The sequence below is a fragment of the Alexandromys fortis genome, unplaced genomic scaffold (assembly GCF_014885135.2).
Source record: "Alexandromys fortis isolate MF-2015 unplaced genomic scaffold, M_Fortis_MF-2015_v1.1 scaffold_9, whole genome shotgun sequence".
Lineage (NCBI taxonomy): Eukaryota > Metazoa > Chordata > Mammalia > Rodentia > Cricetidae > Alexandromys > Alexandromys fortis.
In genome coordinates, this window is record NW_026067892.1 from 17,839,768 (window position 1) to 17,982,981 (window position 143,214).

General features: G+C 43.1%; 2 protein-coding genes, 1 long non-coding RNA gene and 1 other non-coding gene across 9 annotated transcripts in view; 3 read left to right on the plus strand and 1 right to left on the minus strand.

Annotated features, from left to right (window-relative positions):
- The first annotated feature begins 21,638 nt into the window (after positions 1–21,638).
- Positions 21,639–73,489, plus strand: Tet1 (tet methylcytosine dioxygenase 1). Of its 4 annotated transcripts, XM_050142515.1 has the most exons (13): positions 21,639–21,948; positions 28,411–30,657; positions 39,774–39,827; positions 51,747–53,883; positions 56,537–56,627; positions 56,983–57,076; positions 60,146–60,357; positions 62,357–62,507; positions 62,787–62,885; positions 64,395–64,484; positions 65,331–65,468; positions 67,945–68,230; positions 70,163–73,489. In XM_050142515.1, exons 2-13 carry the CDS (start codon positions 28,531–28,533, stop codon positions 70,966–70,968), a joined length of 6,285 nt encoding a protein of 2,094 aa, XP_049998472.1. In that variant the 5' UTR covers positions 21,639–21,948; positions 28,411–28,530; the 3' UTR covers positions 70,969–73,489. The 4 variants fall into 4 exon arrangements, with proteins under 4 accessions (XP_049998472.1, XP_049998497.1, XP_049998488.1 ...); XM_050142540.1 differs by lacking the exons at positions 21,639–21,948; positions 28,411–30,657 and adding an exon at positions 38,911–39,190; XM_050142531.1 differs by lacking the exons at positions 21,639–21,948; positions 28,411–30,657 and adding an exon at positions 39,214–39,536.
- LOC126501716 (uncharacterized) lies at positions 68,069–82,306 on the minus strand. The gene is made up of 4 exons (XR_007591788.1): positions 82,194–82,306; positions 80,113–80,254; positions 68,360–68,468; positions 68,069–68,205 (listed from the first exon to the last, which is right to left on the minus strand). It is a non-coding gene; the product is annotated as an uncharacterized lncRNA (long non-coding RNA).
- Positions 82,307–93,987: 11,681 nt separating this feature from the next.
- The window catches only part of Ccar1 (cell division cycle and apoptosis regulator 1), a 49,317-nt gene continuing 90 nt past the window's right edge, over positions 93,988–143,214 (plus strand). The window contains exons 1-25 of one of the 3 annotated variants that reach the window (XM_050139332.1): positions 93,988–94,152; positions 95,366–95,487; positions 99,779–99,951; positions 101,424–101,468; positions 102,209–102,241; positions 103,308–103,501; positions 107,744–107,858; positions 107,960–108,152; positions 110,381–110,510; positions 111,194–111,355; positions 116,261–116,486; positions 117,005–117,118; positions 117,796–117,962; positions 118,700–118,910; positions 119,718–119,801; positions 123,772–123,957; positions 128,961–129,152; positions 131,689–131,928; positions 132,744–132,855; positions 134,640–134,722; positions 135,183–135,329; positions 139,639–139,759; positions 140,349–140,534; positions 141,793–141,998; positions 142,413–143,214. The exon at positions 142,413–143,214 is cut by the window's right edge and continues 90 nt beyond it. In XM_050139332.1, coding sequence (XP_049995289.1) covers positions 95,415–95,487; positions 99,779–99,951; positions 101,424–101,468; positions 102,209–102,241; positions 103,308–103,501; positions 107,744–107,858; positions 107,960–108,152; positions 110,381–110,510; positions 111,194–111,355; positions 116,261–116,486; positions 117,005–117,118; positions 117,796–117,962; positions 118,700–118,910; positions 119,718–119,801; positions 123,772–123,957; positions 128,961–129,152; positions 131,689–131,928; positions 132,744–132,855; positions 134,640–134,722; positions 135,183–135,329; positions 139,639–139,759; positions 140,349–140,534; positions 141,793–141,998; positions 142,413–142,472 — 3,453 coding nt within the window. In that variant the 5' untranslated portion in view covers positions 93,988–94,152; positions 95,366–95,414 and the 3' untranslated portion in view covers positions 142,473–143,214. Of the gene's footprint in view, positions 94,159–95,365; positions 95,488–99,778; positions 99,952–101,423; positions 101,469–102,208; positions 102,242–103,307; positions 103,502–107,743; positions 107,859–107,959; positions 108,153–110,380; positions 110,511–111,193; positions 111,356–116,260; positions 116,487–117,004; positions 117,119–117,795; positions 117,963–118,699; positions 118,911–119,717; positions 119,802–123,771; positions 123,958–128,960; positions 129,153–131,688; positions 131,929–132,743; positions 132,856–134,639; positions 134,723–135,182; positions 135,330–139,638; positions 139,760–140,348; positions 140,535–141,792; positions 141,999–142,412 lie in introns of all 3 variants that reach the window. The other 2 variants (XM_050139342.1, XM_050139351.1) reach the window with 2 other exon arrangements.
- LOC126502873 (small nucleolar RNA SNORD98) lies at positions 117,606–117,672 on the plus strand. Its single transcript, XR_007592079.1, has one exon. It is a non-coding gene; the product is annotated as a small nucleolar RNA SNORD98 (small nucleolar RNA).

The following is a 143,214-nucleotide window of genomic DNA, read 5'->3' on the forward strand; positions in this document are numbered from 1 at the left end:
TTTTTTTTTTTAAGGGGCTGAAGACATTGAAGACATAGCTCAGCAATTAAGAGCATTGCTGCTCGTGTCAGGGTTCAGTTTTCAGCACCATCTATAATCCCAGTTCCAGGGAACTTGATTTGCTCTCCTGACTTCTTTGGACACCAAACACACATGCAGTATGCAGACATACAGAAAGGCAAAACACTCAGACACCTAAAGTTAATAAATCTGATTTTTTTTTTTTTTTGAGTCAAGGTCTCACTGTGTAGTCCTGGCGGGCCTGGAATTCTCCATGTGGACCAGATGGGCCTCAAATCCACAGAGACTGACCTATCCCTGCTTCCCAAGGGCTGTGATATGTGGCCATGTCTTGTTTTGTGAAGTGCTAGAAATGGGATCCAGGCCTCCTTTGGGAACGCTCATCTCCAGCTACAACACCCAACTAAAGGCATGTGCCACCAGGTCTGAATTTTATTTTATTTGTTTGTTTGTTTATCTGTTAGAGAAATGTCGTTTAATGGTGAAGCTCAGCACACTCCAGCACCAGGACAGGCTGGAGTCGAAGCAGCAGGTGTGGCTGGGTGAATTCACTTCGGGTCACAAGAGCCTGAGGAAGGTAACAGTCAAACAGAAGAGGCCCATGGTCTCTGACAGGGCAAAGCCCAGAATGGCATAGAGGAGCTGCTGCCTGAGAGAGGGGTTCCTGACATAGACAACTCTGCTCCAAGGCCAGCCCTTGACCCGGTCACACCAGCTGGAGCAGCCCCAGCAGCAATAAACTTGGCTGCTGAATCAATGAACAGCGCTGGTCTGGAATTTCTGTCCGGCCATCTGGAGAGGGGAGCTGCTGCAGGAAGGCTGTTGAGATTGAGCCTCTGATCTATTCAGGAGGAAGGGGATGGAGAACCTGCCTGACTCCATTTTGAAGGCAGGAGCCCCGGTTTTACGTTTTATTTTTGTTTTTTGAAACAGGGTTTCTCTGTAGCTTTGGAGCCTGTCCCGGAACTCACTCCGTTTGGGAACAGAAAACCAAGTTAGTCAGAAAGGAAACAGACATGCCAAGGCCCTCTTCAGAGGCTGAGGCAGGAGGATTAGGAATTGGTTGGTTGATTGGTTGGGCTTTGTTTTTGTTTGTTTGATACAGGGTCTCATTGTATAGCTCAGGTTAGCCTAGAATTCACCATGTAGACCAGGCTGACCTCAAACTCACAGAGCTTCATCTGCCTCTGCCTCCCCGAGTGCTGGGATTAAACGCAGGTGTCACTACCACTCAGCCATTTTGGTTTGTTTTTGAAAATACCCTTACCCTTCCTGACACCCTTTGAGCCCTCATGGTGACCACATGATTTTTTTTATATTTCCTTATTGCCCCATTGTCTCTCTTCTGGGGGCTACTCATGATTTCCCCCCTTTTTATTCATGTTTATTCCATGTGCATTGGCATGCATGTATGTCTGTGTGAGGGTGTCAGACCTTGGAGCTGCCATGTGGGTGCTGGGAATTGAACTCAGGCTCTCTAGGAGACACGTCCAGTTCTTTCAGCCACTGAGCCATCTTTCTAACCCCATGATTTCACCCCTTAAAAGGGGCCCAAGAGATGGATTTGGGCCTGCTGTCTTTAACCCAACTTAGGAAGCAGTTGCTGGCCAACTCTTGGGTACATCCCAATAAAAATAAAATCAAGCTTGCTTCAAATTTGGCTCAAACTGTGGAAGTGGTTTTATTCTAGCCGATGGGATTAACAGCAGAAACAGACCTGATTAGACCCTGCTCCAGGAGTGGATCAGACCTGGAGGAAAGAGCAGCACCTTGGTGGTCTTCGCTTTTCAATCTCCCAGCTTTAGCCTTTGGTCTCCTGGGTGATTTTTCTTTTCTTTTCTTTTTTTTTTTTTATTTATTGTTTTTCCAAGACAGGGTTTCCTGGAACTCCTGGCTGTCCTGGAACTCCCTCTGTAGACCAGGCTGGCCTGGAACTCACATAGATCCACCTGCCTCTGCCTCCCAAGTGCTGGGATAAAGGGTGTGCACCACCACAGCCTGGGGAAAATTTTTAAATAAAATAAAAATAAATATTTGTCCTGCCTGCAAGATGTGCTGGTGTAAAAGTGGTGCAGAAATTGTGGAAGTGTCCAAACAATGACTGGCCCAGCTGGAGGTGCATACCATAAGAGGGAACTCACTCCTGAGGGCCAGGACACAGAGGAGGGATGGCTCAGAGACCTAGGACAGAACCAAACACAGCTGGCAAAAATTAAAAAAAAAAAGTCAATGAAATGATTCCTAATGCTATTCTGCTATACTCATAGATCAGTGCCTAGCTTCAACTATCATCAGAGAGGCTTCACACACACACACACACACACACACACACACACACCAACACCCCCCCACCCCTGCAACTGATGAGAGCAGATGCAGAGACCCACACCCAAACAATAGGCAGAGCTCAGGAACACTGTGGAGGAGGGGGAGGAAGGATTATAGAAGCCAGAGAGGTGAAGGGTACCATAAAAAAAAAATCACACAGAACCAACTAACCTGGGCTCATAGGGCCTCACAGAGACTGAGCCAACAACCAGGGAGCCTGTGCGGGACTGACCTAGATCCTCAGCATATATGTTATGGATGAGGAGCTTGGTCTTCACGAGAGACTCCTAACAGTGGGAGCAGGGGCTGTCTCTGGTCTCTGTTGCCTGCCCTTGGGACCCTTTCCTCTTGCCAGATTGCCTGTCCTGTCTTAAAGGGAAAGGAGGGGCCTGGTCTCACTGCCCTGTGACTGGCTGGTGTCCATGAGTAAACCACCCTTTCCTGGGGAGAAAAAGAGGGAGGTATGGGGAAGAAGGGGAGGTATGGGGAGAGGGATTGGGAGGAGAGGGGGGAAGGGGAAAACTTCGGTCAGGATGTAAAAACAACAAATACATTAGTAAAATACTTGTGAGAATATCTAAATGAAGGAAGGAAGGAAGGAAGGAAGGAAGGAAGGAAGGAAGGAAGGAAGGAAGGAAGGAAAAAAGGAAGGAAAATAGGAAGGAAGGAAGGAAGGATGCTAGATTAATACATAGGAGTTTTGGAGACACATAAAAAAAACATCCAAAGAATTTATGCCTGGATGGCAAAAGCATCCTTGAATAAAGGCAACGTTTCAGTAATTGAACTGTAAGCATGACAAAGACTAACTTAAAAGGCTGTCTTTAGGTTTTTGTTCTGCTTTTTGTTCATTTGAGATGGGGTCTCATTTGATAAGTAGACCAGGCTTGTGCTGGAATTAAAGGTATGAGGTCCCACACCCAGCCCTTTCTTGGGTTTTGTGCTAGCTAGTTTGTTGCCAGCTTGATACTGGTTAGAGTCACCAAAGAAGGGGGAACCTCAGTTGAGTGAACACGTAAACCAAACTGGGCTGCCAGCCTGTGAAGTGTTTACTTCAGTGATGATTGAAGTGGAAGGGCCCAGCCTACTATGGGTGGTCCTGGGCAGGTCCCTGGGCAGGTGGTCCTGATCTGTATAAGAAAGCAGGCTGAGAACGGCCTGAGGAGAGGTCAGTAAGCAGCACTCTTCCATAGTCTGCACCTCGGCTCTTACCTCAGGAGTTGCCTGCCTGACTTCCCTGGAACTACAAGCTATAAGATTAAATAAACCCATCTACCCCAAGATGGTTTTGGTTGTGGTCATTATCACAATAAGGCTGGTTTCTTTTTTTCTTTTCTCCCTTCCTTCTTTTCTTTTTTCTTTCTTTCTGTTTGTTTAAAGGTTTTTCTTTTTTGTTTTGTTTTTGTTTTTGGAGACAGGGTTTCTTTGTAGCTTTGGGGCCTGTCCTGGAACTAGCTCTTGTAGACCAGGCTGTTTAATGGTTTTTGTTGTTGTTGTTGTTTTTGTAGCTTTGACTGTTTTGGAACCCACTCTGTAGACCAGGCTGACCGCAGACTCACAAGATCCACCTGCCTCTGCCTCCTGAGTGCTGAGATTAAAGGCTTCCGTGCTCCTGCCTCTTCTGCCACCACTACCCTGCCTAAGGCGGGTTTTCAATTGGAATTTTATTGTTTATCTTGTTTAGTGCTGTCTAGAACTGAACTCCAGGGACTGAAGAGATGGCTCAGAATTTAAGAGTTCTTGTTGCTTTTACAGAAGACCCAGGTTCAGTACCCAGTATCCACATGGTAGCTTACAATCATCTTTACCATCTTCTGAACTCCATGAGTAGCCAGGCATATACATGGTACAGATACATACACACATTCAAAACATTCATACACATAAATCAGGGGGAAAAAAGTGTGGTCTCTTTGTAGTCTTGGCTAACCTGGAATTTGTAATGTCAACCATGACTCCCAGAGCTCTGTCTGCCTCTGCCTCCAGAGTGCCGGGATTGAAGACATGCACCACCACACTTGGGCATGAATTTTTTTTTTTTTTTTAGTTAAAAAGACAACAAATCAGGGCTATATAGAGATGCCTCAGCAGTTAAGAGCACTGGGTCTTCTTTCAGAGGGTCCAGGTTCAAGTCCTAGCATCCATCTACGTGAGAGTTCACAACAGCTCCAGAGGATTCAACACCTTCACACAGACATACAGGCAGACAAAACACCAATGCAGGCACAATATAAATAAGTAAATAATCATAAAAAACTTTAAAAAGGGGGCTGGAGAGATGGCTCAGTGGTTAAGAGCACTGCCTGCTCTTCCAAAGGTCCTGAGTTCAATTCCCAGCAACCATAAAAAAAAAAACCCTTTAAAAAAAGATTTTTTGTTTGTTTGTTTGTTTGTTTTTCGAGACAGGGTTTCTCTGTGGCTTTGGAGCCTGTTCTGGAACTAACTCTTGTAGACCAAGCTGGCCTTGAACTCACAAAAAAGAAATGTTTAAAAAATTTGAGGGGTTTGAACCTGGCGGTGGTGGCACATGCCTTTAATCCCAGCACTCAGGAGGCAGAGGCAGGTGGATTTCTGTGAGTTTGAGACCAGCCTGGTCTACAGAGCCAGTACCATGATGGGCTCCAAAGCTACACAGAGAAACCCTGTCTCAGAAAAAAAAACAGGACAAAACAAAAAATTGAGGTGTCTGAAAGATAGCTCAGTGATGATAAGAATACTTGCTCTTTCAGAGGACTCAGGTGTGGTTCCCAGCACCCACACGATGGCTCACGACCATCCAGAACTCCAATTCCAGGGCATCAGCACCTCTTCTGAACTCCTAGGGCAGGCTGATGCATATACATGCAGGCAGGCACAATAATCATGCACATAAAATAAACACTTAGTCTATATGTTTATGATAATAACAATAAAAAGAATTGAATTCCAAGTCTAATTAAAACTATTGTTCTGTACTTCAACCCTAAAAAGGTTTTCTTTAAAAAAAAAAAAAAAAAAAAGCAGGCCGGGCGATGGTGGCGCAGGCCTTTAATCCCAGCACTTGGGAGGCAGAGGCAGGCAGATCTCTGTGAGTTCGAGACCAGCCTGGTCTACAGAGCTAGTTCCAGGACAGGCTCCAAAACCACAGAGAAACCCTGTCTCGGAAAAAAAAAAAAAGAAAGAAAAGTGCTAACTTATCTAATGGTGCTGACTCGTTTATTTAAGTGTAAACTAAGAGTCTACAGTGGTCCAGGTGTTTGTATCTATGTTTCATCTCACTTAACCCTATAAAGCCTTTATAAATGCTATTTTAGAGATGCTATTAAGAATTAAGATTAAGAGGAAATAAAGCCCTAAGGTTATATGGCTGTCTGAGAAGGAGCTGAAATGTACGATCAATTAGGCTGACTCTAAATCCATTCTGTCTCCACCACACCACACTGCATGAAGCCTACCCTGCCTGTGACACAGGTCAGACACGATCTGACNAAAAACCCTGTCTCGAAAAACCAAAAAAAAAAAAAAAAAAAAAGCATTACATTTGTGTGTGTGTGTGTGTGTGTGTGTGTGTGTGTGTTAGGGTCTGCAGTGTCAGAACACCCCAGGTCAAAAGACTTCAAGTCAGTTTACTCCTTCTGCCATGTGGCCCAGCAGCAAGCCCTTAACCCACTGAGCTGTCTCACAAGTTCCAAAACAGACTGTTGAATGCTACTCTTAACTCCATTTATATTCTAAAATACTATGAAAATATTATAAAATACTATGATTTTGTTTGTTTTGTTTTTCAGGACAGGGTTTCTCTGTATTTTGGAGCCTGTCCTGGAACTCACTTTGTAGACCAATCTGGCCTCGAACTCACAGAGATCCACCTGCCTCTGCCTCCGAAGCGCTGGGATTAATGGCATGTACCACCACTGCCCGGTGAAATTTATATTCCAAAATATTAGAAAAGATATTAAATGTCCTGTCTTAAACAAGGTAGGACAAGGGGCTGGAGAAATGGCTCAGTGGTTAAGAGCACTGACTGCTCTTCTAGAAGTCCTGAGTTTAATTCCCAGCAACCACATGGTGGCTCACAGCCTCCTGTAATGAGACCTGGCGCCCCCTTCTGGCATGCAGGCACACATGGAAGGAATGCTGCACACATAATAAATAAATAAATCTTAAAAAAAAAAAAAACAAAGTAGGACAATTAATTATATTAATCCTGGTTTTTTAATTTTATTTTTATCTCTATATAGGACTCTGTGTCTTTGCAAGTAGATGCCTTTGGAGCCAGAGAGGTGTTGATCCTCTGGAGCTGGAGTTATGGGTGGTTCTGAGCTGCTTCACTTGGGATCTAGAAAACTAACTCAGGATTTCTGCAAGAACCTACACGCTTTCTGAGTTATGGTCTTCAACCCCTGATTTGTGTTTGTGGGGTTTGTTTGTTTGTTTTGAGACTGGATCTCACTATGTACCCCTGCTAGCCTAGAACTTGCTAAGTAGACCAGACTTGCCACTGCCTCTGTTTCCTGAATGCTGAGATTAAAGGCTGTACACCACCACATCTGGCCCTAGTTTGGTTTTTTTGAGATAGGGTTTCATTAGGGGAGGCAGGCTTCGAACCTGCTGTGTGCTAACGAGGAACTGAATGCCTGAGTCTTTTGCCTCCTGACTGGGATTGTAGGTGTGGGGCTCCATCCTGCATATTGTTAAATGATTTTTAATAAGCATCATCATGCGCCTTCCTTGTCTTTTGTTATACAGCAAAGACGTAGCAATGAGGAAGATAGGGCTGACTTTGTGCTTCAGTGGGACAGAGTTGCCCGGTATGCACAAAGTCCTGGGTACCAGAAGAATGGGAAAATGCCAAGGTAAACTTCCTGCAAAGCTGTTCCTACAAGGGCAAGTGAGGGCAAATATGTAAGCATAATCTGCCAGCTGTTTATACTCTATGATGAGTGAAGCCTGGAGCTTGGAGAGGTGGAACAGGAAGAGAACCATTTTCTGAGCGAGGTGGGAAGACTACTAAGGCTACCAACAGATTTAAGATGAGACACTAAGCAAGTGGTGGGGGTGGGAGGGATGGGGAATATGGAGAGGGGAAACTCATGCATTTAATCCCAGCACTTAGGAGCAGAGGCAAGTGGATCTCTGTGAGTTCAAAGCCAGACTGGTCTACAGAGTGAGTTCCATGACAGCCAGGGCTTCTTAGAGAGAGCTTGTCTCAAAACAAACAAATGAATGAAAAGAAAAAAGTGAGTATCTCATTGCGGTGGTGGAAGAGGCCTGTGACAGCAACCCTTGGGAAGTGGAGCTCAGAAACTCAAGATCATCTTCAGCTATATAACAAGCTTGAGTCTAGTGTGGGTTCCATAACACCCGGCCTTGATTTTTTTTTTCTTTTAAGAGACTGGAAAGATGGTTCACAGTTGCTGAGCAACTGTGAGGGCCTGAGTTCGAATCCTTAGAAGCCATGGACAACAGCTGGCTGCAGTAAGCAGCAGCTGCAATCCCTAAGCTCTTACTTCAAGATGGGAGGTCGAGACAGGAGAATCACTTGAAGCTTGAGGGATGGGTAGCTGGCGTATTCAGCCGCAAACGATAAAGGGACCGACCCTGTGTCAAAGGAGGTGGAAAGCAAAGAGCTGCAGGGGATCTTTTGGCCCCTGTGCACATGCCTATACATTCACACAGATACCCATAAATAAAAATGCAAAAAAAATCTTCAAAATAAATATGGCCTGCTTAGGATTGTGGCCATGTCTGAAACAATAGGCATGAACAGTCGTGTGTTTGGGCTTTTGATTTTTTTTTATGCTTATAAATGATTTGCTGGTGTGTTTTACGTCTGCAGAGGCCAGAAGAGCAAATAGGATCCCCTCAAGTGGAGTTATAGGAGGGTGTGAGCTTCTTGTGAGTTCCTGTTCTCTGCTGGGTCCTTCCCAAGTATTATAATTGGACTGGGTGTACTATAGGATATTCATCATCTAACCATTATCATTCAGAACGTTCTTTACAAGCACGAGTTGTCACTCAACTTGACCCTGCCTTTGCGACTGCTTGAGCCTAAGCCTATATCACCTTGCATGACCCCCAGAATAATTTCAAAATCTAGATTGTCTGGCGACCAGAAAAAAAGATGGCTATCGCAGGAGACTTCTGTCCTGGGTCGGCTCCACTCTCCCAGGTTCACGGCGCCAACCAGAAGGGCAACAAGTGACACCAGGACTCAGGGACCCTGAGGTCGGCTACAAGGTAAGGGAGTGGCCACCCTCACCCGAGGGAGGTGAGTGAGCGTAATGGGGCTGGAACAGGGAAGGATTTGATTACATCAGCTTTGCGCGTAACTTTTAAAGGACGGAGGAACTTGAGTATTGAGATCACCGACCACCAACCGCCATTGTTTGCAAGTTTTTTTTTTTTTTTTTTTTTTTTTTTTTTTTTGATTATAAGCCTTGGTTTCCAGAAGAAGGGACTGTTATGGTATTGGTCCCTTTAAGAGACAAGCCACGCCCACTCCCTCCCCGTCCGCTGAGGCAGGCTGATCTTCAGCTTCCGGCCTGAGCTCTCTCCCTTTTCCATCTTCCTCTCGGAGAGGCAGCTTCGCTTCTGCCTCTCTCCCCACTTCTCTGCTTCCCCCTTTCTCTCTTTCCTCTCTCTCTCTCTCTCTCTCTCTCTCTCTCTCTCTCTCTCTCTCTCTCTCTCTCTCTCTCTCCCCCCCCCCCTTCACCCTTCCTCCTCCATAACCCCCTGAGTAAACTTCAACCTCACCCTGCGTGTATGTCAGAATGAGAATGTCAGAAGCCTAGGAACTCAAGTTACAGACAGTCACCAGCTGCCATGTGAGTTCTGGGGATTGAACCAGGAACCTATTGAAGAGCAGTCCGTACCCTTATTCATCCAACCATCTCTCCAGCCGCTCAGAAACTTTTCTCCACAGCACTCTCTAAACTGCATTTAAGTGGGACATTGTGGTTTAAACAACTTGAGACAGCCTGGTCGCCTAAGGGTAACTGGGCAGGGAAGTATGTCTGTCCTTCCAGATGAAACCATTCAAGGCTGCCCCTGGAGCCCAGCTAAGGGCCAAAGAAGAAGAGCCCCCCCCCCACCACCACCATGGTGACCTGCATGCCTCTGAGCACATCTGTCCAGCTCTGGCTTTAGCTTTTTGTTTATTTGTTTGTTTTCGAGACAGGGTCTCTCTGTGTAACAGTCCAGGCTGGCCTCACAGGGATCCACCCACCTCTGCCTCCTGAGTACAGGGATTAAAGGCGCGCACCGCCACCACCACCCTTCAATACAGGGTTTCTTTGTGTAGCTTTGGTCCCTGTCATAGAACTCCCGCTGTAGACTAGGCTGGCCTCAAACTCAGAGATCCTCTTGCCTCTGCTTCCTGAGTGCTGGAATTAAAGGTGTGCACCACCACTGCACAGCGGGAGTTTAAGTTTTGATGTTGAGCAGTTAAAGCAAGAACATTTTATATATTTTCACAGGGCCTACTAGGTGCTTCTTAGGAAGACACGGGTGGTGAGGAAGAGCTAAAGCCTTAGAAGGAAGGAGTATGGGCAGGCGGGTCTCTGTGAGTTCAAGGTCAGCCTGGCCTACCAGACCTAGTTCCTTTACGGGCTCCAAAGCTACAGAGAGCTGGGCAGTGGTGGTGCACGCCTTTAATCTCAGCACTTGGGAGGCAGAGGCAGGCAGATGTCTGTGAGTTTGAGGTCAGCCTAGTCTACAAGAGCTAGTTCTAGGGCTGGCACCAAAGCTACAGGGAAACCATCTCGGAAAAAAACAAAAAATAAAATAATACTAAGACACAAGGGGACATTTACTGAATAGGAACACACGAGATTTCAGTGTAAAAGCAGAAGAGATGGACCAGCAGTTTAGAGCCCTTCTTGCCCTCCCGAAGGACCTACTGTTTCCAGCACCTTCCTGGTGGCTCACAAGATCCTTAACTCCCGAAAGGACAATAAAACCGGTTTCTTGCTCATTTCCCCCTCTCTTCCTCAATGCTGGTAAATTCTTGCCTGAAGTTTCTCCCTTTGCACAGGCAAGCTCTCTGCCAAATGAGTTCCTTCCCAGGCGGCCTGCAGCAAATGAGGGCTGATTAACTCGCGCCCTCGAGTCTGTTTCCAGGACACTCTGAGCAGTTCTTTTCTCGGTTCCCTGACACAAGGTTTCACTGCATAGTTCTGGCTGGCTTGGAACTCTGCATAGACCAAGATGGCCTCAAACTCAAGAGATCCCCCTGCTTCTGCCTCCTGAGTGTTCCTCAGGATTAAAGACATACACTACTCTGTCCAGCCTACTTAAGCAGTTCTTAACCCAGTAATGAATAATAACTCTTGCTGGGTAGTGGGACACAGGCCTTTAATCCTAGCACCTGGAAGGCAGAGGCGGGCTGATCTCTGTGAGTTCGAGGCCAACCTGGTTGACAGAGCAAATTCCAAGACAGGCTCCATTGCTACTGCGAAACCCTGTTTTGAAAACCCGAACAACTCTTTTTTGTCTTTCTGGTCTCCTTAATGTTCTCTCTCGTTAGTTTCTTCTCTCCTATTCATCCTTCCCAGTTTTATTTGTTTGTTCATCTGTATGTTTGTCCGTTTGTCTGTATGAACTAGGGGTTGAACCTAATGCCTCGTGCAGGCTAGGCAAGTACTTCACCCCTGTGCCAGCCCTGGACTTAACAAGTCTATCTGCCTTTGCTTGTTCCTGCTGTCCATGCAAACTTCTACTTTGGGGTCTGAGGATATGTTTCAGCAGGTAAAGGTTCTTGCTGCTTAGCCTGACTACTTGAATCTCATCTCCAGAATCCACATGGCAGAAGAGAACCAACTCCTGAGAGTTGTCCTTTGAGCTCTGCACACGCACCTTGGTATACATAGCCAGGCATGGTTGTAGACTCTTCCTCAGTGTTATTCGCACCAATTGTTATTCTTAAAAATGATTCTCGGGCGGGTTGGCGGAGCCCACCATGAGAAAGCGGCTACAGGAGGGCATGCTTCCTTGGCCCACGGTGGTGGCAGGGAACAGACACGTAAACACAGGAAATAGCCATAAGTATTTATTAAGGAAGAGGGAGAAAGAAAGAGAAAAGAGATAAGAGGAGAGAGGAGAGATAAAAGAAGAGAGAGACAGAGAAAACGCCTGCACATGCCAAGGAAGCAGAAAGAGGAAGGGTCCCAAGACGGCGACGGTCAGGTCAGAGGTTATGGGAGTGGGCGTGGCTAGGGCAGGGACTGAAAGAATAACACTCAGGCCTAATACCAACACCCAAGAGATGGAGGCACTTGGATTTCTGAGTTCAAGGCCAGCTTGGTCTACAAAGTGAGTTCCGGGACAGTCTGGGTTGCCTCAAAAATTAATTAACAATCTTCAACTGTATAGCTCCAAAAATTTTTCTTTTTTTTTTTCTTTTTGGTTTGGTTTTTGTTTTGTTGTTGTTGTTTTATTTTTCAAGACAGGGTTTCTCTGTTTAGATTTGTAGCTTTGTAGCTTGTCCTGAAACTAGCTCTGTAGATAAGGCTGGCTTCGAACTCATAGAGATTCACCTGTTCCCGCCTCCCAAATACTGGGATTAACTACTGGAAATAACGAGATATTAGAGCTGAGCATGCCTTTAATCTCAGCACTTGGGAGGCATAGACAGGCAGATCTCTTGTGAGTTTGAGCCCAGCCTGGTCTACAAGAGCTAGTTCCATGACAGGCCCCAAAGCTACAGAGTAACCCTGTCTCGAAAAACAAAACGTGATTATGAGGACAGCCAGAAGTGTTGTGCAGAGAAACTCTGTCTCAAACAAAACAAAATGAAAACATACACACACACACACACACACACACACAACATATCCATAGTATAAATATAAAATTATATATAAAGGCCTGTGCGACCACTGGCCTGACCCAAGAATTTTCTTAATTTTTTTTTGCTTTTAATTTTTTTTTTTTCGAGACAGGGTTTCTCTGTGGCTTTGGAGCCTGTCCTGGCAGTAGCTCTGTAGACCAGGCTGGTCTCGAACTCACAGAGATCCGCCTGCCTCTGCCTCCCGAGTGCTGGGATTAAAGGCATGCGCCACCATCGCCCGGCTGCTTTTAATTTTTATTATTTCCTTTTTTTTTTAAAGATTTATTTATTTATTATGTATACAACATTCTGCCCGCACGCCAGAGGAGGGTGATAGATCTCAGTACAGATGGTTGTGAGCCACCATGTGGTTGCTGGGAATTGAACTCAGGACCTCTGGAAGAACAGTCAGTGCTCTCAACCTCTGAGCCATCTCTCCAGCCCCTATTATTTATTTCATTTGAGTGAATATGTTACCTGAATATATGAATATGCACCACATGTGTCCACAGAGGTCAAAAGAGGACACGCAATTCCCCATAACTGAAGTTACAGATGACTGTGAATCACAAATCTCTCTCCAGCCCATTGTTTTAATTTTTAAAAGATTAATCTGTTTCTGGTGCTACAAAGAAGGCTCAGCACTTAAGAGCACTTGACTGCTCTTCCTGAGGACCTGGGTTCAATTCCTAGCACCAACAAGGCAGCTCACAACTGTCTGTGACTCTAGTGATCCAACCCTGTCACGTAGATATGCATGCAGACAACACCAATGCCCAAAAGACAATTTTTAATTTTTCTTTTTTGTTTTTCGAGACAAGGTTTCTCTGTAGCTTTGGAGCCTGTCGTGGAACTAGCTCTTGTAGACCAGGCTGGCCTCGAATTCACAAAGATTCGCCTGCCTCTGCCTCCCCAAGTGCTGGGATTAAAGGCATGCACCACCACTACCCGACTACATATGAACCTTTTGTATGTGTGTATGTATGTACACTGTGTTTGCCTGATGTCCATGGAGGCCAGAAATAAGAGATCAGATCTTGTGGAACTGGAGTTATGGGTGTTGTGAGCACCATGTGGGTGCTGGGAATTGAACCCACGTCCTCTGCAAGAGTGACCAGAGCTCTGAAGGACTGTGCAATCACACTGAGCCATTCCTCCAGCCTGTTCTTGTTATTTTGTTTGGACAGAGTCTTCTGTAGCCCAAGCTCGCTTTGAACTCACTATACAACCCAAGATGATCTTTTCTTTTTTTTCTGTTTTGTTTTTCGAGAGAGGGTTTCTCTGCATAACAGCCAGGGCTGTCTTGAAATTCACTCTAGCAGATCAGGCCAACTCAAACTCAGAGATCTGCCCAAGATAACCTTCAGCTCTGGTCACTCCGAAGCAAAGGAATGAAGGGTCAGAACCACCAGACCTGCTTTTCCCCAAATACCATTTTCATGTACATCAACTGGCCATCTCCTCAGGGTTACAGGCTGAGTGCCTCTCCATTCTACTTTCTCTTCAAGCTTCTCCTTTGGGTCTGGGTGTGGATGTGCAGGGCCTGAATTCTGTAAGTTCCGGCCCAAGAGAGAAAGAAAAGAAGAAACCAAAAGTGCTGACACAAGTCTTTAATTCCAGTAATCAGGAAATGGAGGCAGGGCGGAACAATCCCAAGCTTCAGGCCAGCCTGAGCTTTATTGAAAGCAACAGACTACCCAGAGCTATACAATGAGAGCCGATCCCAAAATAAAACTAAACAGTAACAAGAACTGTAAGACCCAAACACAGATATAAAGAAAGGAACATACGAAGTTGGGAAAGAAAAGTGGTGGCTGTTTTGTTGGGGGAGAGAGAAATTGGAAAGGTGATACAAACATATGCATGTATGGAAATTACATCTAACAAAATAAAACATGAGGACAGTGAGAGTGCTCACTGAGGTACCTGCTGCCCAGCCTGACCACCTGATCAGATCTCCTGCAAGGGTCCTGTAACTGATGCATGCACATGCAAAAGTGCACATCCATGAACACACGCACACGCTAAATAAAATCCAATGAAAACAATGTTTTAGTTGAATGATACCATGGTGATGATTTTGTCTTATGCAAATAAGACAAATATGTACCATTTTAAGCCAGGTGGCAATGGCAAACACCTATAATTCCAGCATTCAGGAGGCAAAGGCAATATAGAGGAAGTTCCAGGACAGCCAGAGGTACACAGATAAATCCTGTCTGGAAAACAAAGCAAAACAAAAAACAGAAACAAAAACACTACAAACAATAAAATGTATGTATTTGTATATACACACACACAATTTTATTACTGCTGGACTGTATAGTAACAGCTATTGTTGAATGCAATCATCTCTCACCTCCTAAGATAGAAACCAGTGTCCCATGTATATCAGGGTAGCACCCTCCCCAGGCTGTGAGTCACCTTTACATAGAACACGAGGGATGTAGCTCAGTTGGTTACATGTTTGCTTAGCATGCACACTGCCCTGGGTCCATCCCCTGTACCATAAAGTCTAACATGATATTCAAGGTTTGTAATCCCACAGTCATAAAACAAAAGGGAAGCCCAGGGGTTTAACGTTTGGTAATGAAGAAAATTAAAGGTCAGTCTAGTCTATATGTGACTCTATCTCAAAATATAAAATAAATCACCCTGCAGGTCTTAGTGACCTGTCATCCCAGAACTCCAGAGTCAGAGATGTGAACAAAAGAAGTTCATGGTTACCCTTGGCTAAGTAAGGAGCTTGTAGGTCAGCCTGGGCCACTATACACCTTCTCAAGGAGAGAGAAGTAACCAAGAATGTCACACCCATTTAAATCTACATTCTTTATGTTTTTAAAGTCCCGGGGCCAGGGGTGGTGGCAAACAACCTTCAGTTCCAACACTTGGGAGGCAGAAGTGCTTGGATCCCTGCAAGTTCAAGGCCAACCTGGTCTGTTGATACTCCTCTGTTGGTGGCCTGAACCTAGGAGAGTGGAGCCTAAAAATGAGGTAACTAAAGTTTCATGTCATAGCCATCTTTATTCAGGGCATCAGACAATTTGCATTTTGAGGGTTTTTGTTTTGTTTTGTTTTGTTTTTCGAGACGGGGTTTCTCTGTAGCTTTGGAGCCTGTCCTGGAGCTAGCTCTTGTACACCAGGCTGGCCTCGAAGTCACAGAGATCCACCTGCCTCCGCGTCCCCAGTGCTGGGAAGAAAGGCATTGTGCCACCACCACCAGGCAATTTGAGGGTATTCTGAGAGCTAGACGTGGTCACAGGAGTGTAGGCTACAGGCCTTCACAAAGGCAAGGTCAAGTGAATTTAGGATATCTGCAGTCACAAGGGCAAGGTCACAGGAGTTTACAGTGCTAATAGTCGCGAAGGGAAGGTCACAAGAATTCAAGAATTTTGGTGTGCATGGTCAGAAGGACAGCTCCTGTTTGGAAACAGCCTTAGGACCAATAATGGGTAAACTGATAAGTAATCTAAAGTAAAAGCCACTCCTATAGACTACACCAGGGAGGGGTGTGACAGCACATTCCTGGACCAACGCGAGGTTTGCAGGAATGGAGGTTACTTGAAGTTTTCTCAAAGGCCCATTCACATCGCTTCATTCATGGGCGGTGTTCTGACGTCTTCCCTTTTCTATTTTTTAAATGCAGTATGTCCAGAGCACTTTTGGTCTTATTATGGGTTTTTTTGTTGTTGTTATTGTTTGTTTTTTGTTTTTCGAGACAGGGTTTCTCTGTGGTTTTGGAGCCTGTCCTGGAACTAGCTCTTGTAGACCAGGCTGGTCTTGAACTCACGGAGATCCTCCTGCCCCTGCTTCCCGAGTGCTGGGATTAAAGGCGTGCACCACCACCGCCAGGCTCTTGTGTTTTTGTTTTTTGAGACGGGATTTCTTTGTGTGTCCCTATCCTGAAATCTCCTTGTAGACAGGCTGGCCTCAAACTCAAGAGATCCGCCTGCCTCTGCCTCCCAAGTGTTAGAATTAAAGCTGTGCACCACCACTGCTTGGCTTCAGTAGTGGTTTTGCTTCCAGATGTTGTTGACAAAAGCTAACCGTCATTTGATGCACAGGTATCCTGTGACTAGTAAGTAAACTATAAACACACTGAGGTCGTGACTGCTATCCTCTGCCTTCAGAAGGGCCTCCCCAGTGTGGGGATTAAAGGTGCACACCCCCACTACTGGGCAGGTATTAGTATTCTTGTTGGGTTGAAACGTGAGGGCAAGTCTCCCAGACTAGCCTTAAACTCCCTCTCCAGTTAGGGCCGATTCGGAATCTCCACTCTTCCTGCTTCCATCTTCTGAAATACTCAAAACACAGGTATGCACCTCCAAGACTGGTTATTTTACTTATTTAATTAAAAAAAAATTCATAATGATGATGTGGGGGTCAGGGTGGAACTCAGAGAAAAAGTAGGTTCTCTCTCTTAGTCAGGACTGGGTTCTGGGACTCGAACTCAGGTTATCAGGCTTGGCAGCAGGCGACTTTACCCACTGAATCATATTGATTTTGGTTTGAGACAAAGGCTTGCTTTCTATAGTAGGCTGACTTTAAATCGACTGCAATTCTCTGTTGGCCCTCTACCTGCTTTGGTTAAAGGTGTGAGCTACTCCATCTCCCTGCCTTGTGGTGAACTGAGGACCTTTCGAATGCCAGGCAAGCCCTGAACTACACGTTTACATTACAGCCCGATATTCCTTTGTGTTTCTTTCTCTCTCTCTCTCTTTTTCTCGTTTTGTAACCTTGACTGACTCAAAATTTTCTGTGCTATAGATAAAGAGATATTCCTGCTTCTGTCTCTCAAATGCCTGGATTAAAAGCATGTACCACCACATCTGGCATGGCATATGTTTGTCTATTTAAGTCTAGGTATCTTGCTGACGGTGGCACAATCTACAGAAAATCAGCATGGGCACTGTGCAAGGATCCATGAAGTGTTCCATATTTTGCTCTTCCCCAACCTAATGGTCACCTGCAAGGAAACCAAGGCACAATGCTACGAGTCTGCTGAGCCTTCCCACTATCCCCATGTCAGCTAAGGTCTGAGGTAATCCAAGCTGGCCTCGAACTTGCTACCTAATAAATGCTAGAACTTGAAACAAGCCAGACAAGCATGGCCTCGAACTTGCTACCCAGTCAAGGCTAGAACTTGAGAGGTGCCCAACAAGCACCCAATTGAGTCCCAGCTCACTCACTCTTCTCACCTCTCATGAGTTTGTTTTTTTTTTTTTTCTTAGTTTTTCGAGACAGGGTTTCTCTGTAGCTTTGGAGCCTGTCCTGGCACTAGCTCTGGTAGACCAGGCTGGCCTAGAACTCACAGAGATCCACCTGCCTCTGCCTCCCGAGTGCTGGGATTAAAGGCGTGCGCTACCACTGCCCGGCCTCTCATGAGTTTGGAACCTGAATGAGAAAATGTTTTTAGGGTTGTACCTGTGTGATTTAGTGTGAAATCTAAGGGTCTTTGTTCCTGATCCCGTCACAGGGGTCCCCAAAACTGCAGGAGTTTCCTGAGTAAAGGGAGGGTCTTTAGTTATTCGAACAATGGCCTTAATCACTAGGGAGTTTACGTTAAAGAAGAACTTCAGGGTGGGGCATCCATAGCCCAAGGGAAGGAATAGTTTGCAATGGGGCAGACAGATTTCTGGATTTGAGCCTTTCTATCAACTTCCTGGAAGGGGTGGCTTGGGACCCTTCAAAAATTTCTGAGCAGCACCATTTGAGTTTCAGCAGCTCGGGAGCTGTTGGAGGGCCGCAGCCCCAGGGGGACCATGGAAGCTTCCTGAGGCCTCACACTTCCAATGCCACTCTGTCCCTTCCTCCTGCTGAGTGTCTTCATCCTCCTTACTGTAAGTAAAGCCTGTGGACTTCCTAGCAAATTATTAAAATTAGTAGGAGCAGTGCCTTAGTAGAAAGTACTTTTTTGCCAGGCGGTGGTGGCCTTTAATCCCAGCACTTGGGTGGCAGAGGCAGGTGGATCTCTGTGAGTTCGAGGCCAGCCTGGTCTACAAGAGCTAGTTCCAGGACAGGAACCAAAAGCTACGGAGAAACCCTGTCTTGAAAAACCAACCAAACAAACAAACAAAGGTACTTTTTATTCCAGCATTCAGGAGGCAGAGACAGGGCAGTCTACGAGTTGGGAGGCTGGACTGAGAGAGTTCAGGCCAGGACTCAGTGAGTTCAGGACAGCCAGGGCTACACAGAGAAAGGCATTCTCAAACAACAAGGATGCAAAGGGCTTTTGCACGGTGAGCCACCTCACTGGCCCAAATTGTGGCGTAAGACAGAGATGTGGTGGCTCGAGCTGTAATCCCAGGAAGGAGGAGGCTGTGCCCGCAAGACTTCTGCAGATTCCAGACCAGTAGGAGTAGCTAGTTTCGGTGGAACCTGGGGTACAGAGTGAAGCCATCTCAAAATCAACTGCCACAGCTGTTGAGGTGGTTCAAAAAAACAAGGGCCCTTGTTTGTCAAGCCGAATGACCTGAGTTCCATTGCTGAAAGCCATGGGGTGGAGTTAGAAATGACAATCAACTGTCTTCTGACCTCCGTGCAGCTCATGCGCTTCCATCCACCAAATAAGAAGTAAACCAATGCAGACTCTTGCTTGAGTGTAAGACTTGCCACCTTGTTGACTTTTGACTTTTTATGAGAGAGGGTTTCTCTAGCTTGGGGCCTGTCCTGGAACTCGTTCTGTAGAGGAGGCTGGTCTCAAACTCATATCCGCCTGTCTCTGCCTCCTGAGTGCTGTGGTTAAAGGCTTGCACAACAACCACTCACCCCCACCCCCCACAGGAAAGTCTTTGTGAGGGTGCCAAATCCCCCGGGTGTTAGACAGTTGTGCCCCCCCCCCCCCCGACAGGGTTTCTCTGGCTTTGGAACCTGTCCTAGAACTAGCTCTTGTAGACCAGGCTGGCCTCAAACTCAGAGATGCTCCTGCCTCTGCCTCCCTGCCTCCCCAGTGCTGGGGTTAAAGGTGTGCAGCACCAGGCTGCAACCAATGCTCTTAATTGCTGAGCCATCCCTCCAGTCCCCCAGGGTAGAAATTTTTTTCAAATATAAACATTTTTAGAAAGCATGATTTATGACTGGGGTAGCGGCTTAGTGCAGAGAGAAGACTTGCTTAACATGCCAAACAATCCTGGAAACTGGAAAAGAGAAAAAAAAAAAAACAACAACAACCCACAGGCAAACTGAACAATGCAAATAGGATAGGAATTACTTAGAAGTAATACAGTGTAGCAAGTGGGGTAGCTGGATCAGGGAGAGCAAGGCCAGAGTTCGTCTCAGAGTTCTGGCCAGCCAGTACTACACAGTGAGACCCTGTCACAACAAAACAACCTCCAAAACAAAATGCAAGAACTTGTGCTAGGGATGCTATGCATTCGGCAGATTGCCTCTTAGTTCCTCAAAGCCAGGGGTAACTAATGAGTGTCCGGTCAACCATGTTTGCATAATGAAATCCTTTCTCAAATTGTGGGGAGAACATAGGAAATGTCACTTAGGTTCTTTTTTTCTCTCTCTCTTTTATTTTTTGGTTTTTTTTTGTTTGTTTGTGTTTTTCTCTCTTTTATTTTTGGTGAGACAGGGTTTCTCTGTAGTTTTAGAGCCTGTCCTGGAACTAGCTCTTGTAGACCAGGCTGGCCTTGAACTCACAGAGTTCCGCCCGCCTCTGCCTCCCTCGTGGTGGGATTAAAGGCCGTAGATGTGTGCCACCACTGGCCGGCAGTTTTTTATTTTTTGAGAGAAGGTCTTTAGTTGCACATTCTTATTTTTTAAACTACTGGTCCCTTGTGTCTTTGTACTTTGTACCTCGTCTCAATTTTGTATTTGCTACTTAGGGAAGGTTGTGTACCTGTAAACCCAGGTAGGTGCTAAATACTTTCAGGCTTGGCCAAAAGCACCGTTAGTTAACCAGGCCATCTCAAAGGTCAACCATACCAAAGCTGGTTTAGAGATCTGCCTGGGATTAAAAGTGTCTTTACCCTTATGGCAATTTTAAGCCAGGTATGGTGTCAGATCTCCCCCCCCCCCCCTTACCCCAGTCTTGGGAGTCCTGGAACTGTGGACCAGGCTGGTCTCACAGAGGTACCTGTCTCTGTTTCCCATGTGCAGGGATTAAAGCCCTAAGCCAACACCACCACCTGGCCAGCCTAGGTGGAACAAGGAGAGTCAGATCAAAGTAAAGTTCAAGGTTAGCCAAGATATCAGATTCATCTAAAAAATAAATTGACGAAACTCAGCAGTCTGGGAGGCAGAGGCAGAGTTTGGGGCCATCTTGATCTACCAGAGTTTCTGAAGAGCCAGGACTATTCATAGAGAAACTCAGTCTTTAAAAACCAAAATAAAGCTGGGCAGTGGTGCATGCTTTTAACCCAGCACTTGAGGCTAGCCTGATCTACAGAGCTAGTTACAGACAACTGGGGAGAAAACCTGTCTAGAAAAACAAACAAAAGAACTGGTGGCGCACGCCTTTAATTCCAGCACTTGGGAGGCAGAGGCAGGTGGATCTCTGAGGCCAGCCAGGTCTCCAAGGGCTAGTTCAAGGACAGGCTCCTAAGGTGCAGAAACCCTGTGTTGAAAAACCAATAAACAAAAAACAAAGAAAACAAAGCAAAAAAGGACCAACCTGCCCCCCCCTAACTTTAATGATTTGATTAGGGTAGGGTGTGATATTGACAGTTTAGGAATACTCAGAAAAAAACAACAGTCTAGATACATTTATAAAATACTCAAGCCAGCTGGGCGATGGTGGCGCACGCCTTTAATCTCAGCACTCGGGAGGCAGAGGCAGGAGGATCTCTGTGAGTTCGAGACCAGCCTGGTCTACAGAGCTAGTTCCAGGACAGGCTCCAAAGCCCTGTCTCGAAAAAAAAAATGCTCAAGCCAACATAAGGCAGGTGTGGGATGGAGGACATGGGCTAAGGAGATTTTTCTCCCTTCTACCCGACTGGAACCAGTGATCTTGGATTCAGTTGGAAGAAGTGGCTCCTGTGTCACGCTGGGATGTGTGTAGTTAACTCAGTTTTGTGGCAAAGCCTTAGCAGTTCCTCGTGGCCGAAATTTCCCTGACAGCACCTTCATATTTTCCGTCCCACAAAGTGGTTTTGATCACAATTAAAGTTCATGGTCAAATTACTAATAAGAACGATGTGGCTGACATCAAGTCAAGGTTTCTCATCCGTTTTTTCTTTGGAGTTAAGGTTTGTTTGACACCCTTTGGGCCGAGTTAAGGCTCCAGGATGCTACCTCACCTGGATGATCCTTCTGGCTTCTGAAAACATTCATTTTAGAGACCCCCCCCTTTTTTTTTTTTTTTTTTTTTTACTCCAGAGGGTCCCATCAGGAAATAGTGAGGCCCGGGGGATTCCAACACTCGCTCCTTTGACCTAAGAAAAGGGGGAGGGAGTGTGACCGGGATTTTGGGAAAGGGGAGGGAGTGACGAACCGAAGGAGGAAGGGTCGAGAGGAGTCCAGCTCCGGTTTGGGAAAATCCAGCTCGCGTTTTGCTTCTCGCTCAGCGGTGCAGGGTCCAGCCAAAGCTGAGCCCCAGCTACACTCCTTGAGGTCTGTCCTGGGGAGACTTCGCTACTCTGGGGGCTGACCTGGCCGGGAATAGCCGTGCATTCCGCTCCTAGCACCACTTTGTGCACGCTGCAACTGGAGTTTCAATTCCGGGGTCTGCACTCGCCTCTGGACACCCTCTCCACTCCTTAGTCATGCACCTCTACCTGCCTCTCCACCGCGGACATTGGGGGAGCAGCTGCCCACCCCGGGTGTTTGGGCCCTGACCGAGCCAGATGGTAAGTGTCCATCCAAGGCCCGCAATCCCTGGCACACGCCGGAGCCTAGACTCCGAAGTTGTGCGGACGGAGACCAACTGGAAAGTTTGCCCAAGGGCTAGTGCAGGCTGGGAGCAGGGGAGACCCGCGCTGTCCTAGGATCCAGAGGCCGCCTAGGGTGAGCTGGGGCGGCCGCAGAGGGCGTGGGTGCGGGGAGAGGGCGCTAAAACTCCGGCGGGACGGGAGTTTGGGGGGCGGATCTCTACCAGGCTGGGACTCCGCATCCATTGATGCCGGGTGATGACTCGTGGGCCAGCTCCTCGCCGCGACCTCCTACCCCGGGCCGCCCGGGTGTTTTGTGGCGGGTAGCTAACAATGCCCCCGGCGGGGGACCTCCAGCGCTCCCCAGAAGCTTAGCCGCGGTTCCAGCGGGTTCTCATGGGGATTCCCCCCCAGTTTCGGAATCAGCCAGAAATCTTGTAGAGGAAGCGCAACTTTGGCCTCCGGGAGGTCCCCGAACTGGTGTTCTCAGAGCCAGGCACTTTGAGAAAGTCCGGGTGTCTCAGCCCGCGGGGAGGCGAGAGTTCTCCCCAAGTAGGGACGTGTACGAGCTGTCGCGTGCAGAAGTGTCCCGCGTTCGAGAGCGCTCCCCTTCCGCGGAGGGCGGCGGTGGGAAACGCTAGGGACTGGGGACTGTGCAGGGGCGCCACTGTGGGAGTGCAAGGGACCACAAGGTTCGGTGAAGGTTGGCGGGGAGACGGGAGGGTGAGAAGTATGTACTGGGGTGGGAGAGTGTGTTGCCGGGAGTTCCGCAGGGTCTGGGGTCCTGGAGAGGGAACCGAGGGTGTAATGGCAGGGAGTGAGTGCCAAAGACAGGTTCGTGCTGCACGTGAGCTTCGGGTCCTGCCCCCTGGGCTGTGGGACCACCGCCTACTCCGCGGGGTAGGGAAGAAAATCTCCGATTCTCCTGGGTGGTGTTCACGCCTTTGATCTCTGCACTTGAGAGCGGAAGGCAAGCGGATCCCCCTGAATTTCAGGTCAGCCAGGTCTATGAGTTCTAGGCAAACCTGAGCTATATAGTGGACCCAGTTTCAAACAAACGATAAGGCAACTAAGCTCACCTCCAGGGTTTCCCCACAGATACACTGGACCAAGTCAGGAAAGAACCGTCCCAGCTCTTGTGAACTGGGAGGCCATTTCTGACTCAATAAAAGTTAAATGTGTCTCTGAGAAGCCTTAATGCAGAAGACAGATAATGCTGAATGCCGGAATAAGGATTCCCAGCACTGGAATAACCCCACCACCTACTCATTCTAGCGCTCTCAACCATTCCATCCAAGTGAACCAACTAACCTGAGCGCTTTGTCACTTAAGCCTCTCGCTATAGCCCCTCCCCCTAGGCTTTAAGTTAGTTACATTTCTTCAATTCCTTGATGACAGGTTAGTAAAGAAATGTTTGCAGCTGAGCGCTCACCGGAGGGATGGGGGCGCCGGAGAGCAGCCCCCCCCCCCCAACAATGGCTTCAGTTTCTTTCTTTTTTTTTTTCCGAGACAGGGTTTCTCTGTGGCTTTGGAGCCTGTCCTGGAACTAGCTCTGTAGACCAGGCTGGTCTCGAACTCACAGAGATCCTCCTGCCTCTGCCTCCCGAGTGCTGAGATTAAAGGCATGCGCCACCATCGCCCGGCTTGGCTTTAGTTCCTTTAGGGCCAAAACAGTTTGGAAAGGATGCCTAACCTGATAGAGAGCAAGAATTGTAACTAATTAAGCGGCCTCATAAAGTTTAATGTTGGTAGATCAGCCAATATTATTTAATTAAAACATACTCAGATGATAGACATTGTGGTTTCCTAGGTTATGGTGTCGGTTTTAAAGAATTTATTCGAGAGACAGTTTCACTCCAGGCTGGCTTGAACCTTACTGGCAGAAGCTGGCCTCGAACCTGCGACTTTAGCCTCTTGACTCTTGGGACCGCAGACCCATCCACCTGGTGTCTGTCCTGGATTTCAGCCTGCTGCTGTGCCCACCCCCCCACCTCAACCTCCCAGGGATACAGCTGCCTCACTTGTCCTCCTGCGGTGCTGACCGACTTCAGATTTTCCCCCAATTAAACGTTTTTAATTAGGGTCTTATTTTCTGTTTTAATTATAATTTCAATCTTAACGCATTTGGAGGAATAGGATAGAGTCTTTGCAGACTAGTAGGCTAGACTTCAAATTTTAATGAGTTAACTATTGCTCTCAGGCCTGCTTCCCCAGAAGGGGTGGGTCAGAGGTTTGGAGACAACCTCTTTCCCCTTTGTCTCCCTTCCTTCTGCAATCTTCCTTATCTAGTTTGTTTGCCCTCCCCCACCCTGGACACATCCTTCCTGTCTCCTTCATTTCTTCTCCCTTGTCTTTTTTTTTTTTTATTTAAACCTGTAGGCCATTTGAATCTCCTTGTCTCCCCCACTCTACCTCTGGTTCTCTTCTGCGAACTTCTCACATCATTCCTGTGAATTCTTGGCCTTGCTCAGGCATTTGGATCTCTTCTCTTTCTTTGGTAATTCGAGACAGGGTTTCTCTGTGTAGCCCTGACTACCCTTGAACTCACTCACTCCGCAGATGAGGCTGGCCTCTAACTCACAGAGATTCTCCTGCTTCTGCCGCCTGAGTGCTGGGACTAAAAGGCCTGTGCAATGACCACCCAGATACTTTTTTAGTTTTCTATTACTTCATCTTTTATCATAAAACACTGATCCTTGGTTTTTACTCACCATCTTTCTTGCTTTTGCATGGGTCTTTCTACCTCCATTTTCCCCCCCTTCCCTTTTGGCTCTATTTGCCTCCGTGGGGTGTCAGGGTGTTTTACATATGGAAAGAGGCTGCATCTGCTGGCTTTCTGCTGCTTCCCCTGAGCAGCCTGTCGAGTGCCCCGTGCTTTCAGATTTCCTGTGGCAGCGAACTGTCTGGGAACAGTCGGCAAACACTGGCCCCTCCTTCCTTTCTACGTAGAATTTAGTTGTGGGGAAAACCCCGAGCTCAGTGGCAACTTTTTTTTTTAAAAAAAAATGTTTTAAGTCTTTCATTCTATTTTGGGCGAGCGAAGGTGCCTTTAAGTTCTAGGACAGAAATCAGTTTGCAAGTAGCCCTAGGCATGCAAATAATGCTTTGGACCACTGCTGGTAGCAGGAAGGACTGCAGTGTAATTAATTTCAAATTGACATCTGGGCTCAGTGGTTACATCCGTGCTGCAGCCACTGCCTGCCCAGGGGACTTCCAGAGAATCTGAAAGAGGAGGGATGGACATTGAGAGGAGATTCTTTTCTTGATTCAGAAGGGGTTTCTCTGTGTAACAGTCCTGACGGTCCTGGAACAAGCTCTGTAGATCAGGCTGGTCACAGAGAACCACCTGTGTCTGCCTCCCAAGTGTTGGGATTAAAGGTGTGCACCACCACTGCCCCCAAAATACTTTTATTAAAAAAAATAGTTAAATACTGTTATTTTTAAAAAGTATTGAAAAATCTAAATATTGAGGCACTCTTTTGTTTTGTATTTTGAGGCAGTGTTTCTCTAGCAGCTGTGACTGTCCTAGAACTAGCTCTTGTAGACCAGGCTGGCCTGTCGAGGCCACGTTTTAAACATTTAATCTATTGACTAATTAGACTAGATAAGTTTATATCATGGTGGTACATACCCACAATCCCAGCACTTGAGTGAGGTTTTGAGAAGGATTTTAAGTTCTTGACCGAATTTGCGAGACCCTGTGCTGGGTGGGAAGACCAGGCTGGGCATAGCATGTTCCAGGTCTTGAATTCTACCCCAGACCCCATGTTTCATGTCTCAGATATGTTGGTTGGTGGCTGTCCTGGAACTCCCTCTGTAGACCAGGTTAGTCATCAAACTCAGAGATCCACCTGCCTCTGAGTACTAAGGTTAAAGATGAGTACCACCACCCCCCAGGCTTTTTTTTTTTTTTTTTAATGTGCATTAGTATTTGCCATGGGTGACGGGTCCCCTCAAACTGGAGTTATAGTTGTGAGCTGCCATGTAGTTGCTGGGAATTGAACCCAGGTCCTCTTGAAGAACAGCCTGTCAGGGCCATTTCTCCAGCCCAAGGCTGGTTTCCTCCCAGGACAATTGGAACTTTTGTCCTATATTAATTGTATTAATTACACACATGTTTCTCCCTGGGCCTGCTCTGTATTTTTTTTCCTTTTTTTAAAATATTTATTTATTTAGTATACAATATTCTGTCTGTATGTCTGTAGGCCAGAAGAGGGCACCAGACCTCATTACAGATGGTTGTGAGCCACCATGTGGTTGCTGGGAATTGAACTCAGGACCTTTGGAAGAGCAGGCAATGCTCTTAACCTCTGAGCCATCTCTCCAGCCCCTGCTCTGTATTTTTATTAAAGGTGGTACCGAGTGTATTTTCTTAGACATCACTATATTGCATTGATATACTTGGATAAATCTGGAGGGTAGGATAAAACATTCAGAAATACCGAAACTTCTTTTAAGGATTAAACCTAGGCCTTTGGACAAAGGCAAAGAGCTTACACTGAGCTGTGTTCCTAACTCCTTTTCCTTTCACTGTGAGGGTTGGACAGGCCAGTGGAGCTCACTCTGGGCCATGGATTTTCTAATCTGCTTACCCACTCAAGTAGTGGATTACAAAGCCGGGCAGTGGTGGCGCATGCCTTTAATCCCAGCACTTGGGAGGCAGAGGCAGGCGGATCTCTGTGAGTTCGAGACCAGCCTGGTCTACAGAGCTAGTTCCAGGACAGGCTCCAAAGCCACAGAGAAACCCTGTCTCAGAAAAAAAAAAAAAGTAGTGGATTACAGGCCTATACTACCCAACCCGAATGATACTCAGTATCCTTTATTTTGTGTCTGAGGACTCTGCACATTTGTCTGCATCCCAGAGAGGACATCAGGTGTTTGTAGTGATCCACCATGTGGTTGCTAGGAGTTGAACTCAGGACCTTTGATCTTTCTTAACCACTGACCCATCTCTCCAGGCCCTGAAAATAACTCACCCCAAGTATCTGAAGATACCCTTTTTTTTTTTTTTTTTTTNTCCCTTTTTTTTTTTTTTTTTGGTTTTTCGAGACAGGGTTTCTCTGCGGCTTTGGAGCCTGTCCTGGAACTAGCTCTGTAGACCAGGCTGGTCTCTGGGAATAAAGGCGTGCGCCACCACCGCCCGGCTAATATTTAACTTTTTTGTGTGTAGTTGGTATGAAGGTGCCAGAGCCCCTGGAACTGAAGGTAGACAGTTTTGAACTGCCTTGTGGGTGCTGGAGGATTGAACCCAGGTCCTGTGGGAGAGCAGCCAGTGCTCTTAACTGCTGAGCCATCTCTCCAACTCCGGATTTTTTTTTTTTTTTTTTTTTTTTTGGCGATAAAGCTTGAACAGTAATTTAACTATGCTCTGAGTTTCTTAAGCACGTCAATTAAAAATAGCATTGTAAGCAGCTTCCAAAAGCAGATCTGGGACACCCTCTGGAGTACCCCGACTGCTGGCCCACATAAGATGAGTTTGAATTTTCTTTTCAGCACCTAGATTATATGCTTCTGTGTTTCTCAGTCCTGCTGTCTTGATGGGAGATTAAAAACTGTACCTTGACCCTGCTAAATTTGAGACTGGAATGGATGTCATTTCATAATGGAAACAGTTCTTAGGACAATTCTTGGCTCACATTGTGTCTGAGAATCTGTGCACGTAAGAGTACGGGTGTCCTCAGATCAAGGAGGTGTTGTAACTCTGGAGTTATAGCGCCCCCTATGTGTGTAGGCGCGCAGGTGACCTGCAGGATAAGCACATTGGAAAGATCACTCGGCTCCCTATGGTAGCACACGCAGGCAAACAGTCATGCACATAAAATTTCAGTAAATTATTTTTTTTAAAGAACAAATGCCAGAGCACACCTTTAATTCCTAGCATGAGGGAGGCGGATGCAGGCCGATCTGAGTTAGAGGCTGGCATGGTATAAAGGACAGATGAGGGTTTATTTTTTGTCTCGAAAAAAATAAAACAAAATATATGAGTGTTTGTCCTCCTTATGTACATCAAGTGACTGCACCCAGATGCCAGAAGATGGCATGAGATGCCCTGGGACTGAAATCACACAGTTGTGAGCTGCAATGTGGGCCCTGGAAATTGAGCCCAGGTCCTGAGCAAGCCATCCTAGCTCTTTTTTTTTTTTTGGACAAGATCTCATGTCATCCAGACTGGACTCATTCACTGTTGCTGTGAATGGTCTCTGGTTATCCTGCTGTGCCTCAATTTCTGGTATTGCTGGCGGGAGCCACTGAAACAGCTTTTTGACTTAGTACCCAGGATATCCCACAACTCCCAAATGCTGGGAATAGAAATTTGAGCCCTTCTGCCCAGTTAAATCTATCTGTATACTCTTTGACGGTACACATTCTATTGCTTAATTTTAGCGAATATCTTTCTAGTTGAGTACAAAGGACTAATAACAATGTTTTTGTTTATTTTAGACCAAAAACCTCACGTGACTGGACGTGGCAACGGCCCAGTTTCTCCTCAGAAGGAAGGCTTCCACAAAGGACCAATGATTCTGGGCCCTGCATCCTTGCATTGCTTCCCATTCTACAGCCATGTCTCGGTCCCGCCATGCAAAGCCTTCCAAAGCAGTCAGGACAGGTCTACAGAAGAAGAAAACGACATTAAAGCAGGGTGTCAAACATGGGGAGTCAGGGAAGCTGGACCCTGGAAAGCTGAACCAAGTAACTCAAAGAGATGGTAAGAAAGAACCAGAAGACAAAAGCCCCACACCACCCAGAAGCCTTCTGACCAGAGCTGGGGCAGCCAGAATGAATCAGGATAGGACCCAAGTTGAGAGTCCAGAGTCCTTAGCTGCCAGTGGGTTTACAATGGCTCTACGAAGAAGCTCTCTGATCAGGCGACTCTCCCAGAGCCCGGTCGTTACACCCAGACCGAAGAAAGTGTCACCTGCTAAGAGTGTTTCCAAGCAGCAGTGTCCTCGCGATACCCAGGATGATGAGACCCAGGATGACGTGGTGGCAGAGCACTCGGAAAATGATTGCATCCCCAGCCAAGACCCCACCGCGTCCCCGGATCCAGAGAACCTAATTGGTGAAGAGAGCTTGTGTTTAGTTGAAGGTGAGATCCAAGAGATAACCCAGTCTTGGCCTCAAACAATAGAAGGTTCCCAAAGCTGTCCTGCAACAGATATTCCTTCTGGGCCACTGGAAGGGACACACTGTGAAGGACTACTCGCTCTTCAGACATCAGATGTCAGCACATCCCCTCAGGAGTGTGCGCCTTTGTCCCAAAGATCAGCACCAGAAGTCACCTCTCAGAAAAACACTAGCAATCAGTTTGAAGACTTGGGGTCACAAGTAAACTCTCTTAAGCTATCAGATCCTCCCCTGAATCCTGTGGGAAATGAATCTAATTGCTTTCCCACCTCCAGTTTTAAGATTCTACCTGAATTGGACCTTAAAAACTGCATGTCTCTTGATGGGTCTGTGTATCCCACAGCTCTGATAAGATTCCTCTTGGCAGGCTCACAGCCAGATACACTTGGTGCTAAACTCCAAGAAGAAACTGGCAAAACTAACCCTGACCAAGGTGGATGCTATACAGATCAATATATATTTGGTGCTAAACCCCAAGAGGGACTACTCAAAACTAACCCAGAGCAAGATGTTTTTGGTGCTAAACCCCAAGAAGGAATCCTCAAAACTAACCCAGATCGAGGTGGGTGCTATCCAGATCAAAATACGTTTGGTGCTAAACCCCAAGAAGGAACCCTCATAACTAACCCAGATCAAGATATGCTTGGTGCTAAACCCCAAGAAGGAACCCTCATAACTAACCCAGATCAAGATATGCTTGGTGCTAAACCCCAAGAAGGAACCCTCATACCTAACCCAGATCAAGATGGTTGCTACCCATACCAATTTCTGGATGGCATTTCTGCCCTAGGACAAGCTTTCGGTGCTCTCCCACCTCAGTGGGTATTTCCTGGTGCTAACTTAGTTCCTGGTGAGGCCCTGGGCAAGGTTTCAGGCCTACCAGAGGATCTTGGTGCTATAACTATGCTAACCCAACAAGGAACTATGAATATGAATATGGCTGCTCCCCCAGATCTGCCTGTCTTCCTTCCAAACCCTATAGTCCCATTGGCTACCTACAGTACTCCTCCCGGGCCTGAGCCCCACAGCTTTGCCTCCTGTGGGCTTGAGGTCCAAGGTGCTATCCCTTTAACTTTGGACTCAGGACATGCTCCAGCAAACTCCGAGATGAGTTCAATACCTCCAGCAGTAGCTGCAACCAGTGTACAAGATGAGAAGCAGTTTTGTGAAAACCCTTCTCCAGTGAACAGGCAAGGGTTTACCACTGACCCTGAGAGTGGACTCCAGCATGCTCCCCTGGATCTTACCCAGGGCCCTCAGGCTACCTCCAGCAAAGTGGAAGGGGGGATTTCTCAGGTCAACACGGCCAGCTCCACTGATGGCAAAGCCACTGGGATGTCTATGCCAGTGTCACAGGCCAGTACCTCTTCTTCACAAAAATCCACACTGCCAACGGTGGAGAGGAAGAAACGCAAGCCGTGCGGGGTCTGTGAGCCCTGCCAACAGAAGACCAACTGCGGTGAGTGTACCTACTGCATGAACAGAAGGAACAGCCACCAGATCTGCAAGAAGAGGAAATGCGAGGTGCTCAAAAAGAAGCCGGATGCCACTTCTTTGGTACAGGTGAGGGAGTAGCCATGTGGGTGGATGTAATCTTTAGGGTTTGGAGACCCCGCCCCCCCCATAAAATGTTCATCTCCATAAATATCTCCAAGAATTTGTGAATGATGTCTTGTGGAGGAGTGATGCTGGGAATTGAACTTAGGGCTTCCAGCAAGCTCGGCCTTTTATCTTGATTGGTATAGTCAAGGTTGCGTGTAGCTAGGCTAGGATTACCATAGTCTCCAGCCTTGTATGAGGTGGCTCAGGACAGCCTGACACCCGTGCTTCAGGTCCTGAGCCCTGCACCTGCATGAATGTCTCAGGAAGGCAATGTACATGCCATGCCCCTTTCCCCTCAGTCTCCCAGTCTGATTACTTGAGTTTGCAACCTGGGACCTGCTGAGTGGAACCAACTGCCAAATCCATCATGTATGTGGCAGTCATGGGTCCACATGCAATGAAGGGTACAGTAAATTGGAGGCCAACCTGGGCTGTGCTGTGATCCCACCCCCCAAAAAAAGGTATTGTGTGAATTTTTAATTGCTTTAGTATTTTAACTTAGTTGAGATGGGCGGGGTATCTCTGTATAACAGCTCTGACTTGTCCTGGAACTCCATTTATAGACTAGGCTGGCCTTGAACTGAGATCTACCTGAATTCAGTTGCAGCACCGCCACGCCTAGCTGAGAATTTTTTTAAATTTATTAAAGATTTCTGCCTCTTCCCCACCGCCACCTCCCCTTTCCCTCCCCCCCCAATCAAGTCCCCCTCCCTCGTCAGCCCAAAGAGCAATCAGGGTTCTCTGCCCTGTGGGAAGTCCAAGGACCACCCTCCTCCATCCAGGTCTAGTAAGGTGAGCATCCAAACTGCCTAGGCTCCCACAAAGCCAATACGTGCAGTAGGATCAAAAACCCATTGCCATTGTTCTTGAGGTCTCAGTAGTCCTCATTGTCCGATATGTTCAGTGAGACCTGTTTTAACCCAGGCTTTTTTTCAGAACCAGGCCAGCTGGCCTTGGTGAGTTCCCTATAGAACATCCCCATTGTTTCAGTGTGTGGGTGCACCCCTCGCGGTCCTGAGTTCCTTGCTCGTGCTCGCTCTCCTTCTGCTCCTGATTTGGACCTTGAGATTTCAGTCCGGTGCTCCAATGTGGGTCTCTGTCTCTGCGAGAATTTTTGTTTTATGTATGTATGTATGTATGTATGTATGTATGTACTGAGACAGAATTAATTGTACTAGCTGAACTCCTGTACTTTTATTATATCAGATGTGCCAGTAGCTTGTTAGTATTATTTAATCTGAGCGATTGAATACGTATCATAGCTGTTAGCATGCTAAATATGGATTCTTCCAATGATTGATGTACCCAAATCCCCCCCCCAAGTCCCCTCTATTTGAGATTATCTCGAAATTAACTAGTACCTGAAGCCAGTGTATTTCTTGCACTGTCTGCACTCTGCGGCACCAAGTCCCAGGGGAGTCGCTTTTAGTGGAGAACTGAAGCTGAGCACCACTACCTTGATGATAGACATTAGACATTAGGAAGTTCTGGGGACCAAAGAGGGACAGATCAGTGGTTAATGTGCTTGCCTTCAGGTCTGACAACTTAGAGGTAGAGAACGGAGGTCCTGCGCTCGGCATTTGCACCATGATTTTTTTTTCCTTTCTCGCCATGATTTTTTTTTCCTTTTGCAACAGTGTTTCCATGTGTTACCTTGGCAGCCCTAAAATTCAGACCCACCTGCCTCCGCCTCCCAAGTGCTGGAATTAAAAGTGTGGGCCACAGCACTGGGCTCTAGTAAATGTAAAATTAAAGAAGTTATTTTGAGACAAGAGCTGGCCTCGAAGTTACAATGTAGCTAAAACCACCCTTTCTTTAATTGCTGATCTTCCTACCTCAGATTCCCAAGTGCTGGGATAGGTCATGCCCCTTGGCTTTGTTTTAGGAGACAATGTATCACTAGGCTGTACTGGTTGGCCACTAATAGCATTCCCCTTGCCTCAAGATCTGACCAGATGTGGTGGGCACACCTTTTAAACCCAACACTTCCAAGGCAGAGGCAATTCTAGAACAGCCAGGGCTACACAGAAACGCCCCGTGTTGGAAAACCAGGAAGAAGATAACAACTAGTCCAATAAGCAGTGTTCCTCCTCCAGGACCTCTGTTTTAGTTCTTTCCTTGATGCTTTAAGGATGGGTGGTGATTGGAGCATTGCAAGCCCAAACCCTTTCTTTCCTCCCCTAGTCGGTTTTGGTCAGCATTTGGCCAGGCTAGCCAAATGGGTGAACTCCTAGTTCACTGAGACCCTGTTTCAAAAAACAAGGTCTGGCTCCTGAGGAGCAGATTAGGTTGACATGACCTCTGGCCTCCATGCATGCTCACATTCACATACAGTAACTGGTCCTCAGGGGCAGCCAGAGCTCACCAGTTCTTCCTGTCTGTGCAGAAGAATTTTTTTCCCGTGTCAGAGTGCCGTAAATAAGCTGGTTTGTACCCTTGTGAAACAATTCTTGGTTTCCGTTGAGATAGCCATGACACAGCCATGTTCTTGTCCCCCTGTATTAAGAGGCTTTTGGCCTCGCCATTTATCTATTTACACTTTACAGCTTGTTTTTATATCATTTTATATGTGAACCTATTTTGTGATCAAATTTTCTGTTAAAGAGCAATGGTGAGGTCAAGACAGGAGGTGATGGGAGGTTGGGACAGGGCAAGGCTACAGCTGTGCCAAGCCATGGGATGTTGCTAGCTTGCCTATAGGAGAAACACAGCAAAATGTCTGCCTTTGTATGTGAATCTCTTAGGTAATTTGCAAGTTTTTTTTAACCAAGTGCCAGAAATTAAGACCATTTACAAAACACTTGCTTATTTTCTGCATACAAGTGTGGGTGCCAATAATGGAAGCCAGGTCCTCTCTGCAAGTGGAGCAGGTGCTCCGAAATGTCGAGCCAACTCTAGCTCCTTAAATTCAATTTAAAAGAAAAAAAAATTATTTTTACTTTATGTGCATCGATGTTTTCTGCATATGTCTGAAAGTGTCAGGTCTCCCAGAACGGAACTGCCATGTGGATGCTGGGAATTGAACCTGGGTTCCCTGGAAGAATAGCCAGTACTCTTAACCACCAAACCATCTCTCTAGCCCCTTTTTAAATTTTATTTTTGACAGTTTCTCTGTGAAACCCTGGCCTGAGAACTCAATTGGTTACATGTTGTCCTTTTGCCACAACATCAATATTCCATATTGAATTCAATTGACTTCTCAGGCATAGGCTTTTGTCTGCATTTATACAATACCAGGCTGGCCTCCACCTAGCTGCAACTGCCTCTGCTTCCCAAGAGCCACACCGCCAACGTGTAGGAAGCACCAACGTGTAGGAAGCGGAGGCTGGAGTTCCCTAGCCTGGGTTATAGGAGTCCCTGCCAAGTCAAGGAAGAACAAAAATGAACCCATACCTGGACTATGTCTTCATTACTAGCTATGAGTACAACTTTTAGATCTCAGCTGCAGCACTCTAACCTGGAAAAGGGATGGGGGGGGGGCAAACTACATGTTAAGGTCACTTTGGGTCAAATGCAGGTTCAAGACAGGGTCTGAAAGAGCCTAGGCTGAGGGCCACGAACTTCTTGGTAGTAAGTGTCTGGCATTTTTTTCGGGGGGGAAAGACCTGAAACCAACAAATACTAACAAATACTAAATACAGCTAAATACTTACAGAAGAGATTTATTTATGAAGGGTTCACAGGATAGACAAGGACAGTTTTAATTTCTTAGTCTGGTTAACAAATGAGAATTTTTTTCAAGACAGGGTTTCTCTGTGTAACCATTCTGGCTATCCTGGAATTCACTTTGTAGACCAGGCTGACCTCGAACTCACAGAGATCTGTCTGCCTCTGACTCTCCAGTGGTGGAATTAAAGGCTTGCACCACCATCACCTGGCCCATTTTTGTTTTTGTTTTGTTTGCTTCCCAAGTGCTGGGATTAAGGGCCATCACTGGCCTTCAAAAGAAAAAAAGTGTGCCTGTGTGGGAAAGAACAGACAGACAGACAGACAGACAGACATTGAACATGAACCTGGCAGAGGTTCCATTTAGATATTGGGTACCATACAGATATTGGTTGAATTCTGTGATCACAGTATGGAACTGTACGTATATAGTAACATTGGTATCTTCGTTTGATCTTTTTGTATTCATTATTTTGTTCACTTGGAAAAGGGTATCACTGTATCCTTGCCTGACTGGCCGCTTGCTTCCATCTTCTGGGATGACAGGTGTGTCCTGTCCAGCCAAGGCAACATTGGTCTTGAAACGGGTTAGTTTGCGCATTGAGTGTTGGGTCTTTCCAGTGTTGCCTTAACTCTTGACACACAAGCTGTCCTGCCAGGCGTTCTGCCTCCAGCTATTGAAGTAATGTGGGGGCTCCAAGAGGCCAGATGACTTGCCTGAGGCTGTAATTGATGGGGAATCAGGATGTGGCGTGGGAGGTCTGTTCAGCTCTTTGAGCCTGCAGATAAGCGGAATTTGAGGGCTGGAGGGGCAGAACCCAGCCACAGCCTGGTTGCTGGAAGGAGATGTGTTGGAATCCTAAATTCCTTTTCAGATATGTCTTCCTCGCTATTCCTTAGAATTGGCTGTCCAACAAGTCCAAGGGATCCTCGTAATGTCTGCCACCCCAGTGCCAAGATTACAGCCACCCGCTTTCTTTAAAAATCCTATATGGGGTGGGGCGGTGCTCAGGGTTCACTCTGGAGCCTTCAGCAGACTAAATGGACTTTCTTCATCACCAGACCTCAGCAGTTTGCCCCCTCCTCTCCCTTTTTTTGACAGGGTTTCTCAGTGTTGAAGCCTTGGCTGTCATGGAACTTGCTCTGTAGACCAGGCTAGCCTCTAACTTGAGAGATTCACCTGCCTCTGCTTCCCGAGTGCTGGAGTTAAAAGACATGTGCCACCCACACCCAGCACCTCAACAGGTTTTTTGTCTTTTTTGAACCCTTTAGCTCCTGACACCTGCAGGCTATCCCTAAAGGGATAATGCAAAATGCTAAACATCACCCTTCCGGATGTCCAGAAATGGAGCAAGGAGTAAGCATGTCAAAGGCCTTTTTTTCAAAACTGAAACCATTCAGCTGAGTAGCCCTGACTGACAACTAGCCTCAGGTTCATGAGTGCTTTTATTTCCATATATATTACTCGTGTGTGTGTGTGTGTGTGTGTGTGTGTGTGTGTGTATGTATGTATGTATGTGTAGATCACGTGTGTTTGGGTGCCTGGAGGCCAGAAAAGAAGGAGAGGCCAGATCCTCTGTAGCTGAGCAATAGATTGAGAGCAGTCTAGAGTAGGTGATACAGCGAACCAAACTCAGGTCCAAGTGCAGCAAACCTTCGCTCCAGCCGCTTATTTTAAGGACTTGAACCATATAGCATTTCTAGACCTGGGGTAAGAATGGCAAGCTAGTTTCAGTGTCTGTGATTGAGTTTGGGACCTTCGGGGGCTGTGTGAAGCCATAAAGGGAGGAAGTGGCTAGACTGTAGAGAGGACTGCCAAGGTTTTCCTAGAACCACAGTAAGTGGACAAACTGAACTGTAGTCCTGGTCTATTGCTTTGTGTGTGTGTGCGCGCATGGACACGCTCACAATGCTTATAGAGGTCAGAACAACTTGTGGACGTGGTGCAGGTGGATCCTAGGTGCTAGGTAACTCAGGTCCACGGGCTTGGTGGTATGTGACCCTCCACACTGAGCCATCTCAGTGACCCAAGCCTGACCCAAGCAAGCTTTTTTTTTTTTAAAAAAATATTTATTTATTATGTATACATTATTCTGTCTGTGTATGCCTGCAGGCCAGAAGAGGGCACCAGACCCTATTACAGATGGTTGTGAGCCACCATGTGGTTGCTGGGAATTGAACTCAGGACCTTTGGAAGAGCAGGCAATGCTCTTAACCTCTGAGCCATCTCCAGCCCCCCAAGCAAGTTTTATTGATATAGATTCTAGGTTTTCTTCTTTCTTCTGGAGAGCAGCCTTGCACTCCTGATCCCCACTGCCTTTACCTCTCAAGTGCTGGAATCACAAGGGTGCAGCACCGCGCCTGGCTTCTACCTACAGATTCTACAGGAGCCACTTGATTTGGGGGTGCTTCTCTGAAATCTTTGTATGCGAATGTGCCATGGGATTCATGTGGAAGTCAAGATAAATTCGTGCCATCTGGCTTGGCAGCAAGATGGCCATGGAGCCGTCTCCCTATCCTGGAATGGGTCTCAGTTACATGCACACATGTAACTGCCTGTGTGCATGCCTGCCTCTGTGTGTGTACAGGTGAGTGCAGAGTTAGATCGGAAGCCACCTGGCATGGGTACTGGGAACTGAGCCCATACCCTGTAAAGAACACGCACTCCCTAAACACGTCTCTTTCCCCTGAACCTTTACTGAACCTTTGAATACCTTTATTGATTGCTGATTTAACCTATTAAACTTCCAGCTCTGAACTGAGCTGCACATCTTCAAGGGGCTGGCACTGGAACAGACTGCTATGGGATTGGACAACCTGCATCCTCATCCTGCCCCAGTGGTACTGGGAGTGGACTTCGTGTAGCCCTGGGCACTTGCATGAACTACTTATTTGGCTCAGATGAACTTTGCCTTCATTAACTAATTTTTCAGAACAGGTACTGGGATAGCTTTCTTTGAGGTTTTGATTTTTTTGAAACAGGGTTTCTCTGTAGCTTTGTAGCCTGTCCTGGAACCAGCTCTGTAGACCAGGCTGGCCTCGAACTCAGAGATCTGTCTGCCTCTGTCTGGAATTAAAGGCATGCACCACCACCACCTGGCCCATTTTTGTTTTTGTTTTGTTTGCTTTTTGTTTTTTTTTTAGGCAATCTTGTTATATAAAGCTGTGGCTGGCCAGGTATTTGCTACCTTCCAGGCTAACCCTGGAATTCAGTGTAGTGCTTCTACCTCAGTTTCCCCTGGGTGCTTCAATTGCAGACTTGTGGACGTGATTTTTTACTTGAGGGTTTAAAAGCTCCAGAACGGTAGAGGCAGTCAAAAGTGCGGTCACCTTGTCTAGCTCCTTTTAATCTGAGAATTAAAAACTTTTTGGGTGGCTGGGCATTTTTGGGAATGGTGAGAGTGAGAAATCTGGGAACGGGGGAGTATGGCTCATTAGAACATTTCCTTAAAACACATAAGTCCCTGGGTTCAAGCCACAGTACTAATAAATAACTAAATAAATGGGAAATCAATGTACGCCGAACGAGGAAAGTGTGCTTTCGTGGCAGCCTCTGAGCCTCGGGAGGGAGGGTGACGGAACGCAGGCCTTCCGGCCCGCACTCAGTTCCGAGTTTCTGGTTGTGGGAATCTGTTCCGAATCCAACTGCAAGTGGAAAACCCATTTTTGGCCTCGCAAGCAGGAAAGCCGTCCTGCCAATCCTGCAAATGTACTGCAGAAACTTTGGCCCCAGGAGGCAGGAGCATGGGCTTGCTTCCCAAGATCTGTGCAGCTGTCAAGGTGGCTGGGGATGGGACTGGGATCTGTCACTGTGCAGCTTTTTGGCAATGACCTTGGGACCAGCCCAGCTTGACACAGCCACTCTGGTCCTCTGCCACTAGAGTCTTTGCGGCTGTTTGCAGAAGTGCAAGGGGGCTAGCTGGAGAGAGGCTGCTCTTCTTGGTCCTGCCTTTTCTGGTGTCTGGCAGGTGTCATGTGGTGCCAGCTCCTGATGGCTACCACCCACTGAGCATGGGTGAAGTCCAGGTGTGTGTCTGTCTGTCGGGTTGCAGAGGGCTGAGGTGGCATGTTCACCCCTGGGTGGTTTGACTATTAAAAGGTGGTGTGCAGGCAGGCTTGGTTGCATGCGAGGGTGGAGAGGAGCCAGAAACACCCCTTTCCCCCAAAGCTTCGGGTTGGAGTCTGCCGCGGATTTCTTGGCACTGAAGGTCACCAGTTTACACTCAGCCTCTAGGCACTCTAGTCACGGAGTGGCAAGTGTATTTTGAAAAAACGCCACCCTCCTCTCCATCCATCCAGTCCTGTTTCTCTTCTGAGTGCCTGATTGCTATTTATTTTTTTTTAGTCCGACTTTATCGTTGGACATTTATTGACAGAAATCAAATCGTTATCTGGGCCAAGCGCCCCGCTCCACCGCCGGCTCCACCGAGGTGTGGTTCCCAGGAATGAGACAGGCAGCCCCACTACAGCTGAGCCTGTGCTGTCCTCACGTAACCTCCCTTCCTTCAATATCGCCAATATTTAGTCTTGCCTTATAAAGTCAAAATGCACAATACCTTCCCGGATTGCTGTGAGCTCCGATGCCCCCTTAGGCTCAGGGCTATCTCCTGCCGGGTGGTACAGAGCAGCGCGCCCCTCCCTGCACCAACCTGCCCTGGTGCCACCCAGAGGTTCCTGCTCAGGGAGACTCCGCCATCGATCCGATGGTGGCGACCTGGGGGATTTGCGAACATTGTCTCTTGCAGAAGCCTCCTGTGATTTCGGTGGCGGCGACCAGATCCTCTGTAGAGAACTCCATGTCGCAGCTTGTGGCTGCCTGTGTCCTGTGGTGAGAGCCCAGCCTCACAGAGATCCTTTGTCTGGGATAGTGCTAGGCTGCGAAGATCACTTTGGAGTCTCTAAGCTCTGCCTTGCCATTGGCTGCACTCTTTGTGGGGCTGTTTTTGCAAAAGGCATGCCCAGCACGTCTACAGTGCTGGCAGGCCAGGGCTGCCTTTAAACACCATGATAATGATACCAAAAGCAGTTTGCAGAACTGCTCTCTGTGGAGGCTTCCTCTGCAGAAGCAGGCAAGATGGCTACCTTGTGGGCTTCGCCGTGAAGAATGCAGAGTCTAATTAAGAAAGACTTTTAGGGGGAAAGGGGGCATTTCCCTCCATCTTTATTTATGCAAGGTTGTTGATTGTTTTTCTTTCCATTGACTTTTAAAGTACATTTTTACATGGGCTCTTCAGGAACTGACTGATAAATATGTTGGTGGTATTAAAAATTAAGATATAAGTAGTTTTAACATAGAAGCAGCAAAAAAATTTGGGGGGGGGAAGGGTGGGAACTGATATATATATTATATAACATATATATATCATTTTAATGGAGGCTCATATTTCAATTTTACTTTTTTTAAATTTTAGGTTACAAAAGAGAACAAGAGACCCCAGAGGGAAAAGAAGCCCAAAGTTTTAAAGGTAATCAGCTGTTGATTAAATGATATTATCTTTTTCCATTTCATTAGTGTTTTCTGTCACCTGAGGGTGAATTTGCAGTACAGTGGATGCATGGATTTTCACTCAAGTCTCTCCTCCCTTCCCCCTTATGTCCACATTAGCTTCCTTTATTTTCAGCTTTCTAACACGTCTTACACGAAGGGAAGTTTATATGCAAAGTGTTGAGTAATTCCTTCTCTAGCTCTCTGTGTGCCATCCGCACCTGTCATTGCACCCAGTGGACTTTAGCTCCTTGGTAGAGAAGTTGACAGCTATGATTCATATTATGACAATTTTTTTAAACATGCAGAAAATACGCTGGTAAAATCCTCAGAATGGGGGAAGGGAAATGTCCTTAGGTTTTAGCTGAACTTCAGCTAAACTCTAAATGCTCAATATGAAGTGTTCAGTATGTCATCCTTAGTTTGAGCTGTCATAGATGGGAAGGAATCAGTTGTATAGATTGCATGCTGGTGCAGATTGCATGCTGAGAGTTCAGCTGTAACCTGATTTGGACGTTAGCTCAGAATCTGCAGCAGCTTTGTTATTATGGTATTTGGAAGAGTTAATTTAAAGGCCTATGGTCTCACTAAAAGTTCAAGGCTAGGGTAAGCCTTAGCCTTGCAAACTGCTTCAGGTTTAAGCTTTCTTTACAATGCAGCAATACCATTAATGCTAGCAATCCTTTTAAATGTAGAGGAAATATTAAGCAGTAAGACTGTTGATCTTTAGAATTGTATGTTTAATGTAAAGGGACTTAAGTAATCGTAGCTTTGTGTCTGCAAAGTTTTAGGACTCCAGCATGCTGAACCGAGGCAGATTCTGATCTCACTGGCTGCCCTGTTGTGTCAACTAGAAATGCTGGCACTGAGAGCCAGTCATTGCCTTGCTAGCTAGTTTCTTTGACCACCTTGAGGTTTCTGTTTCCTGTGTGTGCACAGAAAGGGCATGAACATCAGTCATTAAGACGTGCTTACTAGAAAATGACCACAGAGTCAGCAAACTAACCGGTAGGATCTGTGAAGAGTGTAACTCATGGCATGAGGCCCGGACATAGCAAGTAGGGAATGTTTGTAGGTACATTAAACCATCTTCTTATGATCTGACTACCCACAACTTCTTAGGCTTACCTCCCAGCTCTAGACCAGACTATCGCTGACTTTAAATCCCTCTGTTGAATGATGTGGGGTTGTGGTTGGTGCACCTGTATTCCTAGCCCTTTGGAGGTGAAAAGAGAAGGGCCAGTCTCACCTGGCTAGTGAGTTTGAGGCTAGCCTGGATTACTTGATTGTTTTGTTGTTGTTTTTAATAGAGAGGGTTTCCCTACCTTTCCTGGAACTTTAGCCCAGGCTGGCTCGAACTGTGACAGACTTTTTCTAAAAACCACAAAGAAGCAAGTTTCGTGTTGGTGTACATGAATGACTCATAAATGGTGGGCGTGTGTGCACAAGGAGCTCATTCTGGTCCCTGAGTTCCATCCTTGGGGTGTGTGTCATTTAATTCTTATGTTTTGTTATTCTGTGCATGTCTGTCACCTGTTACCTGTCAGAAATACATGAAGCCTGTCTGTGAATCGCCCAATTCCTTCTGGCTCAGGGAGGACAAAATTCTTGCTTCCTAGTCATCAGTTGGTGTCTGAATAATAGAGGATTACCATAAATACTGCTTGATTTTTTTTTTTTTTTTTTAAAGTCTTGAATGAAAATCTTTGAGGTTGTGGGGACTTATCTTAGACCAGGTTGGCTTCAGGTCTGTCTGCTCCTGCCTCCCCAGTGCTGGGACTAAAGTGCACTGTCAGCACCTGGCTAAAAATGTTACTTTGAATTTTTGTATTTCTGTTTTTGTTCTGTGCAAATGAGTGAAGGTAACTATGGAATCCAGAAGAGGGCATCAGATCTCCAAGCACCGAGTGACAGGTGGTTCTGAGTCACTCGGCAGGGGTGTAACTAAGTGCCCTGAATTGCTGAACTAACTTGCTTCAGTACTCTTATTCAGTACTCTTACTGTTTTTACTATTGTTTTTGTACTTTTCACACACACACACACACACACACACACACACATAAATTAATTTTTTTTCTTTAAGCTAGACTCTCACGTAGCACAGGTGGCATGGAAGTTGCTGTGTTGCCCACACTCACCTCAAACCCCAGATCTTGTCTCAGAATTCTGAATGCTAGAATTTCCAACATGGGCCAATATTTCTGGCTAACCTGAATGTGCTTAATGTTGGGATTTAAAAAGTTTTTTTTTCCCCTTTGGATTTTCTTTTTTGTGGTTTTTTGAGACAGGGTTTCTCTGTGGTTTTGGAGCCTGTCCTGGAACTAGCTCTTGTAGACCGGGCTGGTCTCAAACTCACAGAGATCCACCTGCCTCTGCCTCCCAAGTGCTGGGATTAAAGGTGTGCACCACCACCGCCCGGCTCCTTTGGATTTTCTGTTCTTTATGGAGAACTTTCTCAGCCCTAGTGGCTTGTAACCAGTGGCATATGTAGACCAGGATCTTCCTGCCTCTGCTTCCTGAGTGATGGGACTTCTTATTTTATTTTAAAAATGTCTTGTGCAGTGATTTTGGTCTTATTCAAAATGTGTCCTGTCATGTGTATATGTATGCATCTATAGAAAACAGCCTCAACTCATGTGTTCTTTGGCATGAGATGCAGGATTTAGGGGTAGTGTATCTCAGGTTCTATTTGAGTGACCCCTATTCAGGGGCTCAGTGGTGGGACTCTGCAGATGGGATTGGCCACCTCTCAGGTGGCATTATGCCAAAGACCTGTTTCCCTGGGCTTCACTCTGAGCTCTTAGTCCTTCATATGGTCGGGTCACCCACCATAATGGATGGGGCAAATGGCTGATTTTCTGATTTTTTTTTCCATATATCTTTTTTTAATTTATTTTTCTCTTGAGACAAGGCCTCACTACGTAGATTGGATTTCCTGACTCTGCCTCCTGAGTGCTGGGATTAAAGGTCTGCGCCACCAATGCCTTGTTTTTTTTTTTTGTTTGTTTTTGTTTTTTTTTTTTGCTTTTGGACCAAACCAGGATTATGGAAGTAGTGAGTTTGGCGGAAGTCAAGCCCACGCTAGTGTTCTCACCTGTAAGTCTAAAGCCGTCTCAAACCAAGTGGGTCCTCTTCTTTCGTCACCAGGGGATATTTTCCTAGTATCTGGTTATAAAATATTATTGAAGTACTCCCATTATTTGAAATGTCCATTGATATTAAAACCGGGAAACTGTCTTCAGAAGCCACTTCTAAAGTGATCTTCTATCAACCTTCCTTGATGATGCTGATAAAGGAGAGACACGATTGAGGTCTCGCATGGAGAGGACATTGGGCCTGTGTCACACTAGCATGTAACATGTATCTGTGCATGCATGGAAGCATGGTTTCATGGCACAATTTTCAGAATATTGCCTCATTTGAATGTTCCATAAAGGTTTCTTTCTGAATAATGAGTATATACAAAAGAATGGGGCCATAATGGTGTGTTTGTAGTGCACACACACACACACACACACACACACACACACGGAGTCCAATGTGTTTCCTGCTACATCTTGGAGATAAAAGCCTAACAAGGAAGGGCGAGCCAGAAGCTTAAGCAAGTGAGTTATAAGTTGTGCTCAGTATTTGGAAGTAAGGCTTGGTGCTTTTTAGGTTTTTGTTTCATAGTATTCTGACACAGGATGCGGGTGGCTACCAGAACATTTAGTTGTAACTGTGAGACACTATTTCCTTCACTTGTTGATTGTTACCATGTATTCTAGGGATATTACATAGACTTGGTGCCTTTTCTTTTTGAAACGCTTTATAATTTTGATACCTTTTTATGTACTATAAATTAGAATAAAATAGTGAAGGATTTCTCATAAGTACAATTGTTTGGTGGTTTTTTTTTTTTTTTTTTTTTCATTTTTCCAGATAGTGTAGCCTTGGCTGTCCTGGAACTAACTCTGTAGACCAGAAAGGCCTTGAGCTTCACAAAGATCCGCCTGTCTCTGCCACCTAAGTGCTGAGATTAAAGGTGTGTGCCACCATCATGAGGCTCTTTTTTTAATTTTAATTTTCTGTTTGTTTTGCTTGCATGTATGTCTGTGGATCCTTTGTTACTAGAGTTACAGTCAGTTGTAAATTCCCATAGGTGCTGGAATTGAACCCAGTGCTCATAAGCATTGAGCCGTCTCTGCAGCCCAATGTTAAACCAGGCAGGGTCTCTTTGTAATGGTCCTAGCTGTCCTTGGACTAGCTCTCAGACCAGGCTAATCTTGAACTCTCAGAGATCCACCTGCCTCTGGAGTTCTGGGATTAAAGGTGTGTGCCACCACTGCCTGGCTCATTATTTACATAAGGTGGCAGAGTAAAGGGGGTGTTGGGGAAAAGGGGGGTTTGGAGGTGCAGGATGAGGGATGACACTGTCCTTTAATCCCTGCATTCAGTGGGTAGAAGCAGGCAGATCACTGGGTGCAGCCAACCTGGTCTGTCGAGTTAGTGATGGGACAGCCAGGGCTGTTAAACAGAATCCTGCAGTAACAATTATAAACAGAATCCTGCAGTAACAATTATAAACAGAATCCTGCAGTAACAATTAGACTGCCTGCTCTACACAGTTGAGACCTCAGTGACCTTAGAGTTGCCTAGGGATGTAATTCAGTCTCAAGAATGCTTATTGCATTCCCAGCCTCACAACCTGCAATACTAGTACTTACATCCACCACTCAGAAGGTGGAGGCAGAAGGCAGAAACAGCAGGTTCCCGGTCTAGGCTGGTCTGGATTACATGAGACCCCGTGACACACACACACACACACAGCAAGGACAGAATACTTTCAACACAGAAAGGGTGAGAGAGAGAGAGAGAGAGAGAGAGAGAGAGAGAGAGAGAGAGAGAGAGAGAGAGAGAGAGAGTTAGTTCAGTGTGGTCACCCGGCACAGACAAAGCCTTTGCTATGCAGGAAGATTCATTCACAGGTACAGACGGGGCTTCTGGTTTTCATACCTAGAACTGCAGCAAACCATTTTGCCTAGAAATGAGCAGACCAATTTCAGGGCTCAATTCTCACTCAGGCAGCCCACGTGTAACCATTTGTTCATCGCTGCGAAGTGGGCGTTTCTAACCTGATGCAGGTCCAACTGTGTTGGCTTGCACCTGTGCCCCAGCATTGGCAAGGCTAAGAACAAATGATTGCCTTGAGGTGGAGACCAACCTGGCAACCTGAGAATATGGCTAGCCAGGCTCAAAACCACTCTGTCCATCCTGTGATTTCTAGGAATCTTGCAGATTTGGAGTAGATACAAGGCAAGTGGGGTAAATGAGCTGCAGGAAATCTTCATTCAGACCCTTCCAAAACAACAAAAGAGCTGTCATTTCTTTCTGGTCCACAAAAAAACGTGTGTGTGTGTGTGTCCACAAAAAAACGTGTGTGTGTGTGTGTGTGTGTGTGTGTGTGTGTGTGTGTGTGTGTGTGTGTGTGTAGCCCAGAAGCCAGTTCAGTGCCTTATTCTTCCCCAACGCCCCCCCCCTACTTTTCGTGGCATTGAACCTGGAGCTCCCAGATTGGCTAGGCTGGCCAGCCAGTGAGCTCAAAGAGTCAGGCTGTCTCCAAGCCACATGTCTCCTGGAGCTATTGTTTCAGACATGCTTGCACAACAAGCACCTTAGGATCTCAGCTGGCTCCCAGCCGCTGTGTTTGTTCTGATAATTCATGATACCTGAGGTCACCTTCCTTAGCATCCCCCACATAGTTATCATAATAATTCAACCGTGAGACATAATTTCATTACTCTATTGGCTTTAATTCATGTTCAAATTGTAATATCTATAGTATTTAAACTTTTTAAAATTATATTTATTTGTGGGGATTGGCTGTGAGCCACCTTGTAGGTATCAGTTTCTGAAGCATCAGTGCTGTCTCTTAGGACAGTTCATTATATAGTCTAGCCAGTCCTAGGAGCTGAGGCTCCTCTTGCCCCCACAATCCTTCTGCCTTGGCCACTTTATTGCTAAGATTAGAAGTGTGCAGCAACACACACAGCTTGGAATGCTCTTCAGTGATGGAATTATTGTTGTCTTTTGTTTTTTTCTAGACAGGGTTTCTCTGTAATAATCCTGGCTGCCCAGGAACTCACTCTGTAGACCAGGCTGCCTCAGCCTCCCTAGGGTTGGGATTAAAGGTGTGTGCCACCGACTAGCCCAGAGAAATTATTATCACCTGTTGTTATCAGGTGATAAAGGACATCCTTGCTATCTGGGACATTCCAGTATTTCTCTTCCTCAATCCCAGCAACCCTTGTGCCTGCCCTCTCCTAGACTGAATTTGTGTTCACATGGACGCTAAGGGTTACTTGAGTCCTCTATTATGTAGGGCCCAGGGATTAACATAAGCCGGCTGTTTTAGTGCCACCAGGAACCTTGATCCACTAAACCATCGCACTAGATTTATTTTGCTCTTTGATATCATGTTATTCCTGCCTGTGGGTAAGGTCTTTCTGAGCTGTAAGCAAATTTAAACAGCCATAACGGGGGGCAGGAGACAAGATAGATACAAGGCATAAAAATGGCAAAAACCTTCAGTTTTTAAGAGTAGCTCATGGTATGGTTTTAGCTCAGTGGTAGAATGACATCTAGACACATTCACATTATCTGTTTGGGACAGGAACTCAGAACTAGAGCCAGAGATCTGCCTGGGTTTGGAGGCATGTGCCACCATACCTGGCAACATTTATTTTGGAGACGGGGTCAGAGGCCATGCTGGCCGCCATCTGCTCACACCTCTCCTGCTACAGCCTCTAAACCTGGAATTAGCAGGCGTGAGTCACCCACTCAGCTTGCGGCTCTAGTTAATTTCCAGATGACTGTAAGGCAAACAGTGAAGCTTCAGTTGGGTAAGCACAGTGGCAACCTAGACATTCTTCCTTTATCTGCCTCTCACAACTGCTCCTTGCTCTCACCTTCCTTATCTGACTCGCAATCCCACCTTGGAAAATGGGATTTCAAACCCCTCAGCCTGACTTCTCCAGACCTTGGTGGTGGCAGCTCTGAGGGAAAGATTTGCCTCTGGTCAAGATAAAAAAGGAAGTATTTCAAGCCTTCCTCGGGCAGACTAAGGAAACAAGCCACCTTAGGACCCCTCTGAGAACAGCACTGGTTCGCTAAGGGGTTGGCTGGCTAATTAGCACAGTGATAGCACTCCCTGGCAAGGCCTTGGGTTCTACAGGAAAAGGAAAGCGTCCTCAGATAACGGCACTCAGTGTAGTTAAATATATGCAAGGCCTCACTGTTTGGCTCTGGCTCTTCTGAAACTCACTATGTAGGCTGGTGACCTCTGCCTCCAACTGCTGGGAGAGATTAAAGGTGTGCACAAACATACAACTAAATGTCTCAGGACCACGTCCCCACAGCTGGTAAGAGTTTGTGTCTTTGGTTCTTGGATCTAGAGAAAAGGGTTCTTTTTTCTTTGGTTCCTTTGTATGTCTTCATGAAATCCACCCTGGCCCTGGGGCCTGGAATTTCTGATTCTCCTGTCTCAGCCTATGGAAGAACGGATCTTAAATTTATGACCATCCTGCTTTCCCTCATTCAGGGATTACACACCAGGCTAAAGGAACACTTGGTGTGATGTGGTTGCATCTTCTTGTAATTCTAGATATTTTTTTTAATATTGTTTATTATGTATACAGTATTCTTCCTGCAGGCCTCACTACAGATGGTTGTGAGCCACCATGTGGTTGCTGGGAATTGAACTCAGGACCTTTGGAAGAGCAGTCAGTGCTCTTAACCGCTGAGCCATCTCTCCAGCCCTCCTTTTTGAATTTTAATTGTCAAATTATAGCTGGATATATTCTTTTTTCTTTTTTTTTAAATATTTATTTATTTATTATTTATACAGTTAGCCAGAAGAGGGTACCAGACCTCATTACAGATGGTTGTGGGCCACCATGTGGTTGCTGGGAATTGAACTCAAGACCTTTGGAAAAGCAGGCAATGCTCTTAACCGCTGAGCCATCTCTCCAGCCCTATTCTTTTTTTCTTGAACATTACATATAGTTAACACCAGGTTGTAAATAATGTGCAGTTTTAACATCATCCCAACAAGGCTTTGTTCTCCAAAGCCCTCCATCAGCACTAATGTCTCGGCTCTTCCTGCAATTTTTTAAGTGGACCAGTAAATGAGTAGTGTTTTTGATGTTTCAACATGTTCTCTCTAGCCCACACAGCCTAAGCTGTCCCTCAAATTTGGCAATCACTTTGGCCTTTGACTCCCAGGTAGTGAGATTAAAAGTATTAGCCAGGATACCTGATGTACCAGTGTTCTTGGTTTTGAGGTAGGGTCTCGGGTAACCTAGGTGGACTTCTTTACCTCACCTCCTGGTTGCTGACATTGTAGGCACGCTCAGTCTTTTTCTTAAGCTCCTCCCACCAGTTGGAAGGATGGGACAGATGGAAAATCAAACAGCTTGAGGTATATGGCAAGACTTAAAAAGAAACCACACGGGACTAGAAAGATGTGGTTAAGAGCACTTCCTGCTGCATTCTCGGTATGTGTAATGTCAGCCGGCTCACAACCACCTTTATAATTCCAGTTCGCGGGGAGCCAATGCCATCTGAATTCAGAGGGGAACACAAGTGTTCACCACCACACCTTACATCTGAATCAGGTTTTTAAATTGCATTTTATGCCATTTACCTTCTGGTTTGTGTTTGTGGGGATGGGGGCGGGGCGTAGTTAGACTCAGAGCTGCCTGCCTCTGCCTTCAGAGGGCTGAGGATAAAACATGTGCTGGCCTGTCTGGCTGTTGCCTTCAGTCTGTGTGCCACAGGTGTAGCTTGGTGCCTTTAGGGGTCTACAGATGATGTCTCTTGGACTGTAGTTACAGACGGCTTTCTGCCATCTCTCCAGTCCTGGGTGTCATATTTTAAAATTCTCATTGAAGTGGGGCCCTGACTGTTTTTGCCATTCACTACGATACTTTGTTCCTGAGTAGTGTTGCATTGTTAAGTATACTATGTTGTGTTTGTCCATGTCTCTCTGTTTGACATTTGAATTGTCTCTTTCCCTACTATGAAGAAACCCATTGTGAAGATTTTTATTGAAGGTTTTCTGTGCAGAGGGGCCGAGCGAGTGTTTTCCTGGATAAATGGCAGTGGAGTTGCTGAGTCATGGCACTTACAACTTTCCCCCAGCAGTAATGAATGAGTTTCAGTTGCTGGGCAGCCTAAGTGGGACCCGGCAGATTTTGCCTTTGGTCATTCTAAGCACAGCTACAGCATTTTAATTCTTAACCCAGTGTGTGCTTGGATTTCTTGAGGCAGGTTTTCCGTAACACTCCTGGCCAGATAACAGGAAGACCTCAACATCCTGAGTCTCTTAGCTCTTTTTTGGTTTTTCGAGACAGGGTTTCTCCGTAGCCTGGAGCTAGCTCTTGTAGATCAGGCTGGCCTTGAACTCACAGAGATACCACCCCCCCCACCCCGCCTCCGCCTCACACGTGCCGGGATTAAAGGCGGGATTAAAGGCGTTTGCACCACCTCCGCCCAGCACTTAGCTCTTTTTGAGATGAACTCTTGATGTTTGGTTGGCCTGGGAATCTTCATAGACTTGGTGGTCTCTTACTGGAGGCTGCCTTTATCTCTGTCTCCAAAGTGTTCTGGCTACAGGTGCATGCTACCTTGCTGGGATTAGGCTAAAGAAAGAACTTCAAATCTAGCACCTCCTTTAGGCCTTGGATCTCTGAGTTCATGGTCAACCCGGTAAGCAAAGCCTTTTCCTGGACTGCCAGAGGGAGGGGATTTCTTTCACCCACTAGCCCTGAGTAACCTTGCTTGCACCAGCCTCCTGCTTCTCCTTCAAGAAAGCCAGGATTAGAGATGAGAGCTGTCACCTGCCTCACAGTGTAGTGTAGACTACCGCTTTAAGACTTTATGTTCTGGAATTTACTTAGCTGTTTTAAAATTCTGAGGTCTGTTTGTAGCTTATAAATGAGTGATGGGGTTTCGCATGTTTCTCCCTTAGAATTCCTTCCAATAAGGGGACTTTTTTTTCTCAGCTTAAATTTTTCTTTTTTGTATTTTATCGTTTTTTTTTAAATTTTCTTTTACATTCCAACCACTGTTCTCCCTCCCATCCCCCCCCGCCCCCCCATTCTTAAATTTTTCTTAAAGTAAGCTGCCTTGAGTTGCCTTCCTACTGGTATAGACTCCTGGGGTTGGCTAAGAAGGACAGTTGCATTTGTTTGAGAAAAGATGTGGCCTATATGGGGTTTCGTTGGCCTGAAGTTCACTATGTAGCAGAGCGCCCCTCACGCTCCTCATTGCATTTAAACGCGGGAACCACTGCACTAGAAAGAAACCAGAGAAGGCGGATAGTTTGCTTTAAGCGTCTACCATATATCTTCTCTGAAATTAGTTACCCTGCCCGTGGTCTGCACTGAAAGTTCCAGCTCTTGAGGTAGGAACAAGATCCGTGATCTTCATCGCTGGTAGACAAGGGGTCTAGAACAAGGCTAGCCTCTGAGAAAGGCACCTGCTTCTGCCCCGCCATTACTAATATTCAAGGTCTGGGACACCATACCTGACTGTGCTGTTAATTTTTGATGGAACTAGGAAATAATCCCAAGGTCTCTGCTCCACCACATTTGTCATTAGATTGCACGGGAGGTGTGGAGCAGAGTACCAGGATGGCGTAGTTTGAGAGAGAGCTAGCCTTCCTCTGCCATAGTGGTGCGCCATAGTGGTGCTCACAGTTGGAATATATGTGGTCTTCTCAGCTGGCTACCTGCTAACTTACTCAGCCTCAAACCTTGCCCAATAATGCTTCTGCACGTGACAGTCTTCTGCATGGCAGCAATTTGTCCCCTAATTGGTAAGGAACAGGACGGACCACAGGCACACAGTAATAAAGGTGGGGTAGACCCGAGGCGTCCCACAGTTTTGGTTCAAGGTGACTTTAGAGATTTGTTGAACACCTGAAGTGCAGGGGTATGCAGCAACACCCCCCCCTGGATATCTAGTGTGATTGAGTGTGAGTGTGTGTGTGACCACCACACCTCCCAGATCTCCCAGGACTGGAGTTGTAAACAGTTGGAAGCTTCCAGGTGTGGATGTTAGGAACCAAACCCAGATTGGCAATGAAATCAGCACTGAGCCAGCCCCTGGTGGTGCTTACGTGAGTTATTTAATTTTTTTTAAGTGCTTGCTGTTGTGAGATGTGGGTGTGGGTCCTGGAAGAGCATAAGACATGAGCGACTATACCAGGGTGATAATCATTTCAGGGCAGGTAATCCAGTGCTTGAGGGTTAAAGAAGAAATGCCAGGCAATCGCTCCCTAGGGTATAGTGCATGAAGCCGTGACTCATTTCTCTCCTTTCATACTGTGTGTGTATTAGAAGGTAGGTGAGAGAGAAAGAACTTATGCATGTGATGACAGTTCCATCTTTCAACAGATTTTGACAAATTGTTCATGCCTGTGATGGGGTCACAGGGAAAATTCAACATGCTGTGCACTTTAGCTTTGCATCACAAATGCGCCCCCCACCCCAATCCTTTGTGATGCTGGGTACTGAATTCAACCAGACATCTGAACAGGTGTATTACTACCTTTGATTGGCTGAGTCACTCTATATAGCCCTGGCCAGCCTACAGGTCATAGACCAAACACAGGTTTACATGCCTCTGCCTCCTCGGGGTTACAGGAGTGAACTGTGTGGTTTACATGGGACAGGGATGGGTGCGTGGAGGAAGATTAGGACGTAACACATGCTACTGAAGCCATGTCTCTAAGCTCATTTTAAGTGCCGACACCTGTAGTCCCTGCTTGGATGCATAGCAAGAGTCTGTGAACCAAGGACTGAAGCAGTCTTATTTCAGCAGCTAATGGGAGAAATTTCTGTGCTTACTTTACAGAGAGACAATAACAACAAACCAGTAAATGGCCTCAAATCAGAGTCCATGGAAGACAGTCAATGTGGCCATGGGGAAGAGCAGAGATTGGATTTGAATTCACAACCCCTTGAAAATGTAGGGAAGAGTGCAGAGAGCATGACAGGAATTGAGGTGGAGAACTGGACACCAAACAAGAAATCAAGCCCAGAGAGTCAAGTCAAGGGAGACCTCGATACAAATTTAACTGAGGTTGGAAAGCCCCAGCCCTCTGAAGATGACAAGCAACAAAGCCAGCCTTCCCCGATGTTTCCTCAGGCCATAAGAAACGGCATGAAAAATGTGTACTGTTTACCTATGGACACAAACCTTCCAATCAACAAATTGGATCTTGAAGAAATTAGCAAGGTGCTAGGAAATAGTTCCTCTAAATTGCTGCCTGACCCCTCCAACGGCAAGGATGCCATGAACTCTGTCGCTTCCGATGGGAGCTGCGATCATCTCAAGGGGTCGAGCGACGCTTTGCTCTTCCAGAAGCCTGGCTTGAACTGCCAGTCTGCTGCAGCCCCCACCATCCCTAAGGATCGTCCTAAGACACACAGCTCTGGCTGTCAACCCCAGAGCCCCGAGAAGGTACCTAGTAAAGACCCTAAAGATGACTCTCCAGTTCAGCCAAGTCTTCTGTCACTGATGAAAGACAGGAGACTCACCCTGGAACAAGTGGTAGCCATTGAAGCCCTTACGCAGCTTTCAGAAGCTCCATCCGAGAATTCCTCGCCATCAAAACCAGAGAAGGGTGAAGAAACAGATCAGAGGACAGCTAGTCTGCTTGACAATTGCAAGGCTATCCTTAACTCTGTGAGAAAAGACCTCCAAGACCCAAACATAAAGTGTCTTCAGCACCAGAACACAGAGTTCAAGTTGCCGGATAGTTCAGCTACTAACCAAACACTTGAAGATTCGGATTCACTTACAGCTGGAGATGAACCTACCTTTGATAGTTCTAAGAATTCATATCCATTGCCAGTAGAAAGTCATACTCCAGAAGACTGCAGTCAGGCACTAAACGGCGACCAAAATTTGAATTCCCAGCATGAGCCAGCATGCCAGGATGTGCCCTACAGTCAAATTGAGGAAGATGTTGCAGCCCAATTAACCCAGCTTGCATGCACAATTAATTACAATCATATAAACCCAGACGTCAAGAATGCCGGAAGTATACCAGGGAGCCTTGCTACAAAGAATACACAGCAGAAACCTAGTCAGGAGAAAGGCATGGCACAAGAGAAACCAGCGTCGAGTATACAAAACAAACCTAGTGTACCACCAGCAAAGCCAAAGAACAAGACCCAGAAGAAAGCAAAACAGACCCCCAAAACAGACAAGCGGAAAAAGGAACCTTCACTCCCTAGCTCTCAAGAAAACAATCAGAAGCAAGAGCAACTTGCAACTCAGTATAGTAACATGCATGACATTTGGATATCATCCAAATTTCAAAGATTTGGCCAGTCTGGTCCACACAGTGTTCCCAACATGTTTGGAAACTCTGCTATCTTTTCCCAGAAATTGAAACCAATAGCTCAGAATAACATACCCTTACAACCCTGTATGACATTTCTTCCTCTCCGTCAGATAAAATTCACGAGACAATCTGAACTGGCAAAGGAGAATGTTAAAGTTGAACCACCAGATGCTCTACCAACATGCCAAATCAAGACAGAATCCAGTGGGCAGGCAATTGCAGAGCCGGTAGATAATTCTCAGGTACAGTCCTCAATGAATAGCAGTGAGAAAGCTCACCCTCTGCCTCAGCCCTCCCCTCAGTCCACCCAGTGTGCTAACATGATGCCTGGTGCTGCTCAAACACAGTTACAACTAGGCGCTCAAGAGAACCTGGTGCATCCAATACCACCGACGTTGCCTGGTACCTGTCCTGAGACACCCTTGCCAGACCCAGCATCCATCCTCAGGAAAGGGAACATGGCAGGTGTGAATGCGAAGCCGGAAGCGCAAGCACCAAGCCATGGACCACGGAGCGACTCCTCCACACACAGTGTCCAGATGGAGTTTTTTGAGCACATCAAGAAATACCTTAGAGACCCTGCAAAATTCTTGCAACCTGAAGTGAATGAGACAGAAGAGCCAACCTGTGACTGTAATGGTACGTGATCTTTGGTGTGCTTTCTAATTCATCTTCTGGGTGGGGCATCTATGTAGTCTAGCTAAGATACTCTAAGGAATTCTGTTCCTGTTTTTTCTAGTATTCTCCTTAGAGAAAAGGAAGTTTCAACTGGGAAAAGTAAACTTTTTCAAGTGAAGAACAGGATTAAAGTAGTTCATTCATTTTAATGACAAAGAATGGGTTTCAATGTTTAAAATATAGACTTCAACCTGCAAGTATTTAATTTGATAGCTTTTTCTTGTGAAAAGCCGAATGTGCATACATAGAATGTAAAAATAAGTACGGCTTGTAGATAGCCGAAAATGTCCACAGCTTCTGCCTGTGTTGTCTCAGCATCTGCACAAGCCTGGACCCCAAGTTCTGTGCCAAGAAGCCATGATGAATGTTCTCTGGTTGGTGCTGAGGAAACTGGGCTTTACTACGAAGCAAGTCTTTTTTTGGGGGTGGTGGTGGTTTGAGACAGGGCTTCTCTCTGTTCTATAGACCAGGCTGGCCTCAAACTCTGCCAGCCTCTGCCTTCTGAGTGCTGGGATTAAGGGCCATCACTGCCTGCCAGACAGAAGCCTGGGCTCTCTAATAGGAACTTGTCACAACAAAACAAATAGGGCTAAAGAAATGAGTCAGCCAGGCAGGCAGTGGTTCCCACACCATCTGTGACTCCGCCTTCAGGAGATCCTAACTGCATCCTCTACTGGGCACTGCAGTCATGTGCACAGACAAAAAGATTTTAAAAGCTGCAAGAGCTGGAAGAAATGTTTCAGAAGCGTTGTTCTCGCAGGCGACCTAGGATCAGTCCCCAGCACAGATGCGGTGGATCACATATCCACAACTGTTTCCAGGAAACCCAGCGCCCTCTTCTGACCTCCTGGAGTAATTGCCATACACTTGGTACACGCACACGCATATATTCATATAGGGAAAACATTCGCATGCATAACATTAAAGGGAAAAAGTAAGCTTTTCCTCAGGCTTAGGAGGATACACAGGTCTGTTTCCTGGATGTTGCAATTCAAGGTGTTTGCTGGCACAGATGGCTTTTTCTTTCTCTGAAACAAAATGACCCTGTTTCTAAGACATCAGTCTCCGCTGGTGTCACAATTACTGAGCATTCTTTTTTGAAATATTGTCTCATGTATGAGACATGACAGTTTACCTTGTGTACCCTGACTAGTCACTGTCCATCCAGGAGGCAGTGGTGGGAGAATCTTCTTTTGCTTCTTAGCAAGTTCAAGGCAAGCACCGGACTGCATCAGAGAGTGATCACGTGAATCAGGACTGTTTGAGCTAGTCCATCTGCCGTGAAGTACTTTTCTGGGTTTCCTGAGTTCGTGGTTATCAGGTTTGGCAGCACATTGATGGACATTGAGTGCCGTGATTTTTTTTTTTTTTTTTTTTAAAGTCAGTGGTTCTCGACCCCTTGGCGGGGTGACTGACCTTTGGCCACCATAAATATCAGCTTTGCATCGCTCACCACAGCCTCATGTACATGAGGAACTATAGAGGCCTCAGCACTGGGAAGGTTGAGAGGCGCTGTTCTAAGGGATGCCGTGTTCTTAAACACAGTCATCTCAGTAGCATCGTTGTAAGTGAGCATCTTGTTTTCAGGATAGTATTAAAACACTCAAAAAGTAGGCCATTTTCAGATCGATGCTTGTCCAACTTAGAAGTTTTGACATGTTAGACCTAAGCAGGGACTGTCCTGACATGCTTGATTTCATGTTATTCCGGGTCCCTTTATATTAGATGGAAGCCATAGTGCATACACACACCCCAATCATTGCCAAATGTCGCTATGGGCAGAAACATCCCTGTTCTTCCAGAGGACCCAGGTTCAATTCCCAGCACCCACATGGAGGCTCAGAACCTTCATCCTTCACAGGCTTTTGCATGCATGTGCACAAACCCACATGCAAACATGAAGATCCACCTGCCGCTGCCCCACCTACCCCTCCAGGATAAAGGAGGTGGTGAAGCCAGTTTGGGTGTACCTTATTTTCTGCCTTACTTTGTTTTGTTATTTTTTTTTTTTATTGCAAATATTCCCTTGCTTGCTATACTGGTTCCCACCCCCTCATTACCAACAAATCGACCTACAGCATTCTATGTGCCAAGGAAGCCCCCCACATCTGAGATACATCCTCACACCAGAATAATGACTTGTAAAAATACCATGGCTAGAAATACAGTTGTCAGTTTGGGGATATAACTGATAATTGTAACAAGTAACTTTCTTGTACACCTGCATTATAAATACCGAAGCTAACTTTTCAGATTTTTAGCAGTGACTACAGATAACTACGTTCCAAAGTGGACAAGGGAGCCAGGTGTTATTGGCAGTAGAGTTCAAGGTCATCTTTGGCTGTTTAGTGAGTTGAGGCTCTACTGAGACCCCCATCTAAATAATTGCTAATAAAAAGGAAGACAAGAGAATAAATACAATCAATCCCCTTAAATTTTTTGGTCTTCTCTCCTTTGACGCCTAGAAAAATTAGGAGCCAGAAGGTGGCAACAGGGGCAAGTCCAATGCCAGGCCCTGTTGTCTTATTCTTTCAAAAAGAAAAAAGCCCCTGTGCTTTTTTTTTTTTTTTTTTTTTTTGCGAAACTGGGTCTAATAATCTTATTCCTTCCACAGATGGAGGTACACAAAAAGACAAAGGCCCATATTATACACACCTGGGGGCAGGACCAAGTGTTGCTGCTGTCAGGGAGCTCATGGAGACTAGGTGAGGAGATGTGTTTCCCTGCTAAAACCATTCTTCCCTGCGAACCTGGGTCTGTGCAGGGGAGTGACCCTGAGGCGAATGAAGTCCTTCCTCCCAGGAGCTCGGGGCCCTGGAGACATGCCCCCACACTGCAAAGCCTATTATTACTGTACAACGGTAGAAATAGGTCAGATGACCACCACCAATGCTGGAACCCTAACCTCCCGACGCTTGTGTTGAGGTCAGGCTCTCGTTAGAACTGGGTAACAACCCACCACACAGCAGCTGGCTTTTAGCTGAAGTAATTGACAACGGTAACATTTGTATCTACAGACTGTCATTAATTAGTCCCATCCCCTCTCTCTTCTGTACTCAGGTATGGCCATAAAGGAAGGGCAGTACGGATTGAGAAGGTAGAGTACACGGGGAAAGAAGGCAAGAGCTCGCAGGGCTGCCCAGTCGCCAAGTGTGTGAGTACCGCCAGTATGCTTTTCCTGGTTCTTGGGAGAATTGGTTTTTCACATAGGATTTTTCACATAAGGTTTTGTTTTGGCCAAAGTGGAGACTACTACAAAACTAGCATCCCTAGTGGTCATGCACACCAAAGGGCACCGAGAAATTCCACCTAACACTACATGCCAATAACCCAATAGGAGACTAAGAGAAAGGTTTAGGAGGGAGGGATCGTGGAGTAGAAGTACGCGTCAACTTTTCCCCTGGTCGTTGTTGGAGCTCCCGGAGTTCTTCCAGAGGACCCAGGTCCAACCAACGCCCAGAGCCACGCACAATCCACAATTGTCATTACTGTGTTCGTGTGTGGCAGAGAAACATGTAGGCAAAACACTCATAGATACAGTTTTTGTTTCATGTGTTTTTGTAGCTCAGACTACATGTGTGACCCTCCTGTCTTAGCCTCCCAGATACCATAGTTATAAACATGGCCACTGAACAAGTATAAGAAATGGGTTTTAGTGTGTGTGCACATGTAACTGCAGAGGAAGTTCCCAGGGTTCTAGGGATCCACTGACTTACCCATCTCCCTGACTCTTACTGATGAGTGCCTTCACTAAAATTGAACTTTCTTAGAAACTGTAACTTCTTTATCCGCTATGAATGGGGGTGGTTGAACCTTCCTGACTCAACATCTTCTCAAAGGAAACAGATTTACACAGACATGTATGTAACCATCTAGCAGAAGTCAAAGGATGGAGAACCAATGGCCATCAACAAAGGAATGCTGCAACAAAATTATTAGGCTCTCCCAAACTCATACAGATGCCTGAGGTTCTGACGCAAGCACCCATCACCACCAAGCACAGAGAATTTTAAATTTACCTATTTGTATTTAGTTGTGGTTGAATATTGGATCCAAGATTTGGCATACACAAGACATGGTATGTTATTGAGTCTCCACCCCACGCATGTTTATTGTGTTGTAAAAATGTAATTACCAGAAGCTGATTTTTCAGTGAACCCATTTGTGCAAAAAGCCCAAGTTCAAATTAAATCCATCTTTATATATGAATGTACAAGTTATTCCTAGAATAATCCTGTCAATGGCTTTGTAAGATAGGTCCCTCTCCACCCTAGATACCATCCTCACTTCTAAGAGAAGGGGAGAGAGGAAAGTGTGTGGACCAGGCTTTGACCCTGAAGGCTCAGTTCCAAGTTTTAATGTTTTCTATCTTTCATTTTAGCCTAAAGTTGGAATTTGTGGGGGTGGAATGGTGTATATTGGAGGGTGTTTTATTCAAACCCAAGGCCTTTTGCATGCCAAGCAAGCATTCTACGGTTGTGATATGCCTCCAAATATTTTAATAGCTTTTCTGATTGGCTGGTCCGGAGCTCTGTAGACCAGGAGTTCTTGGATTAAATGTGTACGCCACATTTAACTATGTTGGTTCTCGGGAATCTAACTCAGGTCACTGAGGTTGAACCTTCATACTGGCCCTACCTCCAGGAGCACACACAAGCGCGCACACACACGTGTGCACACGGTTAGAAGTTATGTAATGTCTATTTAAAATACACATGCCATATATACCCATCATTAGTGTGTATTATCAGTGGTGTTGGCGTACATTTTTCGTGACACTTGTTTGTTGGCCGATGATTTTTTTTTAACCATGGGAGTTTCATGCCTCACACTGTCAGGTCAGTGCTTGCTGGCCTGGGATGCCTGCAAGCACTATGAAGTACAGACTAGTTTAGCTGGTCCTGTGAATCCCACCACATGAACACAGCTAAATGGTAGCATTCATTGGAAAGACTATTAATGTTATTTGTTTGAGACATAGTCTCATTCCAGGTTGGCTACAAATTAGATGTTTAGCCAGGTATCCTCACAAAGTTAGGCTCTTGCCCCCACCCCAGGAATGCTGGGGTTGCAGGCACCCTTCACTTTGTGCTGGGTGTATGTGGTGTTTAAGGCTGCAAGCCAGGCAAGCATTCCATCAGTTGGAGCTATATCCTAGCCAAAAAGTCTACTGTTTACATAGCAGGTCGTGTTCTCCGTAGGTAATTTAATTGCTCTATTAACATGGTAGAAATAGGATTTTGTTTGGGATTGCATGAAACCCAGACAAGTGTTCCTCTGCCATGGCAGCTCCATTTCTTGGATCTTCAGCAGTCAGCCAACCAAGGCATTTGAGGGCAGCCCCAGTGACGATGGAGGGCTCTGTCTCAGCAATAGGCAAGAACTCTGTTTCCAGGGCAAAGAGTTGATTATGTTTCCAGGGTACAAAGAGATACCTCAGTTAAGAGTATTTCATGCTCTTACAGGGGTCCCAGGTTCAGTTCCCAGCATGCACATGGTCTCCCTTGACTACATGTAACTGACACTTTTTTGACGCCCCCAGGCACCAAGCTCCTCACATGCCTCATATACATAAATCACAGGTATACACTATACAAATTTTTATGGTGATTCCTAGGCTATATGAAGCTCATATCAAAAATGGTGGGAAAACTGTTAACAGTTTCTGTCCTGCCCGGTTCCAAAGAAACAGGCCTACATCAATTATAAATTGGTTGGCCTATTAGCTCAGCCTTCTTCTTTTTTTTTTTTTTTAAACATTTATTTATTTATTATGTATACACTATTCTGTCTGTGTGTATGCCTGCAGGCCAGAAGAGGGCACCAGACACCATTAAAGATGGTTGTGAGCCACCATGTGGTTGCTGGGAATTGAATTTAAGACCTTTGGAAGAGCAGGCAATGCTCTTAACCTCTGAGCCATCTCTCCAGCCTCTAGCTCAGCCTTCTTATTAAGTAACTCTTACATCCCAAATTCACCCACAATTCTTGTCTGTGTTAGCCACATGGCATTCTCATGTCTGGCTGGTGACTTTCCTCTTCCCAGAGTTCTCCTATTCTGGTTGCCCCACCTATACTTCTTGCATGTCTACTGGCCAATCAGTATCTTATTAAACCTATACAAGGGACAAATCTTTACAGGGTACGAGATCATTTTCCCACAGTAGAAACCCACTCTGAACTGCGAATGTATGGTGTAGAATGACTCCGTTCTGCTTTCCAGATACTTAGAAGATCCGGTTCTGAAGAGAAGATTCTTTGTTTGGCCCGGGTGCGACCCGGTCACTTCTGCGCGATGACTGTGATGGTCGTGGTTATCATGATCTGGGAAGCCATCCCTCGCCCGATGGCCGACTATCTGTATGAGGAGCTCACAATAAACTTGAGGTCCTACAGCGGGCATCCCACTGACCGCAGATGTACCCTCAACGAAAAGTAATGAGGCTTTGACACTCCTATCTCTATTAAGTAGCAACTGTCGTGAGAGTAGTGGGGGCTTTTAAACAGCCTTTCCAGGTGTGGCTGCACACACTTTATATACCTCGAGGCTTCTGGACCTCCATAGTGTGAAGAGCAGCTAAGACTGCACAGTGAGACCTTCTGTAAAAAAATTTTGCTTTAGAATTTATGAGGCTGGGGGACTTGTTTTTGAGCCTCAGCCTTATTTATTCATCTCGATGTGCACATACCTACCATCCAAAAAACTGAGAATATTAATTTCCTTATTGTATCTTACCCAACCCACTGTATAGTGAGGAAATGGCCTTCAACGGAACATTCTTCATCAGAACCCGAGGCCTCTTCCCAATAAATTTAACGTAGAAATCCCATCAGTGGAGTTCCGCTCTGCCTTCCAGTATCTGTGGTCTCTCCCCCTAGCTGATCTGTGTGGAACTTTGGCTTTATCATGAGATCTGTGCATGGCTGGCCTTGGGCTATGATTCTGAGTAAATTTTCTAAAAGATTACTTTTCCTTTTTCAAGACAGATCCTTAATAGATAGTATAGATGCTGTGCTCACAATTCTCATTAGCATGCACACTCCAGAAGAGGGCATTAGATCCCACTATAGATGGTTGTGAGCCACCATGTGGTTGTCGGGAATTGAACTCAGAATCTCTAGAAGACAATTCAGTGCTCTTAACCACAGAGCCTTCTCACCAGCCAATAGTCACCAGAATATAACCATTTCTTAAGTATTATGTGCTGTCCTTGTTTGTTTCCCAGTGGTAGATTTAAACTGAACATATAAGCCGGACAGTGGTGGTGCACCCCTTTAATCCCAGCACTCGGGGAAGCAGAGGCTAGCCTGGTCTACAAGAGCTAGTTCCAAGACAGCGAGGGCTACACAGAGAAACCCTGTGTCAAAAAAAAAAAAAAATAACTGAATATAAAATTGTCTACCAAGTTTATATTCCTTATGTTGCTAATTTGAGCCTTTGGGCCTTACATTCATCCATCCTGTCGTTCCTCTTTCCAAGTTCTGGAACCTTGTTTCCAGGTCATGTCTGAAGAGCGCTTAGAGGGATGGTTCATTGTGTAGCTAACATCACAGTTGTCTTATATAGTCATTGTTTTGCCTTTCACATCTATACATTTTTTTTTTTTTCTGTAACCGTCCTTGCTGTTCTGGAACTAGCTTTTTTAGACCAGGCTGGCTTTGAACACAGATCCACCACTGCCTGCCCACACCTAAATTTGATAGCATCTTAGATTCAGAGCTGAGGAGCACTTCTTCCCCACTATTACAGAAGATAAGGAAGTAAATCAATAAAATTCAGATGTATAGAGGTTCCCCGCTCTCTGCTCTCCTAACTTTAGTCTTCTGTTACCTTTTTATTTTTTGGGGGGGGAGGGGCCGAGGTTTTTGAGACTGAGTTTCTCTGTGAAACAGGCCTGGCTGTCTTGCAACACACCAGGATGGCCTTGCCTTCGGGTTAAAGGCGTGTGCCACCACTGCTCAGCTAACTTTCTATCTTTATGGCAGGGGCTAGGTTTGTTTATTTAGAATTATCTCGGCTTGTTGTTTTAGAAACTAGTAATTTGGTGCTTCAGAGATGCATTGTATTTATCAGTTCCTCATCAAACACCCTTTCTATACATTATTCATGTTATAACTATCATAAAGTCTTTCATTAAATTTGCCAGGGATTGTAGAGTTTTATTGTATTCTCAATTCAAGTTCCACGGAAAGGAAATGATGTTAGGGAAGAATGAACTCTGCCTCATATCTGAGTCAACAAGGATAGCTTACTGTCTACTTGGATTTAGAACCTTAGACATTAATTTTAGTTAAATAAGAACCAAAAATGGAGTCAGAGTGAAGAGGATCGATTGTGAATTTTAGGCTGGATGTGTGCAGCTAGCAATGGGAAATATTTTAACACATCTGTATTACTGTGAGCTCGGCTAATATCCTGTTTGACTTCTCCCAGTCGCACCTGCACCTGCCAAGGCCTCAATCCAAAGACGTGTGGCGCCTCTTTCTCCTTTGGCTGTTCGTGGAGCATGTTTTTGAACGGCTGTAAGTTTGGGAGAAGCCCAAACCCCAGGAAGTTCAGACTTGCTCCAAACTATCCATTAAACGTGAGTCTCCTTTTTAATTTTCGGACACCATTATACAGTATATAACCATGAATAGTCCCTAAGATTTTTTTGACAAAAAAAAAAAAAAATAATATATATATATATATATATATATATATATATATATATGTTCATTTTCTAAATGTGTCAGGTAAATTTATCTATTTAAATTGTCCGTGGGTCTGTCTTCCTGCTATCCAACACCAGAGGGACCCTAGCCAGAGTTGAGCAAACCATTTGCTAGCCTTTTAAAGACTAAAGAAAGCTTCCTGTTCACAGAGCTACTATAGGAGAATTACTGGATCACGACGTTTTATCAGAAGAAGACGCATGAGACCCGTAAAACCCAGACAGGTGTTTCCAGAACACAGGGCTCAGGTGAGTAGAGAATGTATTAATCTTCTTAAATTTAACATGAACTTGGATCCATTACCATCACTAAATCGGTACATTATTATGAACAAAGTTCTTCACCTAATTAAATGTTGGACTCTCTCTGATACATCACAGTATTTATTAAACTGAGTGTGGTGGGGTGGGGTAAGGCAGGAGGACTGCTACCAGCTAAGGCTTCATGCTGAGATCAAATGTTAAATGTCAAACACTAGATTTCTGCTATTACACTCCTTGGATACACTCCCTGGATACAACAGTTTGAGCTGCTTCCAAGAAAGCACGTTTGGCTTGTTTTTTGTTTTATTTTTTATTATTTATTTATTTATTGGAGCAAGGTTTTAGAAACAGGGTTTCTCTATAACAGCCCTGGCTGTACTGGAACTCAATTTTGTAGAACAGGCTGTAGTGCGTTATAGCCAGGTGTAGTGGCGATGTCACAGTCTTAGTCGTTTCATTATAAGCAAGACTTTATTATAAGCCAGGAACTGTCAGGCCAGTATAGCTGAGTCCCCAGGGGCAGAAGAGAGTGGTGTGTGCATCAACTATATAAGCTAAAGCCAAGGACTGGGGAAAGGTTTGAAAGAATAAAATCAGCACACTTCGCCGGGTGCTGGTGGCGCACACTGCCTTCCAACACTTGGGAGGCAGAGGCTGGCGTATCTCTGAGTTTGAGGCCAACTTGATCTAAGAGAGTTAGTTCCAGGACAGGCTTCAAAGTTCAAAGCCACAGAGAAACCCTGTCTCGAAAAACCAGATGCTCCTTATTGATCATAGTTAGTGAAGAGTCTGCAAATGGACTCGCTAAGAACAGCGTTCCAGGGACCAAATGCTGTGCCGAGGCTGGTTGTAGATATTCGTTTGAAATAATGAAATCAGACAGTCCAAGCTGGGAATGTCTGACATCTGCCGAGTGAGTGACGTTATCTTGGAGTGCTGCTGCAGGTCCAGTGCTCCCAAACATCAGGAAGGCAAAGCCATGAGTAGGCGGGAACAATGACTCATGGTTAAGGGCAGGTTTTGGCTTCCTTTCTTAACTTTACCCAAAACTATCATACGGATGATGAATTCTTCATTCTGTCCACAATATAAAAGGTACTACTATAAAATGGGGCTTCCTCGGTGTGGACTATTTCTCAATAGTCCCTAATCTGTAGCATTTATAGTGTAAAGAGAACTCTCAGTGTAACTCCCCTCCCCCGCTGTGTATATATGAAACCCATAGCCTTGGCAAGAGCAGTACGGGTTACCAATCTTCCCAAACTCTCTGGACTGCCAAGTGTTGAGCTTGCAGCCATGCTTACTTGAAGACATTTCTGTGTTTGTGTTTATTTCAAGTGTCCAGTTCTGTTTTTATTATCTGCATCAAGGGAAGATTTGGAACATATCATTCATTATGTAGATTTCCATGTTATAACGTCTAGTATTCTACTCACTGTATTATGGGAGGCCCCAACATGAAATGACTGAAGTTTTTTACACCTTTTCTTGTAGGAAAAGAAACTTGAAGAGCTTTTTCAGAAATTGGCTGACGATTTAGCTCCCATTTATAAGCAGATGGCTCCGGTGGCTTATCAAAATCAAGTGAGTTTTTTGTAGGCTTCATGTAAAATTTCTAAGTAAATAGTAATTAATTGGATTATTGGCGGGGCGGGGCGGCTACTTGCTTAGAAGTAATGGTCTGCCATCCTTATTAGGCTCTCTGTATGTATATGCCAAACATAAACAGAATTAAGTTGGTAGCTATCCTGATCTACAAGGTACTTTATTTCAAAATGGTAGGGATAAAAAAGATGGCTTACTGTTTAAATTACCCGCTGCTCTGGGAGGGGTGCGCCACTCCAGAAGCCAGCCTGGTCTACATAGAGTGCCATTCACAGATCCAGAGAGACCCTGTCTCAATCCTCACCACCTCACATAAGCCCTCCCAAGATCCTACAGAGCACATACATACTGGGTGTGGTGAACTCTGAGTTCAAGGCTAGCCTGGTCTCAAGAGTTCCAGGATACCCAGGGTTGTAAGAGAAACCCTGTCAGAAACAAAACAACAACAAAACAAACAGAATATAGAGACAGACGCAGCTACCTTATAGACACTACATTCATTCATTCATTGTTTCAGGGTAGGGGTCCATGCCTGTTGCCAGTTTGTAACTCAAATCAACAGTCAAAGCACTTTTATCCACTGAGGGTCTTACCTGCCTTCCCTTTATACCCTGTCTTGTTCTTGCACACTTACACACACACCTACACACAAGGTCATACGTAGGAGTTGCCAGAAGAAAAAACATCTGGGATAGATCCAGTGGTTTAGAATAGAATACTGGCTGGTCTTTTGAAGACACAAGGCCAACCCCAGGCGCACAGATGTGATAGTCATGTGTAGACAAAACCACCCATGAGTCTTTTTTTTTTTTTTTTTTTTTAAAGGTGAAATATGAAGATGTTGCCGGAGACTGTCGACTTGGCACTAAGAAAGGCCGTCCTTTCTCTGGTGTCACCTGTTGCTTGGATTTCTGTGCCCATTCTCACAGGGACATTCACAACATGATTAATGGAAGCACTGTGGTATGTACTTAAGTGCCTTTTAGTCTTTGTCCCCTTTGCTTTCCGCATCTAGACATGGTTTCTCTGTAGCCCTGGATTTCCTGGGTCTCAGTCTGTAGAGCATACTGCCTCCCAAGTGCCTATATTTGTTGCTGGATATGGCTGCTCATGCTTTTAACCCCAGCAAACAAACATGAGGTTAAGGCGCCTGGAACTCTGTGTTCTGTACTAGTGTGTGTCTTATAGTGAGTTCCTGGACAGTTGAGGCTAGACCCTTTCTAGGAGCCAAAAGGGTCGAGGACACCAGGAGCACATTGTCCATAGCAGGGCTGACAGTGGCTCCCATTTCGGGCCCTCTCCATGTATACCTTATAATCTGTAGCTTGGTGTTCCCGTGGTTTCCCTACCCTGGGATTGACTTTTGGGACCCTCTTCCCTCCTGGGTTCCTGCATCCAGTCATGGGTTTATCTCCATGTTCAGTGGGAGAGAGGGACTGGGAGTGGACGGACAAGAATAGGGCTGGAGGGGTGGCACTGGCTGCCCTTCCAAAGGTCCTGATTTCAATTCCCAGCAACCACATGGTGGCTCATCTGTAATGAGATCTGGTGCCCTCTGGCATGGAGATGTATATACAGGAGAAACATATACATAATAAACCCTAAAATAAAAAGGAAACATAAATAGATTTGAATTACATTTATTATATTTTTATTTATTCAGTTTAGTATTTTGAGATAGGACTGGCCTGGAACTCTGTAGATCAGGCTGGCCTAGAACTCCACTTTCCTCTGGCTCCTGAGTACTGGGATTACAGGCACGCTCTAGCACGCCTGGCTAAATTATAATTTTTTTGCCTTATGTGTAATAGTTTCGGCTGTGGATGTACGCATACCACCCTCATTCCTGGTGGCCACTGAAGTTCATTAAGGAACTGCAGTTAACAGTTATGAGTAGCTTCAAACTGCCATCTGAGTGTTGGGTCTTTTGTTTTTGATTTACAAATAAATGCTTTAAGAAATAATGATAATCTCTGTGAGTTTGAGACCAGCCTGGTCTACAGAGCTAGTTCTAGAACAGGCTCCAAAGCCACAGAGAAACCCTGTCTCGAAAAACCAAAAAAAGAAAAAGAAAAAGAAATAATGATAGATCTAGCCTGGCAGTGGTGGTGCACGCCTTTTATCCCAGCACACTCGGGAGGCAGAGGCAGGCCGACCTGTGAGTTTGAGGCCAGTCTGGTCTTCAAGAGCTAGTTTCAGGACAGGCTCCAAAGCTACAGAGAAACCCTGTCTTGAAAAACAAAACATAACAAAAAAAAAAAAAGCCCACCTCATACGCACAATGTCAACCCAGTTATCTTTTCCTCCAGTCCTGCGATTGGTAGGGGTTGAGGTTGTGCTGGGTATATCTGTGTTATATTTTCACATCATACAGCTCAAGGGCTTGTCTTAAGGCTTCTATTCCTGGGAAGAGACACCGTGACTATGGTGACTATGGTGACTCGCGTTAATCGGCGTGGCCCCCCACCATAATGGTGGGGGGGGGGGGAGCATGGCAACACGCAGACAGGCATGTGCAGGCCTGACACTAAGCTCACCACCAGGGATATGCCTTCGCCAACAGAGGCTATACCATCTCCAATAAAGCCACACCTCCCAATAGTGCCACTCCTTAATGCGATCACATGAAAATACTCCAGGGCTCTCGAAATGCCTCAGCAGTACCTATTGGCAAGGTTCAGTTCCCAGCAAGCTCCAGGGTTAGACTGAACATGACCTGATGGATGGAGCCAAATCCGTCAAATAAAGCAGGATGCCTTGCTTCATAGTAAGTTGGAAGCTTAACTGGGCTTCAAAAGGAATGATTCTAAAGAGAAGGAAAGTAAGAAGATATCTATTTGTTTTACTTTGTGATCATTTATTTACGATTAATAAAAAGACATTAGAATTGCGTATTTTACTGGCCTGATGTTTAGTTGGGATTACTATGCCAACTGCTACCAACGGAAACAAAACCGCACTGCAGATGGCTTTGTTCTTTGTTATCTGGTCACTGAGTTATAGAAATATAGACTTATTTATAACAGTGTTCTGCCTCCTTTGTTACTTGCTTTCTGGTCACTGAGTTATAGAAATATAGACTTATTTATAACAGTGTTCTGCCATGTATTCCTACATGGCATAAGACGGTACCAGATCTCATTATAGATGTTTATGTGGTTGCTGAGAATTGAACTCAGGACCTCTGGGTGAGCTGCAACGGCTCTTAACCTCTGCGCCATTTCTCCAGTGCTATTTTCATGGCAGAGAGCCACCTACATCCAGATCGAAGACTTTTATTACAGATCCTCACCTTAATCCGTTCACATGGCTCCATCCTTGTTGATTAAGCATTCAAATATGAGCCTAAGGGACCTTTCTTATTCAAACCACCACACATCTGTGAAGCCAGACATAGAATGAGTGATCACAGGCTTCCTCCCTCCTCCCTGTGCCTCAGGTTTGTACTTTGCTTCGTAAAGATGTCCGCGACAAGAATAATCCCGAGGACGAACAGCTCCACGTCCTCCCGTTACACCGACTTGCCGACACCGATGAATTTGGCTCCCGAGAGGGAATGGAAGAAAAGATCCGCTCTGGGGCCGTTGAGATCGTTCAGCCATCCAGGAAGAAGCAACTACGTTTCAATGAGCCTATTCCTCGGTGTGGGAAGAGGAGGACCACTATGGCAGAGCAGAACAAGAAACCAGCTCCCTCTGCACTGAAAAGGAAGAGGAGCTCCTCCAGTAAGTGTCACACACACACACACACACACACACACACACACACACACACACACACACTGCTGCCCCCAGGAGCCAGACTAGTGTTTCCCCCCAGAAAGGCTTGATCTCAGAGAGGGTTTTCCCTCTTACTTCTTAATTTCCCGATTACTCTCACTTGATGCTAGTGTTCTTCCTCCTCTTGCTCCTTCTTTTTGATCCCAGATTTCTTCCATTTATCCCCCGTGCCTGCAAGCTCCACCTAGCAACATACATAAGCAAATTATAACACATCTCAAAATCACCACACAACAGAAATTACTCCATTCTGCTCTTCATCCTCACTGAGTCCTCATTCACATTATTTTTTAAATAAATATTATATAAATTACCTATACAATATTCTGCCTGCATGTATCCCTGTGGGCCAAAGAGGGCATCAGATCTCATAACAGATGGTTATGAGCCACCACGTGGTTCCTGGGAATTGAACTCGACCTCTGGAAGAGCAACCGGTGGCTGCTCTTCCTCTGAGCCATCTCGCCAGTGCCCATTCGCATTATTTATACATTTGCCTTTTTATGTTTTTAATCAGCTGTTATATCCAAGGACCACTACCAGTTTTTACTTAATAATAACATTGTAGTGATGCTATCTTGATTTTTGTTTTTCAAAGCAGGGTTTCTTCATGTAGCTCTGGTTGTCCTGTATACCAGGCAGGCTTTAAATCTGCAAGAGATCTGCCTGCCTCTGGGATTAATGGCAGTCAACAACACCCGCTACCTGGTTGTTTTTGTTTATTTTTTAGTTTTTCGAGACAGTGTTTTTCAGACCAGGCAGGTGTCCTGGGAAGTTAGTGCTTGTGTGTGCCACTACTGACCGACTCTTGAGGCTCATAGTGCATAATATCTCTGCTCCGGAGTGCTTGGCATAAAGGTGTGCGCCACCACCTCCCGGCTGCATGCTGATTTCATGCTTCATGGATTTCTGGCAGGCCTTGCCCCTTTCTCCCATTCTCTCTGCCTTGTTAATCAGCCCCCTTTGGCTCACGGAATTAACATGTTCATGCTAACATGGTGGTTCCCCTTTACCCTCAAAGCCTGTCTTGCCTATGTGCTATGTCTCCTATCCAGAGGACATCCTCTGAGACAAATACCCTTTTCCCCTCTGCCTTGTCCTCTTTCCCATATCTCCTTTATCCCACCTCCTAGCCTGTTCTAACAGACTTCCCCTTTCTGCAATGTCCTGAGTCACAAAGCAGGTCCCAGAGGAAGCCCCAACTGTTCAGGAAGTCCTTCGGTGTTGTCTGCCTAATTCAGTATTTTTTTTTAACCAGATCTTGGTCCATTTCCAAGACTGGAAATCCTTCTCATCGATATCATTGATTTGATAATTCTGGAATTGGGTCTGGGCGTGTTGCTACAAATACGTGTACAAGATTTGTTTCCTCTTTCCACCTTTTTCCCTATCTATAGCTATGCCCGTCCTAGAACTAGCTCTTGTGGACCTGCCTCTGCCTCCCTATTGCTGGGATTAAAGGCGGCGCCACCAGCGCGTGGCTTTCCACTTTATTTTTAAAGGATCTCAATGTTTTGAGCTGAGTCTGAAATCTTAGCTCGTATAGCAGCAGGATATTCAGAGTTTTTAATTTTCAAATGAATATGAAAGACAGGCAAAATGACACACTAGTTCATAGACTATTGTATGCACTCCATACATATTCTGAAGATATAGATTAGACCATATTCTAAAGATGCGATGTAAAAAATACTTTTTTACCTGCACGACATGCATCCTGAGATCAGAAGAGAGTGCTTGCCGACTCGGGAGTTAATAGCAGGAGGCAGAAAAACCACTAAGAGAAAAACGCAAGCAACCAGCAAGTGACAGATAACTTAGAGGTTTAGCAGTACAAAGAGAGTCAAATTGAAACCAAACCCCATTTTATTTTCAAAGGTTCAGACAACACTAAAAGCTTCTCTTCAGCCTCATTTACTCATCACCCGGTGAATGAAGAAGCAGGTACCTGTACGTACAATAACACAGCCTCAGGCGGGTTTCCAGAAACAAGTAGCGGTGTCCCCTGTACAATGCCCTCTGGTGCTAATGTAGCTGCTGGTGCTGGAACCGAACAGCCTGGTGAAGCAGCTGCTCTTCCTCAGCCTTCTCTCCCCATAGCAGACACCCCTCTCTCCAGCCCATCTGAGCAGCTACCATTCCTCAACTGTGCTCACGAACTGGATTCCTGTCAGGTGGAAGAGGGGCAGCACTCTGAAGCAGAGGAGCCTCTCTCAGATGGTGCCCTCTCAGATGACCAGTCCTCCGAGGACGACCAACCTGAGATTCAGGAGTACTGGTCAGACAATGAGCTGATCTTCCTTAACCCTAGCTTTGGCGGAGTGGCCATAGCACCCATTCATGGTTCAGTGATGATTGAATGTGCCCGGAGAGAGCTTCATGCCACCACCCCTGTGGAAAATGCCAACCGAAATGACCCCCTACGGATGTCCCTGGTATTCTACCAGCACAAAGGCCTGATTCTCCCCAGTCATGGTTTTTATTTCAACAGGCTTAAGTTTGAGTCTAAAATTTTTAAGAAAAAGGCTGCAGAACGGAAGGGTCCTGATAAATCATCGTTTGTAGGCAATTTACTGTGCAATATTCCTTCTCGTATTGCACCCACCTTAACCCGTGACAATGTTGTCACTGTGTCCCCTTACGCGCTCACTCATGTTGCAGGACCCTACAACCATTGGATCTGAAGGCTTTTTTCCCCATAATGCCTTTGCTAGTGCGGTGTAGTTCCTACGGTGCTGTTCAAAAGGAAGTCACGTTGTTGTTTACTTACTGTAACTTCATTTCACCCATTTCAACTCCGAGGTCAGATTTATGAAGTGGGTGGGTACTTAACTGTGACTATTTTGATTGAGAATTGGTGGAAGCTATACATTCTCAGCAAAGATACTGGTTTTATATCTTGGTTAGGCGTTGACCATGACAGAATCATAGTTTGGTGCTCAAATTAAGTTTCTTTACTACAAAGAGGATTTTAAGAGGTTCCTACGAGAAGATGTAAAAACCAAGACACACAGTGTTCGCTCTATAGTTCCTGGTGCTTAACCACACAACATGTAGTAATGAGCCGAATGATTGTTTCATGGTGCCATCCTCCCAGCATCTTCCGATCATTGCTATATGTCTGCACATTTGAAATAAACCAATGAAATGCTTTCTCTTACAATATCTCTCCTGTATAAAATAGTTCTTTATTCTAGTGATGATTGGAGGCTATTCGTTAACTGTAAATATATATATTTTTAAAAGCACTTTCTATTTTTAAATAAAGTAACTTGAAATAGCATAGTAGCAGAATCCTATTGTCTATTATGTATGCATATTTGCATAGCAGAAAAGTCATTTACTGTGTAGAGTTTCATCCTGTTAACTGCAGCCTGTATTTAAATCTGTTCTCCTCAAAATCCAAAAAAAATTGAAAACACAAATTGCCACCAATATCATTTTCCCCCTTTTAACTAGAAAAGTATCGTCTTTAGTGTCCTCATGATTGATGTTTTCATCATGACACATGTTTTCAATGGTAGAAGGGGACAAATTGGGATCAATCAAATCCTCCCAGTGTTTCCACATGAGAATAGTTAAGTAACTTTTCCCTCCCAAATGAGAAAATATTTGAGGGGGAAAATGCTATTACCACTATTGCTTCTGGCCCAGAGTCACAAAAAAAAAAAAATTATGCTGTAAGCCGATTAAGAGCCTATTCATTAATCTTAACCTTTGGGGTTTAGGTTATTGACAATTTAATTGGCAATTCAAACTTCTTGGGTAATCCCCATTTTGAAGGTCACAGGTAAAGCTGGCTTTCTGATTACTTTCGTGTTCCAAGGTTCCTCCCATATATATATACACCAAGAAAGACGCCCTAAACAAAACCTAGAACCAAAAGAAATTCAAATGCACAGGTGCTATGACATTCAAAGAATTGGATTTTCCAGAAGTCCAGGAACCCTAATGGTGCTTCTCAGATGCCATACGAAGTCCACGACTATCATCATAATCTTGGTGCGAATGCAAACAGTTCCAGCAAAGCTCTCTAGAGAATAACTTATTAAAATAATATATGGTGTGAATTTTCTGACTAAGGGAATTGAAGAGGTCAGTATTGTAAATAAAGTGTCCATCAGCATTCCATCTGCAAATAGATGTGTGAATACATACAGTAGGGTATATATAGTGTATACAGTAGGGTAATTTGTTGACCTGATTGTTTTGTGTGCCTTAGATTTCCGTTTAAGAACAAGTCTATTTTCAAAGCCTAGGGTTTCTTACACGTGTTAGTATGTAACTGATTCTTTGTTGCTTCAGGTGTGTCTGTATTTGTTAGTGTGTGCTATCAAGAAAGCTCCCTTTGAAGTTACCTTTGAGGTTTTAGGCCTTAGCTCCCACTAGAAATTGTTTCCTTGCCACGCCGTGCATTTATTCATCCATTCATCCTCAAATGCACATTTAATTTAATCTTTACATTTAATTGATCCATTTGATTTTGCTTTTCCTTAAATCACCACCTAGGACACAATCTAAAAGGCAGTGGTGGTGCACACCTTTAATCCCAGCAGAGGCTGGTGGCTCTCAGTGAGTTCTGGACAGCCAGAATGAAAAATCTAAACAAAACAGTAATGATTTCCAACTTGAACCTGCTCTGTAAACCACACTGTCCTGGGACTGTTGAGTGCTGGCGATTAAAGGTGTACGCCACCATGCCTGGCTCAACAATGGTCTTATGAAAAAGCAAAGGAAATTTCTTTGAGATGACCTAACACTCTTCCTGAGAAGATTGGTCTCATTGTTACATGACCTCCATGGTAACTCAGCTGATGCTCTGAGGACTTTCCCGGTGAACCAGGCTAGCCTACAATTCACAGAAGTCTGCCTGTCTGCCGAGATTAAAGCTGTACTCCACCCCTCCACAAGCTGTTTTTCCTTCTTGTGCTTGGCAGCCTCATATCTACCATATATATGTACCTGGTACCAAATGAACCATGTCATTAGCTTCATGGCAATATATTGTTGGGACATGAGGCTACAGAGGTCAACTTTTGCAGCATGTTAGCAGAGCTGCAGGCCAGTCACCAATCACTTAGCTGAATGGTATCCTCGCGTAGCTGACTTGACTAACAGGAAGTAACTACTTTCTAGTACTTTTACTCCTGATCAACATTCCACAGTAGTACGTACAAACCTAACATGTTGAGAGACTTCTATGTGACATCAATCGTGGGCACATTTAGCTGGAATGTGCCAACTGAGGAGGTGGATGCAGTCTTTAACAAAGTTGCCTTTAGTTACACCACTCAGTGTATAGTGATGTCGTGATCTCACTGCAGTAGAAGTCACAAAGCTCAGGCCCTGCGCCCACAGAACAGGTGGTACCTATCAGCGTGGAATTGCGTGAAGGCCACTCTGTTCTTAGAACTATACAAGTTTTCTCACCCCGGGAGTACAGTCTCACGGAGAACTATCCTTATTTTTGCACAAGTCAAAAATAAAACAGCTTTCTGTCCTCCAGGGAGGTTCAGAAAAAGAAATGATAAAATTAGGTCAAGATTCCCTTGACTGTCAGTGAAAACTAGCCTATTAACTCTTACCTATAAACAAGGCAGTCCTTGTCTTTGTCATTCTCTCTGGAACCTAGTGTTCAGCGTACTTGAGGACTGAGTGGAAATACGCGGAGGAAAGCGTATTTTCAGTGTATATACTCCCTGGTTGCTCAATTCCTTCCTGCCCCTTCCTAGTTAAATGCCAGCAGTTACTTGTGATGTGGCCATCTTTATAAGTGGGGATGCTGGTTTATTGTGCATAGCACTCCCAAGCTTGCTGTGCTTTTGTTTTTCTCCAATGTGGCATATTTAGCCCTGTGGTATAGTTATTGCTTGGTTGTTTAAGACCTCTAGATTTTTCCAAGTGAAGCAGGTGTTCTCATAGCATGAGAAAATATACAATGCCAATCCTGTTATCAGGAAGGCCATTCAGACAGTGAGTCCTCCCACACAACCTGATTCCATGTGAAAATTCCTGAGCATGCTTTTCTTTTACCTGTTTACTAGAAACGGGCGTCTGTACTGAGTTGTGGAGCTGGACATTTAGAGTCTTGTGGGTCTTGTGTAGTCAGTCCTGAACTATGGTTGAGAATGTTGAATTTCTTCCTTTGAAACTGGGTTGCACTATGCAGCCCTGGCTTGCCTGGAGCTTGGGGAGATATAGACCAAGCTGGCCTTGTATGACAGGTTCTGGCGTGGGCTCAGAAAGCATTCTTATCCACCTTCCCACCCTAGACTTTGTTTGTTTCTTGTAGTGCTTTTTCTGAAATTTCTACTATAGATATCTTTCTTACTTGTTAGGGTATAGACACAGGGCACCCTGCCCAGATAACCTTTTATTGGCCCCAGTTCTTTTCCCAGATAACCAATAGGCTCAGAATATGTTCTTCACAATATCAGTTTAACCCTTAGGCCCCATTGTGTTCAAAATTATATTGTGGCTGTATGAAAAGCCCCTACAGGATTAATTTTCCTTATTCCTTCTGCACCTTCTGATTTCCTTGTGATTAGAAATCTGCTCTTGTGTATCCTGGCTCCACCTCCCCAGATCATCCCTTATGCAAATGCATCTGGTTCGTTTAAGATGCCATTGTTTGGATTCCTCACTCCTGCCTTCCTTTTTGAGACAGCACCTCCTATAGCCCAGGCTGCCACAAAATCCAATCCCCAATTTGGCTCAATCTGTAATCCCAACTGCTTGAGGGGGCTGAGGCAGACAGAGCTCAGTGACACAGCACTTCCTGACCATGCTGGAATGGGCACCATTCCCCAAGACTGCAGGAAGAATCAAGAGTGCAGCACTTTGCAGTTAGGAGTAAACAAATTAAACCATACTCATTCTCTTGTGTGGCTTTTTCAACCCCATCTGCTATGTTACAAATCAGCCAGGCCATTTTAGTCAATCTTTCTCGTTTCCTAAGCTAGATTTACTCCTGAAATTCTTCAACTGCAATAGGGTAATGCTCACCCCGGTATATACAAACCCCAAGCTCAGACCTTACAGCCCCAAGGCACTACACATGATCTAGGCTCCAGAATAAGCTCTGGTGCTTTTTAAGCATGCCTAGCTCGAAACCAAGAAGTACCTGTAGCATTTCTTATCTGTTGTGAGTAGACAACAAAATCTAGGTGATTGATATTTTGAAAGCAAATCGGAAATTAACAAAATAAGCATTTCTCCCTTGGTATGGTCCACACACCTGTAACACCAGCTCATGGGGAGACTTTAGTAGGATTTGGTAGATTTTAGTATGATTTAATAGTAGGATTTTAGATTTAAGACCAGCCTCAACTATATGAGATCCTGTCTTAACAACTTTTGATCCCCAATATTGATACCAAACACAGCTCTCTGTGGCAAGAATTGCTAGTACCTTACTCCATGCCACCGAGCAAGTCTAGGAATATAAATAATGTGATTATGGGTGCTTTGCTTCTGTGGGTGCCATATTGCAGTGCCCATAGCAGTGTGGTCCCCTGGAACTGGAGTTCAGCTGTTGTGAGCTGCCATCAAGGTGCTGTAAATCTAACCAAGATCCTCTGGAAAAGTAACAAGTGCTCTTAACCAGTGAGCCACCCACAAATTCAGAGTGCTACATGTAAATATACAGGAAAAACTGAATTAGGGTTTTACTGAATAAAGCTAATAGAAAAATATATAAATTATTTATAAAACATGTTTCTTAGCAGTTTTGTTTCTGTTTATTTACCTAGCTATATTCAAGTTCTCATTTATGCATTAATTTTTTTTTGTTTGTGGTTTGTGGTTTTTACTTTATTGTGTATAGAGCAGGTTCGCGATATAGCTCTAACTGACCTGGAAAATTCAATATAGTCCAGGGGCAAGTTCTATGATTCCCTAGGTGCAGGGATTGCATGTGTGAACCACCCTATTCAGTGATCAGAAGCATAGAGAATAACCCTTTACTATTCATAGGAAGACAAAATAAATTTTTCACCAAGTAATTTTTTAAATAGGACTTTTAAAGCACCTCACAATCAAAGTTTAATATATTTGTTTAAATATATTGAGATGAAGGTTTCTTGAAGGCAATGGTGTTAACAACTTTAGTTCCTAGCCCTTTATTATAAATACGCAAAATTGTCTCTAACAGGTTGTATTGTCTCTAGATTGTATGGTTTGTCTTGTTTGGTTGGGTTTGTGTGTGTGTGTGTTCCTTCTGCTTCGCTTGTAGCCATATAAATCTTTGGAGCAAATATACATTTACCTAGAGAGTTGGGAATGGTGAGATGTATTTGTAAAGTTTCTAGTAATCTCCTTAATAGGTTATCTTACCGACCTCTCTATATGGAAGCAGTATATTTTGACTGGTGATTACATTTTTTGGCACAGAGGGAGAGGGGGAGGGCAAAGTAACCTTGAATATTCAAGTAAGACCCCCTTTTAAGCTGGCCATTACCAGCACCTGTTTGTGCTGGAATCAAATGACTGTATTTGACTTTACAAACACAGCTCATAGAAAAGATTAAATATTTTTATTGCAATGTATGGTCATATTTTTTTTAGCCTTTATGGGGTTAATATTGTGATAAGTGCTTTAAGAGAAATATTTTTCCAGAAATGGTTTTCTAGCTAAAATTATGGGCAGTTTTTGCATTGTGATGTGTGGGGTGATGGTTATATTTGGGTTACTAGGAAATCCTGACGTGTTCCCTAAGGAGAAAGCTGTTCGATTCCATGGCAAAGAGAACAACATTAAATTCTAGTTCAATTATTTCTCCACAGTATGAATGAACACGCATGCCATTAGCTTGGTTTACAGGTGTATCATTGGTGGGAAGAAAACACTCATTCATGTTCAGTGCTGGATTTCCCCTAGGTGCATAAGCATTTTCCTAAGTTAAAGCCCTGCCCCCTAACTCTTGGAATACGTTTACTGTTGATTTTCCCCTATCGCCATCCTACGGTTGTATCTCATTAATTTTTTAATAAGTTTTTATTTTAGAAAATGCTGTTAAGATTCCAAAAAGTAATTGATTTAGTTCTTCACATCTGAGGGAAAGCACTTCACATTAAATGGAAAGAGATTCTTATAGCCATGATGGTTTTAATACATGATCGATACTGAGTCCTCTGCACAGAATGGAACACTTCCTAGCAGTACTTGAATACTTGTAAGTTGGAATTGCATGTTACTTGAAAGATCTAATTAAGCTAAATTTTGGTGCACAGCAGTTGTATATGATTTCATGTTTATGTAGCGAAATACATTGAAATGTACTACTAGTATTGAAACATAAATGTAAAAATAGTTGTGGAAATTGTCTTATTTTCCTTATGTCTCGTTTGTTTAAAGCATAAATTTTCTTTTATTGTTCTAACTAAGAATAAGTGAATACTGTAATTGAAAATATATTTTAAATCTTTTTGTCATGTGTTTTTTTTTAAGCTATTGCAAATTGTATCATTCCTGATTATACAGAACTTTGTGGGTGGTATAAAATAAATTTTATACTTCTATTTTGCACCTGGTCGTCTAATTTTTCTTTCATCTTCAAATCTTATTTAAAAATCTACCTACCATTCCCAGTTTTATTACAAAGGACTTATTGTTTAAACAAAAGCAGAAAATCAGCTGGGTGGTGGTGGCACATGCCTTTAATCCCTGCAGAGGCCAGCGGATCTCTGTGAGTTTGAGGCAAGCCTGGTCTACAAGAGCTAGAACCAGGACAGGCTCTAAAGCTATAGAGAAACCCTGTCTTGAACAACCAAGAAAAAAGAAAAACAGGGCAGAAAATCAGTGCTACATGCTGTATCGGAAGACATGCTTAGCATGTCCAAAGTCCCAGATCAATCCATGGAACCAAAGAAAGGGTATGTTTTAATATTTTATGTGCCTAAGTGTTTTGTCTGCATATTTGTTTTTGCATCTAGTGCATGTCTGGTGCCTATAGAAGCTGGAAGAGGGCATTCACTTCCTTGTTGGAATGACAGATGAGCTACCATATGGGTACAAGGAAACCCAGGTACTTGGATGTTGACTGAGATTTCTGTCCTGCCCGGTCCTGCAGCCTTTCAGTCCCACACAGAGAAATCACACAGAGGTCTACATTAATTATAAACTGATTGGCCTAGTAGCTCAGGCTTTTCTTATTAGCTAATTCTTACATCTTATATTAGCCCATTATTCTTGTCTATGTTAGCCACGTGCCTTGGTACCTTATTTGGCAAGACATTCATCTTGTTTCCTCTGCATCTCCCTCACAACTGCTTCCGTTGTCCCAGCATTCTTGTTGCCCTGCCTATACTTCCTGCCTGGCTACTGGCCAATCAGAATTATGTTAAAAATAATGCAAGTGACAGATAAAAGCCCATTGTCCTATAGCCAGTTTCTTAAACACTGAGCCATCTCTCTCCAGTCCTCCAAACAGTTTTCCATCACCCCCTCGCATAATCCTACTGTCTGTAGGCATCTGTCATCTCCCTTGTGACTGCCCTTGGTAATGACAAAAGTGGGTTTTTTGTTTTTGTTTTGTTCTGTCTGCATGTCTGTCTGCATTCCAGAAGAGGGCACCAGATCTCATTACAGATGTTGTGAGCTATCTTGTGGTTGCTGGGAATTGAACTCAGGACCTCTGGAAGAGCAGTCAGTGCTCTTAACCTCGAGCCATCTCTCCAGCCCCAAGAGTAAGGTGTTGTTGGTTGTTTTACTCTATTTGGGAGGCGGGGAGCTGTCACTCAGCTCCCAAATAAATCACACGAGGAGGTTAGCTTGGCTCATTTCTAGCCAACTTCTTAAAATGATCCTATCTTTTGCCTCTGAGCTTTATCTTATTTTCTGTAAACCTTACTTCTTTTTCATGGCTTCCTGTGTGGCTGGGGGTGCTGGCCCCTGGTGTCATCCTCCTTCTCTTGCTTCTTTCTTAGGTTCTCTCTTTTTTTTTTAAAGTTTTTGGTTTTTTATTTATTTATTATGTGTACAACATTCTGCTTCCCACACACCTGAAGAAGGCGCCAGATCTCGTTACAGATGGTTGTGAGCCATCATGTGTTTGCTGGGAATTGAACTCAGGACCTCTGGAAGAGCAGTCAGTGCTCTTAACTTCTGAGCCATCTCTCCAGCCCCAAGGTTCTCCTTTTTATTCTCTTTGCCTGCCAGCCCTGTCTACCTTTGCTCCTGCCTCATTATTGGCCATTCAGATCTTTATTAGACCATCGGGTCTTTTAGACATGCAGAGAAGCACAGCTGCACAGAGTTAACAAATGCAGCATCAACAACAGTTACACACCTTAAAATAATTTTCCACAACACTAAAGTGATTATAATTTGTATAGTTTTTGCCATTTTAAAATAAAGATGAGGCCGGGCGGTGGTGGCGCAAGCCTTTAATCCCAGCACTCAGGAGGCAGAGGCAGGCAGATCTCTGTGAGTTCAACACCAGCCTGGTCTACAGAGCTAGTTCCAGGACAGGCTTCAAAGCCACAGAGAAACCCTGTCTTGAAAAACCAAAAAAATAAAAATAAAAATAAAAAAAATAAAGGTGGAATAGAGTGAACAGTTTATTTCACTTAGCATACTGTTCTCTAGATTAGCCCACACAAAGTCCTTGCTTTGTGTTTGTTTTGGTTAAGACAAGGTCTTGTGTTACAATCTGTGTTGGCCTCAAACTGGGTGTCAGTTACTCCTGCTTGAACATTCTGAGGTCTGAGATTATAGGTGTTTGTATACCTGTGGTATTTTAGATATATGATCAGATGTTGCCCACTCTTTCTCCCAGTCCTCTGGTGGTTGATTCGTACACCTGAGCAGAGATACTTTTGTAGCTTACACTGTGCTAGCACGATTCCTTTTCCACACGTGGATGCACCTAATCCTCCGTTGGAAAATCGGCATAGAAAAGTTAAATCACACTGGCTGGTTGTTGAAGGGGTGGCCACTTGTTTGTTTCTCAGCTGCCTGGCAGCTCAGACCTGAAAGAACCAGACACAAACTGTATTGATTAAAACACTGCTTGGTCAATTACTTCAGCGAATTGCTGAATTGCTAGCTACTTCTTGCATTGAGAATTAACCCATATCCATTATTTTATATTTTACCATGAGGATCATGGTTTCAACATGTCTGTCTCTGGCAGCGGCTCCATGGCTTCTCCCTGACTCTGTCTCCTTTCTCTCCGCATTCAGTTTAGTTTTTCCCCCCGGCTAGCTAAATTCTGATTTCCTAAAGGCCCAAAGCTGTTTCTTTATTCATTAATGGTAATCTCAGCATACAGATGGGAATCCCACATCAGCTGGTGGTAGAGCATTGTTTTAATCCCATCACTCTGGAGGCCAGAGCAGGTGGATCTCTGAGTTTGAGACCACCCTGGTCTAGAGTGGATTCCATAGCAGCCAGGTTTATACAAAGAAACCTTGTTTTGTAGTGTGCAGTGAGGGAGAAAAGGAGCCAGGGTTGATTGTATTCCTACACCACTTCCATATGCATAGGACATGATATCTACCCTTAATTTTAGAATCAATTCCATTCATTGTGCTCAAAACTAGTAACAATATGCAACTTGCTTTCTCCTTTCTGCTGTTTTGTTTGATCTCAAACTTTGAATCTCCAAGAATTTGAGAAATAGCACCAATCACTTTGAGTTTGGTTAAGACTTAAACTGGCAAAGAAAGCAAGAACCTGTGAGAATATTCAAACTTCGGAGGGGAGAGAAAGAAAAAGAAAGGAAAAAAAAAAGCCAACTGTGAGTGACTCCACTCACTTGTTGTCAGCCTGCCAGAGGATGGGACAGGAAGATGACTGGAGCCGGTGACCCCTACTACCAGCCTCAGCAGCACAAGATGACCTTACTAAGAGGCGAGGGAGGGGCAAGAACACTAGGGACGCAGACTAGCTGGTGAAGAGCTTGCCTATATTCGTAGAGACCCTAGGTTCCACCCTTAAGAGTGTGTAAATGGAGCATGGTGACCTCGCCTGCAGTCCTAGCACCTGAAAGATAAAGGTCATTGTCAGCTGTATAGAATGACTCAAAGTTGCCACAGTAGCATGAGACTCTCTAAAAAAAAACAAAACAAAGCAAGAACGACTTAGATGGTTCAGTGGGGGTTGGAGGAGCTTTCTACCAAGCCTGAGCAAGGTCTAAATTCAGTCCTTGGGACACACATGACAATAGGAGCGAACCAGTTCCTGCCAGTTGTCCTCTCACCCCTACACATATTCTGTATGAATACACATGCACACAGACACCTCTCATAATTCATAAATATTTTTTGAAAGATTGTGGATTATTTTAAAAAAAAAAAAATAAAGACTGCCAGAGTATCCACTTTTCAAAAGGCAATTAAAAGTGTCTGGGAATGGTGTGAGCACACACAGTCCAGTCAGTTGAATAAAACTGAAAGCTCACAATTACTCCCATCTGCTGTACACAGTCTACTCTTTCAACTATGTGTCGAACAAGGTACACAACAGAAGAAATCACTATTAGATAGTTGGTGCTGAGGATACTTGGGTTTTATATAGGAAACAATTGCATTGGATTTTTTTTTCTTTTGTTTTTCGAGACAGAGTTTCTCTGTGAAACAGCTTTGGCTGTCCTGGAACTCACTCTGTAGACCAGGCTGGCCTCAAACTCACAGAGATCTGCTTGCCTTTGCCTCCCGAGTGCTGGAATTATAGGTGTGCGCCACCACCACCCGGTTTACAGTGGATTCTTAACTCACACACAAAATTAATTTGAAATGAACCAATCGGGTTTATGTTCCTCAGTTGGAGCTCAATCTCTGGCTTATGTGTACAACTTCTTTTTACTGTTTTTATCTACGATTCTCAAGAGTCAGATATTAAAGTTTAAACCTGATAGATCCACAGAGCAACAGAAAAAAAATCAGCCGACCCTTCTCTCCAACGTACCAGATAGAAAAAGCCCGAGGATCTTTCCAAGCCCTTCTTCATGCCTTCTTGTGACCATCTTCACCCAGATCCTCCAGAAAACTCTACGGTTCATTATGGTTAGTGGAACATGGACTCTGCCCCTGAATCAAGGTTTAACTTATTGTTTGTCTCCTAGCAACAACACAAACAAATCTGCAACATTTGTGAGGTCCAGTACTACAGACTGACTCCAGTTCAGTCTCTGTGTTCTCCACTGTGGAGGGAGAGACCTATCTCTGACCTGCTCCGATTCTCTAGGACTCCTTAGTGTTGGCATTCACATGCACACACATCATTACCCACATGCAACAGTAAAATTCCACACACATGCACTAGGGAGTTAGAGGCAAAGGGAACTCTGGCCACCCTGTTCAAGGCCACCCTGGTCTACACGGCAAGTTCAAGGACAGCCAGTTCCACACAGAGAAACCCTGTATTGGGGAGAGGGGGCAGGGATCCTCAAGAATTTGAAATTAGCTATAGGCCTTTAGACAGCAAAAAGTGTGTGAGAAGAGGGCAGTAAATAAATTTAATTTACATAAAGTTAAGATTTGCACATGAACTGGATGGGCACAGTGTTCTATCCTTTAATTCCAGCACTTGGGAGGCAGAGGCAGGTAGATCTCCAAATTTGAGGCTGGCCTGGTCTATATACATATCATCTACCAAGTCAGTTAGAGCTAGCTATTGTGGTAGTTTGCAAGCAATTGGCCCCCACAACCTTACAGGGAGTGGCACTATTAGGAGGTGTGCCTTTTTTGGAGGGTGAGAAACCCAGACCCCAGCACGTCCATAGTCCTAGGACAATCTGTGAACATCCTGGCTCTGAACTCAGAGCCAGTGAAAGAAACACACCCTGGATCTGGGACCTAAGCCAGCAAAAGAAACACTTTATCCCTGAACCCAGAGTCAGAGAGAAAAAATACCCTGACCCTGAAACCAGAACCAAAAGAACACACTTTGCCCCTAGAACCAGAGCCTAAAATTAGAGCCTAAAAAATAAAAAGGACCACAGAAAGAAACACAGTTGGGCTTTGAAGTCAGAGCCATCTCTGCCCAAGACACAAAACCAACTGATCCCCGAGCAGGAAAACCCAACCAATCCCTTTGTAGGGAAGTAGTACCTCTAGTCTAGAGGCAAAATCTTTTCCAATCCTTAGCCCAGGGAAGTAACTACCTCTAGTCTAAGGCGTGACATCTCCCTGACCCCTGACCCCATGGGCTCCTCCCCTTATGGGAGGGCCAATCAGAAGCTGGCCACCCATAGGGGGCTATCCTGGGTTTCTTGCTCTTCCATATGAAGTTGAATATCATTCTTTTGAGGTCTTTGAAGAATTTTCCTGGGCATTATGTTGAATCTGTAGATTGCTTTTGGCAAGATTGCCATTTTTAGTATGTTAATTCTGCCTACCCCAAAGCATGGGAGATCTTTCCACTTTCTGGTGTCTTCTTCAATTTCTTTCTTCAAAGATTTAAAGTTTTTGTCATACAAGTCTTCCACTTGTTTGGTTAGAGTTACTCCGAGATATTTTATGTTATTTGTGGCTATTGTGTTGATTCTCTGATTTCCTCCCCTGCCCTTTTATCATCCGTACAGGAGGGTTACTGATTTTTTTTGAGCTAATCTTGCATCCTGGGGCTGGAGAGATGGCTCAGAGGTTAAGAGCACTGACTGCTCTTCCAGAGGTCCTGAGTTCAACTCCCAGCAACCACATGGTGGCTCGCAACCATCTGTAATGAGACCTGGTGCCCTCTTCCTGACTGTAGGCATACAAGCAGACATAATACTGTATACATAATAAATAAATAAATCTTAATAGAAAATCTTGTATCCTGCTACATTACTGAAAGTGTTTATGAGTTGTAGAAATTCCTTGGTAGAATTTTTGGGATCACTTACGTAAACTATCATATCATCAGCAAACAGTGAGAGTTTGACTTATTCTTTTCCAATTTGTATCGCCTTGATCTCCTTTTGGTGTCTTATTGCTCTAGCTACTACCTCAAGAACTATATTGAATATAGATATTGAGAGAGTGGACAACCTTGTCTTGTTCCTGATTTCAGTGGAATCTATGGGAGTTTCTCTCCATTTAGTTTGATGTTAGCTATTGACTTGCTGTATATTGCCTTAATTATGTTTAGGTATGTTCCTTGTATCCCTGCTCTCTCCAAGACCTTTATCATGAAGGGATGTTGTATTTTGGCTTTTTCAGCATCTAATGAGATGATAATGTGTTTTTTTTTTTTTTTTTTTTGGTTTTTCGAGACAGGGTTTCTCTGTGGTTTTGGAGCCTGTCCTGGAACTAGCTCTTGTAGATCTGCCTGCTTCTCTACCTCCCAAGTGCTGGGATTAAAGGTGTGTGCCACCACCGCCCGGCAGATAATGTGATTTTTTTTTGATAATGGGATTTTTATTTTTCAGCTTTAAAACAAAGTCTTTAAGGAAACAATGTACAGATAGTCACAGTTTAAAGGAGTAAAGATAATAAAATAAATATTAAAAAGTAATAGAGTCAGGCAGTGGTGATGCACGCTTTTAATCCCAGCACTCAGGAGGCAGAGGCAGGTGAATCTTTGTGAGTTCAAGGCCAGCCTGGTCTACAAGAGTTAATTCCAGGACAGGTAGGACTGTTATACAGGGAAACCCTGTCTTGAAAAAAAAAAAGAAAGAAAAGAAAAAAAAGTAATAGAGTAAGAAAAGTCACGTAAAGATGGGATATACAGAAAAGTCTGGATTATGTATATTATTGTGCTTTCTTTGAAATTTTTGACTGTGAAGGAGCTAAGTAACCAACATATATACTCTAAAGATATCTTGTCTTCAAAATTTGGGTCTAAGGATTTGTTGCTTTAGAAAAGAGGTTCTTCTTTTGTTTCCACAGAGGATGAGAACCTGTGGAATCCTTCCAGACTAATGTGATTTGATGGACCAACATCTCCTGAAAGGTCACCTTGAACACCCCTCAAAAAATTACTTTGTCCAATAAACAGTGGAAAGCAGTTTGAAGAGAACTACTCCCATATTCCCAAATATTGTTTATAAATGTTTGTTTACATGTAAGGGGGATATGATATAGAGATAAATACTTTGCATTGGTATGGATCTTGGTTTATTTATATAATTTTTTGTTCATTTTTAATTTTTTAAATTTTTCCATGATTTTTATTGAGTTCTACATTTTACTCTGCTCCCCTCCCTGCGTCTCTCCTTCCCCCTCCAAGCACCCCCAAGGTCCTCATCCTCCCAATTTACTTAGGAGATCTTGTCTTTTTATACTTTCTACTTCCCATGTAGATTAGATCTATGTAAGTCTCTCTTAGTGTCCGTATTATTGTCTAAGTTCTCTGGGATTGTAGTTTATAGGCTGGCTTTCTTTGCTTTATGTTTAAAAAACCACCTGAGTGAGTACAGTGATAATTGTCTTTCTGTGTCTGGGTTACCTCACTCAAAATAATGTTTTCTAGTTCCATCCATTTTTCTGCAAAATTTAAGCTGTCATTATTTTTTTCTGCTGTGTAGTACTCCATTGTGTAAATGTGCACTTTTTTAAATCCATTCTTCGATTGAGGGACATTTAGGTTGTTTCCAGGTTCTGGCTCTGACAAACAAATATGAGCATATGAGCATAGTTGAGCACGTGTCCTTGTGGCACGATTGAGCATCCTTTGGATATATACCCAAAAGTGGTATTATTGGGTCTTGAGGAAGGTTGGTTCCTAATTTTCTGAGAAATTGCCACACTGACATCCAAAGGGGTTGTACCAGCTTGCATTCCCACCAACAATGCAATTCTCTGAACTTGAGGCCAGCCTGGTTTACAAAAGTGAGTTCCAGGACAGCCAAGACTGCAGAGAAAACTTGTCTTAAAGCAAACAAACAAAATGCTATAGGCGTGTAGAGATGGTCCAGTGTTTAAGAGAATTGACTGTTCTGCTCTTCAAGAGGTCCTGGGTTCAGTTTCCAGAAATCACACAAGATTGTGTGGTTTCTAATAAAATCTAATACCCTCTTCCAATGTGAAGAACAGGCAGATAACATACTCAAGTACATAAAATACACAAATAAATCATTGTCAGGTAGTGGTGGTAAATGCCTTTAATACCCAGAGGTAGGCAGATATCTGAGTTCAAAGCCACCATGGTCTACAGAGCCAGCTCCAGGATAGCCAGGACTATGCAGAGTAACCCTGTCTTGATAAACAAAACAAACAAACAATTAAAAATTGCAATAGAAGAGAGTTAGTGTTGACCTCTGACTTTCGTACAGCCATATCCTGGCAAGCACACAAGAAACACATCCAAATAAATAATGTCAATAAAGAAAACTTTAATGGAGTGGCAGGGTTGGGGAGATTGGCAAGGAAATGCCACAATCCTTGTGGGAATGTAAAATAGTACAGCCACTGTAAAAATAGCTGAACATTATGTCAAAAGATAAATATAGAATTATCATATGACCCAGAACTGCACCCTCTGTTACCGTATATCCCCAGAAGGACTGAAAACAGTTCAAAGGAAAGATGGTGAGTGTTATGCAGAGGAGGGGAGAGAGAGAGAGAAAACACATTGAAGCAGGGTCCATTATGTAATCCTGCCTAAGCTGGTATTCACCACATAGACAAGGCTGGTCTTCAACTTGCAGTCATCCTCCTGCCTGGGATTATAGGGAGGTACCACGCAGGCCAGCTGGACAACTCTTTTCCTTTCGTCATTACAGTTTCTTTGCTAGAGTTCTCTAATACTCAAAAGCTTGGTTATAGAGTGGGTTTATAAGGCCTCGTAACAGAGGGATAATGAGTTTAGAGTAAGGTGGGCATGACAAAATACCAAAATGTCAACCAAAAGTACCCCTTGATCGAAAAAAAAAAAAAAGAAAAGAAAAGAAAAGGAAGGAAAGGAAAGGAGCAAGAAACACTAAGTGTGGTTGCACAAGTCTGTTTCTCAGCCAGTCAGGAGGCTGAAGGAGAAGGAATACAAGTTCTAGCCTTGCCTGTTATAATGACATTTAAGTCCTGCCCAGGCAACTCTGTGAGACCCTCACTATAATGTTGTCCTCTTTTTAAATTTTTTGTTTGTTTGTTTGTTTGTTTGTTTTTTGTTTTTCGAGACAGGGTTTCTCTGTGGTTTTGGAGCCTGTCCTGGAACTAGCTCTTGTAGACCAGTCTGGTCTCGAACTCACAGAGATCCACCTGCCTCTCTCTTTTTAAATTTTTGCTGCCTTTTAATCCACACTGTCCGAATCAGCAACTGCAACTCCACTGCTGTGAGCAGTGGTTAGGTCCTGAGGGCTGCAGTTTAAGGGGATTCTGGTCCCTCAGGCACCAACTCTTTCAAAGCTAGGAAGGGAATCTAAATCTCTGTTCCTCTAAAGAACTCAAAATTCAGCTGGGCAGTGGTGGCGCACACACCTTTAATCCCAGCATTTGGGAGGCAGAGGCAAGCAAGATTTCTGTGAGTTTGAGGCCAGCGTGGTCTACAGAGTAAGGTCTAGGACTGGCTCCATAGCTACTGAGAAACCCTGTCTTGAAAAAAAACAAAAAACAAAACAGAACCTCAAGGTTTGAGGTGGAATTCTGCTTCTGCTCCTCAGAGAGGAAGGGAATTATCTTATCTCTTCTCCTTCCAACATCTCTTCAAAAGCCATCCTGCGACAAACAAGCCCTTGTGGGGTTCCCTGCTCCTCCTTAAAATCCCTTCTCCACCTGGCTTCTCCCTACCACTTCCTATCAGCTAGTTGCTCTTGACTGCAGGTGGATTTTATTTAATCAAACATCTTTGCATCATTAAACAAATATTCCAGAGCACAAACAAAAGTAACACACCTTAAAATAATGTTCTACAACATTATAAAGTACAAAAAGGACAAAATACAAAGAAGACTGGGTAGCAGTGTTTTTGCAGAATGTTCAAGGCTTGGGTCAGTCTCAGGTAACATTCCCTCTCTCTGAGAGAGAACATCATGACAAAGCAACATATTTCCAGGTTTCTAAAGATAGTATGGGGCTAACTAATGAAGCTGTATTTTGTGTGTGTAAGACTGGGCCTGGTAGCTCATGGTTGTAATCCCAGAATTTTAAGTCAGTAGCAGAATTGCCACAAGTTTGAGGCAGCTTTGTCTATAAGTCAGGTTCCAGTCTAGTCAAGAACCAGTGCCAATCTAGTGACATTTTTGTCTCAAAAAATAAAACAAAGCCACTCACAAGAAAAAATATTTTTGTCTAATCCTTTTAGGTCCGGTCTATTTCCTGATGAAAGTGTAGGAATATCTTCAAAGAGGTCAGTTTATATTCTGCCAATAGGAAAAAAAGAGAAAGGACTGAGAAAGATTTTCTTGCCTAATCACCTTTGAATAAAAGTAATTTTTTAATTTGTTTTTTTTTTTTTGAGACAGGGTTTCTTGGGGTAGCCCTGGCTGTCCTGGAACTCACTCTGTAGACAAGGCTGGTTTCCAGCTCACAGAGATCTGCTTGCCTCTACCTTCTGAGTGCTGGGATTAAGGATGTGTGTCAACATTGCCTAGCTAAAATTAATTCTTAAATCAAAGAGGAACCTTTGATTTAAGCCATTCTAGTTTCCTTCAGGATTGTTCATAGATGCTTACAAGTAGAATGAACCCAAAATAACCAACGGCTGAAATAAACAAAAACACATTGTGTTCATATTGTGAACATAAAAAGGAAGTTCTGGAGACAATGTCTCTTTCAGTAGCTCTGGCTGCCCTGGAATTTACTATGTAGACCATGCTGGCCTTGAACTCATGGAGATTAGACTACCTCTGCCTCCTCAGTGCTGGAATTAAAGGCATAAAAGAAGTGTGTCCCCATGCCTGATTTATGCATGCAGTATCATAGAAGCCAGAACAGGGAAACAGATTCAGCCTGGGGATACAGTCACAGAAGGCTATGATGTTGTATGACACTTCGTTTGCATTCTGACAAATAAAACTTGCCTGGCTATCAGAGGGCAGAGCTAGTCACTAGTTAACCATAGAGGCCAGGCAGTGGTGTTGGCACACACGTTTAATCCCAGCACTCTGGAGGAAGCAGGAAGATCAGGAGTTCAAGGCCACCCTGGGCTACTTGAGGTTGAACCAGTCTATAAGAGAAACAGAATCAGGTGGTGGTGGCTCATACTTTTGGTCCTAGAACTTGCGATCTCATGTCTTTGATCCCAGCACCTGGGAGGTTCACGCCTATAATGTGACCATCAGGAGGACGAGGCAGGATCTCCCCCATTCAGTCTGAGGGCTGGGTAGAGGTAGGAACTCTCTAGTGAGCGCTCTACTTCTCTCATCTTTCATCCTTGATATCTGACGCAGGCCTTTTATTATGAAGACTAATTAGGATCACACTTCATATGAACCACCCTTTTGGTGCTGAGGGTAGACTTCACATCAGCTAGAAAACCTGGCAGTGCTCTTAACTGCTGAGGCTTCACTTCAGCCCCAAGACTCTATTTTTATTTTTGTGTGTTTGTGTGAGTGTATGTTACATGAGTACAATTCCCTAGGAGGCCAGGAGAAGGCCTCAGAGTTACAGTTGTAAGAGGCATGGTGCTAATATGGCGGCTGGGATGGAACTCTAGGCCTGTGGGAGAGCACAATGTGTTTCTCATTGCTGAACCATCTGTCCAGCTTGTTTTTGTTTGTTTTTAAAACAGTGTTCTCCTCCATAGCCCTGCCTCTCCTCTATCTTAGTATGTAGAGCAGGCTGGTCTATAAGTTACAGAGATAACTGTTGCCAAAGTACAGAGATTAAAAGTACATGGCACCATGCCTGGCCTTCTTTTGGAACTTTTTGATAAGGGATATCAGATTTTACTTTACTTTCTTTCTTCCTTTTACTGCTGGGAAACCTGGGTGTTTTGAATATATACAAATTTCTATAGTGCGAGGACAGTTATATTTAATAGTTTGGCTTCAGGGTGACATTAGTAAGGATGAAAAGTAATTGTTGAATATTTGTTCATAAAGTTATACTTTACCAAATTGCTATAATTATAGCTAGGTGGGGGGGAAAGGCCCCTCAATGCTTGAAAAACAAAGGATGTGTAACTGTGGTCATGTGATCATAAAATTTAACAGAAAAATACATGGAACAACACAAAAAGCTAAATATTTTCTTACGTTTGTTGGTTTTTGTTGAGGTTAAATGAATAAAGAAAATAAAAAGGAAAGAAAAGGGGCTGGAGAGATGGCTCAGGGGTTAAGAGCACTGATTGTTCTACCATAGGTCCTGAGTTCAATTCCCAGCAACCACATGGTGGCTTACAACCATCTCTAATGAGATCTGGTGCCAACTTCTGGCCTGCAGGGACACATGCAGACAGAACATTGTATACATAATAAATAAATAAATCTTTAAAAAAAAAAAAAAAGGAAAGGAAAGGATTCTGCTCCTAGATGTGGTGGAAGAGAAAGTTTATTGTAGACATGTGGGAAAGCAGAATCAGAAGCAGGGACATCGGGGAGAATTCAGAGTGGACATGGCCAGGCTGAGCGGGCTATGTGAGAGTGGGGGTAGAAGTGAGAAGGGAGAGAGGGGAACCAGGTGCAGCAGCCGGGAGCCTAAGTGTACAAAAGGGATGGGTAACCAAAATGTCTGGATTATATAAAATAAAGAATATAGACAGTTATAAAAAGTTTAAAAAAATCATTAAAGAGATTGAATACAGACTATCATAAACAAGTAAAGAAAATTAAGCCACATAAAGATGGAAAATACACAGAGAGTCTGGATTATGTATGTATATTATTGTGTTTTCTTTGAAATTTTTGACTGTGAATGAGCTAAGTACAGAGAGACATTTCATTGTATGGGCTGCTAAACTATATATATATCAACAGAATATAGCATTTAAAATGTTTGCTTTTCATGGCAAACATTCATTCGCTCCTGGCAGCACAGATCTACTTCAAGAGGATGATGGGCATCAAAGAGGCTCCTTATGGAGTTGGTTAGCCATTTGGGCAAGAAACCGCTCTTAACTGGACTGCTTGATGTTGTGCTGTATGAAATGGACATGCAGGACCCGGAGAAAAATGACTGCTGAACTTGCCTAAAGGTGAGATAGTCCTTTAGGTTCCTGCTTCATGAAAGAATCTGCAAGACATTTTGCAGGACACAGAAGAAAGCAACTGATGACCTTTGCCAATACAAGGCATAAGAGATCGTCAAATTTCCTGCTTCATGGAAAAGTCTGCCAGATACTATGGGCCTGTTGGCTGAAGATGGATGCCTTAATGTTACAGAAGAACTTTGGATGACTGTCAAGGTAGTGAGATGTTTCTGTCAATTCTAGACTCTTGGAAGTTGCTAATAATGCACTTTCTGTTTACTTAGATAATATTATATCTGACTGGAGTCTTTGGTGGGTTTGAAGATAGTTATAATCATAAAAGATAAATTAGATATAAAACTTTAGACTCACAGATAGGATAGAGCATTTTCCTTAATTTGCCAAATATAAATGCACCAAATATTGTAACTATAATTCTTGGTTGATAACTATTTTTATATTAACTTTACTAACTTAAAATTAAAACCTTCCCTTTTATTTAGACAGAAACGGAGAGATTATGTGGGATTCCCCTCTGTATGCTGTGAATATGTTTTAATTGGTTAGTAAAGAAACTGCTTTAGGCCTATGGCAAGGCATATATAGAGAGAAGGAAGAGTCAGGGAGACTGCCCTGTAGCTGCTGAATGAGACTGGCCACCAGCCAGATCCTTACCAGTAGGCCACAGCCTCATGGTGATTCACAGATTAATAGCAATGGGTTAATTTAAGATATAAGAGTTAGCTAGAAGTATGCATAAGCTATTGGCCAAACAGTGTTGTAATTAATATAGTTTCTGTGTGATTATTCAGGTCTCAACAGTCAGGAAACAAAGAGCAGTCTTGTCTACAATAAGCTAATTCATATTGAGAAAGTGGTCACCAGCAAGCACAGGGCAGAAGTAGAAGGTAACTAGATTAATAGCTATGTGTTTCTTTAGGAGGAGGTGATGAAAATGTTCTTCAAATACTAGGTGTGATGATGGCATGTTGTCAATATACTCAAGTCTACTGAATTGTATAGTTGTAAATATTCTAGTTCGTGCTGAAGAGATGGCACTGTGGTTAAAAGCACTTGTCTCTCCTGTAGAGGACATGGGATAGATTCCAGCACCCTGTGGCGGTTCACAACCACCATTAATAACAGTTACAGGGAATACTTTGTATTCTTCTGACCTCCAAGCATACACCTGTTACACACACATACATGCAGGCAAAAGCCTCTCCAGAAATGAAAAAACAATCTAAAAAAGTTTGTAAAAATTCCACCTTGCTCAGTGGTTTGTATCTGTAAGTCACAGGCACTACGAGGCAGAGGCAGGAAGATTTCTTGAGCCCAGAAGATCAAAACCTGTCAGGGTCACATGTTGAAAATATATATACACATATGTATAGTAGGTCTCTCTTTGGACCAACAGCTCTCTAATAATTACACCGAGACCTTGTGTGTGTGTGTGTGTGCGCGCGCGCGCGCGCGCACGCGCATTGTTGTTTTGCCCATGTGACAATGTCAGAAGTTACAGTTGTTAGCTTCCATATGGGTAGTATTACATTTGGGGCCTCATCCCAGCCCCTGGCACCCATATTTGGAGTACTGGGCAGGAAAGTTCCGTTCAAGGCTCCTCCTCTGGGAGTTGCCTTAGTCCAAACTCCACCTCTGAGAAAGTCGGTCAAGTGGTGACCCCTTCCCAGGGAAGGTCAAGACCACTCCCATAGGCTATTGAGGCTGCCCCCCAGAGAAAGATCGTGTGGTCTCCGGGTTTTGCATGATCTCCCCTTTTTTCTTCCCCCCGCCATGCCACGAGGTTCATTGCATTAAACATGGGCATCTTTTATTCTGTTTGTTCTGATTGGAATTATTTGCATCAGGGGAGAGGCTCGTTTTAAGAAATATCCCTAACAGGTATTGGGGTTTGAACCAGGTCCTCTGGAAGAGCAGTCAGTGATATTAACTGGTCAGCCCTTCCTCCTGCCCCACCATGGAGAGTTTTAATTATGAAATCTTGTCCTTAGGTTAGATTTGTTTCCAACTAGCTTTGGAGCCTTTCCGGGAACTCACCCTGTAGACCAAGCTGGCTTTAAACTCAGAGATCCACCTGCCTTTGCCTCCCAACTGCCAGAATTAAAAGCGTGAACCACCACTGCCCGGCTTCAATTAGCTCTTAAAACTTAAATTAACCCATATATATTAATCTATATTCTGCCATATGGCCCATTACTCGCCTCAGTACCATTTCTGAGATTTGCAAATAGTAAATAGATCCTGTGTCTCTCCTCTGGAAGTCCTGCCTATCCTCTCTTGCTTATCCTCTCTTGCTTAGCTATTGGTCGTTCAACTCTTTATTAAGCCTATCAGAAGGTGCCTTAGATAGGTGAGGTAAGACAGAGATACATCTTCTGACAGTATACAAAAAGATTATCCTACCACACATGAATGTATCAGTATATTTTCCAAATATTGATTTATTGATTTTTACTATATATATATATATATATATCATACACGTTCATTCTCCCAAGCAAATAGCACTAGAATAGAAAAAGGACAACCACAAGATGGCGGCCACCCCGGCCTGCTCACGTGACTCCCGTTGGTTCTGTAACTAGGGAGAATGGCGTTCGCCTCGGAGCCGGGCACAAGGACAACCGGCTCATTGTTAAGCGAAGCCAAGGTAACCGGGTCGGGCGCGCTCTCGCTCGGCGTCCTGGCGAACGCGCACGCGGGGAGCGCGCACGCCGAACGTCTCTCCGCAGGCGCCGGTTCCTCCCGGAGCTGGGAGGGAGGAGGTGCGGCGTGGAGGAAGAGGGAGAAGTTGGCGCATGCGCCTGAGCTTGACGGCTTTTGAAATGGCTTCGCTGGTAAAGCGGACCCGACTCAGGTGAAGGTCTGGTCAGCGCTTTGCTCGGGAGCGGCGGGAGGCCGAGTCCCAGGGCCGCTTCCGTTCGCGGCGGATCGGCGGAGGGGTCGGGGACGCCGACTGTGGGAGGCCGCGGGCGGGCGGGAGGGCGGGCGATGGCGGCCGCGGCGGGGCAGGCGGGCGACGGACACGGCCCCTTTTGTGCGGGTCGGAGCAGGCCCCGCGCGGCGCGCCCTTCCCCCAGCGCGCCGGCTCCCGGCCCCTCAGGTACGGCCTGCGTCCTTCAGCCTGGCCGTGCGGAGGCCGTGCGTGCCCGAGCTGGCGTTGCCGCGACGCCGAGTCCCCGCCGGTCCTCGGGGTGAGAGGCTCGCTCCGACAGGCCGCAGGGACTGCGATGGCCCGCGGGTCCCCGTGGGCGCCGTGATCGTGCCCTGGGCCGCTGGCTTCCACCGTCGCGGCCTGCGCGCTAGAGAGGCCGGGGCGGGAGGAAGATGGGCGTCACTGCCCTGCCCGTCGGGTCCCCAGTTGGGGATGCTCGGCCCCTCCTTTCCTTGTCTCTTTGACTTAGGGGGAGGGGACGTCTTCCCGGCGGTTCTTTTAGAGCCGTGCGTTCTCCCAACTGCCTTTCCCCTCCTCGGAGTGGAAGGCAAGGTGACAAAGGCCATAGTGACTTCCCTAGTCCTTCAAGTAACGTTCGTTATTAAAATGGTAGTCGTATCGATGCCTTTGCCTTTATGGGGGAGGGGTGTCTCGTTTCCGTTATCGATTTAACCACTGCCTGACCTCCACATTGCCCGAAGAAAGCTCTCAGGCTGGACGTTCGGCGCCTGTCATTTCGTTGTCCGTTTCATTTGTTTATATTCAGTCTCACGGTGTGGCCCTAGCTCTAACACCGGATAAACTATTCTAGCCGGGAATTTAGAGAGATCCACCTGCCTCTGCCTCCTGAGTGCTGGGATTAAAGGCCTGCGCCACCAAACCTGGCCAGGCCTTTTTTTTTTTTTTTTTTTTAAGTATGTCAGGGTAGTCCCTGAAAGAAGTCCCTTTAAGTCCACCCCTAAGGATCCCTTTTAAATAGGGTATACCTTGTCGATAGTGTTTAGTTTTCAGTTTGCACACATTCTATTTCCGGTTCTCTTTTGGAGGATGTCCTTAGTATCAATCAGTTCTCTAAAATAGCCTTTTGTGGTATTTGTAGTTTTTGAACTTTGAAACAAGACTCCTTCCTTCACAGATACCTGCTGTAGAGGAGAAACAAGTGAAGGTTTTTCCCTCCTTGCATCATGGCTCAGTTTGGAGGACAGAAGAACCCACCATGGGCTACTCAGTTTACGGCCACTGCGGTGTCACAACCAGGTCAGGCGATGGAACCCTCGCCCTGTGAATGTGTGTGGAGGGGGGGGGGGGCGGCTGTCTCAATTGGATGGAAGTTAGTGCACCGGAGAGCGATGTGTTCGAAGATGTATCCTTTATTAAGATACTTTTGAAAATTGAAACAACAATAACAAAAAAAAAAACCCTCTGTGTCTAACATTTTGGGCGGTTTTGTAGCTCTTTTTTTCTTTTTTTGTATTTGCATCTTAAGAGTTTTCAGATTTACGACAGACTACTAATGGGTTTGCCATAATCTCTTCACGCGTTATGTGTTCTCGTTCTTCCTCTTCCACTGCGCTTCATCATTTTTGTTTTGCATTTGAGATAGGGCCTCCACTAGCAGTGATCCACACCTGGCTTTTCAAATATCTTAAGTTTATCTCTCCCCTCTCCCCCCAAGTTTTTTGAGACTGGGTTTCTCTGTGTAGTCTGGCTGTCCTGAAACTTACTCTGTAGACCAGGCTGGGCTTGAATTCACAGAGATCTGCCAGCCTCTGCCTCCCTGGAGCTAAATGTGGGCATCACCATGCCAATAGTTAAAATTGCTTTAGTTATGTGTTATAAAACAGTAATTTATTAGAGTGAACCAACCTCCCTCCTTTTCTCTCTTATTTTCCTTTCTTCTTTGTGGTGCTGGGGATTTAATCTATCTGAGTTTCAAGTTCAAATGGAATAACTTTTATTTAGAATGTTTTCAATTTTAAGACATGTTTTGGACCAGGCGTGGTGGCACCTGCCTCAAAACAGAACAAAACCCAAAACCAAAACACTAAACTTAGCCGGGCGGTGGTGGCGCACGCTTTAATCCCAGCACTCGGGAGGCAGAGGCAGGTGGCTCTCTCTAAATTCCTGGCTAGCATAGTTTATCCGGTGTGTTTATCTCTGTGAGTTCGAGGCCAGCCTGATCTACAAGAGCTAGTGCCACGACAGGCTCCAAAGCTACAGAGAAACCCTGTCTCGAAAAAACTTTAAAAAGAACAAACAAACCACTAAACTTAAAATAACAGCAAAAAAGAAAACATACATTTTAAATATATCTAAATGCCATAATTTTAAAAATATTTATGATAGTTTTCCTTAAAAATTTGTTTATTTATGCTGGGCGTGGTGGTGTATGCCTTTAATTCTAGTACTCAGGAGGCAGAGGCAGGTGGATCTCTTTTAGTTTGAGGTCTAAATAGTGAGTTCCATGACAACCAAGACTGTATAGAGAGATCTTGTCTCAACACTCTCCTCTCCAAATAATTTGTGTTTTTTAAAGTTACATTTCTGTGTCCCTCTGGGGGATGGAGACACTGCACATTTGGAAGTCAAGACAAGTGGTGGAAGTTGTTTCTTTCCATTGTGTACAGTAGGTCTCGTGAATTGAATTTAGGTTGCCAGCCTTGGTGGTAAGCACATTTACCCAATGAGCCTTCTCACCTTTTTATCAGTGTGTGTGTGTGTGTGTGTGTGTGTGTGTGTGTGTGTGTGTGTGTGTGTGTGTGTAGGATAGCTTTTGGGAGTTGGTTCTCTCTTTCCACGATGGGTTTTGAGGATTGAACCCAGGCTGTCAGACTTGCATGACGAGTGCTTTTAACCACTGAGTCATATTGCTAGTTCAATTATGGTTTTCACTTGTTTGAATTTAATGTAGAAATACTGACTCTGTAAGAATTTAATTGCCAGGAATCCTAGAGGACACAGCTTAGGCAGTAAAATGCTTGCACAGCACCCACAAAGCCTTGGGTTTATTTCTAGCATCTCATAAACTGGGTGTGCTACTGCATTCCTGAAATCAAGCACTTGTGAGGCAGAGGCAGGAGGATTAGAAAGAAGTTCAAGGCATTCCTTAGTAAGTTTCAGGCCACCCCTGACCACAAGGGGGTGGTCTTTTAAAAACAATATATAACTGGTCTTGGTGTGGGGCATTCCTTTTATCCCAGAGCATTTAGAAGGCAGAGACAAGTGGATTTCTATGAGTGTCTGGGCTGCTTGGTCTATATAGCAAGTTCCAGGACAGGCAAGGGATGCATAGTGAGACCCTGTCTCAACCAAACCAAAACAAACCGAAAAACAATTAAAAACCCAGTAATTAATAGGCTAAGGAAAAAAAAGATAGCTGTAAGCATCATAAAGAAACGCTTAAAGTTGCAAAGAAAAGTTTAAAGAAAAAAGCCATTTTCCAGAGACATTAAACCAAAAGTAAATAAATAAATAAAAAAAAGGCCATTTGTTATTTACTGTGGGTTTTTGTTTTATACTCCCTTACTCCCACCCACCTGGGGCTTTGTACGTGTTAGTTAATCTTCATCAGAATTTTCAGTAGTGTGGTTTTTGTTTATTTTTTGTCTTTTTGTTGTTTTGTTTTTAAGACAGAGATTCTCTGTGTAGCTTTGGAACCTGTCCTGTGACCAGGCTAATCTTGAATTCACAGAAATCCACCTGCTTCTGTTCTTGAGTGCTTGAATTAAAGGCGTGAGCCACGACTGTCCAGCTTTTTTTTAAACATTTATATATTTTTATGTATCTGTATGGGTACATATGTGAAGGTCAAAGGACAGTTTACAACTGTTGAGTTGGTTCTAGACTTCCACCATGTGGATTCCAGAGTTTGAATTCATGTCTCAGGATTGGTAGCAAGCACCCTTATCCATTGGGTAGTTAGTAAGGTTTTTGTGGCTTTGATAAAGACCATAATCAAAAACAACTTGTGGGGGGAAGGATTTCTTTTATCGTAGAACTCTCAGGTGACACTCCGTCACTGAGAGAAATTGAGGCAGGGACTAATACCCCACAGTCTTGTCTACAGGCCCGTTGTGGAGGAATTTTCTCAATTGTGGCTCCCTCTTCTTAGTTAACTCAGAAAAAAAAAAAAGCAGGACAATTGACCCTTTGTCAACTTGAAGAACAAACATGTTTTTCTATTTTAGGGTTATTATTGCTGTGGGAAAAAAAATTAACCCAAAGCAACTTTAGGAGGAAAGGGTTTGTTTCATCTTTCATCTTAAAACTGTCAGGTCACACCCCATCACTGAGAGAAGTCAGGGCAGTATCTCTAGAGAGGAACCTGGAGACTGGAACTGAAGCAGAAACCATGGAGGATATCTCTTCCTGGTTGCTCCTTATAGCTGTCTCAGTCTGCTTTCATGTAGCATCTAGGGCCACCAACCAGGGTAGGCCACAGTGGGCTAGGCCTCCCACATCAATCTCTAAGAAATGTCCCACAGGCTTGAGTATAGGCCAGTGTTGGAGGAATTTTCTCAACTGCTGTCTTAGGGTTTCTTTTGCTGTTAAGAGACACCATAACCATGGCAACTCTTACAGAGGAAAACATTTAAGGGGCTGGCTTATAGTTTAGAGGTTTAGTCTGTTGTCATGGTGGCATGTAGGCAGACAGTGCTGGAGAGGTAGCTGACAGTTCTACATCTGGATCAGCAGGAAGAAAGATTGAGACTACTGGACCTGGCTCCTGCTTCTGAACCCCACACCCCCACAAATATCTATACATGTCTTGGTGTTGTGTTTTGAGATCAGAGCTAAACTTGGATTTACAGTTTAACTAAAGGTGACATTGAACTTGTAGCTTTTTTGGCCTCTATTCCAGGTGCTGCCCTTACACGTATGTACCACCGCACCTGTTTATGCTGTTTGTTGCTAGGGATCACACCTAGGACTTTGTATGTGCTAAGCAGTGCTAAGCAGGCCTTCTACCAGCCAAGTTTCATCCCTAGACCCCACAACTTTTTTAAAAAAATATTTATTATGTATACAATATTCTGTCTGCATATACGCCTGCAGGCTAGAAGAGGACACTAGACCTCATTACAGATGGTTGTGAGCCACCATGTGGTTGCTGGGAATCGAACTCCGATCCTTTGGAAGAGCACGCAATGCTCTTAACCGCTGAGCCATCTCTCCCGCCCCCCCCCCCCCCCCCATCACTACTTTAAAAAAAGGTTTTTGTTTGTTTTGTTTTGAGATTAGGCCTCTCTGTGATAACCCTAGCTGTTCTGGAACTTGATTATATAGACCAAGTGGCTTCAAATTCACAGAGATCTTCCTGTCTATCTACCCCCTTCATTTTAGTCCTTGGGTTATAGGTATATAAGCCACCACATATTCATCTCTGAAAAATACTTTTGATTAGACTCTGGACCTAGGTAAAGGTGGTTGGTTACTCCAGTGTAGGTCAGTGGAGCCAGTTTTTCTTGTATTTGTCATGGAAGGTCATGGGAGATTTCTGTAAAGGAGCCAAGTAATCTTGATCCCTCTTCTTTTAATCTCAATTTAGCTGCACTAGGTGTTCAGCAACCATCACTTCTGGGAGCATCTCCTACCATTTATACCCAGCAGACTGCATTGGCGGCGGCAGGCCTTACCACACAAACGCCAGCAAACTATCAGTTAACACAGACTGCAGCATTGCAGCAGCAAGCTGCAGCTGCTGCAGCTGCATTACAGCAGGTGAGTTTCAATGTGATGAATGAGGTGATAAAAATGATAGTTGAGGGGCTGGAGAGATGGCTCAGAGGTTAAGAGCTCTGACTACTCTTCCAAAGGTCCTAAGTTCAATTTCCAGCAACCACATGGTGGCTCACAGCCATCTGTAATCAGATATGGTGCCCTCTTCTGGTGTACAAGTGTACACCCAGGTAAAACACTGTATACATAATAAATAAATTTAAAAAAAATTATAGTTGGTGCCTGGAGTTGTTCTCCTTTGTTTTCTCCTTCATTTGTTCTGTTTTTGAGACAAGCTGTCTGCATTGTTCGTGTTGGCCTTAAACTCATGAGTCTCCCACTTAGCATCTCAAGTAGGTGCTAGTATGATTGGTTGCTACCTCTGTCTTTTAAACAATGAAGAATTGTAGATTAAAAGAACTGTGTAGCCGGGCGGTGGTGGCGCATGCCTTTAATCCCAGCACTCAGGAGGCAGAGGCAGGCAGATCTTTGTGAGTTCGAGACCAGCCTGGTCTACAAGAGCTAGTTGCAGGACAGGCTCCAAAACCACAGAGAAACCCTGTCTCGAAAAACAAACAAACAAACTGTGTAGCCAGGTAATACTGGTACACACCTAGTCCCAGCAATTGGGAAGCAGAGGCTAGTGGATGTCTGAGTTCAAGATCAGCCTGGTCTACAAAGCAAGTTCCAGGATATCCAGAGCTACACAGAAAAACCATGTCTAAAAAAAAACCAAACTAAACCGAAAAACTACTACACACACAAGAAGTTTGTTTTTTTTCTTGGTGTTAAAAATTATATTGTAGCAGAGGTAGGTGGATCGTTGCAAGTTCGAGGCCAGCCTGGTCTACAAAGTGAGTTCTAGGACAGCCAGAGCTGTAACACAGAGAAACCCTGTGTTGATAAAACCAAATTAAATAAATAAAATTACATTGTGTTTATTTTTGGTGGTACAAACCTGTAATCTCAGCACTTGAGAAAGGAGAGAAGGAAAATATTGAGTTTGAAGCTTTACTAGAGTTGATAGCAGGATTATTTGATGACAAAACAACAGAGTGTTTCTGCACTCAGCACAAAGTATAGTTGTAGAGTCAGAAATCTCAAATTTTTTGTTTGTTTTTGTTTTTTCAAGATAAGATTTCTCTTTATAGTCCTAGCTGTCCTGGAACTCACTCTGTATACCAGGCTGGTCTCAAACTCAACAGAAATCTGTCTACCTCTGTCTCCCAAGTGCTGGGATTAAAGACTACAGCACTAGAGCTCAGTGAAATCTTATATTCTTATGTTCCTGAGTTGTTTATTTATACATAACTATTTTATGAAAATTCTGGCTTCAGTGGCTCTCAGAGTAAAAATGATTACCATTTTGTTAATTTTAGATAAGTATAGCTGGTTTAGAAAGTTTCACTAGCTTTTATATATGTACTTTTGAAAATGAATGTGTGTAACCTGTTTCTTTTAATAATCTTTTTCAGCAATATTCACAACCTCAGCAGACCTTGTATAGTGTGCAACAACAGGTTAGTCTAAATTTTTTGTTAAAAATTGATTTAAAAATGGCAGTTCTCCTGTTCCCTCAAATTGAAGTAACACACCATTTAAATTCCTTCTTGCTATCCAGTGTAAAATGTGAACTTTTTTTTTTAATCTTTGGGTGGGTAGGGAACAGCTAAATCCACATGAAACCCAACACACCATTTCCCCCAGCCCTCCAGACAAATCTGCTTTCAAAAATTTAGCTTAATATAATTACTTGGGTTTTTTTTGTTTGTTTGTTTGTTTGTTTTTCGAGACAGGGTTTCTCTGTGGTTTTTTGGAGCCTGTCCTGGGGCTAGCTATTGTAGACCAGGCTGGCCTTGAACTCACAGAGATGTGCCTGTCTCTGCCTTCCCAGTGCTGGGATTAAAGGCATGTGCCACCACCACTTGGCTGACCTGGGACTCTTAACACAGACCAGACTGTCTTGAAATTCACAGAGATCTCCCTTCTTTTGCTTCCAAGTGCTGGGATTAGATATCCAGTAGTTCACAAACACCAGTATCTCTAACTCCTGGGGATCTGATGTCTTCTGTTGGCCTCTGCCACACAAGGCATGCTTTTGTTGCACAGTTACATATCACAGGTAAAGAAAGCACCTATACACATGATAAAATAATAGCTACATTTTTAAAGATAAAATTTTGAAAAACAAGAATACCTTTGTAAATCATCTCTGAAAGAGCAAACCTGATTGATCTTGTTTGTTTTTTCTTGTTTTCAGTTGCAGCAGCCCCAGCAGACCATTCTAACACAGGTTAGTTTGGTATTCATTCATTCATTAATTCATTCATTTACTTATTTTGAGACTTGGTTTCTCTCTGTCACTTTGGAGCCTGTCCTGGAACTTGCTCCTTAGACCAGGTTGGCCTTGAGCTCACAGAGATCCACTTGCTTCTTGTCTCTGGAGTGCTGGGTTTAAAGGCGTGTGCACCCACCATCTGGCTAATTTATTTCTTTAGTTATATTTCTGTTGTAGTTTTTCAATAGGAGTTTAAAAATACTTGTTGGATTTGTGTAACAACATTTTGATATTTATTGTTAGATAAAGATGGAAATTGTGGTAGCGTGTTTGTGTTTGTTGACAATAGTGTATTGTGTATTATATGCTTCCAATTTTTTTTTTCTTGTTTTTCAAGACAGGGTTTCTCTGTAGCTTTGGAGCTTGTCCTGGAACTAGCTCTTGTAGACCAGGTTGGCCTCGAACTCACAGAGATCCTCCTGCCTCTGCCTACAAGCACTGAGATTAAAGGCGTGCGCCACCACCGCCTGGCCTTCCAGTTATTTTAAAGGAAGGAGTAAAATATGTTTTTGTTTTTATGTACAGATTTAGATAGAACTTCAACTACTAGCCAATAGCAGGCAGTTTCTTTTGTGGGAAACTGGGTATCTGAAACTGCCAACAGTTGAGCCTCATGCCTCAGCTGGGATTTTTGGGTATGAACCTCCATACCTAGGGTTTGGTATGTGTGTGTAAATTTGTGCACATATATAAGCATGCATACATTTACTGGTTTTTCGAGATCAGGTGACACCCTCAGGTGTTATTCCTTGGGTGTCATCTACTGTTTTGTCCGAGTCCAGATCGCTCACTGCCTTGGAACTTCAGTCTAGACTGTCTGGTCAGTGGAGTAGTTTTCTATTTCCAACTCTCCAGATTATAAACAATCACCACCATGCCTAGTTTAGTTTTTTTTTTCTTCTCCAGTTTGTTTTAGGAATGGAGCTATTACTTTACTAGTACAGATCCTGAGTTTACAGTCTTTTTACTCTTTTTTTTAGACATCTGCAAGTCTTAATGTGATGTTGCTTTTGTTCAATAGCCAGCTGTTGCATTGCCCACAAGTCTTAGCCTATCAACTCCTCAGCCTGCGGCACAGATTACTGTATCATATCCAACACCAAGGTCCAGTCAGCAGCAAACTCAACCTCAGAAGCAGCGTGTTTTCACAGGAGTGGTTACAAAGCTACACGATACATTTGGATTTGTGGATGAAGATGTATTCTTTCAGCTTGGGTAAAAACTTCCATTAGATGTTGATAGATGATACATGGTAGTAATACATACTCAATGGAAAAAAAATATAGTTTGTAATTTTATTTTGAAATTGTAATGTCTGTATATTTATACTTAATGCCCTTTTAAAGTAAATTTACATTTATATATTTATGTCTGGGGGGTGGAGGGATTACACACTTGTGGAGGTTATAGGTGGGAGTTGGTTTTCTTCTGTCATGTAGATTCCAGGGATCAGGTTCAATCCTCAAACTTGGTAATAAGTGCTAATTGATCCCTTTTGAATTCTTTATAAATGTTTTGTCAGTTAGGTGGCAGTTTTAGGAACATTCATGTTGTGGCTTAGAGTAAAATTAGAAATTGAGACAGATGTGGTAACATAAAACTTAAAACCCATTACTTGAATGGCAGAGGCAGGTGGATCTGTGATTTCCAGGCCAGTCTGATCTACATAGTGAGTTTCAGAACAGCTGGGACTTAATAGAAAGACCTTTGTCTCTATACAAACAAATAAAATGGAGGTTGAAGCCAGTTAATGAATAAAATAAGATGGGGATTGAAATAGGCTTTTAAAATCGAATCTTTGTTTTGTTTTTACATATTTAATACTGACTAAGCTTATTTTCTCAATTGTATGTGTGTGTATATTTGTGTATGAGCACCTATGTGCTTTAAAGGAAAGGTACATTCACCTGAGCACATATGTGTGTAGGCCAGAGGTTGACTTTGCTGTTCTTTACATCTATATATCTATATCTATATCTATATCTATATCTATATCTATGCATGATCCTGTCTCAAAACAACCACCTCCTTACTTTTTTTTTTTTTTTTTTTTTTTTTTTTTTTTTTTTTTTTTTTTTTTTTTTTTTTTTAGCTTTGGAGCCTCTCCTGGAACTAGCTCTTGTAGACCAGGCTGGCCTCGAACTCAGATCTGCCTGCCTCTGCCTCCTGAGTGCTGGGTTAAAAGCGTATGCCTTTATATATATTATTTAACTTTATGTACATTGGTGTGAGGGTACCAGATATGTTAGTATCCTAGAACTGGAGTTACAGACAGTTGTGAGCTGCCATGTGGGTACTAGGAATTAAACCTGAGTCCTTTGGTTTTCCTTCTTAACAGCTTTTGGGGTTTTTAAAATTTATTTATTTATTATGGATACAACATTCTGTTTGCATATATGCCTGCTAGAAGAGAACACCAGACCTCATTACAGATGGTTGTGAGCCACCATGTGGTTGCTGGGAATCGAACTCGGGGGTCCTTTGGAAGAGCATGCAATGCTCTTAACAGCTGAGCCATCTCTCTAGCCCCCAACCTGAGTCCTTTGGAAGAACAGCCAACACTCTTAATTGCCGAGGCATATCTCTCTCTCTCTCTCTCTCTCTCTCTCTCTCTCTCTCTCTCTCTCTCTCTCTCTCTCTCTCTTTTTAGTTTTTTTGAGACAAGAGTTTCTCTGTGGTTTGGAACCTGTCCTGGAACTTGCTCTGTAGATCAGGCTGGCCTTGAACTGAGATCCACCTGCCTCTGCCTCCTAAGTGTTGGGATTACAGGCGTGTACCACCACCACCTGGCTGCTGAGCCATCTCTTAAGCCCCAGCTTTGTTACTCTTATTTGTTCTCTATCATATATTTATTTTAGTACAAGGTCTCTCACTTGGAACTCATCATCTCTGCTATACTCGCTGGCCTTCAAGTCCCTGGGATCTGTCTGTCTTTGTTTTCCCAGTCCTGTGGTTACGAGTGTGCCACCATGTCTAGCTTTCATGTGACTTCTTAGGATCCAGATTTGAGTCCTCCTGTGTGTATAGCAAGCATTTTACCCAATGAGCCAACTTCCCTACCCCTAAAATTTAGGGGTGAGCCTGGTGGTGATGGCATAGGCATTTTTTTTTAATTTTATTATTTTTTTAAAAAATTTATTTATTATGTATATAGTGTTCTGGGCACCAGATCTTATCACAGATTATGGTGTGAGCCATCATGTGGTTGCTGGGAATTGAACCCAGGACCTCCGGAACAGCAGTCAGTTCCTTCAACCTCTGAGCCACCTCTCCAGCCCATGGCATAGGCATTTTATCCCAGCACTTAGGAGGAAGAAGCAGGAGAATCTCTGTGAATTCGAGGCTAGCTTGGTCTACAAGAGCTAGTTCCAGGATAGGCACCAAAGCTACAGAGAAACCTTGTCTTGAAAAACTAAAACCAAAGGAAAATAAAAAATAAAAAAAATTGGGGGAGGGCTTGTTTTGAGATAGGTTCGCATTGTGTAGCCCTAGCTGGCTTGGAATTAACTGTAGACAGGGATCACAGTGAACTCACAGAGATCCCTCTTCCTTTTCTCCCCGAGGGCTGAGATTAAAGGTATTTACCACCAAGTCTAGCCAAAGAACATTAAGGGTTTTTATTTTTTATTTTTTTTTTGAATTTTTTTTTTTATCTGCCTCTGACTCTTTCAGCAAATCCTACCGGCGTGAGCCACCACTACTGGCAAGGGTTTTTTTGTTTGTTTGTTTTTTTATTATTATTTTGTTTGATTGATTTCTTCAAGCAGGGTTTTACTACATAGCCTTCACCAACCTAAAGGTGTTGACCAGTCTGGCCTTGAACTCTTAGATAACCACCTGCCTCTGCCTCCCGAGTGATAGGATTAAAGGTGTGCACTACCCTCTCTGTCAGACATTTGTTTTCAACTGAAAAAAAATTCCCCCTTCAATTAATTTGGCGTTTGGTGTTCTTTTTTATTAAAGATTTATTTATTTATTACGTATACAGTATTCTCAGTATCTTCCTGCAGGCCAGAAGAGGGCACTAGATCTCATTACAGATGGTTGTGAGCCACCTTGTGGTTGCTGGGAATTGAACTCAGGACCTTTGGAAGAGCAGGTGGTGCTCTTAACCACTGAGCCATCTCTCCAGCCCCCGTGTTTGGTGTTCTTGTTTTGGAGACAGTTTCTCTGTGTATCTTTGTAGCCTGTCCTGGAACTTGCTCTGTAGACCAGGCTAGCTTTGAACTCAGAGGTCTGCCCGTTTTTGCCTCCCGAATGCTGGGATTAAAGAAATGCGCCATCAGTCCTCACTCTGCCTTATTCCTTTGAGACAGGGTTTCTCACTAAACCTGGAGCTAGGCTAGTGGCCAGCAGAACCCAGTGATCCTCTGTGGTCACAGCAGGCATTTGGAGCCATGGCTGACTTGTCATGTAGTCTGCACAACAACTACTATGGCCCACTTAGCCAGTTTCCTTAGGTGATCTTAATGCACTTCCTCTGAAGTATGTGCTGTGTTATTATTGTTCAAGATTTTTGTGCTGTTGTGCCTCCTTTTTTCCATCCTCTCTACCCTTGGGCTATTATAGTGACAGTTCTGTACATAGAGAGGCATTGAGAAATCTTACCCTTGGGCTATTATAGTGACAGTTCTGTACATAGAGAGGCATTGAGAAAACAGAAGTGCAAATTATTCTTGTGCTTGAAACCTTCCTTTTTACATACAGCAGAAGGTGAAATGTAATCAATTTAAAAGTGAGTCTAGGATTGGAGAGATGGCTCTGCAGTTAAGGGCACTCCACACTCCTGCAAAAGACAATTCTTCAATTCCCAGCATATCAGGTGGCTCACAGCAGCCTATAATTCTAGCTCCAGGGGGATTTGATATCTCTGACTTCTAGGGTACCAATTTGTCTAAGCACATCCACAAGAGACCCATAACAGATGATTAAGAATAAAAATAAATCTTTAAGGTCTGTAGAAATGGCTCAGTAGTTTAAAGCACTTGTTGTTCTTGCAGTAGACCCAAGTCTGGTTCCCATTACCTGTAAATCTAGTTCCTGGGAGCAGACACCCTCCTGAGCTCAATGGGCCCTTGCATGCATATGGTCTGCATTTTTATGTACAGGCAAAACATTTATACAATTAAATAAATCTAAAAGCACTTTTAAAAGATAAATAATATTAAAAAAAAGATAAATAATACTATCTAGGCTTCCATTTTAGTTGTAATATACTTTAAAATCACTATAGTCTTTGAAAGGCAGCATCAGTCAGATCTCTGTGACGCCAGCCTGGTATACAAAGGTTGTAGGCATGTGAAAGCTCCATAAAAGAGACCCTGTTTCCTAAAGAAGAGAAGTAAAACAAACAAAAATATGTAATTTTTTTTTTTGTGGTAAGAGCTCTTCAATAGTATATAAATCATTTTGGTATAATCTTTCTTATGTTTATATTTATGTTTTTTTTTTCCCCAGTGCTGTTAAAGGGAAAACCCCCCAAGTTGGTGATAGAGTATTGGTTGAAGCAACTTACAATCCTAATATGCCTTTTAAATGGAATGCACAAAGAATTCAAACACTACCAAATCAGGTACATAATAAAGTGCAATAGAAACTTGATACTTGACTTTGCTGGTTTACAATGTAATTTCTTTTCAAAGAAATTTTCTATTTATTTTGGTTTGTTTTTAGAATCAGTCCCAAACCCAACCTTTACTGAAGACTCCTACTGCTGTAATTCAGCCGATTGTGCCACAGACAACCTTCGGTGTTCAGGCACAGCCCCAACCCCAGTCGTTACTGCAGGCCCAGATATCCGCTGCTTCTATTACGCCACTATTGCAGACACAACCACAGCCCTTACTACAGCAGCCACAGCAGAAAGGTATTAAATATAATGGATCATTGCTTCTTGTGTTTGTTTGTGTCATTGTTTTTAGATTTTATGTGTGTATTAATGTTTTGTCATGGATTCTGGGTTCCCTGGAGTTACAGACAGTTGCGAGCTGTCATGTGGGTGCTGGGAACTGAACCCGGGTCCTCTGGAAGAGGAGTTAGTGCTCTTAACCACTGAGCCATCTCTCTAGTCCCACTTCTTGTTTCTAATAAATGTGTAGATGTTTAAATTGCTGAAATAGTAGGAACATGTTGCTAATAAAAGAGAGATTAGGGACTTTGAGAAAACATGAAAGGAAGCTCAAGTATCATTTTGTTTTGTTTTTAAAGACAGGGTTGGTTTCTCTGTGTAGCCCTGGGTGTCCTGAAACTTGATTTTTTTTTTTTTAAACCTTGTTCCTTTGTCTTAGAAACCGAAATTTAAGTTCAAATTCTTTGGCAAGCATTAGTTATGGCTTTGTAACGCATGCTGCCTTTTTTTTTTTTTCCCCTTTGTTGGGGTGTTTCAAGACAGGGTTTTTCTGTGTAGTTTTGGAGCCTGTTCTGGAACTCAGTCTGTAGATTAGGTTGGTCTTGAATGCACGGAGATCCACCTGCCTGCCTCTGCCTCCCAAGTGCTGGGATTAAAGGCACCACCACCGGTAGGCCATGCTGCATCATTTTAGATGCTTTCAGTTATCCCAATGTTACTAATATGGAATTTGATTATTTGTAGGTGTCATTAACCAGAGATTCCTCTGGTTAAAGGAATCCTCCCCCCNCCCCCCCCGCAAATGAATAATCTCCCAACTGGTATTTTAATATTCTCCGGCTATCTTATTCCATAGTATTCATTGATTTAGTGTATATACTTCAGGTGTTGGCAAATTGTAGCCCTTGATTTCTAGGTCATAGTTTGAGTAATTCTGATATTGAGCAAATTTTAAAAGAAAAATGTCGCGTCCCTGTCCCCCCGCCGCCTCTATTTTTTTTCTTTTGGTTTTCGAAACAAGTTTTTTTGTGTGTGTATTTCTGGCTGTCATAGAACACATTCTGTAGGCCAGGCTGACCTCAAACTCCGAGATCTGTCTGCCTCTGCCTCCCAAGTTCTGGGATTAAAGGCATGTGCCACCACTGCCTGGCTGAAAAGTATCTTTGTAGTTGTTTTTCTGTTTCCTTTTGTTTTAAAATATAGTCTAAAATCTTTATAGAATTATGAGATGTTAAAAAGGAAATGAGAATTTAAATTTTTCATTGTCTAGAATATGTTCTGACACCAAGGGTATCAGTCTCAAATGTGGTATAAATATATACAGACAGGCAAAGAACTTTAACACACATAAGATACTTTGAAAACTGGGTTAATAAAATAAAAATATATTTGATGAGGCCTAAGATGCAGCTCTGAAGTACAGTGTTTGTTTCAGATAGGCAAGGGCCTGGGTTTGGTCTTGAGCACCCCCTCCCCCCATACACACACCAAGCTAGTTGTAATAACAGAAGACCAGCCAGCCATGAAAAAGAATCCATTCTTTGGTCTGCTTCCCTTTTCCTCTGATTGAGTATAGTCAATATTGATAGTTTTAGACTTGAGCCAAAGAATTCATTAGAATTCTGCTGGGGTTTTTTGATAAGGTCTCACCTTCTAGCCCTGACTGTTTTGTAATTTGTTACATTGACCAGGCTAGATTTGAACTCACAAAGATCTACCTGCTTCTGTCTCCCATATGTGCTAGGATTAAAGGCATGAACCATCACACGTAGCAAAGAACTTTGATACATATTCTACTTTTTGTTAGTTTTGCTTTATTTTTCTGGATAGGATTTCTCTGTGTAGCTGTAGTTGTCCTGGAACTCACTCTGTAGACCATGCTGGACTGCCTTGAGTGCTGGGATTAAAGGAGTGCGCTGCCAGCACCACTTGGCTATATTCTACTTTTTAGCATAGATTTATCCCTATTTTGCTTCCATTGTACCAAAGAAATTGACTTTTATTGTTCTGTGTGGAAAAATAGATAACTATATTATTTGAAAAAGAAAATTTTTAGTTTTCAGTACCAGGGACAAATCACCAGATACAATCTCTTCCTTAGAAATAGCTATATTTTGTTGTCTTGGGAAACAGATAGCTTTGGTGAACCCCACTTACTTAGTTATCTTTATCTTACTGGGCCTTGTAATGTATTTTGAGCTTCGTTTAACAATTTTTTTAATTTTTTTCTTCTGTATCTTTTAAAGCTGGCTTATTGCAGCCTCCTGTCCGTATAGTGTCTCAGCCTCAGCCGGCACGGAGATTAGATCCACCGTCTAGATTTTCAGGAAGGAATGACAGAGGGGATCAAGTACCTAATAGGAAAGATGACCGAAGGTATGTTTGAAAGTAACATTGTGGGCTGGAGAAACAGCTTAAAGGTAAGAGCACTGTCTGCTCTTCTGTGGACCCAGGGTTGGTTCCCAGCATCCATGTGGTGGCAGTTCAGGGGTTTCTGAGTCTCTCTCCTGCCTTTCTCAGGCATGCAGGGGTGCACCCCTACATGTGGACAAAATACTTATATGAATAAAATAAATAAATGAGAAGTTGCTATAAGTTCAAGGCCTAAAGCCATCCTGGACTACATAGTTTGTACCAAGCCAGCCAGGTCTGTATAACAAGACTCTGTCAAAAAACAAATGAAAAGGAAAGAAAGAAAAATATTTCAAAGAACTATTCATTTGTGTTTAGCTATATAACCTTGAGTGGCCTGGAACTTCTAAATTCTCTTGACTTCTCAGTGCTGGGATTAAGGATGTATATCAACATGCCTGGCAAGAGCCTTTTAATAATACCAATAAATATTAGTGATTTTATTTTTACTACATTTATTTAATTTGCATCTGTTCGTTCCTATGCCATAGTATATATGTGAAGGTCAGAGGAAAACTTGGGATGTCTGTTCTTTTACCATGTGGGCTCTGGGAATGAAACTCGGGTCCTCAGGCCTGATAGCAGAACCTATACCTGCTGGGCCATCCTGTTGACCCCAGAGTGATTTTAGACATCCTTGCTTTAAGTCGTGAAAGGGACAGAGAAAGACGCAGATCCAGAGAAAGATCACCTCAGAGGAAACGTTCCCGGGAGAGGTCACCCCGGAGAGAAAGAGAGCGATCCCCTCGGAGAGTTCGTCGTGTTGTTCCACGCTACACAGTACAGTTTTCAAAATTTTCTTTAGATTGGTAAGTTTTCTCTTCTGTATTTCTGTTTAATTTCATTAGTAGTGTCATAGTTTGGTATAGAATATAATTGTGGATTTTTTTTTATAAAATTTAGTAGCATTTTGTGCTATTTCTATGAGGTCAGAAATGCAGTTTGAATTTGGAATGTAGTTCTGTATAAAAAGAATTAGATTTGAATACACATTAGGAAAGCAACTACTTAAAAGAAGCAGCTATGGTTTGGGAACATAGTCCAGGACTAGAGAAGATTTACCCAGTGTTGAAGGCACTAGGTTCAGCCCTAGTACCAAACCAACCCCAAGCAACCAAGTAAGCAAGCTTCTAGATAATGGTTTTTTTTGGGGGGGGGGGGGGTTTGGGTTTTTTGAGACAGGGTTTCACTGTGGCTTTGGAGCCTGTCCTGGAACTAGCTCTGTAGACCAGGCTGGTCTCGAACTCACAGAGATCCGCCTGCCTCTGCCTCCCAAGTGCTGGGATTAAAGGCGTGCGCCACCATCGCCCCGCTTTAGATAATGTTTCTTTATAATGAAAGTTTTCTTTAAGGTTAGAGTAATTTAGGATCAGGATTTACTGTAACTTCTAAAATTGCAGATAATCTGTTCTGTGATGAAACAATAATAAAATTATTAAGCCAGTTTTAAGATTAACTGTGTCGGATGGGCAGTGGTGGCACGTAGCCAGGACTGTTAAGTAAGCCCGTCTTGGAAAGCATAAAAAAATAAAAAGGATTAACTGTGGCAGAGTATTGTAATATAGAAAATTGACTTAATATATATGATATATATGTATACAAACTTGTGTAATTTACATGCTTGTGTTTTTAAATTTATTAACCCTTAGAATCTGAAGTCAGAAGGAGGTTAATGAATTTCTCAGCGTCATCTACAAAATCTCATAAACTTACAGGATTATTATGAAGTTGCATTAAATATCTATAGCACTTAACCTAATGTATAACAGTTACAAATTCTCTGTAATTCATTGTGGTAGTTAGTAATATAGTACACCTAGATTATAGATCATAGGTGGAAAAAAGAAAAGATGGATGTGTACATGCCTTTAATAACAGCACTTGGGAGGCAGAGATGGGTGTATCTCTGTGCTTTGGAGCCAGCCATGTCTGTAAATCAAGTTCCACAACAACCAGTACTTACATAGAGACCCTGTCTTAAAAATCAAAATGAAAAATGAAAAAGTTCCAGCTGGCCAGTGGTGTTGCACACCTTTAAACATAGCATTCAGAAGGCAGAGGCAGGCAGATCTCTGTGAATTTGAGACCAACCTGGTCTACAGAGTGAGTTCCCAGACAGCAAGAGCTGCACAGAAAAACCTTGTCTTCAAAAACAAACCAAACAAAAACAAACAAAAAAAAAAAAAAAAAAAAAGAAGAGGAAAAAAATCCCTAGATTGACAGTAAAATTAAAAAAATTATGTTTAAAGCTGTTTAGCATTTGGTACAAGTGGCTGTCTGTTTCTGTGACCTGAGGCTATTTCTACCTTTCAAAATAGAATATTCATGATACTAGCTTATCAAATGTTAAAATTTCTGTATAGTAAGTTCTAGATTTAAGAAACTAGTGTTTGTTGTTTAATGCCTAGAAAATTTTACCTTGTGACATTATGGTATATAATTGGGGTCAAATCAGCAAGTATTCTTAGGTTATATTAGTTTATTTTTTATTTTTTCGAGACAGGGTTTCTCCGTAGGTTTTGGTTCCTGTCCTGGAACTAGCTCTTGTAGACCAGGCTGGCCTCAAACCCACAGATCCGCCTGCCTCTGCCTCCTGAGTGCTGGGATTAAAGGTGTGCGCCACCACCGCCCAGCTTTAGTTTTTTATCTATGTTTACTTTTAACATAGTTAGGATATTTCAGAAAAACCCAAAGAGAATCAAAAGTACTTCCCTAGTCTCTAAAATATTGTTATATGGAGTGATTTTTTTATTGTATTTGTTGTCAATATTCAGTGTTTTTCTCTGAAAAGTTGGTGATAGAATATGAAATATACTAACCATCTAGTTCTTTCCAAGTTAGACTTTCACAATTTCATTTTACCACCTTTATATAAATTTCCAGAACATTAAGTGAACCAATTGCAAATAAAAGCTTTAAACCTCTTCATCTGAGTTGTAGACCTCAGAATTTCCTGATACTAATATGGTTATGTGGTAGTGTAAAGGGAAATGAACTGTTGGTACTTTGTTCTGTTTCGTTATAGGTGTCACCCCCGCCTTGGGGCAAAATATGACTTGTTAATTTTAGTGTTGGAAAATTTGGACATAATTCTCTTCCTTAAAAATAAAACTGAAGGAAGTGGGCTGTTAAAATGCAGTTAAAAGGGCTGGAGAGATGGCTCAGTGGTTAAGAGCACTGGCTGCTCTTCCAAAGGTCCTGAGTTCAATTCCCAGCAACCACATGGTGGCTCACAACATCTATAATGAGATCTGGTGTATACTTGCAGGCAGAATACTGTATACATAGTAAATAAATCTTAAACAAAAAAAAGAAAAAAATGCAGTTAAAAGAGGGTTTAGTGTAGCTGGGTGGTGGTGGCACACGCCTTTAATCCCAGCACCCAGAAGGCAGGGGCAGGCGGATCTGTGGGTTTGAGGCCAGCCTAGTCTACTGAGTGAATTCCCGAATAGCCAGGGCTACACGGAGGAAACCCCCGTGTGGGGGGGGGGGGAATTAAAGGAGTGTGTAGTGCCTTTGCAGGAAACATGAGTTTGATATCCAGCACCACTTCTACAGTTGACAACTACCTGTGCACATACCCACAAACAGACCTACCCAACACATAATTAAAAATGATAATAAAACAAATAAAAACAAAATTGAAGTGGCTGGAGAGATTGTTCAGTAGTTAAGAGCACTTGATGATCTTTCAGCATCCACATGGAGTAGCTTATAAATCCTTTTCATACACCGTTTTCTGGTACCTGAGTGCACACGGTGCACACACATAAACACAGACATACAGATACACACTTGAAATTAAATAAACCTAAAAAACAAAAACAAAATCTTGCGATGTATTTTCACACTTCTGTTATTTTGACAGTGGTGTCTTCAAAGCAGAGGTGTTCTTTCACCAGCCATGAACAGTAAGCTGTACATATACCCGCTGTTGAAGAGTCTACCAGCATTACTACTGCACTACGCCACAATCTATAGTTCTTATTTTAGATTTCAAATAAAGACAGTTTTACATATAGATTAGTTGGTATTTCATAGTCTTTATTTTATTTCTATTTGCTTTTTTTTTTTTTTTTAGTTTTTTTTTTTTTTTAGTTGTTTTTGAGACAAGGTTTCTCTTCTTGACTGTCCTGGAACTCACTTTGTAGACCAGGATGGCCTCGAACTCTCAGAGATCCACCTGTCTCTGTCTCCCTGGGTGCTTGGCTGTTGATGTTTTTGCCTATTTTTAATTTTTATATTTATTCTTTTAGATTTTTTGAAGCAATGTCTTTCTGTGTAGTAGCACTGGCTGCCCTAGAACTTGCTTTGTAGACTCGTTGACCTCAAACTTTCAATGACTTTCCTGCTTCTGCCTCCCAATTTCTGGAATTACAGGCCAGTGTCACTATGCTTGCCTGTCCACTTTAATTCATTATGTGTTTAGTAGGTGATACTTTTACCAGATTGACTTATCTTTGAGTTTATTTTTCTTTCTCTTTTTTTTCCCCTCTGTCCTGCTAAAGAAAATGAAATTATTGTTTAAAATATTGTCAAAGGGCTAGAGTGATGCTCAGTGTTTAAGAATACTGGCTGCTCTTCTAGAGAGCTCAAACTTGATTCGCATTACTTACATGACAACTGACTTAGGGTTTGTTGTTTTTTATTTTTTTTATTTTTTTTTTGCTATTGCTGTGACAAGATACCATGACAAGGCAACTTACAAAAGAAAGCATTTAATTTGGGGCTTACGGTTCTAGAAGGTGCTAGATTCCATGACCATCATGACAGATAACATAGCAGCAGGCAGGCAGGCATGGCTCTGTAGAAGTAACTTATACATAAGCACAAGGCAGAGATGGAGATAACTAGGAATCTCATGAACTTTCAGAACTTGAAAGCCCACAACCAGTGACAGACCTCCTCCAACAAGATCACACCTTCTAATCCTTTCCAAACAGTCCCACCAAGTGCAGACCAAGCATTCAAAATTATGAGCCAATAAGTACCATTCTTAGTCAAACTACCAGAACTATTTAATAGTTCCAGGGTATTTGATGTCTTCTTCTGACCTCCTTTCACCAGGTGTTGACCTGGTGCACAAGCAACACATATAAACAAACACACATATATATTGTGTTTTTAATTTTTAAAAAGGTCATTGTCAGACATAAATAGCCAGAAACATATCCTCTCTTTGCATAGTAATATGGAATAGGTTTCCATATTGAGGTGTATGGTGGATTATCAGAGCTAATTTGGATTTTGATTTCATGTGAATTTGCCTTGAACTCATAGACTTCTGCCTGCCTCTGCCTCTGTGTTGCTAGGATTAAAGTTGTGTGCCATCACACGTGACTCATGAGAATTTTTCAATTTAAGTATGCTAGATCGAGGCACTTACTATAGAATAAAAATTGTACTTTTCTACGTATCATAGATGTGACTAAAAACACTCAGATATTAACTTGATGCCTCTGATCACTTCTTTGTATACATTTTTTTTGTATGAACTGTAAGAATTTTTCAAGTATATTTGCTTTAACCTGAGGGAAAACTCTTTTGTTTAGATGTTCTGTTGAATCGGGGTTATAGTTAAAGATTTTCTCTAAGGAATTATAAGCTACACACAAAAAATAGAGAAGTAAAAGTAACATTTAAATATCATTTATTCAGCAGTGAACGTATGCAGATTTGAATCTGTTTACTCACTATTTATGTCTATTTTTCAGTCCCAGTTGTGACATGATGGAACTAAGGCGCCGTTATCAGAATTTATATATTCCTAGTGACTTTTTTGATGCTCAGTTTACATGGGTGGATGCTTTTCCTTTGTCAAGACCATTTCAACTGGGAAATTACTGCAATTTTTATGTGATGCACAGAGAAGTAGAGTCCTTAGAAAAAAATATGGCTATTCTTGATCCACCTGATGCTGACCACCTGTACAGTGCAAAGGTTTGTATGTCATTGTGATGAATCTCATAGCTGTTGGAGTTATCCTTTAGAAACTGGTTGTTAGAGGAATCCAAATCCCTGTTTTCTCTGCCTGATTTTTCTGAGCTATTTAAAAATGTTATTTTAACCCCTGTCTTAATTCTTAAGTTATAAAACAGTGGCTATTGTTGTCAGTTTAAACCAAAGAATGTGAGCCAGTTAATGTTGAGTGCCGTATGACTGTGCGTAGATCTGGGTAACACTTAAAGTTAGGTATAAGTGTGCAACAGACTAGTCTTCAGGGTAGCTTTCTGTACATTGCTTAGTCAGTTTGCTTTTGTTTTAAAAGATTGATCTGAAAAAAAATCCTTCTTTGAAAATGTAAGGTTGATGAGGCATCTAATACCATTCTTTTTCTATAGCATTTTACATTCTAATTTTAGGAAAAAATATTACATGTAAGGGTAATTATTAGTACTTCTCATTTTTTTTACATTACTTTAGACTTTTGACAGGATTGAATTATTTGACTATAATAGGTAATGCTGATGGCTAGCCCAAGTATGGAAGATTTGTATCATAAGTCATGTGCTCTTGCTGAAGACCCACAAGAACTTCGTGATGGATTTCAGCATCCTGCTAGACTTGTTAAGGTAAAATGAAATTTATTTTGATTTTATTGTATATTCATTTATCTTAGCTTTTACTGTGTTTACATAGAATTGAAAGTGCACATTTTAAATGTTAGTTTAATGATATTAAATCTACTTTCATATAGTTACATATTTTTCTTATTTTAGAATGTGACTATATTATTTAGTTCTAGTTTAGCTTTGAATTTGATGCTCTATACTTGTAGCCTAGTAAAATCTCTTGGATGCTCTTAAGGTTTGTATTTAAACATAGTTTGTTTCTTTAAAGGAACTCTTTTTTTTTTTTGTTTTGGTTTGGTTTTGGTTTTGAAGACAGGGTTTCTCTGTGTACCTTTTGGAGCCTTTCCTGGAATTCACTTTGTAGACCAGGCTTGCCTTGAACTCAAAGAGATCCACCTGCCTCTGCCTCCCGAGTTCTGTGATTAAGGACCTGTGCCACCACTGCCGGCCCTAAAAGAACTCGTATCTGATGAAATACTTAGAGGATGAGTTATGATGTGTAAATCCTATTCCATTGCTGAAATGCAGTGTGGAACATGATGAACTCTGAACTCTTCCTTGACTGACAGATACCAGAGGTAGTAAAAATATCGGGAAGGTTTGTACCTTTCCTTTCTGAGTATTTGTAATTTGATGGGTTATATTATATATGTAAATGATTATTTCTTTTGAATTAGTTTCTAGTGGGCATGAAAGGGAAGGATGAAGCCATGGCCATTGGAGGCCACTGGTCTCCTTCGTTGGATGGACCAAATCCAGAAAAAGACCCCTCTGTGTTGATTAAGACTGCCATCCGTTGTTGTAAGGCTCTGACAGGCATTGATCTAAGTGTATGCACACAATGGTAAGTACCAATTCATTACTTGATTGATTAGGATGTTTTTATAATAGTTTATGTAGCTGTTCTTGTCAATCAGCCTTCCCCCTTTCCTTATTTTATCAACACTGGTCATGCAGGTAATCTCAAAGGAAAAATCCCCATTTCTAGAAAAAGTTTATTTGGTGCCAAAAATGTTTTGGGGAAGGGACATTAAGGACTAATCAAAATACACTGAAAATTAAATGTTTCATCATGCTGTACTTTGGAAATTGGATGAATGTTGAAAAATACTTTTCATTTCACGTATAGCTGGAGAAGATCGTCCAGAGAGAACTTCATTTCATTATAATTCCTTTGTTATAAAGTGATGTAGATGCTGATTATTTTTGTTCAGCCATATTTTCTCTTGAGGCTTATTTGTCTTGTGTATTTTAGTGTATTTCTTATAATTTAATTGAGAATATTCTTTTTTTAGCACATGAAATCTGAGCAGCTTTCCAGCCTCTTCAGGTATTTTGTAAAATATGGGTAGCTCTGTAATCAAATCAGAAAATTCTCTGTGGAAATGTATTCTTTTAACCCATAAACTATTATACAAATGTACCAAAAGAGGAACTATGGCTTCTATAATTTTTTTTTTCTTTAGACCAACCTCAAGTTCTTGCAGCAAAATTTCTTTACTTGATGTGCAACAAGTGAACTAGGGTCTTTAAAATGTATTGTAGAATTTTTTTTCCAACATGCTTCTTCCCTTGCAACAGGTACCGTTTTGCAGAGATTCGCTACCATCGCCCTGAGGAGACCCACAAGGGGCGTACAGTTCCAGCTCATGTGGAGACAGTGGTTTTATTTTTCCCGGATGTTTGGCATTGCCTTCCCACCCGCTCAGAGTGGGAAACCCTCTCCCGAGGATACAAGCAGCAGCTGGTCGAGAAGCTTCAGGGTGAACGCAAGAAGGCTGATGGAGAACAGGCACTGAACGCTAATCCCTTTTTCTATTTCCGCTTCTCACAGGCACAGGAACACAGGCACAAATGCACACCACACACTACATAACAGACACACATGGAGGAACATAGCTGGTAACAGCGACTGGTGATCCAGCTTTCAGCAGTATAGTTGTATTTTCTTTACTCATATAAATCTGTCTAATATGCCAACTTAAATTTAAGAGTGCTGAGGCCTCAAAGAAAAAGTTGTGCTTATATTGCACAGAATTTTGTTTTTATCATAGGTATATTTGCTGGAATCTGGGACCAGTTGTTGAGCAAGATTCAGTATTAAGCCATTTTAAACATTTTGCCATTTTCTAAATTTTAAAAAATTTTCTCTTTCACGGTCATCAGTTCTAGTCATGGATATTTGAAATTGGACAACCACAAGTCTGAGAGATTTGAAATTTCAGGCTATGTGGCAACGTCTTGGGTACATTTCAAAGGTCTGACTAAATCAGTCTTTGGGTGGCTTGAAAATTGGGGCAAGATCACACACTGTGTGGTTAATGGAGACCGGCAGTGTCTGTGTATCCCTGATATCCTTTGTGTTGTAATTTATCACCCTTTTGTGTTTCACAGATCTGGCTTTGATTGGCTGATGTCTTTGTGATCAGTTAAAAGTGGTAGAATGTATGTATGTGGACTTGCCTAAATAATAACTTTAGGAGAAGACAATCTGAAACATTGTGACCTTGCACAGATCAGCAACAGACTTTTAAAGAATAAATGACTTACACTTGAAGGTTTCAGAATAGTAATTTTGTTCTCAACTTTGTTATGTTAGGATGAAGAAGAGAAGGATGATGGTGAAGTTAAAGAAATTTCCACTCCTACCCATTGGTCTAAACTTGATCCAAAGGCAATGAAGGTAACAGAAAATGTATACATATTGTGCACACACACACACAATAACAATAAGAAAGAATATTTCAGAACAGAAATTAGTAAATTTGTTGAGACTGAGAGAATTGTTTCAAGTAGGAAATATGCAACCTGGGTGTGGTGGCTCATATCCATTATCCCAGGATTTGGGAGGCAGCAGCAGGAGAATTTCTGTGTATTTCAGGAGAGTGAGTTCTAAGATAGCCTAGGCTATAGGGTGAGACCCTGTTTTTAAGAGGGGGTAAGGGGTGGGGCAAGGTGGCACACATATTCAGCAGATACAGGCAGATCTCTGAGTTTGAGGTCTGTAGAGCTAGTTCCAAGACGGGGTGACACAGAGAAACCTTGTCTCAAAAGATCAAAAATAAATAAATAATATAAAAGGTGTGTGTCATTAAAAGTAAAGTACTCTGCTTTTCTATAATTATGATGTATTGTGCTTGTACATATATAAATTAAAGATGTCGTATGTATAGTTCAGATACGTATTATCTGTCAATCCTTCCAGTACTGTTTTCTGGTTTGGGAAGTGACTAGACTTGCAGGATTTCTATGCCTAAATAACCTATATTTAAGGAGAATAGGAGAGGAAAGAGGTTTTAAATCTGACTGGATGATGGTTACTCACACCTGTGATCCCAGCACTCGAAGCAAAAGCAGGCAGATTTCTGAGTCACTGCCCTGGCTGTCCTGGAACTTACTTAGTAGACCAGGTTGGTATCAAACTCAGTGAGAACCCGTTTGTCTCAGCCTCCTAGGCGTGAGCCACTATAGCAAGTGGTAAATCTGATTTTTGTAATGAATTTCAAGGTAAAATGTAGGTAAGTTTACCACTAAACAGGGAAGACGAACTTAAAAAAAGTCTTTGATTAAGGAAACTGCTAGTGTTTTTGTAGTAGCGGTGGTCTAGTTATGTGGTTCTGTATCCTTTAATTTGATCAGATCAGACACTTGCTTATTTGTGTGCCAGCTGGATTTTTGAGACAGGGTCTCAAAAGTGGAACTTGCTGTGTAGACCAGGCTAGCCCCAAACTCAATGAAAACCACCTGCCTAACTCAAATCCACCTGCCTTTGCCTTCTGAGTACTGAGATTAAAGGTGCACGTCAGGACACCTGGCCTCATTGCTTGGATTTAAAGTTTGATGATTTTTTTTTTCCCTAAGCATTTGGGGAGGTGCTGTTAGCTTTTGACACATGTGTAGAGTTCCGAGGACAACTTGTGGGAGGTGCTTCTCTTTTTCTACCATGTGGGTTTTAAAAATCAAACTTGGATTATCAGGTGTTACCTGTTGAACTGTCTTACCAGGCCATTTTATAAAAATTGTTGGGCTGGAGAGATGGCTGAGTGGTTAAGAGCATTGCCTGCTCTTCCAAAGGTCCTGAGTTCAATTCCCAGCAACCACATGGTGGCTCACAACCATCTGTAATGAGGTCTGGTGCCCTCTTATGACCTGCAGGCATACATAATAAATATATGGGGCTGGAGAGATGAGATGGCTCAGAGGGTAAGAGCACTGGCTGCTCTTCCAGAGGTCCTGAGTTCAATTCCCAGCAACCACATGGTGGCTTACAGCCATCTATAATGAGATCTGGCTCCCCCTTCTGGCTTGCAGGCACACGTGGAAGGAATGCTATACACATAATATAATAAATAAATATTTAAAAAAAAAGAAAATGTGTGCCTGGAAGTGGTGGTACAGAGATTTTAATGTCAGCACTGGGGAGGCAGAGGCAGGGAGATCTCTTGAGTTTGAGGCCAGCATGGTCTGCAGGGTGCATTCTAGGCCACTCGGCTATACAGAGAAACCCTATCTTGGAAAACCAAAAGAATAGCCAGGCTGTAGTAACTCACACCTTTAATCCCCGCACTTGGGAGGCAGAGGCAGTGGATCTCTGTAAGTTCGAGACCAGCCTGGTCTACAAGAGCTAGTTTCAAGATGGGCTCCAAAGCTATAGAGAAACCCTGTCTAAAAAAAAAGGGGGGGGGGGAAGCAAAATATATAACTAAGCCGGGCAGTGGTGGCGCACGCGTTTAATCCCAGCACTCGGAGGCAGAGGCAGGCGGATCTCTGTGAGTTCGAGGCCAGCCTGGTCTACAAAGGGAGTTCCAGGACAGGCTCCAAAGCTACAGAGAAACCCTGTCTCAAAAAACCAAAAAAATATATATATATAACTAAGTCTGGGGGTATTTGCATTCCTAATACTTGGGCTAAGCCTGGAGAGTCATGAGTTTGAAGGCAACCTGGTGTATATAAGTAGACACTATCTCCAAAAAAACAAAACAGAACAAAAGGCCCAACTTGTATTTCTTTTGATTATTAATAACAAGTTTTTTTAATTACAATAAAAAATTTACTCATACCTATCCAATATAACCTAATAAAATTTACAGAAAGATATATAAAATATCTCAGTAGATAAAAGCTCTTGTTACTAAAGCTGATGATTTGAATTTGATTCCCAGAACCTATGTGGTGTAAAGAAGTCAGCTCCCACCAGTTGACCTTTGTACACTACTCATACACAGTATGCACGCCACTCCCCTAAATAAATAAATGTAATAAAATGTTTTTTGATTTGTTTCCTTCTTTCTTACTGGTATAAGGTTTTTGATGATTGCTTGGTTATAGTATGTTGCATGTAAAAAGTTTATCTTTTTTCAGTTAGCTTTAATTTTCTCAGTGTAATTTTTCTTTGGTTTTGTTTTCCAAGACACGGTTTCTCTGTGTAGTCCTGGCTGTCCTGGAATTTGCTCTGTGGACCAGGCTGGACCAGGCTGTCCTAGAAATCAGATATCTTCCTGTCTCTGTGTCACAAGAGCTGGCATTAAAGGCATAAGCCACTATACCCAGTCACAGTGTAATTATTTTTAAACATTACATTCTATTCAGTATAGATTCTATGTGTTGTTAAAATGTTTATTCTTGTAGGATAATGGTGATTTCCAGGACAGCTGGGGCTACATAGAGAAACTGTGTTTTCAAAAACAAAAACAAACAAATAAATAAATCATTAAAACAAAACATATTCTAGAGCTAGGTTTGGTGATACTTGTCTTGGGAGGTGAAAACTGGAAGATCTGCTTCTGCTACGTAAGCAGTTTTGATCAGCCTGGGCTACATAAAGCTGTCTCAGTAAAATCAAAGGTGATGGCTCAGTGTTCAAAGTGCTGCTGTGCAAGCCTTCTCAAGTAGAGGCTGATTCCAATTCCAAAGCACAAATTAAACAGCTGTGGTGGCATTCAGGAAACAAGCAGAAACAGTAGACCCTGCCGCAGCATGGTAGAAGGCAGGAACTGACAACCGGAGGTAATCTTCTGACCATCACAAGTGCCACAGCCAGTGTGCCGTTGTACACATATTCAGGAGCACACTGTAAATTGTTTTCCAAAAGTATTCTGTAATTTAGCATTTTCAAAAAGCACGGTAGCAGGGCAGTGGTGGTGCAAGCCTTTAATCCCAGCACTTGGGAGGCAGAGGCAGGGGGATCTCTGTGAGTTCGAGGCCAACCTGGACTACAAGAGCTAGTTCTAGGATAGGCTCCAAAGCTACAGAGAAACCCTATCTTGAAAAACAAAACAAAAAACAAACAAACAGGCCGGGCGGTGGTGGCGCATGCCTTTAATCCCAGCACTCAGGGAGGCAGAGACAGGCGGATCTCTGTGAGTTCGAGGCCAGCCTGGTCTACAAGAGCTAGTGCCAGGACAGGCTCCAAAACCTCAGAGAAACCCTGTCTCGAAAAACCAAAACCAAACAAACAAAAGCACTGTATGGTCAGTGTCTCTTCCACTAATTTTGGCTTTTTGTCTTACTGTATATAGCCCTGAATTGCCTGAAACTTCCTATGTAGACTACATTAGTCTTGAATTTGCAATTTTTAAGAATCAGACAAAAAAATAATTTGTTTTTTTCTATCATACTTTTTTCTTATGTGTTTTTATGCTCCATATATTTAGGTAAATGATCTCCGAAAAGAATTAGAAAGTCGAGCTCTTAGTTCCAAAGGACTAAAATCCCAGTTAATAGCTCGCTTGACAAAACAGCTTAAAGTAGAAGAACAAAAAGAAGAGCAGAAGGAATTAGAGAAGTCTGAGAAGGAAGAGGAAGATGAGGATGATAGGAAATCTGAGGATGATAAAGAGGTATGTAGCCCATATTCACATACTGTAATGTTAATACTGTGTAGAGGGAGCTCTTGGAACATGTAACACGTTGTATATGTATGTAGCTTTGAGTTATAATTTAAATACAGTAAAATACAACATTTTTCTATTTTTTTAAGACTTTGTTGCTTTGTAAGCATAGACTAGTTTGAACTGAGTACTCAGTACTCATGAGGTAGATATTAAAATTGAGACCAACCTGGGGCTATGGTGAGACCTTTCCTTATCTAAAGGGAGGTGGGCTGGATGGATGGCTTAGTAGTTAAGAGCTCTTGCTGTGCTAGCAGAGGATCTGGGTTCAGGTCCCAGCACCAACATGATGGTTCACAATCATCCCTAACGCTAGTTCCAGGGGATCCTGCTGCATCCTCTATGGCTTCAGTCTGTGGAATCCTCGCTAGTGGAAGCAAGGGAATGAAGAAAGGACAAACACCTATAGAAATGAAGGTGCAGTCATATGGGGTTCTCTGACCAGGACCACTGTAACCCGGAATCTTACGTTTATTAGGTACAGCTTGGGAGAGGTTGTGTGGTTGGGGTATGAGATCTCTGTAGGTTAGCAATTTTAGGCTGTAAACACCCAGGAGCGGTTAACTGGAGTTGCTAGTCTTTGCACATACTGACCCTTAAATACTCATACACAGACTCCAAGTAAACTTCGCCACCCCTCTTACACATGACCCATGAGTGACAGCTTGTTCATTTACCATGGGCCAAGTGGTCTTAGAGTTCTTGGCAGGCCTTGCTCATGTCAAATACACATTAAATCAACCCTTCCGCCTCTCCCTATGGGATCTAATGCCCTCTTCTGACTTCAGAGGACGCTAGGCATGTAGTTAAAGTAGTAGAAACAGGCCAAACACCTGTACACATAAAGTAAAAAGAACAAAAAAGCGATATAGAGTACAAAATGTTTTGAGGTAGCTTGCCAGAATTTTTGTTAGTAAATAAATAAATAAAAAACGTCATGGAGTTAATGAAATTCAAAAGAATTGTTGATGCTGTCTTAGAGTAAAGGAATTTAGTGAGACATGGCAACCAAACAATTTTGTTTTCTTTTTGGTTGAGAGGGTGTCACTAAATAGTGTAGACTGGCCTAGAACTCAAGTGAAGCCCTACTTGTGTAGATCTTTGTCTTTGCCTCTTGAGAACTTACAGACATGTGCCTGGCCAAGAAATGTCTTAAAGGGGGCTGGAGAGATGGCTCAGCGGTTAAGAACATTGCCTGCTCTTCCAAAGGTCCTGAGTTCAATTCCCAGCAACCACATGGTGGCTCACAACCATCTGTGAAGAGGTCTGGCGCCCTCTTCTGGCCTTCAGGCATACACGCAGACAGAATATTATACACATAATAAATAAATAAATAAATAAATAAATAAATAAATAAATAAAAGAAATGTCTTAAAGTTTGAGGAGCTTGGCATATAGCTATGGAAAAGCATTAGTCTTAATGTGCTTTTGCATAGATCCCCATTACTGGGAAAGAAAGAGTTCTGGGGATAGTTGGGAAACGGAGACATTAGTGATATTGAAGATGAGGTAAGATGGACCTGAATTTAGATCCTCAGCGCCCTTCTAAAAGCCAGGCCTGATAGTTCCTGTGCCTGTAACCCTGGAGCTGCCCATGAGCAGTGCATCGTGGAGGCTCTCCCAAGCTCACTGGCTAGCTAGCTGGTTCAGTGAGAGACCCTGCCAAATCTATGGTGAAGAGAATAGAGGAAAACAACTCACTCTTGACCTTAGCCTCCACCTGTATTTGAGCACACATGCACATTGACTACACATACAGATACTGTTGATGCTGAGTTAACTTGTTTATTTGATGATGATGTTTGTGACTGCATATTATTACCAGACCTAGGTCTCTTGAAGTTCACCCTATAGGAATAAAACCCATATTTAGTCGGGCGGTGGTGGCACATGCCTTTAATCCCATCACTTGGGAACTTGGGAGTCAGAGGCAGGATGATCTCTGTGTGTTCAAGGCCAGCCTGGTCTACAAGAGCTAGTTCCAGGACAGGTTCCAAAGTAATAGAGAAACCCTGTCTCAAAAAGCAAAACAAACAAACAAAAAAAAAACACTATCTAAGAGACAAGTGTTGAGAAAAAGACTTTGCTCCATTTCCAATGAGTAGGAAAGATAGAGTTTTGTTTACAGATCAACTTCTCAGTCCCATTGGAGTTTGTTGGTCCAGACAGGTCAGGAGAAGGAGGTGGGAAATTCATGTCTTCCCCAAGAATAGGTAGAGATTTGCCAGGAACTTGGAACTTGGGTGCTACTCTTCAATCCTTTCATGATGCCATTTTTCTGGTCATAGTTGTTGTTGCTAGGTGGCCTCAGCCTTAAGCCTAGGACAGGCAGACTAGGCAAGTATAGGTCAAATTAACTCTGTATTTTACCTTTGGGCTTGCCTTCTCAAATGATCAACATTTTTTTATACAGAGCTGAATGCAATCTGAACCAAATGTTAAGGGCAGCAGAGGGCACAGGCATAATAAAGGCAGAGATGCCAGGCTTTCCCATCCCATCCCATCCTATCCAGACAGCTGCCAAACTAGATAGTGTTACTATTAAAGTGACCATGAGGTCTTTTTTTTCTCAAGGTTTATTTATTTTATTTATATTTGCATGAATATTTTTGCGACATTTATGTATTTGTACCACATGCTTGGTGCCTTCAGAGGTCAGAAAAGGATGCTGCAGCTCCTGGAACTAAAGTTATGGATGGTTGTGAGCACCCATGTGAGTGGTTGGAAAAACAAACCCAGGTCCTCTTCAAGAACAACAAATGCTGTTAACCACTGAGCCATCTTTCTAGCCCAGAGTGTGTGTGTGTGTGTGTGTGTGTGTGTGTCTCTCTCTCTCTCTCTCTCTCTCTCTTTTCTTTTTCTTTATTATAAGCATGTGTGTAAGTCAAGGAATTTCAGAACTTGGTTCTCTTTCACCTTGGGGCAAGGAGTGAGAGGTGAACAGGGGACAGTTTACTTAGGTGTTTAGACACCATAGCAAGCACTATTCCCTGTGGTTCTCTCTCAGGCTTTTGAAGCCCTTTAAAAGTAACATAGATTGAGCCGGGCAGGTGGTGACACTTGCCTTTAATTCCAGTACTCAGGAGGCTGAGGCAGGCCTCTGTGAGGCCAACTTGGTTGAAGAGTTTCAGGATAGCCAGGGCTATTACACAGAGAAACCCTGTCTCGAAAAACCAGACAAAAAGAAAAGTAACATAGATGGTGGTGGTGGTGGTGGTACAGAACTTTAATCTCAGGGAGGCAGAGGCAGGTGGAATTTATTTATTTATTTGTTTGTTTGTTTGTTTGTTTGTTTATTTGAGTTCCAAGGCCAGCCTGGTCTATAGAGGGAATTCCAGAATAGCCAGAGCTATAGAATGAGACCCTGTCTCAAACAAACAAAAAATGCATTTGTATTTACTCTGTGTGGGATTGAACACGCCATTGGACTTGCCCAGAGGTCAGAGGATAATGCTGAAGTTGGTTTTCTTCCTTCTACCTGTGGGTCTGGGAGACCAAATTGAGGTCATCAAGGTTGGCAGCAAGGACCTTTCTTTACTCACTGATTTTCGTGCTGCCCCCCCCCCCCATCTTAATTGACTTTGAGGGTTTTTTTTGTTTGTTTGTTCATTTGTTTTTCGAGGTAGGGTTTTTCTGTGTAACAGTTGTAGCTGTCCTGGAACTATCTCTTGTAGACCAGGCTGGCCTCAAACTCACAGGGATTCACCTGCCTCTGCCTCCTGAGTGCTGGGGTTAAAGGTATGTGTCACTACTACCTGGCCCAACTTTTTGAGTTTTTAAGGAGAAGTTATTACTGATGTGACTCTGGCTGGCCTGGAAGTCTCTGTAGAAACTAGGCTGTCCTTGTGATCCTCCTCCTGTCTCTCTGACTTTTCACGTGCTGGGATCATAAAGCATGTGTTAGCATGGTTGCTTAATGGTTTTTTGTTTGTTTGGTTGGTTGGTTGGTTTTGGAGACAGGGTCTCTCTGTGTAGCCCTGGCTGTCCTAGAACTAACTCTGAATATAGACCACTCTGGCCTCGAGTCAGAGATTCACCTGCCTCTGCCTCCTGGGTTCTGGGATTAAAGATGTGCACTGCCAGCCACCATGCCCACTATCATTACATTTTTATTTTAGTACCTCAGCCTAAAGTGTGTAAAGCTAGAGGATTTGTTAGGTTCTTCCTAACACTAGATAAGAGAGATTGGTGGGAAGGGACGCACACTCTGTGCTGCAGACTGTCTGCTGTGCCTGATGATCTGGGGGCCTTCTTGAGGACATTTCTTTCTCTTGCTTCCTAGGCAGTTTGTGGTTTCTTGTTTTATTCCATGGGTTATAAATATCTTTGGGATGATGATACTGTCTCAGAGCTGGCCATGGCTTGAGTCCTTTCAGCTTCTGTCACTACTTTATAGTAGGATAGGGTGTGTCCTGTCTGTAGCCTATCTCCGGAACAGACTGTCTTCCCAGAAGGCTCAGTATCCTTTAGTGAAGTTATTTTTAGAAGCCAGTTGTATTCATTGACACTTGATGCTAAGCTTGACCACAGCAATTTAATATCTAGGACTCATGGTGGAAGGAGAAAACCAACTGCCTGTCCCCTGACCCACACTTTACAAAAACTAGTGTAATAAAGGAAATTTAAGAAAGAGGAATTAAAAGCCATAAAAGGCCCTGTCTCTGTTTTTAACCATTATGGCTAATATAATCACTGTAAGAAATCAGAAGACTTTGATCTTTGTTTTTTGAAACAAGAATTTATTCTGTAGTGGAGGCTAGGCTGGTACTCACTGTGTAGCTAGGCTGACTAGAACTCAAGGTCATCCTTCTGTCTCTGCCACCAAGTGTTGGGATTATGGTCATGAACCACCACACCCACCTCCTTTATTTTATTTTATTTTAAGTAAATTTCAATACACATGCACTTTGTACAAGGAAGCATCACCATGATTTAAAATTTCAAATGTCTAGGAGGAAGAAAGAAAACGACAAGAGGAAATGGAACGCCAGCGCCAAGAAAGAAGATACATTTTGCCTGATGAACCAGCCATAATTGTACATCCAAACTGGGCTGCAAAAAGTGGCAAATTTGATTGCAGCATCATGTCTTTGAGTGTCCTTTTGGATTACAGGTTGGAAGATAACAAAGAACATTCATTTGAGGTAATATTAAAGTTTAATTAGGATCAAAATAATACCTACAGTTGTGACTGACTCTTCAATGTATTAAATTCCTTGAGGTTTTTTTTTTTTTTTTTTTTTTTGATTGTTCCCATTGTTTGTGGTTTTTGGTTACCATTATTTATTATGAGAAAGTCAGNTCTTTTTTTTTTTTTTTTTTTTTTTTTTTTTTTTTGGTTTTTCAAGACAGGGTTTCTCTGTGGCTTTGGAGCCTGTCCTGGAACTAGCTCTGTAGACTACTGTAGACAGGCTGGTCACAGAGATCCGCCTGCCTCTGCCTCCCTAGTGCTGGGATTAAAGGCGTGCGCCACCATCGCCCGGCTCTAAGGTCTCTTAATAGACACAATAGACTACCTTTTGTTGTTTCATTCCTGTAGTGTGGTTTTGTCCTCCCTTTTTTTTTTTCTGTAAATTAACAAGTTAGATCTAAATTATTCTTTGTTTTTCATTTTGTGTTTTGGAGACTATTTCTAGTAGCCCTAGCTGATCTTGAAGTAGCTTTTATTTGTGTGGTTGTCCTGTCCTTGTGTGTATCTGTGTGTGGCAGGTGTGCCTGATTCCTATAGAGGCAGAGAGGGTGTTACGGTCCCTGCATCTGTAGTTATAGATGTTTATCAAGCACCATGTGGGCCCTGGGAACCAAACCGAACTCCCGAAGGGCAGCCATTGCTCTTAATCACTGATTCATCGCTCCAGCCCCTACTTGTCTTCCTTGAGGATGCCATAATGTTTTATTTTCTGTAGAATTAAAATAATCATTTAGTGGATATGAAAATTTTGTGACTGGTTAGATTGTAAGAGAAAATAAGTGGCATTATCTTTCAACTTGAGTTTGTGTTCTGTCTTGTCTGTCTCTGTCTCTCGTTTCGATCTCAACAGGATCTTACTACATAGCCCTATCAGGCCAGGAACTCTTAGAGAGCCACTTGCCTTCCAAGCGTGCACCCCCATGCCCAGCTCCTCTCTATTGCTAGTGCTGAGAATTGAACTCAGGGGCTTATGCATGCTATGGAAACCTCTACTACCACTAAGCTACATCTCCAGCCTTCTTTTTACTTTTAATAGTTTTTTTTTTTAAAGATTTATTTATTATGTATACAACATTCCTTCTATGTATGCTCGCATGCCAGAAGAGGGCACCAGACCTCATTACAGATGGTTGTGAGCCACCATGTGGTTGCTGGGAATTGAACTCAGGACCTTTGGAAGAGCAGTCAGTGCTCTTAACCACTGAGCCATCTCTCCAGCCCCTACTTTTAATAGTTTTGCTGAGATTCCAGGTTGGCCCTACACTCTATTTGGGTCCAGTTAGGTCTTCAACTCATGATTATTCTGCTTCAGTATCCTTTGGGCCTGCAATTATGTAAATGCATTATTAAATATAACAGTATTTGCATTGTTTTTTTATGTTCTGCTTATATGGTTCTGGTTCTTGTTTGTTTTTGTGAGATAATATCTCATGCAACCCAGTCTGGTTTCAAACATACTATCTGGATCAGGTTGGACTTGAAATACTTCTGATCCACCTCTTTTCCGCCTTTGCTATCTGGGATCACAGGTATGTGGCACTATACCCAGCTCTAGTTTTTTGAGACAGAGTCTCTTATGACCAAGAATGGTGGTGAACTGTTGATCTTCTTGCCTTACCTCTCAATTGCAGAGTTTATAGGAAGGTGTTACCATGTTTAGCAATATATTTATATCTTAAAAAAAACCATCTTTACATAGAACATGATGACATGAGCTTATAGTGCCCCTGAATGCAGCATGAAGAACATGAGTTCAAAGCCAGCCTGGATACAAAGAGCTTGTCTTTTTTTTTTTTTTTTAAGATTTATTTATTAATCATGTATAAAGTATTCTGTCTGCATTATGCTGCAGGCCAGAAGAGGGCACAAGATCTCATTAAAGATGGCTGTGAGCCACCATATGGTTACTGGGAATTGAACTCAGGACCTCTGGGAGGGCAGTCTTAACCTCTGAGCCATCTCTCTAGCCCTGAAAGATCTTGTCTTTAAAAAGAAGCCAAATGATGGTGGCGCACGCCTTTAATCCCAGTACTTGGGAGGCAGAGGCAGGCGAATATCTATGAGTTCAAGGCCAGCCTTGTGTGCAGAGCGAGTTCCAGTATATCCAAGGTTACATAGGAAACCTTGTCTAGAAATTAAAAAAAAAAAAAAAGAAAGTTCTTTTGAGGATATTTATTTATTTAAAGGGTCTCCCTGTGTGGCAGTTGCTGGCCTGAAACTCATAAATAGACCAGACTGGCCTGGAAGAGCTGGGGCTAAAGGTGTGTACCACCACAACTAGTTATTTTGAAGATTTTCATGGTCCTCACATTATTCACATCCATTTTTATAGCTCTTGATTTTTTCTTTATCTCCCTCATAAATATTACAGCTCTCTATAGGTATAGAAAATAAGTGTGGTAAGATAGTGCTTGATAAATGACTAGCTGCTGGATTTATTCAGTATTTGTATTGAATTTGCCTAGATTGATGTTGGTTTCTTTTTATAGGTTTCATTGTTTGCCGAACTTTTCAATGAAATGCTTCAAAGAGATTTTGGAGTCAGAATATACAAATCATTGCTCTCTCTTCCTGAGAAAGAGGACAAAAAAGAAAAGGAGAAGAAAAGCAAAAAAGACGAGAGAAAAGATAAAAAAGAAGAAAGAGATGATGACACTGATGAGCCAAAACCAAAACGGAGAAAATCAGGCGATGATAAAGACAAAAAAGAAGACAGAGATGAGAGGAAGGTCTGTAATTTCCAGGATAGGCAACAACAACTGAGAAATGTTCAGTTCCAGCCTCTATACAAAAGTCAAACTAAAAGTCTTGAATATTGTGTTGGATATTTGAGTCGGATCGTATGATACTCTGCCTCAGAAATCTAGAGAGCTGGTATAGGGCCACACCTGTGATCCCATATGTCAAAGGGGGGAAGAGGAGATTCAGGAGTTCAGTTCCAACCTGAGCCATATAGCAAAGCCTAATTTAATATCTGCAACTAATTTTATGATTTGTTTTCATCCTTTCTTTTGTCTTCTTATTGTAATGCGTATGTTTTGCCTGTATGTGTATTTATACTCTGTGTGTGTGTGTGTGTGTGTGTGTGCGCGCACGCCTCAGAAGTCAACAGTGAGTGTGGCTCGCCTGAGATTGAAGTTATAGACGGTTGTTAGCTGCCATGTGGGTGTCAGAGGGATTTCCTGTAAGGTCAGTCATTGCTCTGTATGTCCAAGCTGACTCGCTAGCCCTTCTTCCTTTTCTGTGTTTCTCTCTGTCCTTTTGTCTTTCTTGCTGTGAGCTGGGACCTCCTTATTCTCCAGGTGCTCAGATTACTGCCATGCCGGCCATGCCATCCTTGAGTAGGTTATTAGGTTATTACTGTTGAGCAATCTATAGTCAGACTTGTTACAAATACATCCATTTAGAGCTAGTTCCAGGACAGGCTCCAAAGCCACAGAAAAACCCTGTCTTAAAAAAAAAAAAAAAATCCATTTAGTGAACTTATGTTTATTTGTCTGTCTTGTCATGATATTGCTTAGTTTTAAGGCATCTTAAATTACAGAAAGAAGAAAAAAGAAAAGAAGATTCTAAAGATGACGATGAAACCGAAGAAGATAATAATCAAGATGAGTATGACCCAATGGAGGCGGAAGAAGCTGAGGATGAAGAAGATGGTATGTAGTAGATGACCTTGGGGCTGTAGAATGGACTAAATATTTTATGCTTTTTGAGTTTTTAGAAATTTTCTTCTTTTTGTAAGACCTTCTCTTACTACATAACTGATACTGGCCTATGTAGCCCAGGTTGACTTTGGATGATGCTCTTTGCCTCACTATCCCAGGTGAGAGCTGTGATTTCAAGTTCATCCTATCACACCTGGCTGTTCTTTTGTTTGTTTTTGTTTTTTGATAGTTTCTCTGAGTCCAGAGCCTGTCCTGGAACTAGCTCTTGTAGACCAGGCTGGCTTCAAACTCACAGAGATCTGCCTGCCTCTGCCTCCCTCTGCCTCCCAAGTGCTGGGATTAAAAGCGTAAGCCACCACTGCTTAGCCTGGCTGTTAATCTTAATAATTAAATATTTAATGGCATATGCCCTTTTTTCTTTCATTGGTGTTTGTAGTATTATAGTTACTTTTAGGATATTTACTACTGTGACGCCTATGGAAACCAGGACAGCTGTTAGGAGTTGGTTCTCTCCTTTCCCGTGAAATCTGGACATTGAACTCAGCTTGCGAGGCTAGTGATTTATCCACTGAACCATCTCACAGGCCCTTGCCACTTCTCAGTCACTCTGAGGTCCTTAAACCTGCCACTTAATATTCTTCTGTTAGGAACTTGGCACTGACAGTCTCTTCTGCCAGCCAATTCAAAAGTCTATCCTCTTGACATCCTCGTATTTAAAATCTGTGCTCAGCTCTTACTTTCTTGCTGAGGCCTATTCTGAAACAAAGCTTATGTAAAATTGGTTCGTAGAGTTTACAGTGTGGTCTACAATGTAGCATTATTTTACTTATGTCTTTTTTCACACTTGTTTAGTATTTTAAGAAAATTTTAATTTAATGTGTATGTCTTGCCTGCATGTGTGTCTGAACCTCATGCATGGCTGGTGCCTCTGGGAGTCAGAAGAGGGCTTCAGCAATGCTTTACTCACTGAGCCTTCGCTCCACTCCCAAGATTCTCCATTTTTATGTATAAAGTTAATCATGCAGTGGCATATACCTTGGATTCTCAGCACTAAGGAGACTGAGATAGGGTGAGAACTAGTTTGAGGCTAGCTTATATTATATAATGATACCAGCTGTTCAAAGAAACAAGGGGAAAATGTTATGTGTGTGTTTATAAATGGGCTGAGGAGATGACTCTGTTGCTAAAGTGCTTGGTGTGCAAGCATAAAGACCTAAATTTGAGCCCTTAGTACTCACATGGCATTGTAATAGCTGCCCTGGGAGGGTAAAGACGGGTGGGTTCCAGCAAGAAACACTGTCTCCATAAGATGGAGAAGAGCTGAAGACAGCACCTGACATCAGCCTTTGGCCTTCACATGCACAGGATAAATGTACACACATACTCACTCTTATGTGTATGAATATTTTGCTCACATACATGTCTGTGTATTGTATACCATGAACTGGCAACTGCCTTGTGGGAATTCTTAAGTTTCCTATTGCTTTTTTTGTTTTTCTTTTGAGACAGGGTTTCTCTGTGTAGCCTGAGTTACCCTGGAACTCTTCCTTATAAACTAGGCTGGCTTCGACCTCACAGAGATCCTCTTGGCTCTGCTTCCTGAGTACTTGGATTAAAGGCCTGTGCCAGCACCACCAATTTGAGTTTTCTTAACGTTTCCTTATAACACCAATTTTTTATAGGATTTTTATAGACCTGTTATTTCATCTTTTGAAAACTTATGTATTGGAAAAGTGCATGAATAAATATTTTCTTCTTTCACATTGGCTTTACAGAGAGGGAAGAAGAGGAAATGAACAAACGAGATGACAAGAGAGATGTCAACCGATACTGCAAGGAGAGACCCTCGAAAGAGAAGGTGTTTTTTTTTGTTTTGTTCTGTTTTGTTTTCTGCTGCTCCTTCTTCATTTTCCTTTATTTTCCCATTGGATAAGGTATTTATTGAATAGAATATGGCACACGCCTTTAATCCCAGCACTCAGGAGGCAGAGGCAGATGGATCTCTGTGAGTTCGAGGCCAGCCTGGTCTACAAGAGCTAGTTCCAGAACAGGAACCAAAAACTACGGAGAAACCCTGTCTCGAAATTCCAAAAAATAAAATAAAAAGTAAAAAAAAAAAAAAAAAAAAAAAAAAAGTGATTTCCTTACCCTGCATTTACTGATTTGTGTTTGTCACCGTTTCTTTTTTTCATACTGATATATAAAATCCACTCATTTTAGCTAAAATGAGCTAGATCAGTGCTTTCATACAGACAGAGCCTTGATTTCTCATTCTTCCATGATAATAAACTGCATGCCATATTTTCTGTTCATTCTAGGAAAAAGAGAAGACTCAGATGGTCACAGTTAACAGGGATCTATTGATGGCTTTTGTTTATTTCGATCAAAGCCATTGTGGTTACCTCCTTGAAAAGGATTTGGAAGAAATACTATATACTCTTGGATTGCATCTTTCTCGGGCTCAGGTAATCTTATGAACTTAAAAGGAATTTTTATAACATCTTTTTTTTTTTTTTGTGGTACTTAGGATAGAAGCTAGGGTCTCAATCATGGCTAGACAGGTTCTTCCACTGTTATATCCATAGCTCAGAAACAGAAACTTTTTATAAGGTTACCCTTCCAAAAGGTAAGACATTAGAAATAAATTAATTTCATTTATCTGATATCATAAATTCTACCTATCTTTCCTGAAACAAGTGCCTCCCTTTGTTGCTCAGGCTAACTTCACTTTTGTGGCAATCCTAGCTCAGCCTCTTAAAGCCACCTGGTTGGCCTTTTACCTTTCTTTTTAATCCAAATGTTCTAGAATATTAACTTTTCTAAAGAAACTATTTTTGGGGCCAGCAAGATGTCTCAGTAGGTAATGGCACTTGTTAGTGAACTCGATCATCTGAGTTTGATCCCTGGGACCCAAATGATAGGGTAGAGTCAGCACCTGAAAGTTTACTTCTCACCTCTGTGTGCTTAAATATGCACACACACAATTTCCCTTTTAGAGAAGTTATCACAGGGCAGTGGTGGCGCACACCTGTAGTCCCTGCACTCGGGAGGCAGATGAAGGCGGATCTCTGTGAGTTCAAGGCCAGCCTAGTTTGCAGAGCAAATTTCATGAAACACACAAACAAAAAACCATAATCTTGGCTGGAAAGATGAGTCAGGGGCTGGAGAGATGGCTCAGAGGTTAAGAGCACTGACTGCTCTTCCAAAGGTCCTGAGTTCAATTCCCAGCAACCACATGATGGTTCACAACCATCTGTAATGAGGTCTGGTGCCCTCTTCTGGCCTGCAGACATCCATGTAGACAGACTATTGTATACATAATAAATAAATAAATATTATAAAAAAGAAAAAAGAAAGATGAGTCAGTGCACAGTTCCGAGCACCCAGGACAGGTGGCTGAAAACTGCCTGTAGCTCTAGGTCCAGGGTATCTAATACCATTTTTATGGCCTATTCAGTTTCTCACATACATGTGTGCACACTAACATACATACATACATAAAAAAGTTTGGTTTTTGTTAAGTTGGGTTTTTTTGTTTGTTTGGTTTTTGTTTTGAAGCAGTGTCTCTCTATGTATCCCTAGCTGGCCTGAAACTATGTAGACCAGGCTGGCCTCAAAACTTTCCTGCCTCTGCTTCCTGAGCACTGGTATTAAAGGTATGTGCCACCAGTGCTCAGCCTGATCCCATTTTTTAAAGGTAGTTTTTACGGCCTGGCTGTGGTGGCGCACGCCTTTAATTCCAGCACTCAGGAGGCAGAGGCAGGTGAATCCCTGTGAGTTCGAGGCCAGTCCTGGTCTATAAGAGTTAGTTCCAGGACAGCTAGGACTGTTACACAGGGAAACCCTTTCTCAAAAAAACCAAAAAAAAAAAAAAAAAAGAAAAAGAAAAAGATGTCGAGAAATCAAGCAGGTGGCCAACTGGAAGATTCCTTTCTGTGGTCTCTCTCACTGCCTGAGGGAGCTGGCTTTAGACCTCACATGTGCAGTATGGAATGTACACACACACACACACACACACACACACAAAAAAAAAAAAAAAAAAGGCCTGGAGGGATGGCTCAGCCGTTAAAGGCTGGGCTCACAACCAAAAATATAAGAGTTCGGTTCCCAGCACCCACGGCTGTCCCTCCAGGTATTAAAAAAAAAAAAAAAAGTAGTTTTTACTGATGACTTCTCACTCCCTCCCGTGATACAGACAGCTCTTCTCTCCAGTAAGGAAGAGTCTGTTCTCTCTTTGCACTAAGTTCTCTTCCTCAGGACTAATAAATAACCTTTTCTAGAACTTTTTGGTTTTTTGAGACAGGGTTTCTCTGTGTAGCCCGGGCTGTCCTGGAACTTGCTATGTAGACCAGGCTGGCCTCGAACTCACTGAGATCTGCCTGCCTCTGCCTCCCAAGCCTTGGGATTAAAGGCGTGTACCATCACTGCCTGGCAGAACTTTTTTTATTTAATAATTTTATTTATGTATGAGTGCTCTGTGTATGTGTATGCCTGCAGGCCTGAAGAGGGCACCAGATCTCATTGTAGATGGTTGTGAGCCACAGGACCTCTGGAAGAATAGCCATTAAGCCAACTCTCTAGCCCTCTAGAACTTTTCATGTTACTTGTATTTATAGAAGATGAAATTGTTATGTTTATATAGATGGGGCCATTGTTTACTTACTAATTTATCATTGCTTCTATCATAAAAATGGAATATTGCAGAGCTTAGTGACTCACGTCTGGAAACCTTGTGCTTTGGTATCTGAGGCAAGAAGATCACTGCAAGTTTAAGGCAAAACCTGACTAGAATTTTACAACATACAAGAGAAAATAGACTTATATCATTATTTTTACAGCTGCTTAATATTCCTTCATATGGATGTTTCATAATTGACATAGTTTTTCTATTGCTGGTAGATTTTTTATAAAGAGGAGGCATGAGACAGGGTTTCTCTATATATCCCTGGCTATCCTGGAGCAGCAGAGCTCTGCCTTCCTTCACCTCCCAAGTGCTGGGATTAAAGTTGTGCAGCACCATGCCTGACTTTCAGATGTTTTTTTTTTCGTTATTCGGAATTGAATTATACTTAAAAGTTTGAGTGAGTGTTTTTATCACATCTGTAATATTAACACTTGAAAGGCTTGGGCAAGAGTATTGTGGGTTCAAGGCCAGCTTGAGAAAAATAGCAAGACTTTGTCATAAAAAAAACAAAACACTGGGCAGTTCATGATGGCACATGCCTTTAATCCCAGCGTTTAGGAGGCAGAGGGTGTCAGACCTCTGTGTGCCTGAGACAAGCCTGATCTATAAAGGTAGTTCCAGGACATCCAGGGGTTCAGAAGGAAACCCTGTCTCGGAAAAATACAAAACAAAACTAAAAATAACCCAAACAACAACATAAAAAATACACTGGGCTTGTGAAACAACTCATTGGGTTGAGGTTCCTGTCCCCAAGTCTACTGCTGTGAGTTGAATCCTGGGGACCCATGTAGTGGAGGCAGAGAGTTGATTCCTACAGGATGCTCTCTGACTTGTAAATGAGGGTCACAGCACATGTGCATGCATATACACATCTAGAAAATAAACACAAGGTTTTTTATAATAAGTGATTAATTTATAGAGAAACCACTTAAAAGTCTAAATACTGCTCTGGACCTTCAGCTGGGAACCTGCATAGGACTGAACTAGGTTGTCTGAATGTAGGTAACAGTTGTATGGCTTGGGCAGTTTGTGGGACCACTGGCAGTGTAACCAGGATTTATCCCTAGTACATGAACTGACTTTTTGGAGCCCATTCCCTATGGAGGGAAACCTTGTTCAGTATAGATACGGGGCTGCACGGAGGTGGGAGAGCATTGTGCTTGCCTCAGCTTGATGTGCCAGCTTGACTGCATGCACATGGAAAGCTTTATCCTCTTGGAGGAGTGGATGGGTTAAGGGCTGGGAGGAGGAGAAGGGAGGGAGAACTGGAATTGGTACCTAAAATGAATAAAGATAGTTTTTATGTTTATAAAAAGACTAAATACTCTAAACTGAATTATGGTTATAATATATATAATAATAGTAGATAGCTGAGAAAATGATGACAGTTGATGCCTATTTTTGAAAATTACAACACAGTTCTGGGAGAATTAAGAAATGTGCTTCAGGGCTGGAGAGATGATGCGGTAGTTAAGACCACTTGGATTCCCTTCCCAGTGCCCACATTAGGTGGTGCACAGCTGTTGGAACCCCAGTCCAGGAGTTCCTACTTTCTCTTCTGGCCTCCTTAGGCACCTGAAACATGTTTGTGCTGCACAAACATGCAGGCAAAGACAATCTTTGGCCCGGAGGTGGTGGCGCACGCCTTTAATCCCAGCACTTGGGAGGCAGAGGCAGGCAGATCTCTGTGATTTCGAGACCAGCCTGGTCTACAAGAGCTAGTTCCAGGACAGGCTCCAAAACCACAGAGAAACCCTGTCTCGAAAAACCAAAAAAAAAAAAAAAAAGACAATCTTTTTTTAAAAGAAAAACAAATTTCCTACAGTCAGCGTGTATTATGGCACACACTTATAATTCTACCAAGAAAAAAAGAAATATGCTTTAGAACTGGAGGGGGGGGAGGGAAATGGAGGTGGGGAGGAGGTGGAAGTTTTTAAGTAAAAATAAAAAATAATAATAAAAAAGAAATATGCTTTAAGCTGGAGATGTAATTCGGTAATAGCCATTACCCAAGTCTGAATGAGGCTCTAGCTCAGTGTTTCAGTGAATAGAGTGTTTACATCTTATTTATTTACTTGCTTACATAATAGGTAAAGAAGCTTCTCAATAAAGTAGTACTCCGAGAATCTTGCTTTTATCGGAAATTAACAGACACCTCTAAAGATGAAGAAAACCAAGAAGAGTCAGAGTCACTGCAGGAAGACACACTAGGTTTGATCCTTTAACATTTGGGGCCTTTTTTTGTTTAGATTTTTTTTTTTTTCCAGATAAGTTTTGCTCTAGCCTCTGCTGGCCTTGAGCTTAGGATTCTTCTGCCTTAGCTGTAGACTGAAGTTTCTGTTCTGCTTGGTCCTGCAGTCATTCAGTCCCAAAAAAACACAGACTTATTCGTTATAAACTGCTTGGCCTATTGCTCAGGCTTATTATTAACTAGCTCTTACAACTTAAATTGACCTATAATTCTTTTCTGTTTAGACTAGTGTCTTGGTACCTTTTATCAATGTGGCATTCTCATCTTGCATCTTCCGTGGCTGGCTGGTAGCTGACTCTCTGCCTTTCCTCTTCCCAGAATTCTCCTAGTCTGGTTGTCCCTCCTATACTTCCTGCCTGACTACTGGCCAGTCAGCACTTTACTAAACCAATATGAGTGACAAATCTTTGCAGTATACAAGAGCATTATCCCACAGCATTTAGCCTCTTGCATGCTGAAATTACACTAGACACTGGCCAGATCTTGCTCTGTTTTTTTTGTAACTGTATTCTTCATAAGTTGCTAAAGAAAAATGTTTTTATGTTCTAGGAAACAGATTATTACTTCCAACACCAACAGTAAAACAGGAATCAAAAGATGGAGAAGAAAATGTAGGACTTATTGTATACAATGGTGCAATGGTGGATGTTGGAAGTCTCTTACAAAAATTGGAAAAGAGCGAAAAAGTAAGAGCTGAGGTAGAACAGAAGCTCCAGTTACTCGAAGAGAAAACAGGTGAGGATAGTGTTGGCTGTGCTGGTGCTTTTAAATTACTTATATGGCATAGTCAGTGCATACGTACAAATAAGCCATACCCTATCAGTTTGTCTAAGCAACATACAGTTTTACTGTGTGTGTATGTGTGTGAGAGAGAGAGAGAGAATCTGCCAAGGTAGGGCCATCAGATCCCAATCCCTTGGAGTTACAGGCAGTTATGAGCCATCCCAGCGTGGTCCTTTGCAAGAGCATCAGGTATCTTACTTACATCATGAGCCATTTTATCAGTGCCCTGGCTTTATTTTTCCTTATTTTTGTTGCTCTGCTTTGTAAGATTGGTAGCTTTTGTATCAGATTTTGAGACAGGCTCTTACTGTGTAGCCTCCCAAGTACTGGAGTTCTAGGCATGAGACACATACCTAGCTAGCCTGTTTGATCTTTTTTAACTTCTTCTAGAACCATATAAGTTTTACCATTTTCTGTTTTCTCTAAATAGTCATCAAAAATGGAACCTGAGCCACACACTCAGAAGACAGAGGCAGGTGAATTTCTGTGAGTTGGAGAAATAGTTCACATAACAAATTCCAGGCCAGCCAGAACAGCTATATAGTGAGACTTTGTCTCAGAACAAAACAAAACAAAACATAAAGGAACCTGAAATTAGAAGTAACAATATTTAAAACTGCTGATAGTTTGTTTCTTTTTTCTTTCTCATTTTTTGAGACAAGGTCTCTGTAACATAGTGCTTTATGGAACTCACTGTGTAGCCAGAGTTGGGGGTGCCTCTCTCTCAGCCTTATGAGGGCTTGACATTACAGCTGTGTGCCAGAGACCTGGTTTGTGTTGTACTTTAGAATTAATGAAGTTAATTTAACTTTTATAAACATTTTACAGAATTTTTGGTATTGTAGAGGTTGTTATTGTGCCTCATGCATTTTAAATAAATTTGCTGCTGTTGAGTTTGTATTTCAACTTTGAGGCATAGTTAAGTTACCTAAACTGAGCTTACACTCATTCATTGGCCAAGGCAGATTATAAACTTAGGATCTTCTTTCCGTAGCCTCCCTGAATAGCTAGAATTACAGGCCTTTATCACAGGTTTAGCTGATTTTGAGTTTTATAGCTCAAATTCTATTTTCTGTTACAAGTATGCATGTGTGTATATATGTGGGCATATGCACCACAGTATGGTGGTCAGAGGATAACTTTTGAGAGTGGGTTTTCTCTTTCTACTATGTGAAGTCAAAATGTTATATTTTGAAATTTTTTTTAACAGATGAAGATGGGAAAACTATATTAAACTTGGAGAATTCTAACAAAAACCTCTCTGGTGAACTCAGAGAGGTCAAAAAAGACCTTGGTCAGTTACAAGAAAACTTGAAGGTTTCAGAAAACATGAATTTGCAATTTGAAAACCAATTGACTAAAACACTCAGAAACTTATCCACAGTTATGGATGATATCCACACTGTCCTCAAAAAGGTTAGATACTTTGTCTTTTCTGTTTCTAAAATTGCTCCCTGGCATCTTCCATGTAATTGAATGCTATAGTCTTCACGGTCTCTAGAAACAGTAGTTAGAGTGTTCCCAGCATTCTAGCCGTCCAGAGAGTATCCAAAGGTAACTCCAGAGTAAATGTTTGCTTCCCAAACTTACCTACGTATATAAATGATTTTTGTGTATATATTAACTGAATAGACCAAATATTTGGCTAGATTATAGTTACCTGGTGGCCAAGATCTGAGTTGACTGTCCCATACCACTAAAAGGAAAGAAAAATTGGGCAGCCATGTATTAAAATTAATTTATTGATATTTACCACTCAGTAACTGCTATTTTAAGGTAATTTGACAGTAACAAGAGACTAATAACATACACTTTGCTCTTATTTTATAGGATAGCATAAAGAATGAAGACAGAGATCAGAAATCCAAGGAGAATGGATCAAGTGTATGATAAAATGCATTTGGTGGTGGAGTGGTGTTATATAATGTACCATATAAAAATCATGATACAAGAATGTGTGAAGGCAATGCATGTTTGATTGTAATAGTGTAAACATGTTAGCTGAAATGATGTATAAAGTTTTATGACTGTGAGTCTGCTTTTGGAAATTGCCTGTAATTTCTAGCATTCAAATTAAATACTGAGTGGAAGAATTTTGCATTGCAAAATCTTTTAGGAAGAATTTTGTTATAGTTTTGACCCCAATAAAGTTCATCAGTTTAATTGACAGTAACATTTAATTACTAAATGTCATTTATTGAAATGTGTAGAAAACTTGCTTTATTTATAGAATTGTTAGTTTTATAGTTCATTTTTAGTTTTGGTATAAATCATAAAACAGCATGCTGTTTAATATTTGCAACTTTTTTGAACTTAATATTTTCAGTCTTTAAATGCATTTGTTAAGAAGTTAATTCATAGACTGGGCCTGGTGGCACATCCCAGAAATCCCAAGATTTTGAGTTGTTAGGCCAGACTGAACTACATAGTGAAATGTGGTCTCAGAAACAATGCAGTTCCTCCAAAAGACTGTATCTAAGACCCACAACTAAGAAAGTAATATAGAGCTAGCAATGTGCTTAGAGTTACATAGATTACTAGTCTTGACGGTACTGTTACTACACTCAGCTGTTTTACTTGCCCTGAATATTTCCCGTTTTAATTTTGAGAGTTAAGAAAAAGCAGTGGACAT

Bases quoted from the DNA above. Each gene is read 5' to 3' on its own strand.
- Tet1 (XM_050142515.1), top strand. From the start codon at position 28,531: ATGTCTCGGTCCCGCCATGCAAAGCCTTCCAAAGCAGTCAGGACAGGT. The intron at 62,508-62,786 runs GTGAGTCTCCTT...TCCTGTTCACAG, and splicing joins CTCCAAACTATCCATTAAAC to AGCTACTATAGGAGAATTAC. The intron at 68,231-70,162 runs GTAAGTGTCACA...TTATTTTCAAAG, and splicing joins AAGGAAGAGGAGCTCCTCCA to GTTCAGACAACACTAAAAGC.